Source organism: Sphaerodactylus townsendi, linkage group LG03 (assembly GCF_021028975.2).
Source record: "Sphaerodactylus townsendi isolate TG3544 linkage group LG03, MPM_Stown_v2.3, whole genome shotgun sequence".
NCBI classification, from domain to species: domain Eukaryota; kingdom Metazoa; phylum Chordata; class Lepidosauria; order Squamata; family Sphaerodactylidae; genus Sphaerodactylus; species Sphaerodactylus townsendi.
Genome location: NC_059427.1, coordinates 170,460,967 through 170,592,153, shown reverse-complemented (window position 1 = coordinate 170,592,153; position 131,187 = coordinate 170,460,967). Strand labels below are relative to the sequence as shown.

The 131,187-nt window shown below is 51.7% G+C and overlaps 1 protein-coding gene across 1 annotated transcript; it reads left to right on the top strand.

Moving 5' to 3' along the window:
• Positions 1–66,139: 66,139 nt before the first annotated feature.
• NDUFA4L2 (NDUFA4 mitochondrial complex associated like 2) lies at positions 66,140–115,662 on the top strand. The gene is made up of 4 exons (XM_048490671.1): positions 66,140–66,260; positions 88,412–88,500; positions 111,944–112,004; positions 114,782–115,662. The coding sequence occupies exons 1-4, from the start codon at positions 66,159–66,161 to the stop codon at positions 114,836–114,838; spliced, it is 309 nt and encodes a 102-aa protein (XP_048346628.1). The 5' UTR covers positions 66,140–66,158; the 3' UTR covers positions 114,839–115,662.
• Positions 115,663–131,187: the final 15,525 nt, after the last annotated feature.

Sequence of the window (131,187 nt, the reverse complement as noted above, 5' to 3'; positions counted from 1 at the left end):
AGTAGCAGCAAACAAGCCTGGATTTAGCTGCAGCTGTACGGCACAATACAAGTGGTGAATGACTGCTGTATCACAGAAGAAGAATGTGTTGGGAGTCACAACCAATTCATGGTGGCTCCATCCCTGGCGCGTTCCAGGTAAGAGATGTTCCTTGGTGGTTTGCCATTGCCTTCCTCTGCATAGCAACCCCAGTCAGGGGCGTAACGAGGCAGCCCTGGGCAAACTGTAGCCCTGGGCAAAACCTGAGTTGGATGCCCCCCCCCCCCCGCCCCGGGCAGCCACTCCACCACGACCAAAAATTTTTTTGCACCAGGACATTGGTGCCTGCAGGGGGTAGCATAAGGACAGTCTCCTGGTGATACGCTGAAATTTTGGTGCCACTAGCCTAAAAACTGCGCCCCCTGCAGGCCAAAATTGGAAAACCACTAAAATACCCAAAAACGAACCCAGCATTTTGATGCCCCCCACAAGGTGATGCCCTGGGCAGCTGCCCGCCTTTCCCAATGGGCATTACGCCAGTGACCCCAGTCTTCCTTGGTGGTCTCCCATCCCAAGTACAGACTGCGTCCAACTCTGCTTTGCTCCCAAGCTCCAAACAGGCCAGGCTAAGCTGTGCTGTTGGGATCACAACAACCTCATAATGTCAACAATGCAAAGAGGCATAAGCACTCTAGGGTCTTGAGCTGAGGATGGTGTTTCCCCAGTGTCTGCTACCAGATATCCCTTAACCTGTTGCTGCCAGGACTTGAACCTGGGACCTTTGGCATGCCATGCAGTTGTTCCACCAGTGAACCACACTGCCCTTCTCACTGCCCTTCTCAAATGCATCCCACATTGCAACTCAATTAGTTTGACCTTGAGGACTCAACTAGTACCTTCAGTAACTGAGTCCTGGCTCTTCTCCCTTCTTTGCCAGCAGTACATTTTGCATTCCTGGTCATGCTAGTGCAGTGATGGCGAACCTTTTCGAGACCGAGTGCCCAAATTGCAACCCAGAACCCACTTATTTATCGCAAAGTGCCAACATGGCAATTTAACCTGAATACTGAGGTTTTAGTTTAGAAAAAAAGGCTGACTCCGAGAAGTGTGTTACTCGGGAGTAAGCTTGGTGGTAGTCAGTGGCTTTGTTTTGAAGCAACCCTGCAACTCTTCCAACGGGTGAATCACGACCCTAGGAGGGTTTACTCAGAAGCAAGCCCCACTGCCAGCAACTGAGCTTACTCCCAGGTAAAGATTGCACTTTAGTTCTTTGTATGAAAATCAGTGGGGTTTAACAGCACTTAACAGGGTTACCTACACTGCTTCCCCAAAACTAGGTCTTAGGTTTAATGCTAATAATTGAGCCCAGCGGCCCAGGCCAGCCTAGATGTGGGGGGGGGGGGCGATTTCCCCCTCACATGATGAACTCTGTGCGTGCCCACAGAGAAGGCTCTGAGTGCCACCTCTGGCACCCGTGCCATAGGTTCGCCACCACTGTGCTAGTGGGTGCCAGAACCCATCCAGAACTGGCTTTAATAGATAACTACCGTGTTTCCCCGAATATAAGACAGTGTCTTATATTAATTTTTGCTCCCAAAGATGCGCTATATCTTATTTTCAGGGGATGTCTTCTTTTTCCTGTGTTCTGTTCGTCGGGCAGGCTTCCAAACAAAAACTTTGCCATGTCTTACTCTCGGGGGATGCCTTATATTTCGCACTTCAGCAAAACCTCGACTATGTCTTATTTTTCGGGGATGTCTTATATTCGGGGAAACAGGGTATATGTATAAAAAGCTAACAGTGACTTTGTTAGTCATGCCCTAACGCCGAAACGGCTGGACGGATCGCCCCCAAATTTTCACATGATGTTCCTCCCTGTTGCGGGCAGGTAGTCGGACCTTCAAATCGTCGAAAGTCCATACCTGAGCCAGGTAAAACGTATTTTTCCTGGGGCACCAGGCCATGAAGCTGGCTGTGTTTAACTGTCACCCTTAGAATGTTCGTGCAGCCTGTCTGTCTGTGGCCTGAGGGCTTGGTCTGCCCTTAGAATGTTTGCGCAGATGGCCAGAGATGAGCAGTTAAAACAGTAAATAGGTAATACTGTTAGGTAATACAAGTGGAAGTGAAACACATACATACTTTGCCGTGTGAGACGTCAGGTGGGGTTCCCCCCCCCCCCACGTGCAGGTAACTTTCACTCTCTGTGCCTCACCCACTGCTACCACACAACACACATACTCTCATACACATCCAGCTCACCCTCACACACCTCACTCTGCCCTCCCTCACATTCAACCACCAGTTACCCACTTCCTCACCCATATTCGCCACAGCTCTCTTTTACTAAAAGCGAGCTGGAGTTTGCCTTTTTCTTCTAAGGAAATCCACGGGGTGCGGACGAACCAGCACTACTGGCTCCGCTTCTTTTGCACATGGCCCTTTAAGAACCCAGGGAGCTGGCCTCGATCTGAACGCCTAACCACCCTGCCTCTGCTGCCTGACTGGGATAGCCTGCTTGCCCCAGTTCTGCCTTCCCCAAGCCAGTACTGTGCGTGTCAGCCAGCCTCATGGACAGCGGGATTCGCACTCTGGACAGTTCCGTTGTGGAATGGAAAGGGTTACCTTTTACTAAAAAACAAGACAACACCATATAACAATGTGAATTGAAAAGGGAAAGAGGGATTCCATTCGCCCGCCCCCCCCCCTCCCCAAAGGCTATGCTGCGGATCATTGGACCTGCATGGACATCTGTGTGGGTTGCGGACTGTGATGAGAAGGACAATTGCCACGGCAACGCGTGGCCGTGCCCCACTAGTGTAGATATAAGAACACTGCTCTTTTTATGTATCTATACACCTTACAGGTGATTTAATGGAGTTTAATCATTGTCATTGCTTTTGCCAAAGACACGAGAGAGAGAGAGAGAGAGAGAGAGAGAGAGAGAGTTCTCCCAAAGCAATGAACAGTATTGATGCCAGGAATAAAATCAAATGACCCTAGCCAAATAGCATACATTTGAAATCCCATTGATCAGGGTTATTATTGAGGGGGAATTTTGTTTTTCGCCTCATCAGTTCAATATCAAAATGACACCCTCCCAAAATCTATTTTCCTCTGGCTGATGCTGACTTTTTTTTTTAATTTGTGTGTGTGTGTTGCTGAGATCAGGCACAGTAATTCTTTCATCTCTGGGGAAAGATTCTCAAGCCGTCCCTTGCCTTTTTCAAACTGCTGAGCCATCAGATCTCAAAGGTAACTCGAAGCAGGGAAGGGAATCCATAAAAGAATAGGAAATTCAAACAGATTCCATTTGGCCTGTTATTTATTGCATTCCATATTTGGGGGGGAGGGGGAGGAGAAGGATACTGTGCTTGCTCGCGTGTGTGTATGTGTTTGCGTGCAGGCATTTGCAAATTTTCTACTCAGTCATTTCAAAGTTGAACCCTGAAAGTTGCTCCTTGAAAGGCTTTTCCCTCCTAAGGAACATAACAAATGCTCCCCACCTGTAATTAATGAACACAAGGAAATGACTGAGCCAAATTAAAGCAGTTCTTAATTATAATAATTAACAGTGGAGGACACAGCTGCCCAGGGTTGTGTGTTCACACAAAGGAAATAAAGCTTCTTCTGTGGACACCAAGAGATTTTGGCGCCGCCAAGTTAACTACTTTGGTTCCTCCTGCGGTTCCCCATCACCCCCTTTGGTTCAGCGGTCCCATCGTCTGACCATACATTAAGCAGCATAAATAACATCTGTCTTGAGTGATCAGCTGCCCTGTTTCTAGTGGGCCAGCCATTTGGGCACTGGGCCACAAGTCAAGAAGATCTGGGCTCAGCTCCAAGTTCTGCTACCTGCGGTCCAAGGTTGACCTTGAGCTGGATTTCTCAAGGCCGCTGAGAAGTTTTTCAAAAGCACCTCTTCCCTGCTATCAGCCCTGCCTCTTCAGAAGCGGGCCAGCATCTGCTCATCTGCTGTTATACCCCTCACTTGCAAAAACAGGATTAGGGAGGGATTCTAGCCTTCCTTTTCGGCTGATGCACTCTTTGTGTCTAAACAGTGTCCATTTTCCCTATTCATCGCTCCCTGCCGGCTTCTCTCCATCCTCACATAAGCCTATTGTCTTCGGATACTGAGCTGCTGGGTTGGAAGGAATACTGTCCTGCTTTCAGTCCCAAGTGGCACGTTCTCACGGGAGTAAACACTCAGTCCCAATGTCTAGCAAGGGCTATTTTTATTGCCACCATTTCCCTCTATATCTATACCAAGTAACCCAGCAAACCTGGAACCAGACTCTTCATACTGGCCACTCTGTGAAAATGTTAGACTTACCTTTATTTGGACCCCCTCTTTGTCCTTACTGAAGTTCCGTGTCCCCTTGAACAGGTCCTTTTCAAGAAAGCATACCAAGGATGAGAGATATAAACAGGGGACTTAGTTTTGCCAAAATCTTTCATCCCCTGCTTTCGGCAAAAGTGTTCGAAAAAAGAGATTCTCTCCCACACTGACTTTATTTATTTATTTGTGTGTGAGTTAAGTGCCATCAAGTTGCATCGGACTTTTAGTGGCCCTATGAATTAAGGTCTTCTGAAATGTCCTATCATTAGTATTTCGCAGTATTTAGTATTTCGTATTTCGTATTTCGTGCCTGCACGCAAAGCAGTATTTAGTATTTCGCAGAAATATCAGTATTTTGCAGGGCCTGCAAGACGGAGCTGTTCCACCGGGCCTTTGGGGAGCCCGGCCACTGATGGCCCCCCTCTCTTTCTAAAATCTGTGGACCCTGCCGTTCCCCCTCCCTCTTCTTTCCTCCCCCCCTCTTTTCTTAGGGGACTACGAGTAGGATGCCATTGGTAATTTTGATAGATGCTGCATTTTAATGGGGGTCGATTTTAACATATAGAGCCATATTTAATAACTATTTAAAATTTGATTTTATTTGTGCTCTATCTATTTGTTTGTTCGCCGCCCTGAGCCCTTCGGGGGAGGGCGGTTTATAAATATAATTAATAAATAAATAAATAAATAAAAATAATAATAATAATAATAATAATAATAATAATAATAATAATAATAATAATAATAATAATAATAATAATAATAATAATAAACAACTTTATCAGGTCTTGCTGACTGAGGGATGTGGCTTCCTTTATTGTTGATCCGTCTCATGTTGGAACTTCCTCTTTTCCTGTTGCCTTCAACTTTTTCTAGCATTATTATCTTTTAAGAACATAAGAACAAGCCAGCTGGATCAGACCAGAGTCCATCTAGTCCAGCTCTCTGCTACTCGCACTGGCCCACCAGGTGCCATTGGGAGCTCACATGCAGGATGTGAAAGCAATGGACTTCTGCTGCTGTGACTCTTGTCTTCTCATCATGTGACCAAAGTACGATAGTCTTCTCATCATGTGACCAAACTTTTCCTGTGACTCTTGTCTTCTCATCATGTGACCAAAGTACGATAGCCTCAATTTAGTAAATAGAGTGTCTAGCCAGGGGGGGGGGGGAGTGTGACTAGCCATTAAAATAAGACTTTGCATAAGGGAACTGCAATATGCATGTGTATTCTTGTGGAATAACTGATTGCCAGCCTCTCAAAATGGAGTTTTGACTGTTTAAAATAGCAGCCAGTTGATTCAATCAGAATCAGAAGATTAATCCACGGAAGCATTGGTTAATTAAAATTGTACCCTACCGATTAATCGGAGGTTGAGAGAACATCTGTTTAGTTTCAAGGCTATTTTTGCCCCACTGTGTTACTGTAAAAAGGAAAGAAAGAAAACTAATAAAAGATGCCTTTTCTTGCTAACAGTGAATGGCAACTTTTGTTAATCAGTTAGTAAGCAATCTCAGGCTTCCTTCAGTATTTCGTAAAATTGCCTGCCTGGAAGGAAGAGATTTATTCAGATTCTGAGCACACAAAGGCTATACCCCTAAGGACACTTTCCTTAGCCCTCTGGAATAATGTAGGACTTGTTTTTGCAAAGCAGTAGGCCTGCTTAGGACTGTTCCTAAAGTAGATTTGCCAGTGACCAGGGGGGAAAGGTATCTTGTCCCTTTAATAGAGGCTAAATGGGATGTTAGCAGCCAGAATAGCCTTGATGGGCTTGAACTGAAGTTAAATAGGATTGGCCATGGTTGGATGAAAGACCACCAAGGAAGACAGCAGCTGCTACACAGAGGCAGGCAATAGCAAACCACCTCTGCTCACCTCTTCCCTTGAAAACTCCATAAGCAGTTGCCATGAGTCGCTTTTGGTTGAATCGTACTTAATTATTAATGGGATGTAATTTACCAGGTGAGAACCAGCATGGGGTGGTGATTAAGGTCACTCCAAAACCAAAACGCGCTGCATCAACCGCTTATTATTATTATAAGGAACAGCCAACACTAAAGTGCATGCAGTGAGATAAAGTGCAAAACAAACTGTTGCAAAACACTCTTATACAATTCTATACGATATAGCATAATGGCGGAGAGAAGCGGCGAGAGGCGCGTGCGGGAGATCCCAATTATGACTGACGAATTTAAAGCATGATCTGAAGAAGACTGAATCGAAAACGGCTAAAATAGCGCAATCCGTTCATATTGTTAATCGGATTTGGCTTAGACCGGTCCGCGTGTCAACCAGACACTCAACAAGTCAGTTTGACGGAATACAGGGAATGTAAGAACAAGATTGTCCCGTTGAAAATTATGAACATGGACTGAAACTATAAGAGGACTTTTTGAAGATGGCAACCCAAAGCTGCAATTGTAATTCATGTGCTATATCGTATAGAATTGTATAAGAATGTTTTGCACAGTTTGTTTTGCACTTTATCTCACTGTATGCACTTTAGTGTTGGTTGTTCCTTATAGTAATAATAAGCCGTTGATGCAGCGCGTTTTGGTTTTGGAGTGATTATCAACATTGCGTTCGTTGAGGGATTGATACTTTGTGGTGATTAAGGTGTCAGACTTGGATCTGGGAAACCTAGATTCGAATCCACACTCTGCCATGGAAACTTGCTGAGTGACCTTGGGACAGTCACACACTCTCAGCCTTGACCCTGGCAAGTATTTGGATGGAGGACCACCAAGGAATACCAGGGTCATGATGTGGAGGCAGGCAATGGCATCTTGTGCCTTGAAAACCCTGAAGAATCACTGTAAGTCAGCTGTGGGACTTTCCCCTCTCACCGTTTGTTGCGCGGTAACCCAGTCAAATGACCCGGGGTTTCAAGCACTCCCCACCACGCCAGCGGCGACAGCGCAGTTGCCCCGGATTTGCCGCTCTCCCCGCTCCTCAGCGCACGTCAATTTTGCTGCTGTTTTGAACAGCAACTTTTGGGAAACTGCACTCTGGGCGCGGGGTTGTGGGGAACTTCGACAGCTAGCACGATACTGAATTTTGCGCCGCTCACCGTGACGTGTGTGCTCCTGGCCAATCAGGCAACAGCAGGGCATGTCTACATGGCGATGAATCCACATCAATTTCAGGAAGGGGGGGGAAATCCTCAAAAGCGGCACAACATCCAATCACAACAGAGACACGCCCCCCCTCTGCGCCACCAAACACGCAGTCTTGGGGAATGCTTCATTTCCGAGCCGCGCAGTATTTAGGTAAGGGTTACGATGCAAACAGTGCTGTGGGGAGCGCGCTGGAAAGCAGTGGAGTGTAAAGGGTGCGGATTACATGAGCTACCATTTCCGAAGTGGGGAAAGGCCCTGTGATTCAGAGGCGTAGCTGGGCCTTTGAAACGACCTGGTGTAAAAAATCATTGCTTGGTCACGGTGGGGGAGGGTGGCTGCCCATGGGGGGGGGGGGGGGCCAAACTCCAGTTTGCCTAGATACACCACTGGGTTGGTACCAGTGCCAGGGCCCTAAGTTGAACGGCCTCTAACTGTGATGCTGTATTACTTGACTGAGTGGCTGAATCATGTTAAGTCCTCTGTCTGGTCATTTCAAATCAGTAAGGTCTTAGAACAGATACACTACTATAGTCTCTCAGAAAAAGATGTTAGTAGGGTTGTATATTCCTCTGTCACAGAACTCAATATGCCAGACCTCCTTTTTTGTAGAATTCTCCACCTGGGTCCTAGTGCCTACCTAGTTCTGCTCCCCCACATCTGTTTGAAAGTTTGAAAGTAAAACTACATTTTGGCATAAATGCTTTTGTATCAACGTACCCTGTTCAATAATACAAAAATACTGGTTTTGACAAAGTTACTGCATACAAATGAATGATAATTCTCATACTTGTTCAAGACTATGTGATAATCCAGAAGCATACAAATTTTCTTGATCACTGCACCTCAACTGACCATACTAACATCTTTTTCTGAGACACAGTACAGTGCATTTCCCTTCCCAGAATAGTTGAACTTCTTCTCTCTCTTTTTTGGTGGCTTCTCAGTCATATCTTGGGAGACTGGAACAGCCGAAGACAAGCAGCTGAGGAGCGCATGAACTTGCAAGGAATATATTATTCAGATCAATACAATATAAGCAATATTTGCATGAATGCCTTCTGTTTGTAAATGTGGGTTTCTGCAATCAGTATTTGAAAGAGTGTCCAGTTTTTAAAGAGTTTTTAAAAATGATTTGTTATTGCAGTCGACAGTGATGGTTATACACAGGCGGAGAGGTGCGGGTAGAAGACGGGCCATTGGGGTGGAAGTTTTCTTAAGGGACAGCAATGAGAGTTTGTTCAAGAGTGCCTCATCTTCATGCAGAACCCACATCCAGCAAACACCGGGGCTTTTTACCAACCCTGCTTGAATGATGCATATCTCTACGCCATTAGATCTGTTTTATTCCGAAACGAAATGCACAGAATATCACGCTGGTGGCTAGATTTTATGCCACAAACCACATGTTCTATATGTAAAACGGCAGGCAAGAGAAACGCAGAGAATTGTTCAGAGTTATACAAGTGGACCTGCTAAAAAATGCAGATTTGCATGAGTGTGGACTGGCACAGATTTTGCCTGAAGGTAATAATACAGACAACTGTAGAGTTTAGGGGACCGGAATGACAAGAAGCAATAGGTGCTTGCCTATTTTGGAGGACAGCCGTCGTCTGAAGCCTATGGGATGGGACTTTAAGAACATAAGAACACACTTTCCAGTGTGTTGTGAGCCCCTTTAGACACACCAGCTTTGGAAGATGTCTGCTGCTAGTGTATGCACAGCAGGGCTGACCTTATGGCAGGAAACCTCCTGCCAACTCCAGCTCTTGCTCAGCTGATCAGTGGGAGAAAACTGGGGCCAAATTTGTGTGTGTGTGAGAGAGAGAGAGAGAGAGACAGACAGACAGACAGAGAGAGAGAGAGAGAGAGAGAGAGCGTGTGCCATTGTCTGGAAGACCTCAGACATTTGCTGGTAGTTCTGATCATACCCAAAAAGGGTACCTCTAGGAATAATCAGGAAGTCTGTGGTCAGAACTTGCAATAAGTAGTAGGGTCTCTAAATTTTTATTTCTCCAGGGATGCGCACCCCATTCCCGCAACCACCCTGCCAGTTGCCAGGGCACTCCCTAGGCAAGTGTGTCCCAACTGTTGCCTCCTTTTGCATGCACTGAGAAGAGCAACAGGGTAGCCAGGCGAGGTTGTAATGAGAATGTGTCTGTTGCTCCAGTCCGTGGCTTGTCCTTCACTGCGGTGCACCTCATGTTGCTTGTGTTTCCTGCTCCTGGCTAGGGTTGCTACCCGTAGGTTGGGAAATACCTAGAGATTTTGGGAATGGAGCCTGGAGAGGGCAGGATTTGGGGAGGGGGAGGGACCTCAGCATGGTATAATAATGCCATAAAGTCTGCCTTCTAAAGCAGCCATTTTCTCCATGGGAACTGATCTCTGTCAGCCAACGTGGTGTAGTGGTTAAGAGCAGGCGGATTCTCATCTGGAGAACCAGGTTTCATGCCCCACTCCTCCACCTGAGTGGCGGAGGCTTATCTGGTGAACCAGATGTATTTCCGCACTCCTACATTCCTGCTGGGTGACCTTGGGCTAGCCCAGGGGTCTGCAACCTGCGGCTCTCCAGATGTTAATGGACTACAAATTGTGGTCCATGAACATCTGGAGAGCCGCAGGTTGCAGACCCCTGGGCTAGTCACAGTTCTTCGGAACTCTCTCAACCCCACCTACCTCACAAGATGTCTGTTTTGGGGAGAGGGAGGAAAGGAGCTTGTAAGCCAACTTGAGTCTCCTTACAGGAGAGAAAGGTGGGGTATAAATCCAAACTCTTCTTCTTCATCCTCTGGAGATCAGTTGTAAAAGTGGAAGATTGCAGGGCCCTACCTGGAGAGTGGCAACCCTACTCCCGGCTGTCATGGTCTACTATTCAGTCTTACCCTGATGCCAGTGAGGCCCTCACTCTGGCTGTCCCTCTTCCTGTGTCATGACTGTGATGATTACCAGCTTGCAGCTCAGCAAAAGGCTGAAGGCCACAGGTGACCTTGTCACCTGTAGGATGAATACTCCTATGTGCATAAAAGGGGATGCACACAGTTGCAGATGAGAAGGACATTATGTCAACGGCGCAAACCAACCATACAACAACAAAAGGAAAGTGAAAATCTTGCTGCAAAATCTTGAGAACACAGGCCTCCGTTCTCTCTGACAGAACAATATTTGAATTGGATTGGCGAAAAGCCTATCCAGTCGCCACTAAACATATTGCTAAAGTGTGTGCGGTTAGATCGATATCAGCCGGTACAAATAAAGCTGCGGTATCATTCTTGTGATAGGACCAATTATGCCTAGAAGCCAGTTCAGGTTTTACCCCAGTTTCACCGAGATCAGGATCTGGCCAGACGCACTAATCTTCCTGGGAGTCTGGACTGCCATTGGGTTATCTCTAGTCATCAGATGACCCCGGAGGTCTTTCTGTCTTGGCAGGAGCTGCTGTGCGGCTGAGATTTACTAGCTCTGCAGTTGGGAGACCAGATGCATTTTGTCCCAGGGGCTTTGTAGTTCTTAGATATAAAGCGGTGATAGTATTTTTTGAAGGCTGTTTCCTAGGTTATGGGCTGCTGGTAGGAACCCAAACCCCAGTAGTTAGCATGTTCAGCATACTTGTGTGTTAAATCTTAAATGCAATAAAATAACAGGGAAGTGGTGGACAAATGATTACAGGGCAGGCTCGGAGCAGAGCCATCTTTTTGTTTCTTGGCAGGACTCCTGTGCCTTTAAGTATTACGTTGGGAGAGACTGATGGGAATTGTAGTTCATGAACATCTGGAGGGCCGCGATTTTGACACCCATGATCTAGAGACCCCGCACATGCAGAATAATGCACTTTCTATTAGACGGGGCAGACATTCAACAGATAATGTGCCACCTTTTTCCATCTCTGAGTCTCAACTGCTGGGGAGCTGCACCTACCTGAATTGTCATCTATGAATGCTCACACCTGTATTTATTTCCCACATTGTAAAATCCACATGTATTGTGAAACACGTTTTTCTGCACAAAAGGATTCCTATGAGAATGTGCGTGTCAAAGTCAGGATAGGGAGGCGAGTCAGTGCCCATTTGGACCATATGAACCCTAATGTATAGCAATATAGGGGTGGGGGTAATACTTGCAGTGCTTAATTTCTAGTGAAAGCAAAAGCTAGACATTAGTTTATCGGAGGCAGGGGCTGTGGTCCAGCTGTAGTGCGTCTTCTTTGCACGTTCCAGGTTCAATCCTCAGTATCTAGAGCACAGGTGTCAAACTCGCGGCCCTCCAGATGTTCATGAACTACAATTCCCATCAGCCCTTGCCAGTATAGTCAATGCTCACGTTGGGAGAGACTGATGGGAATTGTAGTTCATGAACATCTGGAGGGCCGCGATTTTGACACCCATGATCTAGAGACCCCGCACATGCAGAATAATGCACTTTCAATCCACTTTTAATGCATCTTGAAGCTGGATTATACTGTGCGGAATAGCAAAATCCACTTGCAAACAATTGTAAAAGTGGATTGAAAGTGTATTATTGTGCATGTTTGGAAGGGGCCCTAGTTAAAAGAATCAGATAGTGGTGGTGGGAATGGGCATTGGCCGATATCCTTCAGAATAGACAGTAGACCAGGGGTCTGAATTGGTATTCAGGGGGCATACATTGGTATTGGTATTGATATTCAGGTATTGGAATTGGTATTCAGGGGGCATACATTGAAAATGCTGGGGGGAAGAATTAGAACTAATAAAAGGAAACACTTCTTCACACAACGTGTGACTGGTGTTTGGAATATGCTGCCACAGGAGGTGGTGATGGCCACTAATCTGGATAGCTTTAAAAGGGGCTTGGACAGATTTATGGAGGAGAAGTCGATTTATGGCTACCAATCTTGATCCTCCTTGATCTCAGATTGCAAATGCCTTAACAGACCAGGTGATCGGGAGCAACAGCCGCAGAAGGCCATTGCGTTCACATCCTGCAGGTGAGCTCCCAAAGGCACCTGGTGGGCCACTGCGAGTAGCAGAGAGCTGGACTAGATGGACTTTGGTCTGATCCAGCTGGCTTGTTCTTATGTTCTTATGTTCTTATGTTCTTATTAAGGCAATCTCATGTGTATTTGAAGACAACAGTCTGAAGTATGCAGACTCTCTGCAGTTACTCAGTAGAAGGAAAGGCCCTCTTCACATACTTAAGAGCATTTGTATTTCATATACCCAACATTGATGGATGAGGCAAATGGTCCTTTTAGTCCAGTATCATGTTTCCATCAGCCAGATGCCCTCTGGACAGTCAACAAGCCTTCCACTTTTCTTAGTCCCCAGTGTCATGTATTTTGAGGTATACTGCTTCCTGATAGGAATGCTCCATTTTGCTATCATGGGCAACAGGCACTCTGCAGGCATTGATTTAATCCTCTGAAGAAAAAGCTTGCTCAGCCAGTGACCAAAAGGATGAAAGGGTCTGTGAACTCACAACCCTGCGTTGCTGACCACTTGCCTGCCCTCTCCTGGGTCTCCTTCTCAGTTCCTTTGCATGCTAGACATCTGCACCAACAAATAGGGTGGCCAGCCCCACTTTGGAAACTAACTGGAGATTTGTGGGGTAGAGACTGTGGAGGGCAGGGTTGGGGGAGGAGAGGGGCTTCAATTGGGGTCTGATGCCTTACAGTCCACTTTCCAAATCAGCCATTTTCTCCAAGTGATCTCTGTTGCCTGGAAATCAGTTATAATCCCAGGAGATCTCTATCTACCACCTGGAGGTTGGCAACCCCAACAATAGGTGTTTGCTTATCCATTACCTGCTCACACACTTCTGCCAACTACATGAGGAGGTGGCAGATGATCTTACGCTGTTAGAGCTCCTGCCAGTGGTCCTCCAAGACAGCTGCCCACTGAGAACATTAAGTGAAATGCAAGTGTAACTGAAAGGGTTAGTCCACCTGTGGTTGTGACTTAATAGTCAGACAGTTTTGAGAAAGAGTAATGGGCACCTCTACAAAATGGCTGCCACGAGAGGTGGTTTCAATCATAAAATGGCTGCCATGGTTGCAATTACAAAACGTTAGAGGAGATTTGAAGCCAAGCGTTCTTCTGTGATGGAGACAACTATTTCCAAAGGGGTACTTCCGACTTGCCTCCCTTCTTCTGAAGCACCTTCTGTTCCAGTGAGATGGAGGAAAGCCAGAACTATCTGTTTGCTTTGAAGGAGAAGGAAGTGAGTGCTAGGTAGCACAACGATTGGTGCCCCAACATCCACGGGCACCGTGTTTGGGATCACTGTTTACAGAATAGATAGGTTAAAATGTTAGAATAAAATTATACTCTTCAGCAAGTTCGCACAGGAGGAGGCAGTGGTCATCTTTGAAGAATACCTGGTTTGAATGTGAGGAATTACCAGGGTCCCAACATTCCAAACCCTTCAATTCATGGGATAGTTCCTGTTCCAGTGAGATGGAGGAAAGCCAGAACTATCTGTTTGCTTTGGAGGAGAAGGAAGTGAGTGCTAGGTAGCACAACGATTGGTGCCCCAACATCCACGGGCACCGTGTTTGGGATCACTGTTTACAGAATAGATAGGTTAAAATGTTAGAATAAAATTATACTCTTCAGCAAGTTCGCACAGGAGGAGGCAGTGGTCATCTTTGAAGAATACCTGGTTTGAATGTGAGGAATTACCAGGGTCCCAACATTCCAAACCCTTCAATTCATGGGATAGTTCCTGATGATGTCATGGGGCAGAGCCTGCTGATGTCACAAAAAACTATAATGCTGCCAGTACTTCCACAAGCCACTTGCTTTCATAATCTTGATGCTTTGAAGAGATGCCCTCTATTTGCCAGACATAATTGTTCTTTTAAATAACACAAGGAATTAACTGTGTAATAAATGCAAAACGTAGCTGAGCTATTACTTCCAAATTATTGCCTCCTGTCTCCAATTTATATACACTGTAGTTATCGTAAGCTGGCATGCGGAGAAGTCTTAAAAGAAGTTGTCGAACGTGTGGGCTAGTGGACAGCACAGAGATTTCAATCTGCCACTGTTGAGGGCAAACATCTGAGTTTGGCCTAAGACCTGGCAACTTTTAATCATATTGTGAATGATTCCTCCACTACAGTTGGCTCTTCTGGGTTTGCTCATATCGGGCCTGCACTGGTGCTTGATATTTCTTGTGGCACAGTACTGACATGTTCAGCAGCAGTGGTGTAGTGGTTAAGAGCAGGTGTACTCTAATCTGGAGGAACTGGGTTTGATTCCCAGCTCTGCCACCTGAGCTGTGGAGGCTTATCTGGGGAATTCAGATTAGCCTGTCCACTACCAACACACGCCAGCTGGGTGACCTTGGTTAGTCACAGTTCTTCGGAGCTCTCTCAGCCCCACCTACCTCACAGGGTGTTTGTTGTGAGGGGGGAAGGGAAAGGTAGTTTGTAAGCCCCTTTGGGTCTCCTCCTCCTCCTCCTCCTCCTCCTCTTCTTCTTCTTCTTCTTCTTCTTCTTCTTCTTCTTCTTCTTCTTCTTCTTCTTCTTCTTCTTCTTCTTCTTCTTCTTCTTCTTCTTCCTCAGACCAGATTGGCTAGTAGTCCTTTGTGCCTTCCCTTACAGTGCCAGACTAGAATCACTGTCATGAGGCTCCATGACTAAATGTTGAGGGAGAAGGCCGTCACTCAGTGGTACAGCATCTGCTCAATATGCAGAAGGTCCCCGGTTCAATCCTGAGCATCTCCAGATGAAAGGGTCAGACAGAGGGTGATGTGAAAGAGATCAACCTGAGGTCCTGCAGAGCCGCTGTCAATCTGAGAACAAAATACTGACCCTGATGGACCAAGGGTCTGATTCAGTGTAAGGTAACTTCATGTGTTTATGTGCGGTAGAAATTCCACTTCCTGCAATGCACTGTGGTCAGAAAGATCTGTGGGAGGATGGTGAATGGCTGCTTCTAAGTGGGCAGGACCACCTACATATTAAAAGGAAAATGAGATTGCTGCCACTGAAGATGGCAACTCCACGTTAAGATCATTTTCTCTCCAGCGTGGTGTAGTGGTTAAGAGAAGGCGAATTCTAATCTGGAGAACCGGGTTTGATCCCCACTCCTCCACCTGAGTGGCAAAGGCTTATCTGGTGAACCAGGTGTGTTTCCACACTCCTAGATTCCTGCTGGGTGACCTTGGGCCAGTCATAGTTTGTTTGGAACTCTCTCAGCCCCACCTAAACTCACAAGGTGTCTGTTGTGTGGAGAGGAAGGGAAAGGAGCTTGTAAGCCACCTTGAGTCTCTTTACAGGAGAGAAAGGTGGGCTATAAATCCAAACTACCGTATATACTGGCGTATAAGACTACTTTTGAACCCTGGGAAATCATCTGTAAAGTCTGGGGTCGTCTTATACGGCGGGTACATAGTCTTATATGGCGAGTATAACCCAAACTCTATATTTTAACTGGGAAAGTGGGGGGTCGTCTTATACACCCAGTCGTCTTATACACCGGTATATACGGTACTACTCCTCTTCTTCTTCTATAACAAATAATACAATTCATCCAGTATCTTGACATTGTTCTGCTTTGTTTTTCTTCTGCACGCACATACGCATTTCAAAGCACCATTTGCTGTTGGAAAGGATGAAGAAACACATAATATAACAATGGATCACTCACCACAGGGCTGCCATGTTAGTGGAACCGCATGTTTCTCAAAAATCTGTAATTCTTATAATCCTGAGAGATCTATCCAAGGCCATCCAGCGAACTTTGTGGCTGATCAGGGATTGCGCGCCAGTGTCTTCCACTCTGTCCATCGCAACTGACCACTGACTCTAGGTCCCTGCACAACAGCACCCACAATAACTATCTCACTATTTCTTCTTTTCGTGCACATTTTTCTTTCTCTGGGACACTTGGGTGCTGAGTTTGCACCCTGGCACCAAGTTTTTATTTTATGCACCCCAAGTATTGATTTCTTTATCATTTTTTTAAAAAAAATCACCAGTAAGTTTACCAAAATTAAAACTGAAAATATCAACGGAAAATATCAACAGATAATAACCTAATCAGCAGTGGCGTAGGAGGTTAAGAGCTCGTGTATCTAATCTGGAGGAACCGGGTTTGATTCCCAGCTCTGCCGCCTGAGCTGTGGAGGCTTCTCTGGGGAATTCAGATTAGCCTGTGCACTCCCACACACGCCAGCTGGGTGACCTTGGGCTAGTCACAGCTTCTCGGAGCTCTCTCAGCCCCACCCACCTCACAGGGTGTTTGTTGTGGCGGGGGGGGGGGGAGATTGCAAGCCCCTTTGAGTCTCCTCCAGGAGAGAAAGGGGGGATAGAAATCCAAAGTCTTCTTCTTCTTCTTGAATGTTAATTCTGTGCTAGACTTTTCTCAGTTCTGAATCTACTGCTAACCAATTTCCACGGTGACCCTCAACTCTAGTTGAAAGCATGCACCGAAATAACCAGAAGAAGCCCACCCTTAACTAGATTTCAGGGTCATCGAAAGAAACTGGCTGCCAGTAAGTACAGGATTGGCAAAATGGAAACAGTAAACCATCCACCTTTTGAGCAAACAACTGATTTAAGAAACAAAGGCCAGGATACTTCTATTCAGATGCCCCCACCAGTGACCTTGCTATCTCCATTGTTACTCCTGTAAGGTGAACCCCAATAAAAGAGACCTCTCTGCTAAGCCGGAACCTACAGAGTTAATGTCTCTGAAAAGCTTTTTACTTCTCTAAAAGCATTGTCCTTGGCAGATGTGCCAGAATGTGTGAAGCCTTGACCGCGAGACTGCTTGCATGAAGAAAAATAAGATAAGTTGTATCCTGTACCTTGGGGTAAAATGTCAAACTTCCAAGTTTCTTGAGAAACATGTCTCGGGAGCGCGGGTAACCTTGTAGATTCTCTTGTGAAAAGCCACCTGCACTCTTCTCCTCCTGACCCTCCTCCCAGGAGCTTTTGCTTCATGGTTATCTATGACATGTAGCTATCTCAAAACTATTGCTTGAGCCAACAAACTGGTCGCCAACCACGTATACCGGAAAGCACCCAAAATTTAGACAAGACGTAGACAGGAGGAAGGAGGAGGTGAAATACTAATTAGCCAATCATGTATTCAATGATGCTTGTTGACGTACCAGTATATAACCCAATGTATTGCTGCAAAACGGGGTCCTGGACCCAGTAAGCTTACTGTTAAGAGCTCTGGAAATAAACTTTCACTGATTTTTTTTTCAACCATTTGCATCTCTTTTGCAGGTAACTGATTCTAGTGTGGGTCTTGTGGACTGATAATTAAGGCAGAGTTGTCACTCCCATGCTATAGTCTTCATTGTTACTCATACTTCTATTCAGATGCCCTCAACTATTGACCTGGTTGCCTTCTTTGTTACTCACAGACAATGTTTCTCCACCCACCCTGGACACTCCAACAGATATATATTCTCCACTTGCTTTCCCAACATCAGATCCTCCGAAGATGCCAGCCACAGATGCAGGCGAAAAGTCAGGAGAGAATGTTGCTAGAACACGGCCATACAGCCCGGAAACCACACAGCACCCAACTGATTTAAATTTACACAAACGGGTTACAAAACTTGACCATTGTTTATGAGTAGAGCGCATGCTTTGCATACAAAAGATCCCAAGTTCAGTCCCAGAAATCTCCAGTTACATGAGCTCAGATAGCATGTATTGGGATGGGAAAGACCGTTTGTAGTTGTTTCCCATTAGGAAACCAGTACAGAGCTACTTGGACCAATAGTGGATTCTGGATAAGATTGCCAACAGTGTGGAAAAGGACAGGTGAAGAGGTTCTTAGCATGGTGATAATGAACATCACTTGGTAATTTTTTTTGTCTTCAAATCACAGGAGTCGTGAAGCTACCAGGGGACGGGGGGCGCCATGCACCAGGCGCACGGCTTTGGGTCACGTGGGGGACGGAAAATCCCCCTCCCTCCGCGGCACTTCCCACACACACTTACTTTAGCAACCCGAAAGCAGGCTGGGGACAGGCTCAGCCTGTTCTCAGGAACCCTAGTCCATTTCCCAGGGTCTCCCTGGGAAATGTAGTTTCTCACACAAGCAGGCCTTGTTCCCTCCAGCCTGCTCAGCTTGCTAAAGCAAGTGCGTGTGTGTGGGGTGTCATGCGGGGAGCGTGGGCATGATCTTCTCCCTCCCCCCTCACAGTGCCTCTCACTTATTTCTTTTAGCAAGTTCGAGAGGGCTAGAGAACAGGCCTCAGCCTGAAACTTGGTGTGAACTATACTTCAGGGTCTCCTGGGAAATGTAGTTCCCACACAAGTAGGCCTGTTCTCCAGCCTTCTCAGTTTGCTAACGTAAGTGTGTGTGTGTGTGTGTGTGTTTAAATCCACCCTAAAGGAGAGGTCTGGAGATTCCTTAGTTAGGCTGCCATTGAAAGCGATGCTATTTTGGGGTTGATTCTCCCCACCCTGAAACAGCATCACTTTCAATGTTGCAAACTGGGGACTCCCAGATTCTCCATGCCGAAGGGGGTGGATTTAAAAGGAGAATCTGGGGAAATTTGGGGGGTGCCTGCTGTCAGGGGTGCAATTGTTAAGCTAGCAGCACCAAATGTTCATGATATCTTTAAGAGACTCTCCTAATGATACCACCCAGGTTTGGTGAAGTTTGGTTCAGGGGGTCAAAAGTTATGGACCCTCAAAGGTGTAGTTCCCATCTCCTATTAGCTCCCACTGGAAACAATGGGGGATGGGGCACCCCCTTTGGGAATCCATAACTTTGGACTCACTGAGCCAAACCTCACCAAACCTGGGTGACAGTATCAGGAGAGTCTCCCGAAACATCCCTGAAATTTTGGTGCTGCTAGCCTAAAAACTGCGCCCCTACAGGCCAAAAACGGAAAACGAACTAAAATGCCAAAAAAACTCCACACACGAACCTCTGTATTTTTTTTTTGAACTCCGCCACAAAGGGCGCCAAGTCTGCACTGCCTTACTTTGCCCACGGGCATTACACCCTGTACTCAAAACCACTGGCAAAGGTATTAGGTGTGCAGAGAAGCAGCAGACTCATCGGTGAAAAAAATTAAGAGTAAATGTTTACATTTCAGATAGGAAAGCTGAGAGACAGTGATATTGTACAACAGTTTTGCTAGCTAGGGAAGGAGGGAGCACAATCTTCTGAAAAGGAGGAAATTTAGACCTAAGCGTTTCAGTCTAAGGCAGACAGGAGGCGACACAAAAGGATGAAAGGGTCTGTGACCTCACAACCCTGTGTTGCTGACCACTTGCCTGCCCTCTACTGGGTCTCCTTCTCAGTTCCTTCGCATGCTAGACATCTGCACCAACAAATAGGGTGGCCAGCCCCACTTTGGAAACTAACTGGAGATTTGTGGGGTAGAGACTGTGGAGGGCAGGGTTGGGGGAGGAGAGGGGTTCACTTGGGGTCTGATGCCTTACAGTCTACCTTTCCAAATCAGCCATTTTCCAAGTGATCTCTCGTTGCCTGGAAATCAAAGCTATAATCCCAGGAGATCTCTCTATATCTACCACCTGGAGGTTGGCAACCCTAACAATAGGGTGCTTGCTTATCCATTACCTTGCTCACACACTACAATGCCAACTACATGAGGAGGTGGCAGATGATCTCACGCTGTTAGAGCTCCTACCAGTGGTCTCCAAGACAGCTGCCCACTGAGAACATTAAGTTTAAAATGCAAGTTTAACTGAAAGGGTTAGTCCACCTGATGGGTTGTGGACTCTTCTAATAGTCAGACAAGTTTTGAGGAAGAGTAATGGGCACCTCTACAAAATGGCTCGCCATGAGAGGTGGTTTCCCCAATCATAAAATGGCTGCCATGGTTGCAATTACAAAACGTTAGAGGGAGATTTTAGCCAAGCTGCCTCTTTCTGATGATGGAGACAACTATTTCCAAAGGGGTACTTCCTGACTTGCCTCCCTTCTTCTGAAGCACCTTCTGTTCCAGTGAGATGGAGGAAAGCCAGAACTATCTGTTTGCTTTGGAGGAGAAGGAAGTGAGTGCTAGGGTGGAAGACAATCCATTGGTGCCCCCCAACATCCACGTGGCACCGTGGTTTGGGATCACTGTTTACAGAATAGATAGGTTAAAATGTTAGAATAAAAAAATTATACTCTTTCAGCAAGTTCGGCACAGGAGGAGGCAGTGGTCATCTTTGAAGAATACCTGGTTTGAATGTGAGGAATTACAGGGTCCCAACATTCCAAAACCCTTCAATCCATGGATAGTTCCTGATGATGTCATGGGCAGAGCCCGCTGATGTCACAAAAACTATAATGCTGCCAGTACTTTCCCACAAGCCACTTGTTTTCATAATCTTGATGCTTTGAAGCAGATGCCTCTATTTGCCAGGACATAATTGTTCTTTAAATAGCACAAGGAATTAACTGTGTAATAAATGCAAAACGTAGCTGAGCTTCTTATTACTTCCAAATTATTACCTCCTGTCTCCAATTCTTATATACACTTCGTAGTTATCAAAGCTGGCATGGAGAAGTCTTAAAGAAGTTGTCGAACGTGTGGGCTAGTGGACAGCACACAGAGATTTTCAATCTACCACTGTTGAGGGCAAGGCAAAACATCTGGAGTTTGGCCTTCCAAGACCTGGCAACCTTTTAATCATATACAAGTGAATGATTCCTCTCCACTACAGTTGGCTCCTTCTGGGTTTGCTCAGGCTGGCCCGTGCACTGGTGCTTGAGTCCCGGGATATTTCTTGTGGCACGGTAATCGACACATGTTCAGCAGCAGTGGTGCAGTGGTTACAGAGCAGGTGTACTTTAATCTGGAGGAACCAGGTTTGATTCCCCGCTTCAAGCTACCTGGAGCTGTGGGAGGCTTCTCTGGGGAATTCAGATTAGCCTGTCCACTCCCAACACACTTTCAGCTGGGTGACCTTGGTTAGTCAAGCAGTTCTTCGGAGCTTCCTCTCAGCTCCTGCACTCCCTACTCACAGGGTAAGCTTGTTGTGAGGGGAAGGGAAAAGGTAGTTTGTAAGCCCCTTTGGGTCTCCTCCTCCTCCTCCTCCTCCCTCCTCCTCCTTCTTCTTCTTCTTCCCTCAGACCAGATTGGCTAGTAGTCCTTTGTGCCTTCCCTTACAGTGCCAGACTAGGAATCACTGGGTCATGCAGGCCTCCATGACTAAATGTTGAGGGAGAAGGCCGCCACTCAGTGGTACAGCATCTGCTCAATATGCAGAAGGTCCCCGGTTCAATCCTGGAGACCCCAGATGAAAGGGTCAGGGACAGGAGGGTGATGTGAAAGAGATCAACCTGAGGTCCTGCAGAGAGCCGCTGTCAATCTGAGAACAAACTACTGGGACCCTTGATGGGACCAAGGCGTCTGATTCAGTGTAAGGTAACTTCATGTGTTTATATGTGTAGAAATTCCAACACTTCCTGCAATGCACTGTGGTCAGAAAAGATCTGTGGAGGATGCAGAATGGCTGCTTCTAAGTGGGCAGGACCACCACATATTAAAAAGGAAAATGAGATTAAGCTGCCACTGAAGATGGCACCTCCAATGCTAAGGTCATTTTCTCTCCAGCGCGGGTGTAGTGGTTAAGAGAATATTAATTTAATCTGGAGAACCGGGTTTGATCCCCACTCCTCCACCTGAGTGGCAGAGGCTTATCTGGTGAACCAGGTGTGTTTCCACACTCCTAGATTCTGCTGGCCAGTGACCTTGGGCTAGTCACAGCTTGCCTGGAACTCTCTCAGCCCCCCCCACCTAAACTCACAAGGTGTCTGTTGTGTGGAGAGGAAGGAAAGGAGTTTCAGGTTAGCCAATCTTTGAGTCTCCCACAGGAGAGAAAGGTGGGCTATAAATCCAAACTACTGCTCCTCTTCTTCTTCTATAACAAATAATACAATTCATCCAGTCTCTTGACATTGTTCTGCTTTGTTTTTCTTCTGCACGCACATACGCATTTCAAAGCACCATTTGCTGTTGGAAAGGATGAAGAAGAAGAAGAAGGAGAAGAAGGAGAAAGAAGGAGGGAGGAGGAGGAGGAGGAGGAGGAGGAGTTTGATTTATATCCCCCCTTTCTCTCCTCCTGCAGGAGACTCAAAGGCTTACAATCTCCTTTTGCCTTTCCCTCACAACAAACAACTGTGAGGTAGGTGGGGCTGAGAGAGCCCTAGAGAGCTGCTGTGACTAGCCTGTCACCCAGCTGGCGTAAGTTGTGGGAGCACATTGTGGCTAATCTGACTCCCAGATAAGCTTCCACAGCTCTCAAAGCCGCAGAGCTGGGAATCAAACCCGGTTCCTCGCGAGATTAGACAATACACGCAGCTCTTTAACCTCCTACGCCACTACGCCACATAACAATGGATCACTCACCACAGGGCTGCCATGTTAGTGGAACCCCATGTTTCTCAAAAATCTGTAATTCTTATAATCCTGAGAGATAGTGCTCTATCCAAGGCCATCCAGTGAACTTTGTGGCTGACCAGGGATTGTGCGCCAGTGTCTTCCACTCTGTCCATCGCAACTGACCACCGACTCTAGGTCCCTGCACAACAACGCCCACAATAACTATCTCACTATTTCTTCTTTTCATGCACATTTTTCTTCTAGGGACACTGGGCGCTGAGTTTGACTGGCACCAAGTTTTTTATTTTTATGCACCCTAAGTATTGATTTCTTTATCATTTTTTAAAAAAAATCACAAGCAAGTTTTACCATAAAATTAAAACTGAAAAATATCAACTGAAAATAAATATCAACAGATAATAACCTAACCAGCAGTGGCGTAGGAGGTTAAGAGCTCGTGTATCTAATCTGGAGGAACCGGGTTTGATTCCCAGCTCTGCCGCCTGAGCTGTGGCGGCTTATCTAGGGAATCTTGGACAGTCTGGTACACTCCCACACACGCCAGCTGCGACTCCTTAAGCAAGTCACAGCTTCGAGCCTTCAGCCTCTACCCCACCTCACAGGGTGTTTGTTGTGAGGGGGGGGAAGGGCAAGGAGATTGTAAGCCCCTTGATTCTCCCCCGCAGGAGAGAAAGGGGATATACATCCAAACTCCTCTTCCCTCTCTTCTTCTTCTAATCAAAAGCTAGCACCATGTGAAGCAAGATTTAAGGCAGTGATGGCGCAACCTATGGGCACGGGTGCCAAAGGTGGCACTTCGGAGCCTCCCTCTCTCAGCACGCATTGCACAGAAGCTCGCCGCGTGGGGGTGGAAAATCACACACACACCCCCACACACACACACCCATCTAGGCTGGCCTGGGCCACTGAGCATGACGTGTGCGCACTGCGGTGAGCAAGGAGAACTCGGCTGGCAGGCCTGGTGCCTGTGCTCTGGGTGGCTGCTGCCCGGTGGGGGGAGGGCGCAGAGGGGGCAGAGATGCTAGAGAGACACAGAGCGGTGTGCGTGGAACTTGCTGGATCCTACCACAGGCTGGCCCCTGCTCGAGCAGGTGGGGCGGAGGAAGAGAGAGCCAACCTTTTTTTCTAAACTAAAACCTCAGCATTCAGGTTAAATTGCCGGGTTGCCACTTTGCAAAGTGGGGCTTGGGTGGCAATTTGGGCACTCGGTCTCAAAAAGGTTCGCCACCACTGATTTAAGGGAAAACCTAATCACCAAAGCAGATTGGCAAAGGAAAATTTTTTTTAATACTGTTGAAAAGATAATAAGGAGAGCAGGGGCAGCAAACCTGTCACTAAAACTGTTGCCACAAAAAAATGTCCCAATGAAGACTGAGACAAGACCATTTGCCAAAGGAGGGTTTCTTATAGTTCTGGGGCTACAACAAAAAAGGTGCTGCTTTTCAGGGAAGTCAAACTCTTCACCACATAAGATGGAACACAAAACAGATTAATCAGTGTCAAGAGACAGCGTAAAGCAGAGATGAATTGTGGGTTGTGTACTAGGCAGAGACAACAGCTTGGAGGACAGATTCCCAGAGAGTGTGTCCGCAAGGGGTCTTTTTTTGGAGGTGGGGAACAAAAACTCAAATAGACGAACCCCTCCCTTCTCAAACCGAGAACAGGATTGTGCCACAACCCCTCTGCGTTATCACTGGACAGAGTTCCCATTCAGATTCCAGCCAGAAATAAACACAGCACAGAGCAAGTCAGATGCATGTTAAATGTTCTTCTGCCGAGCATCTGACCCTGCACTAAGTTAAGTTACTCAGGCAAGTCATGCCGTGTGCATTTAAGGCCTCTGCAAAAAAGCCTCGCGAGACTTCCACCTAATTTCATTAATCGCTGTTTTATTATTATTATTATGACTGTCATCTCATTCACAATGAGTTTGATTAATTTGGTCTGGAAGAACAAAAAGAAAGAATCAAACTGATCTAAGTCGAACTGTGACCTGGCATCAAATGGGAATCACAGAATCAACCCCAAAAATGGGGGAGGGGGACCCCCAGCCCTCACTGGAATGGATTCCCCAATGTCTTGTGTGCGGCTGAAACCTCAAGCCCATTCAAGTCAATAGGGGATTTGTATTCAAAGTCACTATGTTACCGCGCTGCTCAGGATAACACTTTCCGTTCCAGAGGTATCCCGCTCTCGGCAGTGCCCAGGAACCCAAGCAAGACCCGACAAGGCTTGATAAATAAAGTGATTTATTGAGATGCTGGACCTAAGCTGCCAGCACCTCCCTTCCAAGACAAAAAAACTGCTCGCCTAGCAGCCTTGGTAAACCCTTAAGTACACTTTCTCCGCCGGGGCCCGAGAACCAAAGACAGCCCACCACCATTCATTAACAAAATTCAAAACAACCAATCATACATTGCAACATGCAGGAACCAATCAATGTCCGATAGGGCATCCCTTCGAAGCTCTCAAGGCCAGAGCAGGGCGAAGCGCATGACGCAGTTCACTGGGACGGGGAAACACAAAGGTTTTCTCCAGGTGTCCAGGGTCAGGAGGCAGAGAGCGATGACGGTTCCCTTTATCTGCCTGCTGATGGGATTAGGCAGGGCAAGGTAGCGCCTCTGACGGAGGTTCTCCTTGTCCTGCATCAAGAAACTTTACATGGAATGGGATGGGTCCGGTGAGGCAGAGATGGCTCTCTGCCTTGGGCCAAGGAGGTTCCATACAAACACAAGTACAGGGAAACTTACAAATCCTATTCTTATCTAATACAAACTAGTTTCTACCTAATAAATGCAAAACAGAATAAATCTCTCAAACGTTTTTAGTTCAGACACAGTCCAGGAGCGGGATTCTCTCCTGGCTCCGGGCTATATCATTTCTGGGCTTTCACTTCATTTGCAATCATCATGGCGGAATGCCCGTGACACTTTCGCTTTGTGAGTACTCCGGAAGGGGCCTGGCTACACCTGGGTAGTCCAGGGATGCGGAGGAGCATGACAGGCTCTTTGGCAGACAGCAGGGAGCATTGGGACCTTTAAGCAACATATCATACATACAATAACAGAACATCAAAGTACACCCATAAATCAGGGAGATCCCCAAGTAAACCCAACCAAAGAAGGAACAACAGGGTAGTCCAGGGCACTTTCTGAAACGTTCAATTAGCAGCAGGCGGGGACGCATGGAGGTATTCCCGGCAACCGGAGAGACCCAAAGGGCTGAGTTGGGAGAGACAACACGGAAAGCAGAAACGCTTCGGGCCTGTGGATGGACGCCTTTGATGTGAGGACCAGTAAAACGAGGGTCCGCTGGAGCACAGCCGGGTCTCGCGAAGAGACAGTTGGTGATCACAGTTCGGCATTGGAAAACCCAAACGCGACATTACCAATAATAACACGCTTCAGTCCAGGGAATCTGGCTTGGCGCTTCTCTGTGGTAGAATCTTTTGGCATCCTCCGCAACGCTAAGTACGTGGATCACCGGCAATTCCACGAAACGCCACAACGGGAGGCTGCACCCCTTCGATACTTCTGACGCCGGGTGGTTGTCAACTGGCATGGCACCGCTCTTCACATCTTTGGCAACGGCAGGTCAATGGCATCTTTCGCTGTGGCTCCTCATCACCAGAGGCGAAGCGGCATCTATCCCCGAAGTCAGCGCGATCTTCTTCGAGATGACATCCCAGCGAGCGGGCACGAACGCTTAAAACGCCGGGCTTATCCAGATCTGTTGCTGTCAAAACTCTAGTCCGAGTCCCAGTAATGCACGCCAAAAGTCCATAATTCTATGAGGGGTGTAGTGCCTGGAGACCTCCCCATGTTACTTAAGCTACAACAACCTTTTACAGGAAAACACTCAAACATTCGTGAGAAACATAATGGGTATATGGGTAAGCCGCAAGTAAGCCGAGAAGGAGGGGGGTGCCGAACGGGGCTGAAACCCTTAGGGCAAGAGAGCACGCTCGAAGTGAGGGTGAGCAGCTGTCAAATGACGAAGGTAAACAAGCTCCATGGTGTTCTGGACTTTACCAACCAAGGGCTGGGCTATAGGAATCATGGGTATGCATAGCTAATTACAGACGGCGCGATGAATTCACAACAGGGTTTCCCCGATCCCAGATCGCTTCCGCCGGAGGGTGGCATGGGCCGAGGGTGTCCAGTGGCGAAGCATGTCGTGAACTGCTCTACCGGTTTTAATGGTGTCCACCGCGGTTCGTGAATATGCTCGCAGGAGGGGCAAGAAGACTGGAGTTCCTGGCTAGACATATGCAGTCTTCTTTAGAACCACCATTGTCCCATGCGGCTGCCCCCGACATTGCTACTGTACTGCACAGTAGGACTGGTTTCTTTAACTGTAAATATGTTGATATGTAACAGGCCAACTGTACATAGTTTTAGGAGTGACCCCCCGCTTAAGGTCCTCCCGCTTTGGTGGTGAAAAGAAAGCAAGACGAAACCCAGAGAGGAAAATCCCGTGAAGCGAAAGTGGTCTGAACCAGCTAACGGTCCAACCCAACCCGCACAGTGGTCCCCTTCCTTCTTGTGGATGGTGCCGCTATGGTGGAAAAGGGCCAAATCTGGAAAACAGAGCTTGTAGAACTGGGCCAAAATGAGTAGCCAGAAACAGAGTGGAGAAAACTGGGCTTCCATGTGGGCAAAATGCGCTCCAGTGCTGGTACACAGTTTCTCTAACCCTTAAGTAACAGGAAAATGCACCTAAGCAAAAGAAGAAACAGCATAAACGTGGAACTCCTCCCCCCTTTCACTCCTAGTGATACCCTGAAACCAGTCCCTCCTTCCCCTTAGACGATTTTTGGCAGTAGTTGGGGCCATATTCCTAATAAGCGCCGCGGACAAGCAGCAGAGCTTTGTTCGGATCTGGTGAGCCCAACTGTGCGCATGGCAAAAGAGGCTCCATTTTTCTGGCTAAAAAACTGAGGTGGGCCGGGTTTGACAAGCGTCCGGTTAGCACGCGTCAGCTCTGAAAATCGCTTCTTCCAGCGGTAGGGACTCACAGCCACTTCAATCCCTTGTCTACAGAATTGGCATGGAGCCTCATGGACTGAAATTCTGTGTGTGCTCTGAGACTGCAGCCGCTTCTAAAGGGCCGAAAAGAAGAAAAAAAGCTGGCTGGTTGAAAGTCGGGCTGGTTGGATCTGAGACATTGCATCCATTTTGGCGTGGTCTGGATTCTCTACCCCCCCTTTGGAGGCAAATGTCTCAGAAACAACACCAAAACCTGTGACCCAATCCAATCCAAGATCGCGTAAAAAATCCCAAGTAAAAAGCCAGGGACCCAACAAAATTAGGAGGCTATAGGGGCAACGGAAGGAGTGCAATGGGGAAACGAAAACCAGGCCACCTGCCCGCGACATCGCCAGACCGAGGGAGGGCTGCAAATCGCCCAAACCATGAGGGCGAAGAGGAAAACTGTCAGCCAGGCCGGCAGGGGGGGCAGGCTCGAGGCATGTCCAGAATGAGGGCGGCGGGGCCGGGCAACAGGGGCCACGGTCCCGGCCTAAAAATTCCCCTTAGCTGCCCGCAGCTCACATCGAAGACGGGCCCGGGAGCACCGCAGAGCAGGGAGGCACGGCGGCCCCAGGTGTGGAGTCAGAGAGGGGACTTCAGCAGTAACAGCTGGACCGGGCCAGCCTAAGGCAGCCGAGAGGGGACAGAGTTGTGGTCAAACGGGTCGGGAATCCCACATTAATAATAAAGCCGCCACCGCTCTACATGCTGTAAGCACAGCTGGCAGTAGCTATCTCTTTGGCAGTGGACGCTAAACGGGCTAAGAAGGGGAGGGATATAACATCATTCCCAACCCAAAGGGCGAAGCCGCAGGTCAGGCCGCAAACTCCCCGCTACACCGCTGAAGAGTCTTCCAGGAACGAAGTCCGTGTCTAAGCAGGCACTTGGACAAGCTGCCGGCAGGGGCACATCGGGCTGGGAGCCGGGTCTGGCAGCCCGGAAGGACTGATTCCAGTGACAGGGGCCATCAGAGCTGCCGACGAGGCCGAATTTCTCCAATTCAGGTCCCAAAGTCAACGAAGCAGCCAGAGGTAAAAAATGAAAGCGGGAGGCGCTCTAATTTCCTCGAGTAGGTCGCGTACCAAAAGGGAGACTGGCAATCCTCCATGTTGAGGAAGGAATGCTCGACCGCCACTGGGCCGACGGAGACGGGTCGGAGCTGCAGGGCGGGAACAAGCTGCAGCTCAGCCACTTAGCACTCCATGACACGCGACTCTCCCTCCGCATGCGGGGAACGGGACGTAGAATTCAGAACAGAGCAGGAGGCCCCAGCATCAACCAACATGGGAACAGAGAGGCCCCCCACCAAAACAGGGAAAATCGGGTCAGAGGGGGGGGGGATAGGGGAACGAGGCCATCAGGGCCACAAGGCACCGCCTCCGCCGGAAGGGCCGAAGGGCTCCAGGCATCAACTCCCGATACAGGTTAATCGAAGCTCCGGCGGCCAGGTTCACCGGGCGATGAATCCTCCGCGAGGGACAAGGGGAGAAACAGGCTCAGGAAGAACATCTGCACATGTTCAGAGGCATTGGGGAGGGCCAGGCAGCTTTGGCGGAGGGGTGCCAAACACGGGGCCAATCTCCATGGACGGGCGGGAACACCCGGTGGGAGAGAGGTGCTGCTGGAAACCGGGCGGCCTCCGGGAGGTTGGTGGTGTGAGGCTGAACAGATCCTTAACGACCACCCTTCAGTGGCTCCAGGAGCCGGAACAGGGACTTCAGGGACGGGCTGGCTTATCACCCCCAGCGCCAGGCCGGTAAAGATTTGTGGAGGCGTAAGCACTTCGCTTTGAGCCGCCTGGGCTGCTGATCTTTCGTAGGGGAACGCCAGTATGCGTGGCGGGAGCCGTTGTCAACCTCGAAAAGGGGAGAGCCGCAGTCTGCTCTCGGTGCCCAAAGATCCCAGAGCCTACTCTGTTGGTGCCCGGGTCTCCAGGTGGTCCGGCACCCACCTGGGGAACGGGGTTCCCGTGTCTGGAAAAGGGACTCCGGGCTGTCCTAGGCTGAGGTTTGGGGGGAGATTATGCGACGTGGGGTTCGGGCGGCGAGACTGGGGGCCTGAAAACCGGTTTGAGGGTTACGGTAACTGTTGCCATGTGGCTGGGGTTGACGCACCCTCCGATGCCAACTTGGCAGCACACTCTCGGCGCCAGTGCGGCCATGCTGGCGCAATAACTCGCACTCGATCTCTATCCAAAGGGCATTGCGCGGTTTCCACGGTGAAGCCACAGAGCCCTTCGGTAACCCGAAGCTCCCACCTAAAATCCCGGTTCCCACCACAAGCTGGCGTTCATAAGGCTCCTACTACCTCCTGCAATGAATTCTGAATCTGCTCTAAGGCCGGGTTGTTAGGCATGTGGGGGGAGTCCTGGGAACATTCCTATAGGATGGCTCAAAACCAGGGTCTCGCCAGTGCTCACAGCTGCTTGTAAGGTTCCTACTAGCTGGCGGTGGCGATTCTTCTCAGCCTCTTCGTGATTCTGTGCTATCTCCTCCCGCCAAAATATACATGCATTGGCCGCTTTTAGGAGATCAGCTGATCCTTAAGGGTGTTATCCGGGATCCGCCCAACTTCTTTCCTAATATCCGGGCACTTCCACCGATGAACACGCTTATTGATTAGGGGCGTAGACTGGGTCGGGTGGGATCCACCTGCGGTTCATTTGCTTTACACTCAGAACGTAATGCGTCGGCAAAGGCGGGCGCGACTCCATCCTTGTTCTGAGCCAGCTGGGTGAAGCTTGACAGATCATGGCGGTGGGGCACCATTTCGGAGACCCAAATCATAAAGCGCCTATACCCCCCCAATTTATCCCGGGTCTGCCTCCTTGTTCACATCCCACCCTGGGTCTAACTCTGGGAACACTCTCAGCCACGTGGCGGTGCGCCTCCCTTCCTGGGATGGTCGCCTACATATTGGGTGGCTTCGATTCTAGCCGCTTCGCATAATCCAAAACCCTCCTCCCCGTCAAAAGGAGTCAATAGCCGCTGGATATCCTCACAAAGTGGGCAAGTGGGTCGCGAAAAAATGGATTCTGTACTAGTTGGGTCAGGCCAAGGACTTCAGCTGTGTACGGGAGCCGCACCTCTCCTTCCACTTATACAGGTCCGAGGCAGTAAAGGGAACATGGACATAAAGAGAACGGGGTCACTGCCGGTCGGGGTCATTCCCATCTGAGCACCGGGATGGGAACATGCCCGCCGACGCTTCGCACCTTTGACTCCAACTCCCACCTGGAGGCGGTCGGGAGGGCGGCGTCCGAGTACTGCAGAAGCTGCTGCCATTCTCTGATTCCATAGGACGCTGTGGGATGGGAAAGACGGGTCTCAACCCATCTCGGTGGAGGTGGGAGGCACCCGACCGGGTGAAGAAGACCCAGGTTGGAGCCAAACCCGGGAACTCCTGAGGGCAGACTGCATACTATGGAACTTGGGAGGGCCAGCATCAGTCTACAGCATCTGGAGCCAAATGCGTGTGCTGGGGTCCCGGTGGGAGGAAGTCCCGGAGGAGCCTGGAATTCAATTGGGGATGAGGGCCAGACTCTCCTCCGGGGAAGGCTGAGTCATGTGAGCTGCGTGGGAGCCAGAAGAGGAGGGCCATCCCCCATCTGGAGGAGGGGCTGAGGGCACCACTCGGCTGCCTGCCTATCAGCCGCAGAGATGCGGAAAACAACAGCCTGCTGGCCCAAATGCTGGAGGGTGTCCGCTTCTAGCCACACTCGGTGGGGCTGGGAGGCCATGCTTGCACTACTGGGAAATCTAATAGATCATCTGGGGAGGGGGCAGGATCTCCATGGGGGGCTGCCCCCTAAAATCCATTTCTCGACTCCTCGTGGACGCCTGGCTCCACCATCTAGCATGATTTTGGTTCCTGGAACGCAGGCATAACTCTTGGGATTTCTATAGACCTCCATAAAGGTCCCTCTCCAGTGTCTTAGCCTGTTTCTTTAACCCAGTACTCTTGCAGAACTTCTGATACAAATTCCTGACACTGGCCAGCTAAACGAGCCGGTCACCTTACCAAGAGCCGGCAGACAAACTGTAATTGGTCCATTCGGGCCTTCGCAAAAAATTCATGATTCCAACTTTTCTAGACACCGGGGCTTCAAGCGCATCGAGCTATCCCAGTTGTACAGGACGCTAAGCCAGCCGGGTGGATTTCTGGGAGAGACTCCTCGGGCTTCCATCCTTAGACCCGCAGGCTCCCATTTCTAACCAACTCTGTTCTCACTAATTCTGACCTGGGCTTCTTGTCCCCTGGTCCTTTCCCGGACTAAAACCCGCTTTTCCAAATTCCTGGGCCTGGCGGGACACGCCAATTGGGTTAAACCTGGCTCTGGGTTCTTCGCCCCTTCCCGGACTAACCCCTTTAACGCAGGTGGCCCTCCGCTCCTTCTTTGTGGCTATCCCGAATTCTCTCCTCTCTCTCTCTCTGGGATCTCCCGTGGCTCCTTTTTCCCTCTGCAGGTCCGCCTTCATCCTGTCCAGAGGCGCCCACAACCTCCGACTAAACAGGTCTCGGTTCTCCCACTCCGGAATCAAGGTAACCGGGCGCCGCTTCTCCTGGAACTGCACTTCCCCAGTCGGGTCGTGGTTCCCACGAGCAATACCGGGTTCTCCCGTGAGGTTCAGGAAATCCTGACGAAGCTCCCCAACTGTTACCGCGCTGCTCAGGATAACATTTTCCGCTCCAGAGGTATCCTCCGCCTCGCAGCTTCCAGGAACGCTGGGCAAGACCCGACAAGCTGCTTGGATAAATAAAAGATTTATTGAGATGCTGAACCTGGTGCCGTCAGCACTCTCCTTCAAGACATTAAACACCGGCGCTGCCTAGCAGCCTTTACAACACCTTATACACTTTTCCGCCGGGGAGCCCGAGAATCACCAAAGACAGCTCCACCACCATTCATTAACAAAATCCAAAACAAACTTCAATCATACATTGCAACATGCAGGAACCAATCACGTCCGGGACAGGGCATCCCCTTCTTCGAAGCTACGCCAGAGCAGGGCGCCAGGCTGGCATGACGTGTTCACTGACGCGGGGAAACACAAAGGTTTTCTCCAGGTGTCCAGGGTCAGGAGGCAGAGAGCGATGATCGTGTTCCCCTTTATCTGCCTGCTGATGGGATTAGGCAGGGCATACTGACGGAGGTTTCCCTTTGTCCACAGGCATCAAGAAACTTTACACGTGGAATGGGATGGGTTCGGGTGGAGGCAGAGATGGTTTCTCTCTGCCTTTGGGCCAAGGATTCCCATACAAACACAAGTACAGTGGAAACTTACAAATCCTATTCTTATCTAATACAAAACTAGTTTCTACTCTAATAAAATGCAAAATGAATAAATCTCTCAAACGCTTTTAGTTCAGACACAGTCCAGGGAGCTGGGATTCTCTCCTGGCTCCGCTATCAACTACATTACAGGGAGAGACGTGGCTGCTTGTAACAGGGAACGGTTTTGTTCCACCGGCCTCAGGTGAGGCCGTCCATGACCCCTCCAGGATGCTCCCCATGCTAATGTACATCTTACCATCAGCACGCTCTAATATAATATCTGACTGACACTGCTACCCCCCTGCCCGCCTTCAGATCGGCCAATCACACACACACTTTTCTATAATCTTGCCGTTATGTATATTGCATTGATGCCGCTAGCCTTTTATGAGTTTCTTTGCATATTGTTTTAACTTGTTTTAATCTCTATTTTATTTGGTGTATGTTATTTCTGGCCATTGTATGTTTGGTCTAGTGCGTACACTGCCCAGAGTTCTTCGGGGTAAGGTTTATAAATTTGATGGATGGATGGGATGGATGGATGGGATGGACAATGGGCGGGCGGGCGGGCGAAGGGCTGGATCGGATCGGACAGGTAGGTAGGTAGGTGGTGGTGCAGGTGCAGGTAGGATAGATAGATAGATAGATAGATAGATAGATAGATAGATAGATAGATAGAGAGATAGATAGATAGATAGAGAGATAGATAGATAGATAGATAGATAGATAGATAGATAGATAGATAGATAGATAGATAGATAGATAGATAGATAGATAGATAGATAGATAGATAATCCATGCCTCTCCATCAGTGCTGGAAGCCTCCCTGCACCCTGGTTTCTTGAATAGCTCCTGTGCCAGATTTACAGTTAGTATGGGGCTGACCATGCTGATGATAACCCATTTGCACACTGGATACAAAAGATGTACTAAAGCAGTCCCAGATTCCTTGAACAAATGCACCCTAGGAGTATGTTTTAGGGCCCCTTAAGAGAGCCAGTGTGGTGAAGTGAACATAAGAACATAAGAACTAGCCTGCTGGATCAGACCAGAGTCCATCGAGTCCAGCATTCTGCTACTCGCAGTGGCCCACCAGGTGCCTTTGGGAGCTCACATGCAGGATGTGAAAGCAATGGCCTTCTGCTGCTGCTGCTCCTGAGCACCTGGTCTGCTAAGGCATTTGCAATCTGAGATCAAGGGGAGGATCAAGATTGGTGCCATAGATCGACTTCTCCTCCATAAATCTGTCCAAGCCCTTTTAAAGCTATCCAGGTGGAGTGGCCATCACCAATTCTGTGGTAGCATATTCCAAAACACCAATCACACTTAAGAAGAAGTGTTTCCTTTTATTAGTCCTAATTCTTCCCCCCCAGCATTTTCAATGAATGCCCCCCTGGTTCTAGTATTGTGAGAAAGAGAGAAAAACTTCTCTCTGTCAACATTTTCTACCCCATGCATACAATTTTATAGAATTTGAATTTCACATCCCCCCCCCCTCAGACGCTCTCTCCCTTCCAAACTAAAGAGTCCCAAACGCTGCAGCCTTCTAAGTGGTTAAGTATAGGTGGATTCTGAATCTGGAGAACTGGGCTTTGATTCCCCCCTCCCCCACCTGAGTGACAGAGGCTTATCTGGTGAGCCAGATGTGTTTCCGCACTCCTACATTCCTGCTGGCTACCTTGGGCTAGTTACAATTCTGTCAGAACTCTCTCAGCCCCACCTACCTCACAACGTGTCTGTTGCAGGGAGAGGAAGGGACAGGAGCTTGTAAGCCACCTTGAGTCTCCTTTCACCTTGAGTGAAAGGTGGGGTATAAATCCAAACTACTCCTCTTCTTCTCTTCTTCTTCAAACAATTTTCCAAAACAAGTGAGGTAAAAATTACATGCCGTGTCTTCATATGCCATATTTAGAATGCAGGACTCTGTTTCTACGACCACAGCTAAAGACGCCACTTGGAATCAGCTCCTCTTACGTAACAAGTAACATTTGAATAGAAATGTCACCAAGTGTACCTCTTGTATAGAATTGCTTTTCTGACCTAGAGGGGCTGTGGATCAGGGGTAGTGCTTTGCTTGACATGCCGAAGCTCCCAGGTTCAATCCCTGGTATCTCCAGTTAGAAAGATCCAGTAATGGGTCATGTGCGAGACCATCACCAAGGTCCTGGAGAGCTGCTGCCAGTCAGAGTAGGCAGCACTAAAGTTTCTAGACCCATGGTCTTATTCAATATAAGAGCAGCAGTGGCGAAGGAGGTTAAGAGCTCATGTATCTAATCTGGAGGAGCCGGGTTTGATTCCCAGCTCTGCCGCCTGAGCTGTGGAGGCTTATCTGGGGAATTCAGATTAGTTCAGGACACTCCCAACACACGCCAGCTGGGTGACTTTGGGCTAGTCACAGCTTCTCGGAGCTCTCTCAGCCCCACCTACCTCACAGGGTGTTTGTTGTGAGGGGGGAAGGGCAAGGAGATGTTTGTTGTGAGGGGGGAAGGGCAAGGAGATTGTCAGCCCCTTTGAGTCTCCTGCAGGAGAGAAAGGGGGAATATAAATCCAAACTCCTCCTCCTCCTCTTCTTCTTCTTCTTCTTCTTCTTCAATATATATATTCAGCATATGGCACTGTCATGTTTCTACATGACACATTTGTTTTTGTTATGTCCCTGCATATATAGCTGCCAATTGGTGAAAGCCATAGGTGCAGGTGAAACGTTGGAAGTTAAAACTACCAGACTACAGCCATGCAACCCAGAAGACCCACAACAGCCAGTTGGTTCCAGCCACGAAAGCCCTCGACAGTACATTAAACTTACGAAACAATTCTTGTCTGATGGTTTCACACCTTCAAATGGGTTGTGGAGCCCCACCGGTTGGGTTGTGAGTCCCCTATGTTTATGTGTATGTCGCAAACGATCTATGGCAGTGGTGGCGAACCTTTGGCACTCCAGATGTCCATAACATCTGGAGTGCCAAAGGTTCGCCACCACGGATCTATGGCAACCCCATAGGGTTTTGAAGGCAAGATAACATTAGATGTAGTTTGCCATTGCCATCCTCTGCATAGCAATCCTGATATTCCTAGGAGGTCTCCCATCCAAATCCTAACCAGGGCCAACTCTGCTTAGCTTATGAGTTCTGGCAAGACCAGCCAACCTGGGCCATCCAGGTCGGGCCCGGCAAGCCCCCCCCCCCCTTCAGAAGTGCAATTTCTTTCTTTCTCTCTCCCTCTCCCCAGTGGTGGGATTCGAATAATTGAACAACCAGTTCACACACACACACACACACACACACACCCCATCGCCGCACCCTCCCACCCACTTCCTGCGGTGGAGGAACTTCTTGTGGAGGGGGAAGGGGGCAACGGGGCCTTGCTGCTGCTTCTCCCCTGGGAGAGGGGGTGATGGGGCTTTCAGCACCTCAGAGTAGCCAGGCAGCAAGGCTGAAAGCTGCTTTTAGCAGCCAGTTCACCAAGCTCAACAAAAAAATTAGGTACCGGTTCTACTGAAACGGTGCGAACTGGCTGAATCCCACCACTGCCCCTCTCCCTCCCCCCTCTCTTCCTCCCCCCCTCTCTCTCCCCTCCCTCTGAATATGTGTGTTTGGAATATCCATGCTACTAGTGGGTATGTGTGGGAAGCACAGGTGCTATGCCAGTTTTTTGGCACACATGCTCAGAGGAGCAGTGGGAGGGTGAGGTGAGGTCACTCACCAGCACAGAGGACTTCTCTATGGCTGTAACCCATGACTAGCTCCACACTATGGTGAACTATTGGTGTCTGACCCATGTTTCCTGGCTCTCCTACAGTACAACCCTAAACAGACTTCCTTCCTCTTAAGTTCACTGAAGTCAGAAGGATGTAACTCTGTTTACAATTTGTGCCGTAAGTCTTCAGGTCCTGATTCATCTATTCCAGGCTCAGGGGTCAGAATTTGTGTTTTTCCAGATGTTCATGAACTAGCCTTCATCATGGTTTCGCTAGCATGGCCAATTGGCCATGCTGACAGGGGCTGATGGGAATTGTAGTTCATGAACATCTGGAGAGCCGCAGGTGGCAGGCCCCTGATCTAAGCAGTAAAACAGGGTGTGAGTATTGAGGGTTGGTTTCAACTGGGGAAACGGTGAAAGGAAGAAAGGGTTCCGCCAAGTCCCCCAAGTCCCAGACAAAATGCAATTCAGGGCTTCACACAGCAATTGCAAAATTCTGGGACTATCCAATGACAGATCTCCCCGGATCCCATCTTTCTGAGCTCTGCCACAGCTTCTTCTCTGGAAGCTGAAGCTGACACCCTTTCATTTAGTCAGTTCTGATGAGTTACCAACTTCTGGTTCAGGTTTGCAAACATTACATGGAACCATGCCTCGACTGTCCCCCTTTGTGTGTCTGTTTTGTGTTCATTAAGCTTCTTTCAGTGCTCAGAATCGCAAATGGAGATCCGAATCCCTCCCCTTTGCAAGATGCACCCTCTTGATGAAAGGGTGTGTGTGTGTGATAGCGGAGCCAGAAGTAAACCTGTTCCACTTCTGGACCCTTTTGTCTGACTAAGGATTAAACTATGTTTTATTTTTGTGTTAGTTAGGTAGAAGCCAAATGTATTAGATAGGAAATAGGATTTATAAGTTTCTCTGTATCTGTGACTGCGTGGAACCTCCTTGGCTCAAGGCAGGAGTCCACCTGGGCCCCACCCGAGCCCGTCCTTTCACGTGTAAAGGTCCTCTGATGGACGCACACAAAAGTAAAGATCTCGGGGAAAGCGCCTCGGCCTGCCAAATCCCGCCAACAGGCAGATATAGGGCCATCGTCCAGCAAGCTCCGCTTTCCTGACTCAACACCTGAAGGGACTCCTTTGTGATTTTCCCCGCCAGGGCATACGCCATCGCCTTCGCCTCTTACTCTGGCGCGAAACCCAAGAAGGAGATGCCTATCGAACTCTGATTGGTTCCTGCATGTCGCAAATGCATGATTGGTTGTTTTGAATTTTGTTAATGAATGGTGGTGGGCTGTCTTGAGTTCTCCCGGGCTCCCGATGGGAGGAAATGTATTTAAGTTGTTGTAAGGCTGCTAGGCAGCGCAGTGGCCTTGTGGAATGGAGGTGCTGACACTTAGGTCAGCATCTCAATAAACCTTCCTTTTGTTATACTCGTCGTGTCGGGTCTTGCTTGGGTTCCTGGGCGCTGCCGAGAGCTGGGTACCTAGGAGCCTGTAAAAGTTACCAAGAGCAGCGCGGTAACGTGTGTGTGTGTGTGTGTGTGTGTGTGGGACTATCCCTTTTGACCACTCATCTTTGACCTCAAGTAGGGCAGCCAAGGTTGTAATGGGGGACTAAAACGCATTACCCGCTATTGTGTATGTATCTTTCGATGGAAGATGATGAGTCATCTAGCAGAGCTCATTTATGTCAGGGCCAGAAAGATCAGCGAAGAAGGAAGGAAGGACTGTGATCTTTAAAATCCTCAAATGACCCCCTCAGCAACCTAGAAAAGAGGGGGAGGAAATCCCCTGGGGATACAACATCTTTCATTTAGGCTGCTCCTACATTGGGAATAATTCCCTGTAGTGGATTCAGTGTCGCTGCGACTGACAAGACAGAAAATCCACACCAGGCAACTTCCCCATTCCAGGTCCCCTGCCCTTTGTGCCGGTCCATATTACACCCCCCACCAGATGGCTTTTTGTCTGCTCATTTAACTTCAGTCCTATAGCAACATTGACATAGTGGGCCTTTCCCCCCTCTCGTCGTTCCCCTCTATGCCGCGCGCTGCTCTCAGCGCACAGCATCCCAGGCGCGTGCCCGGCCATCCCCACGACCCCGCGCTCTGCGCGGGACCATCAAAAGGCGCCGTTAAGAAGAGTGCCTGGGATGCTGCGCGCTGAGGGGCGCGACAGCAGCAGCTTCGGGGCGGCTGCACTGTCGTCGCCCCTCTCAGTGGGGAGTGCCGAGGGACCCCGCGCTACTCTAGGTAAGTGGGGAAAGGCCCATTGTTATATTAATATCCCTGCTACAACTTCTTTTTTAACAAGCTGCCGAAAAGCCCTCCTGTGGTGATGGAGGGAATGGCAGGAGCAAAGGGCTCCTCTAGAGGGGAAACAACCTCATTTATGCCAGGGAGGTTTGGAGAGCCGTTCTTTGCTGTCCACGTGCCGGAACCTCAAAGTGTGTCCAGAAAGACTGGAGCAAATCAGCACAGACCCAAGCAACCATGGAACAAGGAGGAAAGAGAATGACCTCTTCTGGATGCCTGGAGTAATCTTGCTCCAGTTTGAGAAATGGGGCATAGCAAATCATACATGAGGAAGCAGTCTGATACGGAGCAGAGGTTCCCAAGTCCTAGACAAGCACTTAAACCGTGATGCCGACTCAAAGCATGCAGAGGTGTGCCAACTGTTTCTCATGGTTTCCAAACTGAGTGAGGTGAAGCTGCCGACAATTGGGGTGATGTGCGGGTTTCAGTTCCGTCGTGACACAGTCCTCAAGGGCAGCGGAATCCATCCTCAAAGGAATGAACGACAGTCATTCACCTTCCAGACAGTAAACTAAGGACTCTTAGGAAATAGGGGGAAAGTCTGCTTCCTGACAACCCTTAGGGTCACTTAGTGAGTTTATGGCAGAGACGGGGTTTGAACCAGCAGCCTCCTGGATCATAGTTCATTCTTTTCACCCTGTGTTGTACGAAGAAGAAGAAGAAGAAGAAGAAGAAGAAGAAGAAGAAGAAGAAGAAGAAGAAGAAGAAGAAGAAGAAGAAGAAGAAGAAGAAGAAGAAGAAGAAGAAGAAGAAGAAGAAGAAGAAGAAGAAGAGGAGGAGGAGGAGGAGTTTGGATTTATATCCCCCCTTTCTCTCCTGTAGGAGACTCAAAGGGGCTTACCATCTCCTTGCCCTTCCCCCCTCACAACAAACACCCTGTGAGGTAGGTGGGGCTGAGAGAGCTCCGAGAAGCTGTGACTAGCCCAAGGTCACCCAGCTGGCATGTGTGGGAGTGCACAGGCGAATCTGAATTCCCCAGATAAGCCTCCACAGCTCAGGCGGCAGAGCTGGGAATCAAACCCGGTTCCTCCAGATTAGATACACGAGCTCTTAGCCTCCTACGCCGCTGCTGCTCAGATGTCAAACTCGTGGCCCTCCAGATGTTCACGAACTACAATTCCCATCAGCCCTTGCCAGTATAGCCAATGCTCATGGTGGGAGGGACCGATGGGAATTGTAGTTCGTGAACATCTGGAGGGCCGCGAGTTTGACACCCCTGTACTAATGCATCACTTTGCTTTTCATATTCAGACATCTGGTTTACCTGGGCTGGCAGGGAATCCTGTCTGTTATGGAGAAAGGTTAGATGGATCAGATGGTGCAAAAATTGTACCTCTGAGCCAGCACTGAGCTACCAGGCACAGATGGACGGACTTTTTCCCCCTCCCCCCACCCCACCCCTCCAGAAAATAATTCTCCAGCACAACAGCATGGGAAAATTATTGTAAAACATTTTAGGTGATAAGTCTGTACTTGGAGCATACAGATTGTGTAGCACGCAGCTGCCATTTTGGGGGATTGGTGCAAAATAAATCTACAGATGGTGGATAAGAGGCTGGCCAAACACAAATGGGTCTCATTAATGAGTTGATTAGATGGGTGGAAATTGGAATAAACATCTGGGCATTGCTGAGCATCCTTTCCTTGCATTAGTTTATGAATCACGTTTGTTATAATGGAAAAGCAATTCCCAGGTTGTGTGTGAGGTTACGCTAGCATGTCACAAGGAGAAAAAAAAATTAATGAAGGCATTAAAAGCCTACACTGGCCCAAATTATCGATCTGCAGAGGAGAGTGCCTGCTGCACCTCTGCAAGAGTCACTCACCACTTCCTCCAATATCCCTATAATGGAAAAAATGGAATGATCAGGTGAGATACGAACATAAGAACATAAGAACATAAGAACAAGCCAGCTGGATCAGACCAAAGTCCATCTAGTCCAGCTCTCTGCTGCTCGCAGTGGCCCACCAGGTGCCTTTGGGAGCTCACATGTAGGATGTGAACGCAATGGCCTTCTGCGGCTGTTGCTCCCGATCACCTGGTCTGTTAAGGCATTTGCAATCTGAGATCAAGGAGGATCAAGATTGGTAGCCATAAATCGACTTTTCCTCCATAAATGCATAGATGCAGCAGAGGCCAACTGAAAAGAGGCAAGTGATCCTTTCATAGATGCAGTAAGTAAGCAGTTCGCACTCACAAGAGTTTTCAATCATTTGATGAACTTATTTTCTTTGTGCAAGTTTTCTTGGTGCACATTAGTGCACACAGTTTGAGAGAAGACGAAGAAGAGTTTGGATTTATAGCCCACCTTTCTCTCCTGTAAGGAGACTCAAGGTGGCTTACAAGCTCCTTTCCCTTCCTCTCCCCACAACAGGCACCTGGTGAGTTAGGTGGGACTGAGACAGGTCTGAACAAACTGTGACTAGCCCAAGATCACCCAGCAGGAATGTAGGAGTGCGGAAACACACCTGGTTCACCAGATAAGCCTCTGCCACTCAGGGGAAGGAGCGGGGAATCAAACCCGGTTCTCCAGTTGAGAATCCACCTGCTCTTAACCACTACACCATGCTGACATTCCTTCATTTCCAGTGTAGAGATACAGCAAGAATGACCTGCCCTACAAGGAAACTGCCCAATGTCTCTCTGCGTGAGTCATTCTTCTAGCCTGGCCTCCAATGCCTCGTCTACTAGAAGGCGTGGCGTAGGAGGTTAAGAACTCATGTACCTAATCTGGAGGAACCGGGTTTGATTCCCAGCTCTGCCGCCTGAGCTGTGGAGGCTTATCTGGGGAATTCAGATTAGCCTGTACACTCCCACACATGCCAGCTGGGTGACCTTGGGCTAGTCACAGCTTCTCAGAGCTCTCTCAGCCCCACCCACCTCACAGGGTGTTTGTTGTGAGGGGGGAAGGCAAGGAGATTGTGAGCCCCTTTTGAGTCTCCTGCAGGAGAGAAAGGGGGGATATAAATCCAAACTCCTCCTCCTCCTCCTCCTCCTCTTCTTCTTCTTCTTCTTCTTCTTCTTAATTGGATTGTTCAGTCCACTTTTTCAATATAGAAACAATGGAACTACCATCCCTCAAAGCAAGTTGCTACCTGCTGCATCTCTGCATAGGTCACTGAGTTTGTCTGTTTTTAGTTTGGAGGTACGTTCAGCATAGTGACTTGCAGAAATCTTCGCTGAGAGTGGATTGTAATTACTCTTCTGCTAAATTCTGTTCCAGGCACCAGAGTGAATTGTGCCTTTGTAATGGACAGTTTCAAGTTCTGCCCTCCAGGAGCCTCGGCCATTTCAAATCGTAGATTGGGTTGCTGAAAATGAGGAGGAGGAGTTTGGCAGTTTAACTGAAGAAGAAAAATGTTGGTTTTTATACCCCACTTTTCTGTCCTGTAAGGAACTCAAGGAGGCTGACAGACTCCTTTCCCTTCCTCTCCCCACGACAGGCACCTAGTGAGGTAAGCGGAGCTGAAAGAGTTCTGAGAGAACTGTGACTGGTCCAAAGTCACCCAACAGGATTTCCATGTGTAGAAGTGGGGAAACAAACCTGGTTAACCAGATTAGAGTCCACCATTCATGTGGAGGAGTGGAGAATCAAACTCAGTCCTCCAGCATGGTGTAGTGGTTAAAAGCGGCGGAATCTGGAGAACTGGGTTTGATTCCCCATTCCTCTACATTAGCCGTGGACTCTTATCGGGATGTGTTCCATGCTCCTGCCGGGTGTCTTTGGGCCAGTCACAGTTTGTTCGGAACTCTCTCAGCCCCTCCTACCTCGCAAGGTGTCTGTTGTGGGGAGAGGAAGGGAAGGGAGTTTGCAAGCCACCTTGAGTCTTCTTATAGGCAGGAAGGTGGGGTATAAAGCCAAACTCTTCTTCTTCTTTACACTGGCTCTCTGACAAAACAGCTGGACAACTGACAAAGCGACAGACTCTAATCTGGAGAACCAGGTTCGATTCCCCACTTGCCGACATGAAGCCTGCTGGGTGACCTTGGGTCAGTCATAGTTCTCTTGGAACTCTCTCAGCCCACACGTTAGGAAGGCAATGGCAAAGCGCCTCAGAATGTCTCTTGCCTTGAAAGCTTTACAGAGTCGCCACGAGTAAGCTGTGACTCGACGGCGCACGCACACAGCGCTCGGGTGCTGTTCCTGTTATGTTATGAGTCCAAATCAATCAAACAAACCCCTGCTTTGTAACTGTAGTGCTTTCTCAAACCCCAGCTCTCCAATAACTTTGCTACTTTAAGAATGAGAGGGCTGTAGAAAAGGAAAGCAAAGAAACAACCAAAGCCAGCTTGCCACTGAAATAAACCTGTTTTTTTAGTTGTTTCCATCAAACCAACTGTGTGGTCCCTTCATCCCAGGCCAAGTGAATACCAGGTTGCACATGCTGACTCCAATCATTGCCAGTGGCGTATCTACCTAGGGACAAGGGGTACCCCTTGTCCCCGGGCGCCACTCTTCTGGCCACGTGGGGGGGGCGCAAAATTGGCCCCCCACATGACCAGGAAGTCCTGCTGCCTTGTCATTTTCGCGTGCCTCAACCTATCTGTGTCAGTTGAGGCACGCAAAAACAATGAGGCAGCAGGAAGTCCTGCTGCCTCCAAGCACCCTCAACCCCCCCCCCCGGACTCCCCCCACTCCCTTCCTCCCCTCCCCAGTCAGAAGAGACTGCAGGCTGCCAGCTGGGAGCCCAGCCGGCAGGGGGAGGGGAGGTGGGCACCCTAGACCTTACCCATGTCCATGGTGATGTGGGCGGGGTCAAGGTCAGTGGGGGGGTGGAGCCTGGGGGCATCAGGGGGCAGACTCTGGGGGGGCATCCTGGAGACAATTTGTCTCCAGGCGCCATTTACCCATGATTGCCCTCGTGGAGGACTTGAAGACTTACACCCCTGTCCAGAGGGACCTAGCGGGTGGGGAGAGCCCCGTCCCCTCCAAAGGGCTTTCCTACAGCACGGCAAGCCCCAAAAAGTAACCCCAAAAAACGTGGCATATTTCTGCCAGTGACTCTGCCAGCACACGGGGCCCAACTGGGCAGTGGAGACTGATTAAGGCTCACTTCACCACTGGCCCACTCCTAGAATACCTCTGGCCATGCCAGGGCAGCATTTCGTGCTGGTGGGCCTTGATAATGGCAGTGATTTCCAGGCAGGGTGCCACGGAGCTGTGTGGTGCCCGGGCACTGAGGTAAGTACAATCCCCCACTGGTGCATTTGCTCCTTTTGCCAGCAGAGGGGGCACCCATGTTGGTGCTGGATTGCACCAGATCCAGAGGGGGGCTTCCCCCCCCCCCGAATTGGGCTGTAAGCACTCCCAAACTCAATTATTTTTAAAATATGGAAAAATAAAACAAAAGAAGAGTGATATTTAAGTCCCTAGTTTCTATGTCTGGAGAGAAGGTCTCATCACAGACTCCCATTTTGATTCACGAGAAAAAGTATCTCGCAATCAGATATTTTTGGAAACGCTGTCAACACATAAGGGCAGAGCTGATGGGTTTTTTATTTGTTTGTTTTTTTCAAAAATAACCTTCCAAGAATGGACATGGGGTGTACAGTGGCGTAGGAGGTTAAGAGCTCGTGTATCTGATCTGGAGGAACCGGGTTTGATTCCCAGCTCTGCCGCCTGAGCTGTGGAGGCTTATCTGGGGAATTCAGATTAGTCTGTACCAGGGGTAGGGAACCTGCGGCTCGAGAGCCGCATGCAGCTCTTCTGCCCTTGCACTGCGGCTCCACGAGCTGAGCCACCGGCCCCATCCTTGCCCGCCCTGCAGGCAGCAGGGAGGGCGCACCAATTGCCCGTGGCCGACTGGGCCGCGCCGCAGGCTTCCCCTCTCGCCTGCCCCATTGGAGCAGGGTGGGTGCTTTCCCAGTGGCCGGCGAGGCCGAGCCGCTGGCCTCATCCTTGCCCGCTCTGCACGCAGCAGGGTGGATGGATCCATGCGCTTCTCAGAATGAGCGGAGTAAAAGGTTTAAAAAAACCCCAATATATACAGTGTTATCTTTATTTTAAATGTCAAAAATTATTTGCGGCTCCAAGTGTTTTCTTTTCCCATGGAAAACGGGTCCAAATGGCTCTTTGAGTGTTAAAGGTTCCCTACCCCTGGTCTGTACTCTCCCACACACGCCAGCTGGGTGACCTTGGGCTAGTCACAGCTTCTCGGAGCTCTCTCAGCCCCACCTACCTCACAGGGTGTTTGTTGTGAGCGGGGAAGGGCAAGGAGATTGTAAGCCCCTTTGAGTCTCCTACAGGAGAGAAAGGGGGGATATAAATCCAAAACTCTTCTTCTTCTTCTTCTACAGATTAGGGTATGGACTAACTACATCCACAGAGCAGATTTCTGTGCTCCTGGTACATGAGCATTATAATGCATACCCAGGAGCATGGACAGTGGAGCCAGCACTGTTTTGATTAAAGGTGAGGTGATTACCTCATTAGGAGATCTGGGATCACAAAGGATACTTGCAAATCTGGCTCATGAGATAAGTTGGACAAAGATTGTTGAAATGCATGCAGAGGTGTCCAACTATGGTGTTCCAGATGTTCATGGACTACAATTCCCATCAGCCCCTGCTGAACATCTGCTGAACATCTGCTGAATGTTCAACTATGGTGTCCAACTATGGTGTTCAACTATGTTCAACTATGGTGTCCAACTATGGTGTTCAACTATGTTCAACTATGGTGTCCAACTATGGTGTTCCAGATGTTCATGGACTACAATTGACTACAATTGTAGTAAATTGACTACTACATGGACTACAATTGACTACTACATGGACTACAATTGACATGGACTACAATGGACTACAATTCCCATCAGCCCCTGCTGAACATCTGCTGAACATCTGGACACCTCTGGTAGAGACTACATGCAAACATGGGAGAGGCACAAGAGTATGTACATTTGGTCCAAAAATATCTTGTGGCCAAAACACAGGAAAGCAGCCATGCTGGCTGAAGAACCTGTACTGATGATCCCACAATGGTTCCTGGGGGCACCTTTATGTGCAATTCTGGGCTGTTATCCCACAGCAAGAGGGAGGGAAGGTAGCATGGTATAGCCCCATCTTGGAAGCTGAGAAGGGTCGGTACTTAGATGAGGAACCAACCAAAGGAGACTGCGCAAAGGAAGGCAACAGCGAACACCTTCACCTCTCACTTGCCTTGAAAGCCTCTTGGTGGGGTTGCTATAAATCAGAAGTGATTGGGCGGCATTTCATACACACACACATCACACAGCAAATGGTTTCTCCTCGTCCTTGGATTCCTGCGCAGCTCTACGTTTTCAATTCAAACAGGCCCAAGTAGCAAAGCATCAGGACCAGTCACGGCTTCTCCTAAATTCAAGGAATGTTGTCCCTCTCCTGGGCGCAGAAATCAAACTCCTTCCAGGACTGAGTTTGCTGCCAGAGAACATAGTGACAGCCACAAGTACAGATAGCAGGACAAAGGGATAAGTCAGAGTCGTGCCATGAGGACTGAAGGGAATCTCCACATCCAAAGGCAATATAACAGAAATGTCAAACTGATTTGTTATGAGGGCCAAGTATGACACGAATGTGGCTTGGTTGGGCCGGGTCCTGGGGTGGGGGTACCTGCCTCAGGTGGCAGTGGGTAGCCAGCCCAGGTCGGCACTGGAGTGTGTGGCTACCACAGCTAGCAAGCCCACATGGCCTCACATGCCAAGAATGGCACTGGGGGAGGTGGTCAGCACAAGGGGGAGGCTGCCTCAGCCAGTGAGCCCACAGTAATCTCACCAGCCCAGATTTGCGCTGGGGAAGGTGGGTGGCATGGGGGGGGGGGGTGGCTGCCTCAGCTGGCGAGCCTTCAGTGAGCTCAATAGCCCAGATTAACACCAGGTTAGATTGGGAGCGAGGGGGTGGCTGCCTGCACTGGTGAGCCCACAGTGGGCTTACCAGCCCAGAACCGGCAGTGGGAGGGGTGGCACTGGGGAGGTGGCAGATTGGCACGGGAGTCGAGGTGACTCGCCAGATCAGGAGAGAGGTGTGTGAGTGCCTGAATCGGCCAGCCCGCTGTGGACTTTCCAGGCCAGATAAACCCTCTCAAGGGACTGGATCTGATCCCCCCACCCCCCCGGGCAGGCTGCATGTTTGACACCCCTTCAATATATCTTAGCACTGGTGTCCAAAAAGGCAACACAAAAAGAAGACCTCGACATCTTCACCCTGTTTGTTGGCCTTCCAAGGCAACTGTGTGAAACAGAGTGCTGAACTAGACAGACTGCTGGTCTGATCCAGCAGGGTTCTTCTTATTCTCTTATGAGTAAACTCATCACAGAGCTAACACGCTCTATTTCGCACAACCTGTAACGGTTGCTGTTCGGGTTGCACACAAACCAGGAAGGTATTAGCATTTCTCACCCTTCCTCCAAGATGTATATATTTTCACCCAATCAATTAGGAAGAACTCCGCAGCACCTGGGGAGTTATTCGAGGTTCCGCAGTTGCCAAGTGCACCTGCCAGAGCCAAGATATATGTGCCTCATCCCCCTCCCTTGATATTGCCCATCATGTTTTTTCAAGTAAAAGGAAAGATTGCGCTGCACTCCGATGATTGCTAAACCCCAGTCTCTGCAGCGCTGGAGCCGTGCCGGGGGAAGAAAGGATGCAATTTGTCTTGGGGAGTGGCACTTGATCAATTCTATTTCAAAACTCTAATTATATCAACAAAGGGCTCTACACGGCGCCGTTGGCTGGGATTCAAGTTTTTGTTTATTTATTTCCATGCACATCCAAGACTTTCTCCCCTTTGTCCTTTTTAGACTCGCTGGAAGAAATGAGGTCAGGTTGGAGGCGCCTCAACGCAGAGGCGCATGTGGGAGAAAAGCGGCAAGGAGAGGCAAAGGCTTGGGAGTTCGGGGGGCTGTAAACACAGAGGGGGTGAAACGTCGGCCAAGCTGGAACAAGAATGCAGGAGAGAGGTTGAGATTTAGGAATAGGAGGAATGGTGTTTTTGTGATTGAGGAGTCCAGGGGCGGAGCGCTCAAGGGGATATGTGGGGTCACGTGTCCCTGGGCGCACGCCAGCTAGTCACGTTGGGGGGCGAAGAATCACCCCAACACCCTCCCCTCAGCCCCGCCCCACCCGGCTGCTCCTTCAGCCAGTGGAGCAAGACCGGGCCTAGAGGTGACCAGCGGCAGGCTCCCGCCAGCTAAGGTAAGTGGGGCGCGGGGGTGTGGGGCACCCGGAGCAGGTGTTGCCCCAGGTACCATTTCCCCCCTCCTATGCCTCTGGAGAAGTCTGATTATGAATCAAGAAGGATAGTCTGCACATACTTATTCAGTACCTGATACCAAGAAGTTACTGGAAAGTATGCCCAGTATGCCCTGACTTGGATGGCCCAGGCTACCCTGATCTTGTCAGATTGTAAGCTACAAACCAAATCATTCAGCTGATAACTGCAACGACAGCAATCACTGCTCCCGTCTTATTGCACTAACAACCCCCATCCAGGAAGCACAATCCTATCCCCTACCTCTGGAAACCAAGCAAGTCTCCAGTCAGGTCTGAAAGTAACTTGTCAAGCTCAAATCCATAATAACAACGATGCTCACTCTGATCAAAAATGGAACTATTATCTCCTACGTTGCTCCCCAACAACTGACTGGGAGCTCCTGGACAACTGACACACATTAATGAGGCCCAAAAAGAACTTGACTTAGACCTTCACTCCTTTAAGGTGCTAAAAGATTATACCCACAACATTCTGCCTGGAAAATCATGGAATCAAGAACTCCTTGATCTTTTGGGAAATGACAACTGTCAGAGTTCAATGGCCCCAAACCTTTTAGATGTTTCACTACTAAAACCCCAGCAACAAGGGAATCTCCATAACCAATCCCTGTGCTTACTATGAGAATGAGAATGAACTGAATGCAGTAACCGAACATGATTGACACCCTGGTTAGTATTTGGATGGGAACCCACCAAGGAATACCAGGGTTGTTATGCAGAGGAAGGCAATGGCAAACCACCTCTGTTAGTCTCTTGCCTTGAATAGCCATAAGTTAGCTGTGGCTTGACTGTACTTTACACACACAAATGCTTTATGTCGTAGATCTGCCGCTACACCCTTGTGCGTGCTGTGCAGCTGGATCAGATCACACTCTCGGCTGTGCGTGTGTGGGCAATGCCTGTTACCCCTGCCGTAAATGACAATATTCAGAGTTGGAGGTCCAAGTGACGGGCAGTAAGTCTTCAGGTTTTCAAAGGCCCTGGGCAAAGAGAGTTGGTCTCCCCCCAGCCCTGCCGGCTTCTGAGCCATGCAAAAGCAAGCCCCGTCGCCTTAACAATCGTTTTCCAGCCTTTCAACTTGCAATGCAGAGATTGGAAGTTCTATTTAGGAAGTGGGCGTGTTTACCTTTCAGTGTTATAGACTCCTTGAGATTATTCTTCAGGAGCACCTGGTTGTAAAAATGTAATCACAACCAGTGCTATCATAGCATACTACTTGCAGTTTAACCTTGAAAATGGCAAAGAACAGGCTTTTGAGTCTTCCTGCAAATTCCTACCCGTCCACTGTATTACAGGAGTGGGGGGGAGTATGTCTGAAATAGCTCCCTGGACTTTTTCCAAATGGACTGTGTGAAACCAAGGCTGTTTCCATGCGGATTTTTAGCCTCCTTACTCTCTTGACTTCCTTGCTGAAGTGCTGTTTTTATGAACATCCACATGGCATCATCCACTATTTATCCTGCTTCTGTGTTTCCCCACACTTACAATGTATTTGTATGTACTTGTTCTCAGCTCTCTCACACTCTTAAAATAAAAGGCAGCCCTCTAGCCCTTTTTATTGTCGAGTTATATGGAGAAATGTAGCACGCGCACATTTCTCCATACAACTCCACAAAGAAAAGAGCCATACTTTTTTTTTTTTAAATGAAAGTTGGGAACTAGTAGGTCGTGGCAATAGGTCATTAAAACGTTGTGATGCCATAGCAATCGAACTATAACTTATTCTACAGAAAGACTGAAAAGCCTCTGAGTAGCCAGGAGAGAAATGACAGCTTTGGAAGGCTGAGGCAAGGAAAAGTGCAGAGAGCACTCCTTTGCCACTAAGAATGGTAGCAGCGGCGTAGTGGTTAAGAGCAGGTGCATTCTAATCTGGAGGAACTGGGTTTGATTCCCCGCTCTGCCGCTTGAGCTGTGGAGGCTTGTCTGGGGAATTCAAATTAGCCTGTGCACCCCCATGCACGCCAGCTGGGTGACGTTGGGCGGGTCACAGCTTTTCGGAGCTGTCTCAGCCCCACCCACCTCACAGGGTGTTTGTTGTGAGGGGGGAAGGGAAAGGAGATTGTAAGTTCCTTTGAGTCTCCTACAGGGGAGAAAGGGGGGGGATATAAATCCAAACTACTCCTCCTCCTCCTCCTCTTCTTCTTAAGAACATAAGAACAAGCCAGCTGGATCAGACCAAAGTCCATCTAGTCCAGCTCTCTGCTACTCGCAGTGGCCCACCAGGTGCCTTTGGGAGCTCACATGCAGGATGTGAACGCAATGGCCTTCTGCGGCTGTTGCTCCCGATCACCTGGTCTGTTAAGGCATTTGCAATCTGAGATCAAGGAGGATCAAGATTGGTAGCCATAAATCGACTTCTCCTCCATAAATCTGTCCAAGCCCCTTTTAAAGCTATCCAGGTTAGTGGCCATCACCACCTCCTGTGGCAGCATATTCCAAACACCAATCACACGTTGCGTGAAGAAGTGTTTCCTTTTATTAGTGCTAATTCTTCCCCCCCAGCATTTTCATGTTGCCATGTTCTTCTTCTTCTTCTTCTTCTTCTTCTTCTTCTTCTTCTTCTTCTTCTTCTTCTTCTTCTTCTTCTTCTTCTTCTTCTTCTTCTTCTTCTTCTTCTTCTTCTTCTTCTTCTTCTTCTTCTTCTTCTTCTTCTTCTTCTTCTTCCTCTTCTTCTTCTTCCTCTATATTTGTATCAGTGATGAGAGCTACCTGGTCAGTCATCTCTGGGCATCTCGGAGCTACCTGGACAGTCACCTCTGTGTGGCAGCCGCAGAGATGCTGTGAGGAAACACTTCTCTCACTCTCTCTGTTCTGAGACCTAGTTCACCCTGCCAAATGGTGTGTAAACAGACTCTGAACATAATTTTTGAAATAGAACAAATGGGCCTGGGAGGTTGCATACTTGACTAAGGGGACGATTCTGTTTCCCCAGCTGCTTTCCCCTCAGAATTCTCCTTGCCAGCTGCTCTGCTTCTAGTCAGCAGAAGAAATGCCCAGAGGCGTACCGGGGGTAAATGGCGCCCGGAGACAAATTGTCTCCAGGACGCCCCCAGCTCCGCCCCTGATGCCCCCAGGCTCCACCCCCTGCCCTTGACCCAGCCCATGTCACCATGGACATGGGCAAGGTCTAGGGTGCCCACCTCCCCCCCCCCAGACTCCCCCTGCCAGCTGGGAGCCCAGTTGGGGGGAGTCCAGGGTGCGGTTGAGGGCGCTTGGAGGTAGCAGGAAGTCCTGCTGCCTCGTTGTTTTTGCATGCCTCAACTGAGACGGACGGGTCCACGAAAACGACAAGGCAGCAGGACTTCCTGGTCACGTGATTTTGTGCCCCCCACATGACCAGAAGAGTGGCGCCCGGGGACAAGGGGTACCCCTTTTCCCTAGGTAGATACGCCACTGGAAATGCCCCACATATTGGACAATTTTGGCTAGAAAAACACTCTTCTTTCTCACACCTCCAACTAAATGCACAGTCTCTTGTGGATGCTTTTCATTTCAAAATGAAACTTGGGAAATAGTTACATGGAGTTGCCATGTTCATTAGATCGCACTGACACAGTACAACTGAGTCTGAACAATACAGAATTTGCATGAGGGTTCATGAGATAGAAACATATATTACACACACACACACACGCACAAAATCCCGCATACAGAAATCTATCATGTCAAAGAGAAGGGTTCTTCTCTTAGCCTTCCCCTTGACATCCGGTTTTTTACCTGCAGGGAATTTTATTTTTGCATGAAAGAACTTTCAAACGTACTTATAATCTGAGATGGTACAGCCATGTTCAGAGGCATATCTTCTAAAGATGGCAAGTGTTGAGTTTTGTGGGGGCCCCCCCACCTCTATGTAGAGTTGGGGGGCACGCAGTTCAAGGTTGGGCTCATTCGGGTGTAGCTTTAAACTGCAGGCTCCTCCTCTGAAGCCTGCAGAATAAAGCTGGGCCCTGCCAGGCCGAGCCCGGCCTCGAACTGTAGGCTCTGTCCTGACTGGGTCCAGCTTTATACTGATGACTCTGCTTCCAAAGCTCTGCCTTCCAAATCAGGTGGAGCGTGAGTTTCAGACATGGAACTCGTACTATAAAGCTGGGCAAAGCCTATCATTCACGGCTGGTCTCCCCCTGGCTGGGTCCAGCTTTAAAATGTGGGGAGAGTCCCCCCAACGCCAGGTGAAATTTGGGGGCAGGGCACACAGTTGAAAGGTGGACCCAAGCCCAGTCTTGAACTACGCCCAATCCTGAACTCCCCATGGAGTTTAAGGACAGGGGCACAGCTGGACCCAGGCCCAGCCTTGAACTGTGTACACTCCCCTGAACTCCACATAGAGTTCAGAGTGGGGTTCAATTTAATAGGGGGGCAGGGTTTGTGCGGGGGGGGGAGACTCTGGGCTGACTGGCACCCCCCCCCCATCAAGCAGTGCCCTGTGCATGAGCCCTGGCTTGCCCCACACTAGTTACGCCCTTGGCCATGGCTAGGAATGGGCAGGGTTTAAATATAATAATATGAAAAATGTTTCTATGATTCAACCATGACATTCTTGCCATCCAAGTGAGAACAAAGCCTACCTCTACTGTTCCAAGACCAGTCTCTCCTCTGACCCCCCAACGCTGGCACCCACTTTAACAAGTTACTCAGCAGTAAGTCCCACATTCTACAGTGATGCTTACACCCAGGAAAGTACCCTTAGGGTTGCCTCTATAGACACTGGCATTACAGAAAGGCCCTCTTGGCTGGAGAAGGAAGAGCAGAGGTGAAGTCGTCACGGGCGACGCAATGAAGAGACAAGACGCAGCGATATCATCCGGTGGAGAGAAGCCAGTAGCGGGCTGATCTGGCTAATCTGCCGTGCTCTGGTCCCTGGCACCTTTTATTAGGGTTTTCGGGAGGCGGGTTGGGGGGTGGGAGAGCAGGAGAATATTGGGCAACACATGAATCATAGGGGCTGCGTACGTGCGGGAGGAAACGCTCCTGTCTGGGCCTAATCCATACCTGGGGGTATGCACCTTTTGTCCCTTTGTCCAGGACACCTGGTGACCCTTGAGTCATGGGGGTCTTGTGATCGGTGAGTCTGCTTGCCCAGAGGGCAACAGATGGCGCAGGCATTCCCGTGCTCTTTCTTGAGACCCTACGAGGTTCGCTGGTTCACCCCAACATCGAGGCGTAGCTCCAAGGGGACGGGGTGTGTGGCGAGGGTGTTCCAGGGGCATGGCGTGGCATGGCAGGGGCGTTCTGGGGTGGGGGCGTTCCAGGGCGGGGGCGCAGGACGCACTGGTGCACCGGATGCTTTTCCCCCTTGCTATGCCTCTGAGGAAGACAAATATAGTTTTTGAGAAGTGTGGGCAGCCATGAAGAAAAGGCCAAGCCTGAGGATGGCAACAATATGCCTGTCAGATTTTAAGCAGGATGTGATAACCTCACCTGGCGCGATGCCCAGTACGATTCTCAGCTGCCCCTTTGTCCACCTGTGATGTGCACATAACAGACAATTCTCTGGACACCCCGGGGATAGGAACAGGCTCCGCACAGCTTTATAAGTTACCGCTGAGCTCTCCCCGTGCCTCCCACCCCACTTGCTTATCCCATTGTAAATACCCATTAGGAGATATTATCCGACCGCTACATAGAATATTAAAAAAAACTAATTAGAGCTAAGTTTAAAGCCAAACCGGGCCTCTGTTCCTGGCTCATATAATAGTTTAACAGCCCTCCTTTCAGGCACACATTCTGTCAATCTACAAATCTTTTGTTAAGAGTAAATGGATACAAATAGCTGTTTTCCATATGCACAGCAACATCTGTTACTGCCAGGAAAATTTGCATGGCTAAATGTAATTTGCGTATTATGTCATTTATCAAAAAAAAAACATGGCGGGGAGCGGGGAGACGGGTAGGACAGAAGCAAAAGAGACCGAGTACTGATGAGGCATTGCCGCAAGGAAAAAGGGTATCCCAAACAAGAAGTCGGAGTTAACTCATTTGCTCTCCTTCTCCCCTTCCAATAAACTACAGTAATAAAGGGGTTTTGTCTTGGGTTGTGGAGGTTTCAGGTAAATTAATACATGCAAATACACCGCATAAGGTTGCAGCAGCAAATGTTGGCTTGTATGTATGAATCAGCTATCCCAGATGGAATCTGGAGAGCCAGCGTTGTATAGTGGTTAAGAGCAGGTGCGCTCTAATCTGGAGAACTGGGTTTGATTCCCCGCTCTGCCACTTGAACAGTGGAGGCTTATCTGGTGAACCAGATTAGCCTGTGCACTCCAACACATGCCAGCTGGGTGACTTTGGGCTAGTCACAATTCTTTGGAGCTCTCTCAGCTCTTTGCAGCTGGCTGTATGGGGGGCACAGGGTGCCATGGGGGCGCTGTGGGGGCGGGGTGGGGGCATTGGCCTGCTGGGCACCATCCCCCCACCCCCCGGCCACTGAATCTGGCAACCCTAAGTACCACCCCAAAAATGGCTATGGCCAAACCCAATATTTCATTCCTCACTTTGGGAAAAAATCACAGAAGAGGAATTTAAAAGAATGAAGGAAAAGCTGGGAGAAAGAAAGATGACTGATGATGAGGAATAAAAAGAAGGAACATCTAAAGGGGAATGGATCTCACCCGCAGGGGTTTACTGGTCCCACTGATCCTCCAGTGGCTGTTGTAGAAGACCCTTTTCTTTTGAAGTAGGGCAGCTAAGAATAAGCCGAACCTAACAGTGCTCCTAGGGGGAAATGTTGGCAGAAGCTATGGTGCCCATGGACAGCACATTGGGGAAGCCAACCACTGTGGGGAAGCACAGCAACAGTTCTCTCTGGAAGCTCCATCATTTCTGGAGCTGCCAATATAGCACAGTGGCAACAGAGCAGGTGGTAGGTTTCCCCATATTTTCCCTTTCTCAGTCGGGTCGCCTTTTTTAAGGGTTATTTTTTGACTAGTAATTATACACTGCTGTATTGCTGTGTCAATTACCAAATTTTTTTTTACCTCAAAAAGCCCCCTGGTATGGGGGAGGTCACCACCAAGACTGGGGAAAGGAAATAGTTGTGTGGGGAAACAAGGAAAATCCGGACTTTCCCGCCCAATTGGCAGCCATCTTGGCTTTACTGTTATCTTTCTCATAACATCATAACAAACCAGGGGAAAAGCCAAACAAACTCAAATAAGCACTTTCATGTACTATGTTGTGAGGAAGCAGGGAAAAAAACTCAGGTCCCAACAACATCAAACTCAGGGCATATGTGAAAAAAACCCATGTGAAAAAAACGGTTCATCACTGTCTGACCCAGGCTGCTAGTCCATAGGATATTTCAAAAACAAAATAGACCCCCACCTGTAGGGATGAGCCCCGCAAACCCAGCAGAGCTGCAGAAAGAGCGCAGGAATGCCTGTGCCATCTGTGTCCTTCTGGGCTCACACGCTCACCTACCCCCCAGGCCCCCCGTGAGTCACAGGTCATGAACTACCTCACTCACAGTCACCAGGTGTCCCAGACAAAGGCACAAAGGGGCGCTTGCCCCCAGGCATGGATTAGACCCAGACGCGAACGTTTCCTCCCGCACGTAGGCAACCCCATGATGTCATGTATCATATGATATTCTCCCGCTCTCCCGCCTCTCGGTACGCCCCTATTGTAAACCCTAATAAAAGGTGCCAGGGACTAGCGCATGGCAGAGTTGCCAGATCCACGGATCACGCTTCCTGCTGCTGGCTCTCTCCACCGGATGATATCTCCGCGTCTCGCCTCTTCCTTGCGACCCTCGCGGGCCGACTTCACCCACCCCCTTCTCTCATGGTTCATGAAAGAGCCATGAAACTTGGTCCTGACACTACCCATTGCTTCCTGAGGGCCCTGCTTGCCATCCCCCTGCTTGTTTTGCTCCATTTCCTTTAATCTCCTGACTAAAGTAAAAGTAAAGTTTCCCCTTCAGTCGTGTTCGACCCTGGGGTACCACTGCGAGCAGTGACTTTATCGGCAAGCCTCTTTTGTGGGGTAGTTTGCCATTGCTTTCCCCAGCTATTTTTTTACCTCCTAGCTATGAGCTAGGTACTCATTTACCAACCAAGAAATGGATGGATGGCTGAGTTGACCATGAGCCAGCTGCCAGGGATATCTGACCCACAGGGGGCTCGAACTCCTGCCCGTGTGAGTGGCAGTGCAAGCACTTAACCACTATACCACACAGCTCCTAATCTCCTGACTTCCTACTTGTATATTCAACATTGGGCCCCATTCACCAACTACGCATCCTGTAGGCTCTGCTCTCTGAAACCATTCCTTACTCTTCATCTTTCTGTTCGATGACTCTGGGCTTCCTGTCTCTGTCTGTCAAGGCCCCTTCCACATTACAGCCTTCCCACGTGTGTTTTTTTTTTAAAAATCCCAGCCAGACAGACACCTTTCCCTTCCTTCACGGTTGTTGGATTTCGAAGCGCTCAGTTTCCTGTGTGAGGGCACATTCTGAACCAAACGTTTGCGCCAAACATTGCCAGCAGTTTCACTGTGATAAAAAAAGGCCAACATGCTTTTTAATGTACATACTACTTTGTCTTCCAATACTTCCAAAAGATAGGTTAGCCAGAAAAAGTATAGGTTGCCAACAGACTCCGGTGGGGGGAAGGGGGGATGATTTGAGGTATATCCAAGCTCTGAATCCAGCAGTCTGTGCACTTTTATACTTTGGCGATACGCTAAAGCTTGACAACAGAACTCAAGGAATTCAGAGACTGCCCAAGGCACTGTGGTCTGTGCTTGAGGCGCAACATTCAAATATTATTCTGCACCAGGAAGTGAAAATGTAATAATAAGCTAAATAATTGACACTTTGCTGTCTTTTTTTTTATGCCTCAAAATTTGCTACTTGGCTTGGTCCGAAAGAAAAGCTTGGATCTTTAAGAGCTTGTGCCCAGATTGGATTTTGCCCTGTCTTCCACCATCTATGAGAATGGTGATTTCCCAACATGGCATTTCTGGGCACCCACTTGCTTCTTTCCCAAAGCAAAGAGTTAATGTCTGACTTTCCTCCTCCCCATTGGAGCAGGGAGCCCTCCAGCAAATCTCAGCAAGATTGTTGTTTCTTGAAAAGAGCACCCGTCAAGAAACAGTTGCCTCTATGATGGGGGAGATGATTTGGAGTGGAACCTCCCAACCAGTGGCGTAGCGCCAAGGGGATGGGGGTTGCAATGCACTTGGCGCATTCTCCTGCGGGTGCATGACGAGGGCATGGCGGAGACGTTCCGGGGGCGTGGCAAGGTCGCAGGGCGCCTGTGTGCCCCAAGCGCATTTCCGACTCACTCCGCCCCTGCTCCCAACATTTTACAGTTGAGTCCGGTGGTCAGGACAGCCATTTTGTGATTGACCCCAATGCCCAAAGCAACCATCTTGCGATGGTGCCCATCCTTGCTTCTCAAAATGCCAGAACTGGCCCAGAGCTCCAAAAAGTCTGGGAGTCCCTAAACAGAGCTGGGATTAGACCCCTGCATCCAAGTACCATGGCCTTCCCTCAACTGGAAAAAAATATCTAGAATCCTATTGTGAGTTTTCTGGTCTGTGTGGCTGTGGTCTGGTGGTTTTAGCTTCTAACGTTTCACTGTGATTTGGCTGGCATCTTCAGAGGTATGTCACGGTAAGGTGTGTTTCTCTCCATGGAGCTAAAGCCACCAGTCTATGGCCCCACAGCCTGGAAAACCCACCATAGACGGTTGATTCCGGACATGACAGTCTTCAAGAATACATAGCCAGATTCCTCTTTGCATATTTCTCCTCTCCTCTCCTCTCCCTCCACCCAACCCCAACACAAGCATTGCTCTCAGTTGCATCTATGTGACAATGATTTCCCACCGCAAGGGAGAAGAAGAAGAAGAAGAGTTTGGATTTATATCCCCCCTTTCTCTCCTGCAGGTGACTCAAAGGGGCTGACAATCTCCTTGCCCTTCCCCCCTCACAACAAACACCCTGTGAGGTGGATGGGGCTGAGAGAGCTCCGAGAAGCTGTGACTAGCCCAAGGTCACCCAGCTGGCGTGTGTGGGAGTGTACAGGCTAATCTGAATCCCCCAGATAAGCCTCCACAGCTCAGGCGGCAGAGCTGGGAATCAAACCCGGTTCCTCCAGATTAGATACACGAGCTCTTAACCTCCTACGCCACTGCTGCTCCTGGGAGCATCCACATGGTAATTTTCCCTGGACCTTTCTTGCCCCAGCACCTCACAGGCACCACTCCCTCCACCCACACCCCCAGAGGATTTTTTGCAGGGTTTATTTTGTAAAAGAAGATTGTAATTGACATGTTGGTGGTGAAAAATATCATCAAGTTGTCGCTAAACAGGGTGACCCTCTGGGATTTTCAAGGCAAGAAAGGTTCAGAGGTGGTTTGCCATTGGCTGCCTCTGCATAGCTATCCTGGAGCTTCTCGGTTGGTCTTCCATCCAAATACTGACCAGGGCCCACCTTACTCGGCTTCCAAGACCTGATGATATCGGACTAGCCTGGGCCATCCAAGTACTTGACATAATGTAATTGATCTTTTAGAGCAGGGGTCTTCAAACTATGGCCCTCCAGATGTTCATGGACTACAATTCCCATCAGCCCCTGCCAGCATGGCCAAGTGGTAGGGCTCATGGGAATTGTAGTCTATGAACATCTGGAGGGCCATAGTTTGAAGACCCCTGTTTTAGAGCTTGAGACTGGTAATTGACATGACGTGGATACCTCTATTACAATTTCTGTTTAATTTTGAAAAAGCTATCCTGGACCTGGTGGAGAGGGTGGGAATGATGACTGTGGGGGACTCAGGTAAGGAAAATGATCCTGATGAGTAAGGGACCTGCAAAAATCCAAACCTTTCCCATCAGTGTGTAAAGGTGCTGCAACCGGTGTCTTTCCTAGGTTTCATAAACATCACAAGAAAGGGGGTCACCGGGATTATTTATTTATTTATTTATCATTAGATTTAGGAACCGCCCACCCCCAAAGGGCTCTGGGTGGTTTACAACAGAACAAAGAATACATATACATTAAAACTCGTAACTTAAACCCTATACATAGCAGCATTCCATTTCCCAATACAACATAATACAAATGATACAAGATAGTGGCCCCCAGTCCTAAGGCCGGGAGGGGACAGACAATGCTGAAGAGATGTCATATTGAGTGTGCCCAAAACATCATGGCACACAGCACGGGGCATCCGGGGGAGGGAATCCGCAGCCAACCTCCCCAAAGGCCCGGTTGAACAGTTAGGGAAGGGGAAGGAGGGAGGGAGGGGTGACATGCAAGGGAGGGGAGGGGGGGGAGGGAGAAGGGGCTGGCATCTCCCACCCACCCTAGTGGAGGGAGAGGGAGGGAGTGAGAGGTGGAATGTAAGGGAGGGAAGGGGAGGGGGTTAGGGGAGGGCATAGTATAGTTCTGGGAGGACATAGTATAGATCATGGGTGTCCAACTTTGGTGACCCAATTGGCCATAGTGGCAGGGGCTGATGGGAATCGTAGTCCATGAACATCTGGGGTGCCAGATTTGGACACCCCTGGTATAGATGCTTCAAGAAACCAGCTCCAGTTTAGTCATGAAATCAGAACAAAACATCTCTGTGGAAGCTTCTAATCTCTGTCTGCTGGAAATAAAGATCCCGATTTTTCAGCCCTCTCGTCTTTCACCCCCGTGTCCTTCCAGAACAGGGATCGTGAAGTTTGCTGGCCTTGGCTAATGCCCTGCAAGAACGCTTAGATTCCACGGTCTCTATTTGCAGCTGCAAGCCTGCCGTCCATAAAGGAAATGGTTTGTTTGCAACCTCTCAGGAATGGGAGAAAATTCTAAATAAGCAACACAGGTTGATGGCCCCATCAGTTATAAATGTCACCCCCGCCTGGCGTGAAATGTGGGGGCCCAGCAGCAAACATACCTGTGTTTCGTTTGTATGAAAAATAAATTGATTACAGTCTGGCATATGGCAGAGACATGCATTTTATCAGCCTTGGCAAATATCCCAGGCTCAGCACGGAAAGAGTGAAGGAAGGAGAAGGAAAAGCAGATGTAACGGAAAGCTGCTTTGAGAAAACAGCTACATCCCAGCGCTATGGAGGCAGCACGAAGGAACCAGCTGAGCTTCACACGTTACGGCATCCACGTGGCAAAGAGGCTGAGTCACAGAACATGGAGTTCATGGAGAGCAGCAGTGGCGTAGTGGTTAAGAGCAGGTGTACTCTAATCTGGAGGAACCGGGTTTGATTCCCCGCTCCGCCGCTTGAGCTGTGGAGGCTTATCTGGTGAACTAGATTAGCTTGTGGACTCCAACACACGCCAGCTGGGTAACCTTGGGCTAGTCACAGTTCTTCTGAGCTCTCTCAGCCCCACCTACTTCACAGGGTGTTTGCTGTGAGGGGAGGAGGGAAAAGAGATTGTAAGCCCCTTTGAGTCTCCTTACAGGAGAGAAAGGGAGGATATAAATCCAACTCAGTGGCATACCTAGGCAAACTGGAGCCCTGGGCAAAACCTGAGTTTGATGCCACCCTCTCCCACCATGACCAAACAATGATTTTTTCCACTAGGTCGTTTCAAAGTCACCATCACATTATAGAACATTCCCCAACTCACAAATCTGAACACAGCAATGGGCCATGCCACACAGCAGAAATATTTTTTGAAAATGTTTTCAAAATGCTTTCAAAATGTTTTATTACTGCTATGAAAACATTTTATGGCGTTGTATCCAGTCCCCCCAATTGGGGGAAACAGCATCACTTTCAATGTTATTTAAACTGGGGACCCCAGATTCTCCTTTTAAGGTGGATTTAAAAGGAGAATCTGGGCTCCCTAGTTTAAACAAGTGATGCTGGAATCCACCCCCAAACAGCATCATTTTCAATGGTGTTTAAACTAGGGAGCCCAGATTCTCCTTTTAAATCCACCTTAAAGGGAGAATCTAGGGTCCCCAGTTTAAACAACATTGAAAGTGATGCTGTTTTGGGGTGGATTATCCCCCACCCTGAAACAGCATCACTTTCAATGTTTAAACTGGGGACCTCACATTCTCCCTTTAAATCCATGCCGAGGGGGGTGGATTTAATAACAACAACAACAACCACAACCTTTATTAGGCATTGAGAGAATAAAAGAAAGAAAGAAAACAAGCATTGGCAGGAAGGGGGTGGATTTAAAAAGAGAATCTGTGGAAATTTAGGGGTTGCCTGCTGTCAGGAGTGCAATTATTAAGATAGCAGCACCAAAATTGCAGAGTATCTTCATGAGACCCTACTGATGATATCGCCCAGGTTTGGTGTAGTTTGGTTCAGGGGGTCCAAAGTTATGGTGTAGCCCCCATCTCCTATTAGCTCCCATTGGAAACAATGGGGGATGGGGCACTCCCTTTGGGAGTCCATAACTTTGGACTCCCTAAACCAAACCTCACCAAACCTGGGTGATATCATCAGGAGAGTCTCCCGAAAAATCCCTGAAATTTGGGTGCTGCTAGCCTAAAAACTGCACCCTCTGCAGGCGAAAAACAGAATGACACTGAAAATACAAAAAAATCCCACAAATGACCCTGCAGTTTTTGTGCCCCCTGGGCAAATCCCACTTTGTCCAATGGGAGGAACGCCTCTGATCCAACTCTTCTCCTTCTCCAGAAGAAGATGGAGGAGGAGGATCTTTTCCTCCTCCTCCTCCTCCTCCTCCTCCTCCTCCTCCTCCTTCTAATCTTTCAAGAAAGTGCTCCCTACCCTTCAGGAAAAACAAACAAGGATACCAATACATTTTGACAACTCTGTCATCAGCTTAGAAAGGATTGAACTTGCTGGGTGGATCTTGCAAAAGCTGCTCAGTTCCAAGTCCACACAATAACCTTTTGGGGACAAAGGATGAAACTGAGCAAGCGCCGAAATGTTAGCATTTCCCCGCCTCTTTCCAGGCCACAGTAGGAAGCTTCCTTGTGGTCAGACCCCACTTTCAATCCCTTCCAGAATAGGAGGCAGAGATCCAAATGCTCTGAACACTGAATGCGGCAGTCTCTATCTGCAGGAAGACAGACACTGTGCACGATGTCACAAAAATGGTGCAGACCCACCAGGGGCATAGCAACTGAAAACAGTGCCTGGGACTCACCCTGGGCACCATGCCCCTCCCTACAGCTGTATTCCCGCCCCATTCAGGTCAGGGGCACAGTTGAAGGTTGAGCCCCACTTGCTGGCCTTCAACTGTGCCCCTGCCCAGCTCCACAGGTCTGTGTGGTCTGTTTGGATCTCCTCCCTTTTCTTTTCGCAACAATCCTGCAAGGTAGGGGAGTTTGAATAGGAGTGACTGAGAAAAAGAGCTTACTATGAATTTCCTGGCTGAGTGTGGATTTCAACTGGAGTCTCCATAGTCCTAGTCCAGTGGTGGCGAAGCCCTCTCTGTGGGCACACGCAAACAGAGTCGCTCCCACCACCCACACACACACATCTAGGCTGGCCTGGGCCGCTGGACTCAATTATTAGCATTAAACCTAAGACCTAGTTTTGGGGAAGCAGTGTAGGTAACCCTGTTAAGTGCTGTTAAACCCCTCTGATTTTCATGCAAAGAACTACAGCGCAATCCTTTACCTGGGAGTAAGCTCGGTTGCTGGCAATGGGGCTTGCTTCTGAGTAAACACTCCTAGGGTCGTGATTCACCCGTTGGAAGAGTTGCACGGTTGCTTCAAAGCAAAGCCACCGACTACCACCAAGCTTACTCCTGAGTAGCGCACGCCTCGGAGCTGACCTTTTTTCCCTAAAGAAAAACCTCAGTATTCAGGTTAAATTGCCATGTTGGCACTTTGCAATAAATAAGTGGGTTTTGGGTTGCAATTTGGGCACTCAGTCTTGAAAAGGTTCGCCATCACTGTCCTAGTCCAACCCAGTACACCACCAATGTCTTGGGCAGGACATTGGCAAGATCAAACCACCTTGCACGTTTCAGCGTACTTCCTTTCTGCTGGGGGTGGCTTCAACCTGGTTTTGACCACAGCAAACTAGGATCACCAACTTTTTTGATTTGTCTCTGCTCCTGTGCTTCTAACAACACGTCAATTGGTAGCGGTGATAACCACATAGCCCCAACATAAAACACGGGGGCTTTGCTTATTTGTTTTATTTATATTTTATTATTCACTTTTCCCCTTCAATGGGGGCTCAAAGAGGCCTCTCACATAAAGAAACTGCCGCGAATTACACAGCTGGATTCAGCGTAGCACATTAGGAGACAGTAACACTCCATCCCCCAAATAAGCTTCATTGGCTGATTACTGCAAATCCCGCTGCTGTTAAACAGCAGAGGAGCAACTTAAGACTGGCTTTCCTGGTTGGTTGGCAACCATAACAGCTGGAACGAGGGGAGAGGCCCAGGTGAGTTCAGAGATGTCCAGCAGGCTGCAGAGGAGGAGATTTTGACCTCTCTTGAAGCAACTTAGACACTCACCCCCAACCTACGCCCACCTCAGTCTCTCCCTGGTTTTTTGCTGTGATCTTTTTTATAATCCAAAGGTGGCACTTGAACACCTCCCCCGTCTTATCGATCCAAGTTTTTCTAAACTCCTTCTCCGCTTCCCATATACCTTGCTGCTAGTTCTATACCAGTGATGGCGAACCTTTTCGAGACCGAGGGCCCAAATGGCAACCCAAAACCCACTTATTTATCGCCAAGTGCCAACACGGCCATTTAACCTGAATACTGAGGTTTTAGTTTAGGAAAAAATGGGTGGTTCCAAGGCGTGCGTTATTCAGGAGTAAGCGTGGTGGTAGTCGGTGGCTTTTGCTTTGAAGCAACCGTGGCAACTTTTTCCTTAATGTGGGTGAATCACGACACCTCCGGAGGGTTTATACTTCCAGAAGCAAGCCCCATTGAAGCCAGCATCCGAAGCTTATTCCCAGGTAAAAGGATCGCGTGGCTTTAGTTCTTACATGATGAAAATCAATTGGGGTTTAACAGCACTTAACAGGGTTACCTACACTGCTTCCACAAAACTAGGTCTTAGGTTTAATGCTAATAATCGAGCCCAGCAGCCCAGGTTAGCTTAGATCATGTGTGTGTGGGGCACTCTGTTTGTGCGTGCCCACAGAGAGGGCTCTGAGTGCCACCTCTGGCACCCGTGCCATAGGTTCGCCACCACTGTTCTATACAGAAAATTCACTTCTTTTCTCTTTTGCTGGATCCAGATCCCTTTTGATCCTGATGCCCATCGAGCACTGCCGCCTTTCCCCTCACAGAAACGTCTGTGCTTGTAACCGCTATAAGATAGGCAGACCAGTAGCAGGTTAAAACCTCAGTCATCACCACAAACCATCTCAGGACAGAGCATCACCCATTGAATGTCTGCCTGCCTCTTGTGACAACTCTGCTCCCTCAACACTGGTTGAATTTCTGCCTGCCTCCTGCAGGCACTGTACTCAGCAGTTCCCCCACGCTTGCTGTTTGGTCTTTTTTCAAGTCTGGGTCGGAAACAGACTATTCCCCAACGGTGTTTCAATAACGTCAGTTCACACATTACAAAGAACAAAGCTCGGGTGTGGTATCCTCACGCTGTGCGATCCTCAGATTTGAGGTGCCAGGTTTCCTCCAGTCCAATTCCTTCAATGCTCAATCCCAGTGAGGGGGGGGGGGACCCCTCCCGGTCTTGGTTCTGGTTCCCTGGTGGGAAGAGCAAAACCCTCAACTTGTGTCTGTTAAAGGGAATTGAGACCCCCTCCTTCTTCCCTCCCCTCCCCCACAACCCCCCCTGACTCATGTGCTCCAGAACATGAGAATCTGTGCCATTCAGTGTATTGTCGAAGGCTTTCACGTGGCCAGATTCAACTGGTTGTGGTGGGTTTTCCGGGCTGGGTGGCCGTGGTCTGGTAGCTCTTATTCCTAACGTTTCGCCTGCATCTGGGGCCGGCCTCTTCAGAGGTGTATCACGGGGAAGTGTGTGATTCACCTCTGAAGAGGCCGGCCCCAGATGCAGGCGAAACGTTAGGAACAAGATGTGCCGTTCAAGTTCTCCTTCTAAAAGATATTCTGTTGCTGTAACTGTTGTGGTCCCAAAACGCCCAGCAATTTATGAATGAAAACGTGCGTCTTAAGGAACGTCTAAGAAACCGGACCGAACAAATATACAAGACTCACGTATGCAAGGATAAGAACCTTGCAAATATAAGGAGAATACCAGTAATTTGGGATATGGACATATGAAGAGCAAGATTGTTCATTTTTCATGATACGTTGGACTGAGCCGGGTGCAAATTATTGATTTTAGCCCATAAGGAGTGATTACATAAACGCTCCTTCCGAGGGAATCTCATTGGAGAATACAAACTATTAACAAGCATTGCGTGCATATTGCATTTTTTTATGTATGTTGGAGAGAATAGGAGTGTATATAATACATTGAAGCCACTATAGCAGCATATGTGAGTCTTGTATATTTTTTCGGTCCGGTTTCTTAGACCCAAAACGCCCAGCCCCAAAGGGCAAATGCTCACCCATCCCATGGCACAGCTGTGCCTGCTGCTTTGGGCAGGGAGGTAGGGAATGATGCTCGTCCCCAGGCTGCCTCCAAACGTGCCCACCCTGATTGCTGCTTCAAGGTGGCAGGAGGCCATCTGGGCCGGTTCCGAGGGCTGCTTTTCCAGCCCAGTAAGAAGATCTTTGCCCTCCACCCTCCCCAATCAAACTTTCCCCCCAGATTTTTTCAAACACACACACACACACACATCCCGTCCAGCCTTCCTCCCAGGGGAGAGCATTGGGGCCACCCCCCCTTCCCTGGGGCTAGAGGCGGGGGCAGCGGCTGCTGGAACCAACTGGGCTGGCCGAGCGCGCCTGGTGGCCGCCTGTTGCTCTCAAGGAGCCGAGCGGAGCGCAGCATGCAGGGCGACGAAGCCAGCGCGACCCCCCAGCAGGGCCCCAAGACGAGGGGCGCATCTCCCCGGGTCGGGCTCTCCCGGCAGCTGAAGAGGCATCCAGGAGTGAGTCATCTTCTCCCTGACCCCCCTCCCCTCCAGCTTAGCACTTTTGGGCCCCACTTTCCTCTCCCCCCTCCCCTCCCCTCCCCTCCGCTCCGAACTCCCCCCTCCTCTTGGGAGAAGGAGACCCCCTGCCTGTTGCTTCTTTTTCCTGCAGGCAGCAAACCAACAGGGGCAGCCCCTCCCCACCAGGAAGATGCAACTTTCCCCTGTGACTTTATGCTGTCTGTATCTACAGCCTCGTTTGCCGCTATCCAAGGCACTGGTGGTTGGGGCAGGAGAAAACTGGCTAGCTTCCCCATCCCGGCTGGCCTCTGTCCCTCCATCCCCTTCCTCACCGAACTTTCCCCACCCATCCCAGTAGAAGAATGGGTACCACCCCACCCCCCACAAGTGGAGGAGAAGGGACTCAGCAAATTCTCGGGCCACCTGCTCCTCATCTCACAGTCCCCCCCCCATTCCAGAGTAACCCTAAAGCAGTGGTTCTCAACCTTCCTAATGCCGTGACCCTTTAATACAGTTCCTCATGTTGTGGTGACCGCCAACCCTAAGATTTATCCATTTTACAGATGGAGAACACTGATGCAGGAGAAAGCTCTTAGAGCGACCCTGGGTGAAAGGTTGTACGACCCCAAAGAGAGTCACAGCCCACAGGTTGAGGAACCTTGGCACTAAAGCCTCAAAGAGGATTTTAATTCCTTATGTCCCAGAGGAGTAAATCATTCCTAATTGCTTATTTCGGGTAGCTGCCTTGGCTTAGTGGTAGACTAGAGCATCAGCTGGGCTATCATAAGGTCCTGGGTTCAATCCCTGCCATCTCCACTTAAAGGATCGGGCAGTAGGTGATGTGAACGGCCTATGCATGACCCTAAAAAGTCCCTGTCTGAGTAGAGCAGCAGGCAATACTGATATTGACAGACCGTTGGTCTGGTTCAGGACAAGGCAGCTTCATAGATTCACATGTACTTCCAATCCCACCCAGTAGGAAAGCTTCAGTCTCTCACCCGCTTCTATCCCTGCTCCTAGTAGTCTATGTATAGGCAACCCATCTTTGATCTTTAAATCTTGCTAGAATCAGACATTTGGGAGGACATTAATTCATAGCGTCCCATGTGTTGAAAGCAATTTGACGCCATACCCAGAATCAGAGGTGACTCATTCCCTAACCCTCAGTTTTCCAGCATCTGTAACATAAACCTAATAGATGCATGGGGGTAGGGATACATTCATAAGATCCCTTGTGTTTGTGTGTGCTAACAAGTCACAGCCAACTTACGGTGACCCCTGTGTAGGGTTTTCAGGGCAAGAGCTGTTCAGATAACCATTGCCTGTCTCCGCCTGAGGATGGGGGTGTTTCTTGGAGGTTGCCCGTCCAAATGTTCACAGGGCAGACCCTGCTTAGCTTCTGAGATCTGAAGATGAGGTTATTCAGATCAGCTGTACAATTTAGATGTGAGAAGAAAGTGGGACGGAGGGAGACTTTAGTCCTTTGACTGAGGACTTTTGGGGCATGTCTATGTCTAGTAAGTTAGCCCTGGCCTGAATGGCCCAAGCTAACCTATTCTAATCGGATTTCCGAAGCTAAGCAGGGCCATTACTCCCGCCTCGCTTCCTGCCATAAAAGGCAATCAGAGTTTGGGCAAAGCGTACAGATGCCATATTCAAGACTTTGATAGTTCAGCGTGGCGTGGTGGTTAAGAGCAGGTGGATTCTCATCTGGAGAACCAGGTTTGATTCCCCACTCTTCCACCTGAGTGGTAGAGGCTTCTCTGGTGAACCAGATGTGTTTCTGCACTCCTACATTCCTGCTGGGTGACCTTGGGCTAGTCACAGTTCTTCGGAACTCTCTCAGCCCCACCCACCTCACAAGGTATGCTCTTCCGTTGTGGGGAGGGAAGGAGAAGAAAGCTCGTAAAGCCGCCTTGAGCCTCCTTACACAGGGAGTGAAAGGTGGGGTATAAATCCAAACTCTTCTCTCTTCTTCTTTTAATGTCGATATGTTGATCTATCGATAGACTGATACATCAATCTATGGATAAGATTAAAGATAATGATTAAGGCACACCTGCTTGATAGAGAACCCAGGAAACATCTCCCCCCCCCTCCCCCCACACCGGATGCAAGCAAAAAGGCAGCTGATGGGTACTGCCTGCCTGGTTGCAAACAGGGTGGTGGGTAATAATGCAGAACCTGCCCCAACACAAGGACTTCTCGGCCAGTTCTCTTTGAAGTTGCAGGAACCTCACCATGCCGAATCGCCCCAGGTTCAACTTCCGACTCTGCCAGGCCAGTCACATGTTCTCAGCCGAACCACTTCACAGGGTCGTTGTGAAGATAAAACGGAAATGGGGGATAAAACGGAATGTGGAAGTGACTTTGGATCCCTATGGGCAGGGGTGGGATTCAAATAATTTAACAACCGGTTCCGGTGGTGGGATTCAAATAATTTAACCACTGGTTGTTTACAAGCACCATTTTAACAAACCGGTGTTCTTAAGCGAGGAAGTGAGATTGCGAACCTGCTGAATCCCACCACTGCCTATGGGGTTGTCTAAGTAAATAAATGTTGAGCCTTTATCCATCACTTCTTTTTTTAAAATGGTAAGTTCTATGCTTTCCAAGAATGCGTCAACTCTCTTCACTAACTTAATCTAGATCCTAAACACACGGGCCGCATGTAGTTCTATAGCAGCTACTGATTTTTTTTTAATGTCAAAAAGCCCTCCAACAGAGTGAGGGATTTACAGCAGTCAAATGGAAACGGTGTGAAAGGGAAATTCAAAGGAGGCGTTTTATAGCATGTCGTCTTTTTAACTGAAGATGCCAAGAATGGAACCTGTGACCTTCCACGTGCAAAGTAGGTGCTTATGTAACCTCAGCTTGTGGGTTCTGTGGGGCAGTACTTGGAAGGAGTTGCAAAGAACCAAATTTAAACAAAACAGTTCACTTCTCTTTACAAATAACATTAAACATCAACATTTAACATCACAATTCAAGGTCCTGTTCAGGTTGCATTTCAAGTCCTTCTAGTTCAGTGATGGCGAACCTTTGGCACTCCAGATGTTATGGACTACAATTCCCATCAGCCCCTGCCAGCAATTGGTATGCTGGCGAGAGTGGCTGGTATGGGAATTGTAGTCCATAACATCTGGAGTGCCAAAGGTTCGCCACCACGGTTCTAGTTACAGTCTACTGATACTGCCAAGTCCAATTCTTCTTTGCAAGTGGGTTGGCTCCTGAAGACTCCAAGGGCTTGATGAACAGGATGCAACATGATGAAGGTTTCCAGGAGAACTCTCACCCATTACAACCACAAAAAGAAACCCTGAAACAATAAACTCCAACATTTACAACATAGCAAAAACAAACAACTACCTTCCCAGTAGTTCCCAATAATATTGCAGTTTACCTTAACAAGGTGTTAAGGGCTTATAGAAATCAAGGTCCGAGTCTGGTAGCCTTGTCTTCTCCAAAGAGCTCTGCAGCCTTTCTGCTGCTCTGAGTCTCCACCCCCTTACTGGTTCAACCCATTCTGGGCATGGGGGTTACACTTACCTCTGAACTGCAGCCTTTCCTACAATGCTACCCATCCCCACAAGGAATTGATCTTCCATCCAAGGGGCAACGATCATTCCACCCTTCAATTATATTTGAATGAGATACGACGCGTGCCGTTCTTTCATTTGTGATGTGTGTGTTTTTTAAAAGTCTGCTTTATTTCTATCTTTATTTGATGGTCAAAACTGTAGAGCTTCTCCTCCCCCACCCCCCACCCAGTATGAGCTGATGTATAATTAATGCTCAGCCGTTTGTTCCCTTACCCTAGATGTCCACAGCCAGCGCACACACAATTGACAAGTGAGGAGCTCTGATGAGTGTTATTTACCTTGTTATATCTGATGCCTCTAAGGGGTTTTTCAACAATCTAGGAATAAATCAACACACAGCAGGTTTTTCAACCCTCGCTTCCCTCCTCTTCCAAACCTGAAAGCTAGCTTAAGTTTTTTCCGTCCTTTGTGCTCTGACTGCCCCCTCCCCATTTGAAAATCTCAGCGACAGAGCGGAAAACTTACACTCTCCCCCCCCCCCCCATACTGTCTCCCAAAGCCATTGTCTCTCTTTCCATCCAAAATTCATGACAGGGATTTTGTTTACAAATATGAATAAACCCTGCTAAATTATATATACCTGTGAAGCCTTGATATAAATACAATTTCCCCTCTTGCAGACTCAGGACGGAGACAGCCTCATTGGAGTGGGTTTCTCACACACTCACACTGACATAACACGGATTTCCTTCCCCACAGGGAGGCTGTTGAAACACTTGAAACCGGATTCTCTTCAAAGGAGGGTGCTGATTTTTACCAGTACTGGATCTGCATTTCATCTCAGATGACATAATCAATTAACTTACAAAAAAAAAAAGCCACCGACCAATCATTCGGCCCTCTCCACAAATCTAGGCTATGTATTTCGATATTTTCACCTGACTTCTCTCCCCAAAAGGGAAGAAGAAGAAGAAGAGTTTGGATTTGTATCCCCCCTTTCTCTCCTGTAGGAGACTCAAAGGGGCTTACAATCTCCTTGCCCTTCCCCCCTCACAACAAACACCCTGTGAGGTGAGTGGGGCTGAGAGAGCTCCGTAGAGCTGTGACTAGCCCAAGGTCACTCAGCTGGCATGTGTGGGAGTGTACAGGCTAATCTGAATTCCCCAGATAAGCCTCCACAACTCAAATGGCAGAGCTGGGAATCAAACCCGGTTCCTCCAGAGATCAGAGTACACCAAAGTAGCTGACAATATCAATCTCCTTTCCTCCATTTTATCATCACAATACCACCTCTCCAAGACAGTTTAGGCTGAGAAGGACAATGGCTGGCGCAAGTCACCCGGTAAGCTTTCATGGCATTGCCACACTGCCCAGCCTACCAACAACCCACTTGCTCCCGTCTTAGAATCATAGAGTTGGAAGACACCCGAAGGGCCATCAAGCCCAACACCCTGCAATGCAAGAACACCTTAGGATCATAAGTTAATGTGTTCCAGTTTTGCAGAGACTTGTCATTGTGCAAATGTATTAGGTGCAGCAGTGGCGTAGGAGGTTAAGAGCTCGTGTATCTAATCTGGAGGAACACGAGGGTTTTGATTCTTCAGCTCTGCCGCCACTTGAGCTGTGGGAGGCTTATCTGGGGAATTCAGATTAGCCTGTACACTCCCACTGCGCCAGGCCGGGGTGACCTGGAGCTGGCTCAATACCGACTCGAGCCTCAACCCCACTCACTCCTGCCAGGGTAAGTTTGTTGCTTGAAGCGCAAGATTGTAAGCTCGCTGAAGACCTCTCCAGGAAAGAAAGGGGACTCAATCAAACTCTTCTTCTTCTTCTAATATCCTGAGCGGCAGTTTATTCATTTAGCTGGATCAAGCAATAGACTGTAAACCCCTCACCCCAAACCCCTTCCATCGCATTAAAAAGCATGTTGGGAACATAATGTATAATTTATTATTTTTAAAAAAATGGCAAAAAGTCAAGCATGCAGTCAAAATAGGTAGATGTGCGTACATGTACACATACGTACACTGCAAGGACATTCCAGAGGCCAGGTCAGACTGGGCTATTTTTCAATTTCTATGTCACCATGACTTTCTATGTCACCATGACTTCTATGTCAGCATGACTTCCGTCAAATGCATATAGTAAACAATTCATAAATGCTACTGTGCTGCCCAAATTAGTGGAAGCAAAATAAATCCCCCCCCCCCCAAGAATACGTGCATATGTAGGATCACATACCTCCAAGTGGGACTTGGAGGTCTCCTGGAATTACAGAAGGTCTTCAGATTACAGAAATCAAGTTCCGCTGCAGAAACGGCTGCTTGCTGTAGGGGGGGTGTACGCCATGTAGCACCATGGAGCATACCCCTCTCCAGCTCCGCCCCCAAAATCTTCAGGAATTTCCCAACTTTCTGTCGGTAACTGTAATTTATTCTGCCTAATTTGTACCATTTCCTGAATTAATGATCTCTTAGACTGATCTTTGTTTAATAAAAGAGAGAGTGCATGGTAAACATAGTTCCAGGTGAGTAGCCATATTAGTATATATAGTGCAGGGGTAGGGAACCTTTAACACTCAAAGAGCCATTTGGACCCGTTTTCCACGGGAAAAGAAAACACTTGGAGCCACAAATAATTTTTGACATTTAAAATAAAGATAACACTGTATATATTGGGGTTTTTTTACCTTTACTCCACTCATTCTGAGAAGCGCCATGGATGCACCGCCCTGCTGCCTGCATGGCGGAGCAGGATGAGACCGGTAATGCAGCCTTGCCAGCTACTGAAGGCGCCGCCCGCTCAGCGAAGGCGGGCAAGGCCAGACATGGGGCGGCTGAACCACAATTGGTCGCCCACCCTGCTGCAAGGGGCAAGGATGAAAACGTGACTCCATTTCGTGAACCTTGCGCCCAGTGCAAAGAGCGAAGAGCATCGCGGCTCTCGAGCCGCAGGTTCCCTACCCCTGATATAGTGTAAGCTCAAGTGTTTCACGGAAGTTTATACCCTGGAAAATGTCGTTGTTTCAAGCTGCTATGTAGAATCATAGAGTTGGAAGGGGCCCGGCAAGCCATCCGGTCCAACCCCTTGCTTACGGCAGGATCCAATCTAAAGCATCTTGTAGGGCTTGATCTATGTTACCTCATAGGGTTTGATCTCCAGGCCCCTGATCATCCGCATCATTCTCCTCTGCATCCGCTCCATTTTGTCCACATGCTTTTTGAAGTGAGGTCTCCAGAACAGCATACAGTACTCCAGGTACAGACTTACCACAGCCTCTTAGCATGGATACTCTATCCATCACCATCTTATGAGAAGCATCCCATCCCACCATCCCTCTTGCATCTTTAGTTTCTACTTCTCTTCCACAGACAGCTGTGGCCTGCCTTATGCTCCTGAGGTTCCAGATGCGTTCCCCGTCTCCCCCGCACATACACATTTTGCAACTGAAAATGGGGGTATTTCTTGTACCACTGCATTGTCTAAGGCTTTCATGGCCAGAATCAACTGAGTGTTGTGGGTTTTCCACATGTGATACGGCTCCAGTGACAGTCACAGATGCAGGTCAGAAATGTTGGGAGCAAAACTGCCAGACCCGCGTCCACACAGTGCCTAAAACCCCTTTTAACATCCAGTCGGTGGTGCAGCCCATGGGAGGCAGGGGGGGCTTCTTACTTAGGTGTCGCGCCAGTGTGGGCCGAGGTAAGCAAAGTAGCGCCGGGGACACGCATATGCCCCAGTAGGCGAGTCCCTCTACTTCCAGGCTGCCTCTATGCGACCCGGTCTTCTTGGCCCTTATCCAAGAGCTCTCTTCTCACTAACCAAGGATCTCTGCTTGAGAACACACCCACAGACATCTCCTCTGATTAGGTATTTGCCCCGAGGCTCTTCCTCCGCCACAATGTCCGAAGCTTTCTCACAAGTCATTTTATTCTGTAATGAAAACACATCACATACGGTTCTGCCTCTGAAATAACAACAGTGTTAGTAAACTGACCATACCAGTTTCCATTTAAAAAAAAAACCCTGCAAACTGCTTAGGTCTATAATTGCCCAGTGGAATGGCTTGTACATTATAGAATCGCTAGTGCCAAATCAACCACATTTCGCAACACTTCCTGTTTGGACTGGTGGCTCTGGAAGAGGATGTGAGGGAAGAGAATGTGCATCAATGCACATGCTTTACCGCTTCTTTCAAGGTGTGTCAAAAGGCATCTCCCACACAAGGCAGAAAAGGACTGTGGTTTACTATAGACGAGTGCCAAAAAATACAGACACACACCTCCTGAAAAACAGGGATTGCATGGAAATAGTTAACTATAAAAGTCTAACAAGGACTGCTGTAGGGTTACATTGAAACTGGGGCGGCTGCCGGAGACCTTCCTGACACACCATCCATTATCCACAATCAGCTGTTGTTCGCACCGGCCACGTAGCTCAGCATTTTCACCTTGCAACAGCTTCTCCTGCTGCTGCGTGGTTGCGCTTCCCGGAGTGCCCAACTGCCTCGGCCTGTGATAAGCGCCAATTCCACATCTCATGCCAGCTGAGCAAAACCGGCTTGCAACTCCGGGACTCTGCTGGTGGGACAGAAATGGAGCAGAAACAGGGCGTTTCTGGCACAGCAAAGTTTGCAAGGAGAAGCAGCAGGGCTGGATGGCTGAGAAACATCCTCTTTCTCTGAATTGTGAAGAAGGAGGAATTTGGATTTTTACCCCGCCTTTCTCCCCTGTAAGGAGACTCAAGGTGGCTTACAAGCTCCTTTCCCTTCCTCTCCCCACAACAGACACTTTGCGAGGTAGGTGGGGCTGAGAGAGTTCTGACAAACTGTGACTAGCCCAAGGTCACCCAGCAGGAATGTAGAAGTGCGGAAGCACATCTGGTTGACCAGATAAGCCTCTGCCACTCAGGTGGAGGATTGGGGAATCAAACCCAGTTCTACAGATTAGAATCCACCTGCTCTTAACCACTACACCACGCTGGCTTAATGCATTTCCACCAACAAATGTGACCCTGGAGTTATAGCATATATAGAAAAATGCCTCTCTGGCCATAGAAGAGACTCGCTCCTAAAGTGGCTATATCTGCAGTTGCCAACTTCCAGGTGGGGTCTGGAGATCTCCCCAAATTACAACTGCTGTTCAGATGACAGAGATCAGTTCCACTGGAGAAAATGGCTGCTTTAGAAAGACAAGTCTATGCTGTTATACATAAATGGGGTTCCTCCCCACCCAAACCCTGCCCTCCCCTGGCTCCACCCTTCAAATCTCCAGGAATTTCCCAAGCTGCAGTTGGCAACCCTTCTCTCCACTCACTTGTCATTACCAGCATCTGTTATTCACAAGCAGACTTTGCAAGGACAAGAGAGACCCCCTCACTTCTACAGGAGTCTATCGCATACTCTGCAGCTGTGGAAAGGTCTGCCAGGGAAACCACAAAGCGCCAGCATTCAGACTTCGTATTAAGGAGCCTGAAAGAAACTGTCGGCTTACCCATATCCTGAAAAAATCTAGCAGTTGCAGAACATGGGTTTTAAACAAAACTGGACATAACATTCTTTATTTGAAAACACTGGAAATTCTGGACAATTCAGGGAAGGTTGCTGTGCCTGAAGGACTGCACAGGGAGCCATTGAAATTCACAAACACCCAAGACAGCTCTCAACCCCAGGAAAGAAGAGACTCTGAGAATTCAACAAAGCTTGGCTACCAGTGCCAAAACACTCAAAATAAACCCCAAGGGTTTCATTCCATGAGCAATCGACTCCCGCCCAAGCGTAGAATTGCCAGGAGCCCTTCACCCAATACTGCTGCTGGCGGTAGACGTATGAAAAGGTGAATCACAATTCGACTAAGTCGCCCACAGCATGAAAATACAATACTATTAACCACATCCTTTGCATAACAAGTTCTACCCCAAAGCCCTTACTGTCGTTTGGTTTACATCCTGGGACATGGACAAAACATTCCTAAAATATTTTTTCTCTGGATTTTAGTGTGTAACAGACTTCCCTCTGTGATACACCTCTGAAGATGCCAGCCACAGATGCAGGTAAAACGTTAGGAACAAGATCCACCAGACTACAGCCACACAGCTCGGAAAACCCACCACAACCAGTTTGTTACTGAACTTTTTAGATGGATGTATTGTCGAAGGCTTTCACGGCCGGATTCAACTGGCTGTTGTGGGTTTTCTGGGCTGTGTGGCCGTGGTCTGGTAAATATTGTTACTAATGTTTTGCCTGCATCTGTAGCTGGCATCTTCAGAGGTGTATCACAGAGGGAAGTCTGTTACACATTGTGTCCAGTGAGAAGGGAAAAACCCCACCCGCAATACAATACTATCAACCACACCTTTATTATTATTGTTGTTGTTGTTGTTGTTGTTATTTATTGGGTTTATAGACCGCCCTCCCCTGGAGGGCTCAGGGTGGTGCACAACATATAGGTAGAGCACAATATCAGGTTAAAATACAATAAATAAAGGTTAAGATGGCTCTAATAAAAATAAACCCTACCCCATTAAAATGCAGCATTATTAATTAAATTAAATTAACTCAAGATGACGCCTGCTATCAGTTCCCTCAAAAAAGAAACCCCAGAGAACCCCAGAGAGAAGGGGCGGCAGGATCCACATGATATTATAGGCACGGGGAAGGAGGGAGGGGGCCCCTATCAATGGCTAGTCCCCTCAAAGGCCCAGTGGAACAGCTCAGTCTTACAGGCCCTGCGGAACTCAGCAAGATCCCGCAGGGCCTGGACAGCTGGTGGGAGAGCGTTCCACCAGGCCGGGGCCAGAGCTGTAAAGGCTCTGGCCCGGGTGGAGGCCAGCCGTATCATTTGCATAGCAAGTTCCACCCAAACACTTACTGATTGGTTCCTCCCCCTGGGACACGGAAAATATATATCCCACTAAAATCTTTCCCATCTCACGACAAGCAGTTTTTAGATGGAAATAACAAGCAGATGAGCTGCTCGCAGAGGCAACCTCTGTGGGAAAACTTCAGCAAATGGAAGCAAGGACCGGGAATCCCCTGCAGCACGACCTCGCAGGCACAACAACATGAAACTGACAAGCTTCAGTCAGAGAGTGGGGTGGAATGGGGGAGGCGGAAAAAGAACCGTTTTGGCAGGCGACGCTTTATTTCTCCTGTGCTGTGCGGAAGAAAACGTTTTAATTCCCTTGTGGTGAATAAACTCTTTCTCTGTGGCCTAGTCAGATACAATACTGTTAGCACCTGACAGCGCTTCTCACTTCTTTATTCTGCATCCCTTAATAACAATGGATAATAATAACTAATCTTTTCCCAGGTCAATCTACCACGAGTACATGGGGCACTCTGTAGAAAACCCTCATTATGAGCCACCTGTGCAGCCCTTTCTGGTGACAAAACCACCAGCACACTCAGAGAGAAGTAAAACACAACACCCCCCTTAGTTTTGCTTATACAACATTTTGGAGATACTTTCTGCAACTTTAAATGATTAATGGTGGTGAGGTGAGAGGGAGAGAGAGAACGTTCACTACAGCACTGGAGAAGAAGAAAGCAGTTTGGGAGAGGTGCCAGCTCACTCTTTCTCCACACTTTGTCTGGTTCACATCCCCATTATAAAGCCATCGCAACTTCCTTCCAGGTAGCAGCCAAATTTGTATGTTTATCCCCAGCGACTAGACGTTTCTCCAATATTAATAGCCCGAAAGGTGCCAACAGCAGATGGTGAAAGCCGTTGGTAAACCCTGACTCTCCACAGAGGTGCCAGCGGTCCTTGGGACGGTGGCGTCATTCTTTATTACCCAGCGCATTTTCGGCTAGCAGCCACTGCCAGGTCTGCCTGGCATGGGGCCAGTGCACAGTGCAAAAAAGAAAACCATTATTTCCCAACAATTCTAATCTTCCGAATCACACCCAACATCTGCTGAATGGCAGAGAAGCCAAATGAGAAGGGGGGGGGGGGCAGTGTCTGAAAGTGAGCATGCTGAGAAGTCAAAAGAGGAGCAGAGAAGAAGGGATGTTGTAGGATAAGCTGATAAGGGTAGGGAGAGAGCAGACAGTGAGGGTTAAGTGATGCCAGATCAGAGGCGTAGCAAGGGGGGGAAGCGCCCAGTGCACTGGTGCGTCCTCCGCCCCTGCCCTGGAACGCCCCTGTCCCACCCCGGAATGCCCCACCACACCCCGGGAACACCCCCGGAACTGCCTTGCCACACCCCCACAGGGGTGCACGCCCGGTGCATTGCGCACCCCCTGTCCCCTTGAAGCTACGCCTCTGTGTCGGATTCCTGGGTTTTCTCTCCTGCTGATTGGATGGAAATCACATTTGTCTCCTTGTCCTCTGCCCCTCCCCTTTCTATTAAGTTGGTGACGTTACTTATTTCCGCACTTGGGCTTCTGCCACTCTTCTACATTCAAGTGACTAGTCCTTATGCTTGAATCTATATGCTTGGTCAGTTCATGCGCATGTATCTCCACTTTCTCCCTCTGCTTATTTCTGCCGTCCTTGGGTGACTTCTTTCTCTTCTGCTTCCTTGTTTTCCACCAGGCTGTCCTTTATGGGTTGGATCCACACTAAATTTTCTCTTAATGACAGGAGTGGGTGATTTTCAGCCACTTCCCCTTTTCGGCCACAGACCTGCAATTTTCCTCTCATGCTCTTCCTGAGGGTCCTCCTGTCTCTCAGGAGCAGCATTTCGGGCAAATCACTTTGCTGTAGTGGCAGAGGGGAAGCAGGAACGTTCTATTGTTCTAACAGAGGACCATGTGTTGGTGGGAAATGTAATCTGGATCCAATCCTATGCTTGAAAATATCCTCTCCTTCAGGGCATACGCTCTGAGATTGCTTCGGACTCGTTTGCTCGTGTCCTCAACAAGAAACTCTGAGAATCCCAGTTCCATACAAAAGTTGGAGGAGGGGGAATTATCAGCATTCTCACAAAACTACAAAACCTGCATAATTTGGGGGGGGGGGGACCGAGAAAAAGAGAGTGTGGGTTGATATTTTATCATTCTTCAGTTCCCTTCTCAAGAGTGGCTTCTCTCTTTGACAAAGTATTCCATCCTATCTTCACTGGTGATGGAAACAGCCCAGAGAGTGTTGTAGCCCCACTGGGAAAAACCTATATGGAAACTCATGGGTATCCAGAAGGTCAATTGGTGGCTTGTCCCATGTAGGGATGCCAATGCTGGACTGGGAAATTTGTGGAAATTTGTGGATGGAGCCTGGAAGTGTTTGGATTTACACCCCACCTTCCTCTCTTGTAAGGAGACTCAAGATGGCTTACTAGCTCCTTTCCCTTCCTCTCCCCACAACTTGAGAGGCAGGTAGGGCTGAGAGAGTACTGAGAGAACTGTGACTAGCCCAAAGTCACCCAACAGGAATGGAGGAGTGTGGAAACACATCTGGTTCACCATATAAGCCTCTGCCACTCAGGCGGAGGAGTGGGGAATCAAACCCGGTTCTCCAGATTAGAATCCACCTGCGCTTAACCACTACACCATGCTGTCTCAAGGAGAGGCAGAAGTTGATGGGGAGGGTCTTCACTTGCTAAATCAGCCATTTTCACCACGGGATCTGATCTCTGTAGTCTGGCAACTCCACTTTCAGGGATAGGGTTGTCACCATTGCCTTGGGAAATACTGGGAGATTTTGAGAACGGTGCCTGGGGTGGGTAGAGTGTGAGGAGGATGCAACATAATAATTGGATTGCCAGGGTTTAAGGAGGAGAGTTTGGGGGCAGCGATTGGAGTCACCTATGCAATGATGTCACATCTGGTTTATGCAGAAATGCCAGCATCGCACCAGTGGGACACTCTAGCACTCATGGAAAAACTTTATGGTTTCCATAAAGTTTTTGGGAAGCCTGCTAGGGCATCCCATAGTGCAATGCCAGCACGTCTGCATAAACTGAAAGTGACATTATCCCTTCCCCCAGTCTGCTTCTGCCCACCGACCTGCTGAGTGTCAGCAGGCAGCTGAACCAATCAGTGAGCAACAGCCTACCATTACTGGACAGTTGGGAACATAGAGGAAGACGAAGAGGAGGAGGAAGAGAAGAGGAGGAGGAGGAGTTTGGATTTATATCCCCCCTTTCTCAAAGGGGCCGGGCTGACAATCTCCTTTCCCTTTCCCCTCCCCCACAACAAATGCCCGGTGAGGTGGATGTGGCTGAGAGAGCTCCAAAGAACTGTGACTAGCCCAAGGTCACCCAGCTGGCATGTGTTGGAATGCACAGGCTAATCTGGTTCACCAGATAAGCCTCCATAGCTCAAGTGGCAGAGTGGGGAATCAAACCCAGTTCTCCAAATTAGAGTGCACCTGCTCTTAACCACCACACCACACTGTAATAATATGGTGGAATTCTTAGAACATCACTGTTAGTTTTACCCCCTGAGTGCGGGCAACCACAACCGGAGAGTCTAGGGGCAGAGACAGTGTAATTGGTATCAAACTGATGCCCCAATCAAATTTCCAGCTTAAACCTGTTCCCCCCTCCCATTTTGTTCCCTCTCCTCCACGGAGCAGCAGTAGGGCTGAGCAGAAGAGAGATAACAAGAGGCCCAGATTTAGATTAAACCCCACCACCAATGGTGGGATTCGGCAGGTTCGCACCCCCTCGGCAGAACCGGTTGTTAAAATGGTGCTGGTAAACAACCAGTTGTTAAATGATTTGAATCCCACCACTGCCTACCACCAACACCACTAGCATGCCTTTACGGCTTTGAAACCAGCTTGACCTGCTGTTCCAAACCTAGGGAAGTCAACACGGTGTTGGCACATCCCATCTTTGCTATACAAAGATCTCCTGCAGTTTTTTTTTTAAAAACCAAGTAGTTTTTGGTTTGGAATCAGGCCCTTGAGGAGAAGGTTAAATCCTGCTTTCTCTCAGACCACTTTTTGGCCTTCATAGGGTTGCTGACCTTCTGGTGGTAGCCAAAGATTTCCTGGGAGTACAACTGATTTCCAGGCACAGAACTTAGTTCCCCTGGAGAATATGGCTGCTTGGGAGGGAAGACTGGATGCGATTATACCCCATTTATTTATTTATTTATTTATTTTTCAGTTTTCTAGACCGCCCCATCCCCTAAGGGCTCTGGGCGGTGTACAACATAATAACCATCGTATACAAATAAAAACAGATGAAACCTTTAAAAGCAGCGGTAAAATGAGAGACTAAATATAATAATTAAAGTTAATTTGTAAAATGGCGTCCGACAATTTCGTTTCCAAACCCTCTTTCAAGGAGGGAAGGACAGCAAATCCCAGAATAACAAAGGCACAGATGTAAAGGCCACGGGAGGGGGGCACGATCAACGGCTGGTACCTCCAAAGGCCCGGCGGAACAGCTCCGTCTGACAGGCCCTGCGGAATTCCGTAAGGCCCCGCAGGGCCCGGACAGCTGGTGGAAGAGCGTTCCACCAGGCTGGGGCCAGGGCTGTAAAGGCCCTGGCCCGCGTGGAGGCCAGCCGTATCATCGAGGGGCCAGGGACCACCAGTAAATTGGCCTCCGCTGAGCGAAGAGGCCGTATTGGGACATGTGGGGTGATGCGGTCCCGGAGATACCATTGAAGTCCTTTCTCTCCCCAAACCCCACCCTCCTCAGTGTCCACTCATGAATTTTGAGGATTTTCCCAATCCAGAGCTGGCAACTCTACTTTCAAGGTTCTAATTTGCCCCGCAGGAGAAACCAACAGGCATCATATTTGCCCCGCAGGAGAAACCAACAGGAGCCCCCCTCCCTGTTTGGCCCTCGTCTGACCCTGACATCTGGGTCATTTGTCATCTTACGGGGCCACCATGCCTCCCTTTGGGGGGTAGGGAGGGAATCTTCAAATTAAGATGCTGGACCCCGTTCATATTTTTATTCTCTTGATGATTATTGCTTAATTGTTGCTGCCTTTTAATGTTTTTACTTGCCCTGTATTGTTGCTTTTATTTGTTGTACACCGCCCAGAGCCTTTTGGGGATGGGGCGGTATGAAAGCCTCAAAAATAAATAAATAAATAAATAAAATAGGGGTTGCTGGCGTCCCCCTATGACACACAAGAACCCTCTATGACACACAATCTTCAAACTATGGCCCTCCAGATGTTCAGAGACTACAATTCCCATGAGACCTACCACTTGGCCATGCTGGCAGGGGCTGATCGGAATTGTAGTCCATGAACATCTGGAGGGGCCATAGTTTGAAGACCCCTGCACAAGAGCTTCAATAGGGGTGTCTGAGGTAAGAAAAATGGCACGCCCCAGAACCATGATGTTACATATGCGTACCTCTAACAGCTGCTATTTACTCTCAAGAAAGCACATGGGAGACTGGGTCAGAAACATCCTATCGTCATTTCTAATTCCATCCTCATTTGAGTAACAGTTTTCAGCGAGTCATGACATCAGTTAATAACAGCACAGGCACCAGCCAATCTGTGCTGTGCCATTTGTTTTGTCCAAGCTCAATCCCTAGTGAAGAAAAATGTACCCTCGGTGTGAACGTAGCAAGGGAATTACTATTCTGGCCCTGCTGCTCCAAAAACGTGTTGTCGGTCTTCACCCCTTGTTCCCAGAGGAGCTTAGCTAATTGCCTCCCATAGCAAACCAGTCTTTTGGTTTTATCCCCACAGAGCCTGCAACAGCCTTCAACATGTGGGCTCCCAGTTCTGCCAAGGACCAGAGAGCAACCTACACAGCTCAGTCACTAAACCCACGTTTGCATGAGCTCCCCGACCATTGCATTCTTTGTTTGCTTGGCCTTTATGGCAATAGTTGGGATTATACAACACCTGGCTGTTTTTGTTTCCTGGAGGGCAGGGGGTGGACAGGGGGGGTTCATTATGCTCCAAATATCTAGGTGGGTACAAGAGGCCAGTGCAATTTGGGAAAGGTCAAACGGCTGCTGTATCCTTTCGGATTGAGGCTTCGCGCCTCCAGCCTCCTGGGGATTCACAGAGCAGGCTGGGAAGGAAATTACCTTGGAATTGGATACAAAAGCTGTTGGCGTTCAGGGCAGCTTCATTAAATAGGGATGGTAGCCGGGGCCTGGGAGCCACGCGAACAGAAGCAGCCTGGCATATGTGCGTGTTTGCAGAAAGCTCCAGACGGGACCGAAGAGAACAACCTCAGCAGGCGATACAGTCGAGCGCTGTACACGGTGTTTTTCATTGCAAAGCTGAAGATGAGAGAGAGTTTTTAAGACATCATTAGCCTTGGTGTACTCACTCATTTCTTTAGTCTCCTTGTTGCTTCTGTTCGAACTGGTTTTGAAGGTTCTGGAAACAGCACAAATTACCTGCAGCTTCTGTTTCTGCAAAGGAACAGCAGGGTAAAAGAGAGCCAGTGCGGTTCAGAATAGTAGCGGAAGGCCTGAGGAGTTATCACAGTGGTTAAGAGTGATAGATTCTAATCTAGAGAACCGGGTTTGATTCCCCACTCCTCCACGTGAGTAGTCGCCTCTTATCTGGGGAGCTGGATGGTTTCCTTGCTCCTACACATAAAGCCTGCTAGGTGAGCTTAGGCTAGTCACGGTTCTGTCAGAACTCTCTCAGCCCCACCTGCCTCACAAGATGTCTGTTGTAAGGAGGGAAAGGAAGGGAAAGCCACCTTGAGTCTGCTTACGGCAGTGATGGCAAACCTTTTCGAGACCGAGTGCCCAAACTGCAACCCAAAACCCACTTATTTATCGCAAAGTGCCAACATGGCAATTTAACTTTTTAAAGTTGTTTTATCATTGTTGTTCACCGCCCTGAGCCCCTAGGGGGAGGGCGGTTTAGAAATCAAATAAATAAATAAATAAACCTGAATACTGAGGTTTTAGTATAGAAAAAACAGTTGGCTCCAAGGCGTGCGTTACTCGGGAGTAAGCTTGGTGGTAGTTGGTGGCTTTGCTTTGAAGCAACTGTGCAACGCTTCGAACAGGTGAATCACGACCCTCGGAGGGTTTACTCAGAAGCAAGGCCCATTGCCAGCAACCGAGCTTACTCCCAGGTAAAGGATCATGCTTTAGTTCTTCCCATGAAAATCAGTAGGGTTTTAACAGTGCTTAACAGGGTTACCTACACTGCTTCCCCAAAACTAGGTCTTAGGTTTAATGCTAATAATCTCCCTGAAATAATTACACTATTATCACATGACGAACTCTGTGCACGCGTGCCCACAGAGAGGACTCTGAGTGCCACCTCTGGCACCTGTGCCATAGGTTCGCCACCACTGGCTTACGGGATAGAAACGCGGGGTATAAATCCAAACTTTTCTCTTATTGTTATTAGTGAATGGTGCTCAGTAGAGCCACAGGCAGCATGTCAAAGAGCCACATGTGGCTCCTAAGCCACCGAGTGATCATCCCTGCATTAAACTCTTCCACTGATCCAGCATAGATCTTCCATTCCTAGTAAGGTGGACAGCAGTGGTCCTGGGTACGAAGGTGTACAGTGGCTGCATCATCTGGTACAGGATCAGGGCAGGTCTGCATGAATTCTGCACATTTAAAAAAGTCAACATTCTGCAACTTGTACAAATTATGAAAAGTAGATTTTGCATGTTTGATGCTGCTTTTGCCATGGAAAGGAAGGGCAAGGAAATCCATTGCTGGGGAGGCACATTTCTGAAGGCACAGTCTCAAAACTTTCCTGGTCTCATCAGGAGACTTCCCTAATGATACCCCCCACGTTTGGTGCAGTTTGGTTCAGGGGGGCCAAAGTTATGGACCCTCCAAACTGTAGCCCCCATCTCCTATTAACTCCCATTGGAAACAATGGGGGATAGGGGCACCCCCTTTGGGAGTCCATAACTTTGGACTCCTTGAACCAAACCTCACCAAACCTGGGGGGTAGCATAAAAACAGTCTCCTGATGATACGCTGAAAATTTGGTGCCACTAGCCTAAAAACTGCGCCCCCTGCAGGCCAAAAATGGAAAGCCACTAAAAATACCCAAAAACGAACCCTGCATTTTGATGCCCCCCACAAGGTGATGCCCTGGGCAGCTGCCCACCTTGCCCAATGGGCATTATGCCCCTGTCCATAGGGCACTGAAGCCCTCACCTCCCTAGTCAGCCACATCCTTCATATCACCTTTGAGGGTCTCTAGTTCTGCCCTGTTGGTGTTCCAGTAAATCCCTGCCCAAAGGTATGTGTGTGTGTGTGGAGAGTAGGTAGATACTCAACAATTTAACATTGTGGAACCTCTGGGAAGGGGGAAACAGAGTTGAGGGAAAGTCTATTATCGCCTCATATAGGGCTTGGGGTAGCAGCACAAAAACAGGAAAACTATCAGGAGAATAGAGGCAGTTGGGCCTTGCCAGGGGAAGGACAAGAACTCAGATAGGTCTAAAACTCAGGATCCAATGAAGGCAGGAATAAAGCAGGTATCTTGTGTTACCTTAGGGAAATAGTAGGTTAGGGACTTGCGAGGGAACTGAAGGAAATATTCCAAGGGACACGCTAACCCCGTTTCAATAATCTGAGATTCCCGTGTTTAAGGAGGAGTTCCATCCTTTCTGTCTGTCTGATAGAAACATCCTGTCAGCTCACTAAAACTGTGGGTGTGAGAAAGTTTAACAACTGGTTTAAAGCAGAGTTCTGCTCTCCCTTGCTGTAATAAGCAATGCCCTCTTATATTCCTTATCTTCTCCACCAAACCATTAAGCACCAAGCCCTTCTAAAGAAGAGACAATACATTTATTCTTTAGCCTTTTGGAAGAAGAAGAAGAAGAAGAAGAAGAAGAAGAAGAAGAAGAAGAAGAAGAAGAAGAAGAAGAAGAAGAAGAAGAAGAAGAAGAAGAAGAAGAAGAAGAAGAGGAGGAGGAGGAGGAGGAGGAGGAGGAGGAGGAGGAGGAGTTTGGATTTATATCCCCCCCTTTCTCTCCTGCAGGAGACTCAAAGGGGCTGACAATCTCCTTGCCCTTCCCCCCTCACAACAAACACCCTGTGAGGTGGGTGGGGCTGAGAGAGCTCCGAGAAGCTGTGACTAGCCCAAGGTCACCCAGCTGGATGTGTGGGAATGCACAGGCTAATCTGAATTCACCAGATAAGCCTCCACAGCTCAGGCGGCAGAGCTGGGAATCAAACCCGGTTCCTCCAGATTAGATGCATGAGCTCTTAACCTCCTACGCCACTGCTGCTCCCCCTTTCTCTCCTGTATGGAGACTCATATGGAGAAGAAGAAGAAGGTGCACATTTAAGGTCTCACCCATATCAATGCTATCTTCCAAGTCTTATCCCCTTCAGCCACCATTTTTTCTCCACACACCCCCCCTCCCCACAATACTGGATGATTTTTTTTAAAAAAGTGATTATTAGTTCGTTGCATGAAAATGGAATAGAGGCTTATTTGTTTAGAGGAAGAAGAAGAGTTTGGATTTATATCCTCCCTTTCTCTCCTGTAAGGAGACTCAAAGGGGCTTATAATCTCCTTGCCCTTCCCCCCTCACAACAAACACCCTGTGAGGTGGGTGGGGATGAGAGAGCTCTGAAGAACTGTGACTGGCCCAAGGTCACCCAGCTGGCAGGTGTTGGAGTGCACAAGCTAATCTGGTTCCCCAGATAAACCTCCCCAGCTCAAGTGGCAGAGCGGGGAATCAAACCCAGTTCCTCCAGATTAGATACATGAGCTCTTAACCTCCTACGCCACTGCTGCTCCACTGCTGTAAAAAGAAGAAGTTGGTGTGGATCACTCCAGGAAAAGGGGAGGGGGGGAATTATCTCAGATTCCTGTCGTGCTTCCCCAGGGTTCCTCTATAATAGCAGCATGTCGTCCAGCACAGTTATTTATTAAAATCACCTTACTGACCACTTCCTGCTGGAAGGTGTGACAAGGTGGGTGTAGAGCTCAGATAGCACCTGGCCACCACGCCTTCTGGCTGGGATATATGAGCGAATGGATCTTCTGACGAAATGAGCTTTGACTCATAAAAATGTATACCCTGGAAGATTTTGTTGGTCTTTTAAGGTGCTACTGCAGTCAAATTTTGTTTTTAGCCTTCAGATCAGTTTCTATGATTTCCGTATGAATTGCCCACATCCTTCCAAGTCCTGTTATTATCCTAAAGAGCAGCAACTTCTTTCTTCAAAAATGAAAAGCCAACATTCTGAGAAAGTGGATTTTTGTTCCCTTCCAGCTCTCATGTCTGTCCTTGTGCAAAACTGCAGGACATATACAGCTCAGAGTAAGACTCCTCAAACGCAAGGCCACATCATGACCTGGATGAATTAACTTTCCATTTGAGCCAGGCAGTGGCGTAGCTGGGGAAAATGGAGCCCAGGACGAAATCTGAGTTTTGCGCCCCCAGAACCAACCTTCACCAAACCTGGGTGGTATCAGCAGGGACAGAGACTCATCCTTATGGGATACGCACCTAGGGTTTTCCCTAGTGAAGTTTGATTCAGAAGGGGTCCAAAGTTATGGACCCTCAAAGTGATAGCCCCATCTACTATTAGCTCCCCATTGGGAACAGTGGAGGGTGGGGCCACCCCCTTATGTGTGGTCCCATATCTTTGGACCCACCTGGAACCAAACTTCACCAAACTCCTGGCTGGTATCATCAGGAGAGTTCCACCTGACTTGATAAGCCTGAGAGGGAATTTTGGTTGCCAGCTAGCCTAAAAAACTGCGTGCCCTCCTGCAGTCCAAAAATCGAGAAAATCGAAACAGTAAAAAATAAGCTAGGAAAGTTTTCACAAACAAACCTGCAATTTTTGCGCCCACCACAAGGTGGCGCCCGGGGCACTTGTCCCCGGATGTCCCCATGGTAGCTACGCCTGTGGAGCCAGGTCCCCATTCACAGTCACTAACACAGTTTAGAATGCCCTGTCCCCTGTGTTAGCATTCATCAGAACCACCTGTGTGCCACAATGCTCGACAGTGTTGAGCATAGCAGACTGGCTAAAGGACGTTAAGGAATCACCACTCTGAATTAAGTGATATTCACTTTGCACCTTAGGAAGGAGGCAAAGGGGGGAAATGTGGAGCTTGGCTTGATAGGGGCGGATGAAGGAGGATGCAATCTGAATAGAGGGGTCGAGGGTGGGTAAGTGGATGGATACAAAAAAATCCATCAAGGGTGGGATGAAACAGAGCATGGAAGAGTAGTGAGTGAGTTGCTATAAATAATGGCTTTGGTTTTAGTCAACAAAGATGCTCAAATCGTCAAGTCCCAAGTCTGGAGTGAACAGAAGCCACCATTCCATCAGTTACTTCCCTGTTGACAAAAAGCCCCAGACAACCATTAAGAGTCCAGCAGGTGGAAGAAAAAAATGATCCCCTTCAATTGTCCCTGGATCCCTCCCCCCCCCCCAACCCCAGTTCCAGCATGGATCATTAAATGACCCCCACAAAAAATCCTGCAAGCTGGGGAGCAGCAATCAATTCCTCATCCCCCAGATCCAATTCCTACCCACAACACAGTCATTTTTCTCCCCCTGTTTTAATTCAGTCACTCATGCTGACAGTTACACTGTGTACGGGAGCTGGGCTACACGATTGCTGTGCCATATTTTCTCTGTAAATCTCCCAATGTGTCAGGGCTCCCTTTCACTCTCTTAAGACCTCGTGATAAATATTCATTTTATTTGAGGGGTTTTTTTAAAAAAAAATCTCCCTCCCTCTCTCTCTCTCTCTCTTTGCAGCTTATCCCCCTCATTGGTTTCATCGGACTCGGGCTGGGTAGTGCTGCCCTGTACCTGTTGAGGCTGGCCCTCTTCAGTCCAGATGTGAGGTGAGTGCCTTCAGGGGAGTTAGAGCGAGATAAGCGTGAGGCTGCACTTCCGGGAATGTGGGTTCCATTCTTTGGGCTACTTATTACAACTAGATTACTGTGGCAGCGGTACTGTGAAATATAACAAGATTAATGTTGGAATAAGCGACTTCTGCATGCCTGGACACTGGGGAGTGCTGTGTATCTCACTCTAACTGTGATGTTGCCTCTCTTGTTTGCCCTCCTTGTCTGGGCCAGGAGACCGCCCAGTGGTGGGATCCAAACATTTTAGTAACAGGTTCCCATGGTGGTGGGATTCAAACTGTGGCGTAGCGCCAATGGGGCTGGGCAGAGCACGACAGGGGCGTGAATGGGCATTCCAGGGGCAGGGCATTCCTGGGCAGGGCTGTGGCAAGGACGCAGCCGCTGCGCCGGTCCTTGGGCAGGAAACAAATGCACGCAGGCGCAGGCTGCCACGCACACCGGTGCACCTCCTGCTAGACTGCTTCAAGTTCTGCGCGCTACTGCTGAGAGGAGGGGCGTAACTAAGGCAAAAATTATGTGGCAAAATCACTAATTAGTAACCCCCTCCCAGCACACACAAATAATTAGTAACCTACTCTTGGGAACCTGTGAGAACCTGCTGGATCCCACCTCTGAGACCGCCCACTAACTTCCTTTCTTCCCCATGCTGGCTTCACTTTTGTCCTAGCCTTTCATCTGAGCACATGGTCAATGGCTGCCAGCTCAGTGGGGCTTTCCCACTGAAGCACTCTCTCACTTGCACACACGTGATAGCGCGGTAGAGTGCCCACTTGTCGTAGGGATAGTAATCCTTAGACTAGGGTTTCTTTCTATCTACCTTTTTTCCTGGAACAAAGCTGTGAACTGGAGATGCTTGAATAAATGTAAGTTTTACCTTTTACATTTATCTCTTGAGAAGTTTCTATAAACTGCACTCACACACACTACTGGGCAGATCCATTCTAAACAAAATCTAACAATTAATGTGGCAGCAGCATTGTTTCAAATCGCTATTGGTGTGGAAGATTTGCCCAACTGAGGTGCACAGAAAGGAGCACAGGTTGTGTCAAAAATTATGCAAGCTGACGATGAAGGGAGCAAAATGAGGAAAGGATTGCTAAAAATATGAAGGCAAACAATAAGCATTTCTTCAAATTGACCAGGAGCAAGAAGTCAGCTAGGGAGGCAGTTGGGATGTTGGATAACAAAGGAATTAAAAATTGTCGAAGGCTTTCCATGGCCGTAATCAATGGAGTGTTGTGGAGTTTCCGGGCTGTATGGCCATGTTCCAGTAGCATTTTCTCCTGATGTTTCACCTGCATCTGGGGCTGGCATCTTCAGAGGTTCTGATGGTAGTAAAGTAAGTGGAGTTTATATACCTGTGGAACGCCCAGGGTGGGAGAAAGAACCATTTGCATTGGTTAACAAGTGTAAAGGGTGCAATTAGCAAGTGTGATTTGCACCCTTTACACTTGGTAACCAGTGCAAATGGTTCTTTCTCCCACCCTGGACATTCCACGGGTATATATACCCCACTTGCTTTACTACCTGAAGATGCCAGCCCCAGATGCAGGCGAAACGTCAGGAGAAAATGCTACTGGAACACGGCCATACAGCCCGGAAACCCTACAACACTCCAGAATTAAACATTACTCAAGGAAGATGGGAAGATGGCAGAGAAATTGAATGAGTTCTTTGGGTCCGTTTTCACTGTGGGAACTGGGAGCCACATACACACACTAGAGCCCCAGTTTTGAAAAACTGGATCAAATTGAACTAATAAGAGATGAAGTTCTAGGACTAGGAGGCAAGCTGAAAACTAATAAATCTCCAGGTCCAGATGGTATACTCCCGAGGGTTTTTAAGGAACTCAGACATGAAACTGTTGATCTACTATCCGGTATGTGTAACTTGTCACTAAAATCAGCATCTGCGTCAGAGGACTAGAAAGTGGCAAATGTCACAACAATTTTTAAAAAGATGTCCACAGGTGACCCAGGAAATGGTTTGTCTAGCATCTGTTCCAGGTATATTAGTAGAAACTTATTAAAGATGGAACTATTAAGCGCATTGAGGAACTAAGTCTGCTAAGGGAAGTCCTGTTTTACCAACTGTTTGGAGTTCTTTATGCAGGATAGGAAGCCTGTGGACAAGAGTGATTGAGTCTTGAACTTTGAGAAAGCGTTTGACCACGTACCTCACCAAAAGTTCCTAAGTAGACTTGACAGTTGTGGAATAAGAGGACAGGTACTCTTAGGGTTTAAAAGATGGTAACATGGCAACAAACAGAGTTGTAATAAATGGATAGTTCTGGCAGTGGAGGAAGTGACCAGTGGAGTCCCACAATGATCAGGGTTATTTAGTTTTTTTCACAAATTATCTGGAATTGGATGCGAGCAGTCAGGTTTGCAGATGGTATCAAACTGTGGTAAAACCCAAAATGGGTTGTGAAGAGCTATAGGAGGATCCGATCTAAATTGGATAAGTGGGCATCAAAATGGCAAAGAAAGTTCAGTGTTTTGTTGAAGGCTTTCACGGCCGGATTCAACTGGTTGTGGTGAGTTTTCCGGGCTGTGTGGCCGTGGTCTGGTGGATCTTGTTCCTGACGTTTCGCCTGCATCTGTGGCTGGCATCTTCAGAGGTGTATCACAGAGGGAAGTCTGTCTTCCCTCTGTGATACACCTCTGAAGATGCCAGTCACAGATGCAGGCAAAACGTTAGGAACAAGATCCACCAGACCACGGCCACACAGCCGAAAAGTTCAGTGTTGTTAAGTCTAAGATGATGCACACTTGAACAAAAAAATCCTAGCTTTAAATGTATGCTGAGCTGGCTGAGTCCAAGATTGAAAGAGAGGTTGGGGTTATAGTGGATGGTTCAGTAAAAATGTTATAGTGGATGGTTCGATTAAAATGTCGACGTGTGTGGCATTGACGAAAAAGGCAAATTCCATGCTGGGGATTATTAAGAAAGAAGCTGGGACTAAAACCGCCCATGGATAGATCTATAGTGCAGCCTCATTTAGAATACAGTGTACAGTTCTGATCGCTGTTATCTCAAAAAGGATATTACAAAGCTGGAAAAAGTACAGTATTTGCAATTTCCTTTTTGAAAGGAAAATCCAGAGACTTTTCAGTGTAGAAAAGGGGAGATGTGATAGAAGTTTATATTTTATTTATTTATTTATTTATTTATTTATTTATTTATTTATTTATTATTTATTTATTATTTATTTATTTATTTATTTATTTATTTATTTATTTATTTATTTATTTATTTTATTAGGCTTTTATACCGCCCCATCCCCGAAGGGCTCTGGGCGGTGTACAGCATATAGCAGTGGTGGCGAACCTTTGGCACTCCAGATGTTATGGACTACAATTCCCATCAGCCCCTGCCAGCATAGCCAATTGGCCATGCTGGCAGGGGCTGATGGAAATCGTAGTCCATAACATCTGGAGTGCCAAAGGTTCGCCACCACGGGCATATAGAAATAGCAGTATAAAACAATCAAACATTTAAAAGTAGCGATAAAAATGAAAGGTTTAAATTATGCAACAGATCACGGTAAATGGAGGCATAGTTGGCGTCCAGTGTTCCAGATTAAAATTCCCCCTCCCCCGAAAAAAGGGAGGCATGGTGAGTCTCGGTAGATGGTAAGTGACCTAGATGACAGGCCACAAAAGGGGGGGGCACCATTAGCGGTCGTGTTGAGCCCCTCCAAAGGCCGGGCATGGAACAGTCTCCGTGGCATTTTACAGGCTCCCTGCAAGAACTCGCCATGGTTGTCCCAGAGGGCCTCGGATGGCCCCCCCTGGAGGGAAGAAGCTGCTCCACCAGGCCGGGGCCAGGGTTGTATAGAATTGTGCATGGGGTGGAGAAAGCGGGTAGAGGAAGCTTTCTCCCTCTCCTGTAAAACTAGTACTAAGAGGCACCCAGTTAAGTTGATGGTACTCGATACAAGACAGATAGGCAGCCCCATTTGGGCAGGGGGTGAATTTCCTCTGGTGCCAGCGCAGCCCTGCGCCAGTGCAGGTGTCCACCCTACCGGTGCAAGGGGCAAATGTGCTAGCTGCGGGGTTACTTACCCCACTGGCCGGGCACCGCACAGCTACACAGTGCCCGGTCTGGAAGCTGCCACCCTCTCCCAGGCCTGCTGGCACAAAAAACTGCACCAGCATGGCTGGGGGCATTCTGGGAGGGGGGTGGGTGGGGTGGAGCTGACCTTCGCCTCCACTGCCTACTTGGCCTCCATGTGCCACTGGATTCAGCATCAGAGATAAACCACCTTTTTTGTGGTATATCTCTATTATCCCCTATGGGGGATTCTGGCTGGGGTTTTCTTTTTTGTCTTTTCGGGCTTCCCCAATGCAGGAAAGCCTTTTGGAGAGGGGGGGGGCAGTGCTGGAGCAGCGCCATCTCCGCCTGCCAGCCCTCTCTGGATGGCACTTGCTACTAGTACAAGCGAGAAAAGACTAAAAGATTGTGCCTGTGTAATGCTGGCTCAGTTGAATCTCTGGCCCACCAATTATTACACTGTTTCAGATTGAAGGAAATCAGATCCAAGTATATGGATCTTACTCCTTTACCCGATCTCCCCAATGTATTTAGATCACACTACTTGCTGGATAAACTTGGTCCTTCTCTCTGTATGATACCCTGTTTCCCCTAATATAAGACATCCCCGAAAAATAAGACATAGTAGATGTTTTGCTGAAGTGCGAAATATAAGGTATCCCCCGAAAGTAAGACATAGCAAACAGAGAGAAATTTTTCTCTCTTTCTCACAATACTAGAACCAGGGGGCATACATTGAAAATGCTGGGGGGAAGAATTAGAACTAATAGAAGGAAACACTTCTTCACGCAACGTGGGATTGGTGTTTGGAATATGCTGCCACAGGAGGTGGTGATGGCCACTAACCTGGATAGCTTTAAAAGGGGCTTGGACAGATTTATGGAGGAGAAGTCGATGTATGGCTACCAATCTTGATCCTCCTCGATCTGAGATTGCAAATGCCTTAACAGACCAGGTGATCGGGAGCAACAGCCGCAGAAGGCCATTGCGTTCACATCCTACATGTGAGCTCCCAAAGGCACCTGGTGAGCCACTGCGAGTAGCAGAGAGCTGGACTAGATGGACTTTGGTCTGATCCAGCTGGCTTGTTCTTATGTTCTTATGTTCTTATGTTCAAAGTTTTTGTTTGGAAGCATGCCTGACGAACAGAACACAGGAAAAATAAGACATCCCCTGAAAATAAGACATAGCACATCTTTGGGAGCAAAAATTAATATAAGACACTGTCTTATATTCGGGGAAACACGGTAGTGGCAGACTTCCTCCTGGAAATTACTAGATGCCAATAGATTTCCTTTCACTTAACATTTATTTCCTGTATTGTATATCTATGTTTTTTTAAATCAGCTTTTTTACTATTGTTGTACTGTTGTCTATGCCAATTAAGGTTTGCTGATAATTACTAGTACAGGTAGTGATGGCCGAGAAAATAGATGGCGTCAAAAGAGGGCTGGACAGAATCCCAGAGAGGTCTATCAGTGGTAACTAGCCATGGTTAGTAAAGGAAACCTCCATATTGAGAGGTGGTCAACTTCTGAACACCAGGGCTAGGATGCAACATCAGGGGAAGGCCATGGACTCTGTGCCCTGTTTGCAGGCCCTGCAGGACCACTGACTGGCCACTGGACTCAAGGAACTGCTGGTCTTGTCCAGCTGGGCTCTTATGATGCTCTTCAGAGGCATGGGGGGGGGAGAATGGTGCCCGGGGCAAAACCTACTCCAGCCCCAACCCCCCCCCCCCGCACCTCACTTACCTGGCTGGGCCGCCACTGGGCAGCCCTCAGCCCCACCCTACCAGGCTGCTTCTTTGGCAGGCAGAGCCTCCACTGGCTGAAGGAGTAGCCTGGTGGGGCGGGGCCGAGGGGAGGGGTGTGGGGTGATTCTCCGCCCCCACGTGACCAGCTGGCATGCGCCCGGGGACATGTGATCCCACATGTCCCCATGAGCACTCCGCCTCTGGTGTTCTTATGTCTCTCTGGTACCATCTAGTAAAAGAAATACACCTGTTACATTTTTATACTACTTTTCCTCACAGGAGATGAGATACATGGTTCTTCCATTCTGCATTGGCTCCTCACAACAACCCTGTGAAGTAGGTTAGTTAAGTGGGCATTCTTCCTGGTCCTGAGGCAGCTCTCTAACCACTATGCTGCACTGTTTGTCATATTGATATCGCTGTGGTTGCTATTTGCTGGCCAAACTGCAGCCAACGAACTTGTGTCAAGTACGGAAATGCAATGATCAGTGGTGGGATCCAAAAATTTTAGTAACAGGTTCCCATGGTGGTGGGATTCAAACTGTGGCATAGCGCCAATGGGGCTGGGCTGGGCACTTGACAGTGATGGCCGGGCATTCCGGGCGGGGAGGCATTCCTGGGCTGGAGCTGTGGCAAGGACGCAGCCGCTGGCGCTACCGAGTCCTTAGGCGGGGAAAGCGAACTGCACGCAGGCACAGGCTGCCACATGCGACGCTGGTGCACCTCCTGCTAGGATCTGGCGTTTCTAAGTTCTGCGTGCATACTGCTGAGGAGTGGAAGAGGGGTGTAACTAAGGCAAAAATCACGTGGCAAAATCACCAATTAGTAACCCCCTCTCGGCACACACAAATAATTAGTAACCTACTCTCCGGAACCTGTGAGAACCTGCTGGATCCCACCTCGGGCAATGATTATCAAAGAGACAATAGGTCAGCAATAGCCACATGTTTTAACAATGCCTCAATAGACTTAGATTGTGTGTAAAACATGGCAAAAGAAAGCCACCTCAAATTTCTCAGGGTAAAGGAGATAAAGATACATGGTGCCAATTCACACATGTGTGTTTCACTCCCATACAACATAACGAAGTGGTCACCGGCAGATCGGTCACCACAGACAAAACTTTTAAATCATCTCACATCACTTCAATTGCAGTGTTTTTCAGCGGTGTCTTTTCACGCGTTCAGAAGCTGGCCACCAAGGGTACATAAATCCAAGCTTAAATGACATACATGCATGTGGGAACTAAGTCTGAGTCTCTGAGTCCCACAATTCCAGCCCAACAACAGAGGAGGTACTAGATAGAAGAGATACCCACAGAGACAGAACTGCACAGCTTCACAAACCCTATCAACACCTGGCTCTAATCTGGTGTTTGGCTTCTGTGATTCAGCCGTACGCTGGTGCATAGCCAATATGCAACCAGCCTATGGATTTTCAGCTTGCACACACAGAAATGCCCAGAGAGAGGATGGCGGTAGAAATATAGTAAAATAGACAAGCTATTCCTTCCTTTCTCACCCACTGCCTCTCTTTGCCTTCCAAGCACCCGGCCAATGTGCCTCTGGCAAGGACTGCGTGAGTCACCCTTTGAAGATGTGTAATGCTTTTATGATATCTGTTTGCTCCTGCTAAAGTGATCATTGATTCAATTTGACACCAGCTGCCCCGGGCACTTAGCGTAGCAATTATCGGCTCGAGAGGCCCTTTGCCTTGGAGTGAGCTGCACGCAGGGCAGGAACAGATCGCGTCCAGTGGTGCTCTCCAGCACCAGCAAAGCCAACTGAGGGTTTTCAGAGACCTCCAAGGGAAGGACGTCCCCTCCCCGCAGTCCTGTTTTGCCACTTAGCACGTAAAGACTTGAGAGTCAACAAAATATGTGCTTTCACTTATCACTGCATCACCACGGCCAACCTCAAAACACTATTGCAGAGGTCTCCATCCTGTTCGAGGCTGACGTGGTGAATGCCCCCACATAATGGCTGCCACAAGAGGCAAAGCCAGCCACACCATCAGAGGCGTAACTAGGAAACATGTAACCCTAACCCTAACCCTAACCCTCCCCCATCCAGTATGGGTGACGCCCTCCCCCATCACGATGAAACTTTTTTTTTGCACCAGGTCAGTGTATGGACCCGGGGGGAAGGAGGAGGGGTGTGGGTGTGGGGGACTTTTTCTGCCCCCCACGTGAACAAATGGCCACAGCCCGGGGACATTGGACCCCATATGAACCCCTGGGTGGTACGCCCCTGCACAGCATGGCTCCCTCAGCTTACATTCAGCCACACAGTTGAAGATCCTTGTGCTGTGGTGGCCGCTGCTGTCAAAGCAATGTTTTTTAAAAATCTGCACAGCCACACAAATTTCCAGTGGCCAATCAGAAGCCTTGCTGGGCAAACGCTTCCTCTGGGCCTGCCCACTTTCTAAAAACACTTGGTGAGCACCAGAGAAGGTGTCGGAGGGTACCCTGCACTATAGGTTAAAGGGAGGGGGCTTCCGAGGCAAATGCTGTTTCTTCGGCCCCTTCCACGCATGCAGAATAATGCACTTTCAATCCACTTTCACTGCACCTTGCAGCTGGATTTCACCGTGCGGAACAGCAAAATCTACTTGCAAACAATTGTGAAAGTGGATTGAAAGTGCACTATTCTGCATGGGCGGAAGGGGCCTTCCAGGCAGCACCCCCCATGAAACAGACGTATGCCGACCACACAAAATAGTCCCGCTGGTGGTCCACATGAAGGATGACACCGTAGGTGTGTGCATTAGCAGAGGAGATGGTGGCAGAGATCCTTGATTGACAGGCATGTGAACTATCCACTGATGACACCGGCTATGGAAGAGGGGGCAGACCCAAGGGGTGATGTGGGGATAGGGACAGCAAGATGTTGTCTCCACCAGCGTTCGCATCTCCAATTACTAGAGCCCAATTCCCATATGGAATATTTGGCCTCCAGCTTCCTGTTGAGGGCCAAAGTGTTAGAGGAGCAGGAAGGAGCTAAAGAATGAGTGTGGGACTGTTTCTCGTGGGAACTTTTCCAGCCTCGATCTCCGGGACTGTTTTTCTGTCCTAACTTTCCCTTTCAGCCTGTCTGCTTTCAGACACCCCCCCCCCCCCACAATAGAGATGCTCAATATTTTCAGAATTTCCAGTGTCCCCTGTCCTTTGAAAACTCACTTGCTTAGCATCACAGTCCAGTGAATACGTTAGCAATGTGCCACAAGTCCACGCACATGTCCTTTCCAGTCTTCTCTCCGCTATATTTGTGGCAGGAGACCCAGCTGGTTCACCTTTATTTAAAGTGACAGGACATTTTTCTCCAGGCCTGTGGGCAATCCCATTTATTTACTGTGTACAAATAGAAAGTTACAGACATTTGTTTTTGGTTGATTTTTACCCGTCCCTTTCCCAACGATTCAGGCTCAAGGTTTGGGGCATTTTTAGCTATCCAGGGAAGCAACATACAGTATCAGATTGTGTGCGCGTGCATGTCATCAAGTCATAGCTGACCCCATAATGACCCCATGGGGTTTTTCCAGGCAAGAGATGTTCAGAGGTGGTTGGCCATTGCCTCCCTCTGGGTGGGCTGAGAGAGTTCTGAGAGAACTGTGACTGAGCCAAGATCATATAGCAGGCTTCATGTGGAGGACTGAGGAATCGAATCCAGTTCTCCCAGTTCTCCTATGTCCTAGGTTGCATTGGATTGATCTGTTTTACCACCTGCCACCAGCAGGTAATAGAGTACATCTTGGGGGGAAAAAGAGATTGTTGCAATCCAGTTTGGGCATTTCAGCTGCTACTTGGCATCTGATTCTAAGGCAAAACCATGGCTCAATCATAGAGCATTTGAATGTGTGAAGTTCCCAGATTCAGTCCCTGGTATCTTCAGTTAAAGGATCTTACTATCAGGAATTGAGAGAGACCTTACTCTTCCTGAGACTGTGGGAAATCACTGCCAAAGAAGACATGAGTGGATTAGGTATGGTCTGACTCAATATAAAGCAAGATCATACAGAAAGAACTTCAGGATTCTTAGAAAATAGTTAATTCCCAAGTACGCTATGATAGAGAGTTCCAGGATTCAAACTGCCATAAATAATTTACTTGTGCTGTTCCACATGGGCTGATAAACACAGGTGTAGGACGCTAAAAAAAAAAACCGTTGGTGGGGGGACTTCACACAGATCCTGCCCCTAAAACGAGTCTGCCCTGTATTATTTACCCCCAAACCGTTTTTTTTAATTGCCCAACTACTGAGTTATTTTCAAAAATCCCAGGTTGCAGCTGCTTGTGAGTGAATAGCTGGGCATGAAGCATTTTATTTGCCTCCATTTTCCTTTTTTTTTTTTTTAAAAAGGGTAACTATCATGCTTGGAGCTTTATCAGCTAATGATGCAGCATGGTCATTGGCTCGTGTAGACACTCCAGCTTGGCTGTGGGGGTTCGTTTGTGCGTGCCTGCGTAGCTGTGCATGCGGTGGGAAGTAAATTAAAAAAATAGACAAGTCTCTAAAGCGAAGGTGCGACAGCAACCCGGATTGTTTCTGTGGGCCCCGATCGCTGCCTGCACGGATGCATGTGAACGCAAAAACAGGAAATGGGTTCCTTTATCCCAACTGCAACCCACTATATATTTGCTGTGCGGAAGGGGTCTTGATCGTGTATGAAACTGATAACTTTCCATTTACACCAACAATTCATCAAGTTGGTTCGGGAGGTTTATCACAACAGTGGTTTGGCAGCTGCACCTTCAAAAACAGCAGCTTGACCTCAACAGTGAAATTATTCATCTTAATCCCATGAGGAATTTCATTTCCTTGTTTCTGCAGATCAAGCAGCTGTTCAGAGCCGCGCTGAGACATGTGGAGGCCCTAAACGATGTCAAAAACTGGCCTCCTAGCAATAAAATAAAATAAAAATGTATTAGTCAAAATTTTGTAATGTTTATTATATTTATAGGCCCCTCACCCTCTGAGGCCAGATTTTCAGTTTACCGAGTTGGCGTATAAATCTGGCTCGGAAGTTGCCCATGGCACAAAAGCAGGCTAGGCTGGCTTGGACTTTTGCTTTGGGGGAGGCAACCTTAAGTATTATCTATCAATAGTAGCATTCTCAGGGGCGGGGCGGGAATTTGTGCATGAGGGACAAGTATGGAGGAACAGACCTCCCCAGGATGAATGGGAAAATGAGGTCTAAAAACACCGAGGACATGAAAAGAAGTCTGTGACTAGCTGGGCAGGTTCCATTAAGGTGATGTGATTTCTCTACCAATTAAAGTACATCAAGCATTTGACCTAATTCCGTGGCCTTGCCCAGGAGAAAGAGCTGGGGTCACAGCTCCAGGGAAATGCAGAAGGATGCACTGCCTGGGGCCAGCCCCCATCCCTGACACTGTAGCTGGCATAATGCCTTTTGGAATGGCATAAGTTGTCGAATCCTTAAAGCAGGCTGAGCCACAGGCATGACAGATAAGCAGTCAAGAAACAATGGTTGCGCACAGTGTGCTTCTCCCCGACCCCCAGCCCCGCAATGAGAGAGGAAGGTTACTTGGCCCATCCATGCAAACACCTGCAGCGTAAGTCAGGGGTGTTGTTTTGAGGGCCAGATATGACATAAATGTGACTTGGTTGGGTCAGGCCAACTGGTAAGGAGTTGGATTAGGAAAGGAGTTAATAATAAAACTGCAAGGATTGTCATGCCCTTCTATAAAGCAGTGGTGCGACCGCACTTGGAGTACTGTGTTCAGTTCTGGTCGCCACATCTCAAAAAGGATATCGAAGAGATAGAAAAAGTGCAGAGAAGGGCAACGAGGATGATTGAAGGATTGGATCACTCCCTTCCTTATGAGGGAGAGGCTGCAGCGTTTGGGACTCTTTAGTTTGGAGAGGAGGGAGGCTGAGGTGGGGATATGGATTGAAGTCTATAAAAATTATGCATGGGGTAGAAAATGTTGACAGAGGTAGAAATTTTTCTCTCTTTCTCTGGCAATACTAGAAACCAGGGGCATTCACTTGAAAAATGCTGGGGGGAAGAATGAGGGACTAATAAAAAGGGAAATTACACTTCTTCACGCAACGTGTGATTGGTGTTTGGAATATGCTGCCACAGGAGGTGGTGATGGCCACTAACCTGGATAGCTTTAAAAAGGGCTTGGACAGATTTATGGAGGAGAAGTAGATCTATGGCTACCAATCTTGATCCTCCTTGATCTCAGATTGCAAATGCCTTAGCAGACCAGGTGCTCAGGAGCAGCAGCAGCAGCAGCAGCAGAAGGCCATTGCTTTCACCTCCTGCATGTGAGCTCCCAAAGGCACCTGGTGGGCCACTGCGAGTAGCAGAATGCTGGACTAGATGGACTCTGGTCTGATCCAGCAGGCTAGTTCTTATGTTCTTATGTAAGCCCTCAGCCAGCCCAGATCAACACTGGTGTGGGAGTGACTGCCTCAGCTAGTGACCTCACGGAAGCTTCACCAGCCCAGATCAGAATTGACAGGGCTTATCAGGGCCATGAGCCAGCTGAGGCAACCCCCCTCCACTCTGAATGGGGCTGCATTTGGCCCATGGGCCACATGTTTGATACAGTGGTGGGATTCAAATAATTTAACAACCGGTTCCGGTGGTGGGATTCAAATAATTTAACAACTGGTTGTTCGCAAGTACCGTTTTAACAACTGGTTCTGCCGAAGTGGTACAAACCTGCTGAATCCCACCACTGCCCTGGTGTAAGTCACAAAATAAGACCCCGTAGCTGAGAATTTTGCTTTGATGCTTGGGTACAGGATTGGACTGTTAGGCACTGGTTTCTCCTTCGGCTTCTCAGCTTCCTGCACACCTTTTGCTAGCCTCGGGGTCACATATTCATCCCAGTTGTGAAAGATTAGCGTTTGGCAGTTCATTTCTTTTCTCAGCCCTCTGTGAAAATGGGAAGGTGATGAAAACCCTCGGGTTTGTCCCGAGGATGGTGAAGTTTCAGGAAAGCCTCGATTCAAACCCCCACTGTGCCATGGAGGGTTGCTAGATGATCTTGGAGCCAGCCACCTGCACTCAGCCTAACCTGCCACACCGGATCGTGGCAAGGATAAAAATGGAGAAGAGAAGAACGAAGTAAGTCCCTTTGGGTTTCCACTGGGGAGAAAGGTGGGCATAAATGAAGTATGTAAGTCAGCAAACCCTCTGTCCATTATTGTATTTAATTTAAAAATGCAGCAATGGACAATGGGGACTCAAGGTGGCTTACAATAGTCCAGGGGTAGGGAACCTGCGGCTCTCCAGATGTTCAGGAACTACAATTCCCATCAGCCCCTGCCAGCATGGCCAATTGGCCATGCTGGCAGGGGCTGATGGGAATTGTAGTTCCTGAACATCTGGAGAGCCGCAGGTTCCCTACCCCTGCAACAGTCAGTCGAAGCCATGCTGGGCAAAAGCCCTACCTGGTCCCTGCCCACTTCCTAAAAATACTTGATGGGCACCAGAAAAGGTACCAGTGGGTTTCCACGGCACTCTCAGGCACCACATTGGAGACCCTTGCTTTAGTATACAGTTGGGTTTTTTGATAGTCTAGAACAGTGATGGCGAACCTATGGCACGGGTGCCAGAGGTGGCACTCAGAGCCCTCTCTGTGGGCACGCACAAACAGAGTTCATCATGTGGGAGGTGAAAAATCACTCCCCCCCCCCACACACACACATCTAGGCTGGCCTCGGCTGCTGGGCTCGATTATTAGCATTAAACCTAAGACCTAGTTTTGGGGAAGCAGTGTAGGAAACCCTGTTAAGCGCTGTTAAACCCCACTGATTTTCATGCGGAGAACTAAAGTGCAATCCTTTACCTGGGAGTAATCTCGGTTGCTGGCAATGGGGCTTGCTTCTGAGCAAACCCTCCTAGGGTCGTGATTCACCCGTTTGAAGAGTTGCAACAGCTGGGCTTCCAGCAAAGCCAAAGTTTCAACAACTACCACCACCAAGCTTACTCCTGAGTAACGCAGGCCTCAGAGCCAACCATTTTTTCTTAACTAAAACCTCAGTATTCAGGTTAAATTGCCGTGTTGGCACTTTGCAATAAATAAGCGGGTTTTGGGTTGCAATTTGGGCACTCGGTCTCGAAAAGGTTCACCATCACTGGTCTAGAAATTACTAGGCGTTCTCCTACAAATGGACCTTGAGCTTGTTGGGAGGTTCTAGCAGGGAAGCACAGCTATCGTATACCCTTGACCAGTGGTGGGATTCAAATAATTTAACAACCGGTTCCGGTGGTGAGATTCAAATAATTTAACAACTGGTTGTTTACAAGCACCATTTTAACAATCAGTTCTGCCGAAGTGGTGTGAACCTGCTGAATCCCACCACTGCCCCTTGACCGAAGGATGGTACATTCCTTCTATCCTCTTCCACTGAACATGCAACTTCAGGAGGGACACACATGGATCAGTGAGGGTGGTAGGGGACACCCGCCTAATCAGCCGAATCAACCCTGGGGTGACAGATGTCGCAGCCAGATCGCCCTCACATCCAAATTATTAGACTAATACATTTTTCACTAGGTATATGACCATGGGAAACATTTCACAGAGGGCATTCGATCAAGGTAGGATGGTCTGATTTTGCTTAGGAAGATTAGATAGGGACATGTGAGAACAGGCACTTAGATCACTGGGAGAGAAGCATGTGAGCCGGGGATGGGGGGCAAATGTGACTTCTCCAAGGAACTCATTGCTGAGTTCCTTTTTTCCTCTTGGATCCTTCGCAACAAGCAGCTGAGTTCTAATATGGCTTCATGCCCGGCGGTCTCCCCAGTAGCCAGTTGTCATAGCTACAACAGTTCACAGAAGTCTCGCAGGTTGGACTTTTTTTTTGTTGTTGTTTTAATTTTGAGGACTTAATTCCATCTCTTTGGTTTCACACACACAGATCCTGTTCATACTATGCGTGTTGTAGCTGTAGCTGGATTTTTGGTTGGGAAAACTACTGGGAGAGCTGAAACCAATTTGCTCCAAACATCAAAAGCCTTCTCGTTTGACAATTTTCATGCAAAATAGCCACTGGATATTCTGTGATTCTTTCAGTTCTCACTGGATGTTCAGTGGGCATTTCATATGTACTACATGTCAGTTTTTATTTACATTCAGTGATGCTTCATGGGCAATATTTTGAGTAACTGGGTAATATTTATTAGCCAACAAGCAATATGATGATGCCCCATAATATTTTATTACAGCTGCATTTAGTGCTTGTTCCTATTAGGTGACATCACTGTTTAGTTTGATATATGACCTGATGACGATATGCAACCGTTTTTCACAGTTCACCGCTGATACAAATTTGACACTGGTCAGAATCATCCCTCGGGCCAAAATTTTAAAATACAGGTCAAATTCAAAGACCTTTATTAGGCATCAAGAGAAAATACAGATAAAACTGTGCAGTAATATGATCCTGAGTTTGACAGGGTAAAACAACCTGCCTGTAGTTACTGTATTACAGTACAAAACTTCCAAGAAAAATACGTAAATAAAAAAGAGAGCCAGAAACTTATTTTACAATATCGAGCAGGAACTTGGCCACCATTTTCAACTGCCTGGGATCCTCATTGTTCAAGAGGCGGTTCAATTTGGAATATGGAGGGCACAAGTAAGTCGGTGTTGAAAAGAACAAGCTAGGTCTGAGATCTATGAATTTCGGGCAGACTAATAGAACATGCTCCAAAGATTCCTCAGAGGTTGAGCAATATGGACATGTACGCAGTTTTACATTCAAATCATGGAGTTTGCACTAGCAGTGTCAATTGAAAATTTCAGTCACTCTAATTTATCAAGCAAACTTAGAATCATTGAATCATAGAGTTGGAAGAGACCCCAACGACCATTGTGTTCAACCCCCTGAAATGCAGGAAGATACAATCAAAGCACTCCTGACAGATGGCCATCCAGCCTCTCTTTAAAAAGGAGTCTCCAAAGAAGGACGCTACACCACACTCCGAGGTAGTGTATTCCACTACAAACAGCCCTTATTGTCAGGAAGTTTTTCCTGATGTTTAGGTGGAATCTCTTTTCCTTCATCTTGAACCCACTACTCCTGGTCCTAATCTGTGGAGCAGCAGAAAACAAGCTTGCTCCCTCACCAAGATGACATCCCTTCAAATATCTAAACATGGCTATCATGTCACCACTTAACCTTCTCTTCATCAAACTAAACATACCCAGCTCCCCAAGTCTCTCCTCATAGGTCATGGATTCCAGACCTTTGACCATTTTGGTTGCCCTCCTCTGGACCCGTTCCAGCGTGTCAATATTCTTTTGTGTGTTCCTGCATGGCAGGGTGTTGGACTTGATGGCCATTGTGGTCTCTTCCAACGCTATGATTCTATGATTCTACACAGCACTATTTGTACATAGCATTGGCATGAATGAAGTTACTTGGAGGCAACTGTTATTCACTAAAGGTGACCAGGAGCAGGGTCATCAACAAGACTGACCTCACCACATACCAAATAGCTAACCATAGATTAGAAATGTAAATCCAAGCAAGATACTCAAGGAATATACTCAGCTGATATGGTACTACGGTTAGAAGGCAGGATCCAGCTTAGGGAGACTAATTGCTGAAATGGAGGACACTGTGTCTAGAACATAAGAACATAAGAACAAGACAGCTGGATCAGACCAGAGTCCATCTAGTCCAGCTCTCTGCTACTCGCAGTGGCCCACCAGGTGCCTTTGGGAGCTCAGATGCAGGATGTGAAAGCAATGGCCTTCTGCGGTTGTTGCTCCCGAGCACCTGGTCTGTTAAGGCATTTGCAATCTCAGATCAAAGAGGATCAAGATTGGTAGCCATAAATCGACTTCTCCTCCATAAATCTGTCCAAGCCCCTTTTAAAGCTATCCAGGTTAGTGGCCATCACCACCTCCTGTGGCAGCATATTCCAAACACCAATCACACGTTGCGTGAAGAAGTGTTTCCTTTTATTAGTCCTAATTCTTCCCCCCAGCATTTTCAATGTATGCCCCCTGGTTCTAGTATTGTGAGAAATTGTGTTGTGTCAACATTTTCTACCCCAGGAGCTAGGCATTCTCTCTAGGAGCTAGGCATTCTCTCTCTCTCTCTCTCTCTCTCTCTCTCTCTCTCTCTCTCTCTCTCAACCTCAACCTCAACCTTAACTACCTCATAGGGCTGGTGTGAAGACAAAATGAACCAATCCCCCAATATGTTCCCCTGAGCTCCCCCATGGAAGGGGAGATACAAATATGATTTCATAACATCACTGTCTCAAAGTCTAGAGATGCTACAGACATGTTTCTCTTCTCCAAAATGTTGTTATTCTGATTCATTCAGAAGCGGAGCGACTCGTGGGCTCGGCAACTGCAGACAGAATAATTTCCCCCTCGTCTGGTTTTTACAACTATAATACATTTTAAATGGTATTTTAGACTCCGCGTCGACCTGAAAAAGACTTAACGCAGCCCCATTATGAGAGACCAGGGCAGCAGCTGACAGTCAGCTTTCCATCCCTTGTCAGGCCTCAATATCATGTCAGCCGTTGTTCTGGATATTCATTTAAATGGAAAGATGCAGGTTATTTCCCCCGGGCACCTCACCACGATCCGTGGCCATTGCCTGACAGGTAAATATGCATTAAAATGCCACTCCTGAAGTGTATACATTAGCTTGTTTATAACAGCCCCTGTTACCATAATATGTGAGCACCTGGAAAATTCTTTACCATATTTACCCTCACGTTCGTATCACACGCAAAAAAAATTGATCCTCTTTCTCACTCCTGTAGAAATGGGAAACTCAGGTCTGAAAACGTGGCGCATTTGGGCGATATAGTTGCCAACCTCCAGGAGGGGCCTAAACAATCTCTCAGATCCTCTGAAGATGCCAGCCACAGATGCAGGCGAAACGTCAGGAGAGAATGCTGCTAGAACACGGCCATACAGCCCGGAAACCACACAGCACCCAAATCTCTCAGAATGACAATAGATCTGCACACAACAGAGATCCGTTGCTGGCAAAATGGCTGCTTTGAAGGGTGGACTGCAGACGCATGGCTGGGGGAAATGGAGCCTGGAGCAGACTTTAAGTTTTCCGCCCCTGTCCCATGGGCTCCCATGCCACCCCCTGCACCCCCTCACACCCCACTTATCTGGTGGGGCCGGGCCGGGTACGGTAGCCTGGCAGGGGTCTCTGCAGGGCCTGGCCAGGTGAGGCTGGCCCGGCAGCTGCCTCTGCTGGGCCTGGCAGGGCAAGGGGGTAAGGGTCTGGTGGGCGATTTTTCACCCTTCATGTGACTCCACACTGACCTCATCCCTGTGCACTCCTGTCCCCATAATTCCCAGCGCTCTTGTTAGCTAAGCATCTGGTTCAGACTGTGTGTGGCACCATTAGAGTATCCCACTCCATGTTCCTCACCTCCCAAAACCACATTCTCCCCGAGCTCTGTTCCCAAATCTCCAGGAATTTTCCACACCAGACTTGGTAACCCTACTGTGCATGAAGCTTTCCTTTTGTTGTGCATACTGTCACTTTTTGTCAGAAAACTAGTACTGTCCTCTAAAAAGCTATTAAAATACATGTTCAAGCAGGCTCCATTCCTGGCCTGCCGGATTCATGCCTAGCCAGATTCATGCCCTGACACTCTTCTCCCTGACTCCATTTGCAGCCTGCCAGAATCTATACCAGCTCTTCCTCTAACTCAGGGGTCCTCAACTGATGCCACTGGGGCCAAATGTGGCCCCTCTGAAGGACATTTTGTGAGTCCTGCCCACTTAGAACATGGCATATATGGCTCCATTCATGTGCAGTGGGGTCTCAAGGGAGAGAAGGAACCGGCCCCAACGGGCGTTGATTGTGAAGCCATACGATGGCACCCCTAAATCTCCATGTATCTTCTGACCTAGAGTTGGAAACCTTGAACGTGGCAAATGCCTGCTCTGCCCTTCCCTCTCGTGCTACTCCATGTGTTGCTCCCTAGGCTTTCTTGTTCCGCTTCACTCCTATTGGCACTCAGCTTTTCAGGCTGGATAATCACTCGCTGGCTGCTAGGAGTGAAAGAACCCAGGAAGATACCTGATCCTGGGTTAGATGGAATGCTTCATTGGGAAAGTTCTGCTTTTTTTTTTTATTTACAAGGGAAGGTATTCCACAGCCTCCCCAACAATATTTGGAGCCCACCCTGTACTTGACATACTTTGGTCACTGTTCTAAAAATAGACTATGACAGAAAGGCTGAAAGGTGAAATCAAACATTTTACAATCATTTGTGCATAGGAATTTGTTCATAGTTTTTTTTAGTCCGGCCCTCCAACAGTCTGGAGTGGGATAAGTAGAACTGGGCCCCCCTGTTTGGGTGTTTGGGGACCCCCCGTCGAACTCATCTGCTTCCTACCTACACGAATCAGTGTCTTCTCTGGGGGTTGCTGTTGGAGGTAGCAATGTCCAATGTGCAAAACAACTGAGAAGAAGGCCCAGCGGGGGGCGGGCAAGTGGTCAGCTAGGGAGGGCTGTAAAGTTAGTGACCCCTCCGTCCTTCTGTGTCACCTCTTTTCCGTCCTTAGACTGATTCTGTCAGGTCGAATATCCTGCTTTTTCTTGGAAATTAGAAAATCGGCTCTTCCTAGCTAGCAAGATCGCAGCATTCTCCCTCTCCCTCTTTACTATCCTAAATGTACTTCCTAATAAACATTTAACTTTTGCCCTTTTAATCAGTGTGTTCGCCACTTCTCTGTGCAGTAAATTCCAACAGTTGTCAACTCTGGTTTGAAAAATTCCTGAAGATTTGGAAGGTGCGTTTGAGGAGGGTGTAGTTTGAGCAGTACTCAGTAGGTTATGGTGCTGCTACTTGAACTAATTCCTCCCAACGCCATACTTTCCTATAGAGGGTGTGGGCTCTGTAATCCGTATTAATCAATCTGTAATCTACAGAGAATTTGAGGTCCCCACCTTGAGGATAGTAACTCTAGTCTTCTAGCCTCACCACAAAGGCCAATTACATTGAAATCAACATCCTGGCAAAGCAATCAAAGCTCATATATCTCTTCAGTTTAGGGATGCTTGAACACCCATCAGTTTAGGTCCCATTATGTTCACCAGTCACAATCAGGCTGCCAGTTTTTTGATAGACTATTCATCTCTTCATTGACCGGTTCTTGGTTGTTTGGCAGCTGGTTGCTTCAACTGTTCGTTCCCAAAAGCAAAGTGTAGCATAATCAGCTTTTGTATTTAAATAGACAGTTAAATTAATCATGAATAGTATCAGTAAGTTATGAATAGATGCTGTGTCTTTTTTAAAAAATCCTACTGTTTGGTCTTCCTCCAAGTAGTCCTTAGAGATAGTAAAGACGATCAGCAGCATCATTGGTTACGTGCAGTTCTGCAAAGACCTGAAACAACCAGTTGATCAGGCATTCAAGTTATTTGGTGCTAAACAGAACAAACACACTGAGCGATTCCCCACGATCAATTTATCACGTGATACTCACATGAAAAATCACGGTTTAAGAAAGGACTCTCCATGGCTTAAGTGCTGAACACGGCTTCATCCCGGTTCTGGCATGCCCCCCCCCCCCCATCACGTGTTTTTTCAGAACCTGCATTAAAGTGCACCTTTTTTTGAATCGCTCGCTAAAGCCGGTTCAGTGGGGAGAAACACAGGACAGACGCGGGTTATTGTTCCTGCCCTTCGAACCTTCCAGCCAATCAGAGCACAGTGGACTGTGCGCAGAGCGCGTGCAACCTTTTTTTGTGGCGCTGGGCGTGGCTACGAAGAAACATAAATACGAAGCTACGGTACAATGATTTTGATAAAATTGTTTATGCATGGTTGCGTTCGAACAGTAAAATGAGAATAAGAATAACATGAATTTTCAATCGGGGCAGAGTATTGTTCTCGCTCCAACACAATAGTCAATCAGAAGAAACCTGCTCAGACGCAGAGACGGGGAAAATCTGCCTATTCATCTACGTAGCAACGTAGCTGCGTGCAAAAAAAAGTTTTAAAAAAGTTCCTGCCACGACACAACAGCCAACCAGGGCGAGGAAGAACAGACCTGTCGAGCAGATCACGTGTTCATGGAGAGTGTTACATTGTTTGAAACCGTGATAGACATAGAGGTCTTCGCTCGACACACGCTGCGATGGAGAGGGAGAAACTGCGATTAAAAGGTGCCGTTTCTTTTTAAATTTGGGTGTATCTGGCTTAATTTCTCAGTGGGGAATGCACCACTGATTGGCTCATGTCTGATCAACACAGCCAAATCTATTAAATTCGACTGTCAAATGTGTTAATTGCAAAAACCAGCAGCACCCCTAATTCAAATTATCACAGTTCACTTTCTTTCTGGGCAGGCTTCCTTGAAGGTACAGAGGAAATATATGCACTTTAAAAGGTTCCCACAATGGTCCTCCCATGATGCAAAGAGAGATGGCTGCTTCATTAAGTGGGTTTAGGTGCCATTAAAGTGATGGAGAACGATAGGCCTGACTCCTTGGATTTTTCCCAGCAAGACATCCTCCGTAAATGAGCAAAAGGACTTGCAAGTGAGACTGAGAGCCCCTTCCAAAGTGGAGGCCTGAATCCTCTGTGGGAGTGGCACACCAACTGTGCCCGCAGATTCACCCTCCCCAGGCTGCTTACCCTAGTGGAAGAGTGATTGCACCAGATTGCAGACACCACCTTCTCCGGTGCTGGGACGTAATGTCAACCACAGTGCCAGTGTTTCTGTCCCCATGCACCTCCGTCTACGCAGGCATGGCTGGGGGAGGGGCCAGCTTTAATCGGCTCGCTCTCAGCCATTCGGCACCACATTCAGGTCACACTTAAGCCACCAAATTAGCCCCTTCCCATAGCCAAATATCTTAAACTATTAACTAAACCCCAACAGAGATGGACTATTACAAGGGCCAGATGTAATACTTTTCCATCGGCCATTACAAAGAGTCACTACCTATCTATCCCTCTCCAGGATCGGGTCTGTCCACACTGTAAAAACCAAGTGGAGACTCTTGCTCCCATTATACTTGACTGTCCGAGATATGTGGGTATTAAGAATTTCTCTCCTGGGCGGGTCTTAGACAAATCTGAAAGAGACTCTGACAACTCTGTTGTGGAGCTTTTGTTAAATAACACAGAGGCTTGGGGAAAGTAGCAAAATTTCTTCTACAAGTGACAGAATTTTCTAAGTAACGTCTAATGCTAGATACAGTTTATCTGTCTATGTTTTGAATGTACTTTTGATTTGTACTTCAGAAATGTCTGTAATGTTCTGGAGCCTATTTTAATATGCCTAATAAAGGTTGTTATTGTTATTGTTGAAATTAGCCCCTCCCTCATGCTAGAAAAGATTTTCAACTTGGTTCTTGTCCATGTTTTAATCGTTGTATACGTCAAAAGGTAATTTGGGGTCAAAAAATTCCTTCACATTGATTAGTAGTAAACTGAGGAAGAGTGTAACAAGACTTGGCAGTTTGTGGTTTACACTTATCATCTTATTAGCACACTGCACAACTTGCTAAGGAACCAGAGTCAACAGCTAAATAGCAAACACCCTGATGTGTCTGTGAGTGCAGTTGGGGGCGGGAGGAGGGAATTCGAGCTGGCGCGCATGTTACAGGAGGCAAACCTGAATTGGTGCACATGTGCCAGAGATCCTGCACATCTTTTGGGTCTAAGCAAATACTTGTCTCCCTCATCATTTGTGACTTTAACATCTGCATATACATGGTTAAAACTGAGATCTGTGAACCAGCCTGTACAAGAAACCTAGAACTATAAGGATGGTCTCTCTCTAAATCCATGTGCGGCTAATCACTCCAGAAAACATGGGAAGTTAATATGGGAATTATGAGGTTGGATTCAAACCCTATTTGTTGCTATGGACTCATAGTGTTGTCTTGGAAAATCTGCATGTCCACAAAGATGATTCAAACATGTTTTTAATTTGGCAACCAGAAGATACTGAGGTTCATCTCCAAAACATATGTCCATTGCCAAACGAAATGACCAGAGGCATTTTGACCTTGTAATTAGTCTCCTTACATCTGGGATTAGAGAGCAAATCATCCAGACCAGAAGATATGGTTTGCAGGTGGGTCTTCAGTCATTTTTGCACAGCACAATCCCGGTCTATTCTGTCCCGGTTTCTCCCTTCACATGGCTGCTCATTTCTGTGAAGGAATCGAGTGAAGACCGGGAGGAAATACTCCCGTTTGTTTTGCACGAGCCCAGGTCTTTTGTATCCATGCATGCGCAAACATCCCTGGTGCCCGGTGTTCTGATTGGCTGTTGTTTTGGGGTGGCAGTTTGAATAAACGTCTCCACTCTGCCTTTTGAATTTGAATTGCTAGCGCCCGCCTTTACACCTGCTCTGCGGTTTTCAGATAGGAGCACGTTTTGTGAGTCGGGAGATGTGAACTTGAGCATGGATCCAAATCCAGAGGTGGTTCAGCTGGTGGGTGTGTTTGTGATGCTGTGGCACACCTCCTCGACCTCATGCACAGTGGCCTCGCTGTGCGTGCCCACTATCAGGAAGATGAAGGTGGAGTATCCCTCAATATGCTATCTCAATTAAACACTTTTTATACTTAAGTTGCTACTCCTTTTTTTTTCTTTCAGCTGGGACAGAAAAAATAATCCAGAACCATGGAACAAACTCAGCCCCAATGACCAGTACAAGGTATGTGAGAGAGTTTGTCTATATGTCAGGGGCACATCAGCTCAAAGCTAAGACCAAATAAAATGATTACTTATTTTAACAGTTAATACCACAACTGTGACAATGCTTGCTGGAAGGCAGGAGGTAATTTATTTATTTAAACATTTCTATCCTGCCTATCCACTGTGACACAACCTAGCTTACAATTCTAAATTAAAACCAGAATAGACTAAAAACCTATTAAGGCCCTCTCAAAGAATCTAAGGCTGTTTCCGCACAGGCTGAATACAGCGCCCCAGGGACAGCAAAAACGCCATCCCTGGGGAGGCGTTTGTGCAGCTGCTGCGTGGAAACGCCACTTTTGAACCTTATTCCATGAGTGAGGTTTTTCAAAAGGGGTGCCTTCCAGCCGCTGCCATGCAAACGGCAGCAGCTGGAAGGCAGCGTTTCCCTCCTGCCTTCCCCAACTGGCTTACCTGCTCCTGCTGGCTTCCATCGCGTTGTGGAGGCCAGGGGACATGCCCCCCTGGCCTCCATCTCCAGAACCGTCGCTCTGGCCAGGGGGGGCGTGTCCCCTGGTCTCCACAACACGACGGAAGCCAGCAGGAGCAGGTAAGCCAGTTGGGGAAGATGCAGCCTGTGCGAAGGCTGCACCTTCCCCTGCGCCCCTACCGGGACCGTCTGCGCCTCTACCGGGACCATCAGCATAATTTATGCCAATGCACCCTTGCTCAGCGCCCGTGCAGAAAGGGCCATAGAGTTGGAAGAGACCCTAAGGGCCATCAAGTTCAACGCCCTGCAATGCAGGAACACATAACCAAATTCCCCCAAAGAAAATGCCTACATAAAAAGGCATCATAAAAAGCAAAGGCATCGCCTACAGCAGGGCTTCGCAACATGCCTGTGGGTACCATGGGACATGTGAGTGCTTTTTCTTGCACCTGCCAAGCGTGTGTAGGAAGTGGACAGGGGCCAAATAGGGCATTTGCCCAGCAAGGCTTCTGATTGACTATTGGAGATTTGATTGGCTTATGCAATTGTTAAAAAAAATGTTGCTTCAGAAGCCATTGCCACCACAAAAACAAACATCTGCACCGTGTTACTGAAGTTAAGCTGTTGCAACCAGTTTGTGGCTGGCTCCGCCTCCTGAGGCTGCCATTTTGTTGCTGCACCCACCATGCTGTGTTCGAATTTCAAATTTGCTCACAGGCTCAAAAAGGTTGGGGGACCCCTGACCACAGCATCTCCTCTGTACAGACTTGTAAGGACAGTGCCCTCCACTCAGGGAGATTTGAACAGATGGAGATGATAGATAACAGGCAGGCAGCTGTGAACAGATGCGGAGGGACAACTAGAAAGCCTATATTTGATTCTAGAAGCCTATATTTGATTCTAGAAGCCTATATTTGACACTGGAAGCAGTGGTGGGATTCAGCAGGTTCGCACCACTTTGGCAGAACCGGTTGTTAAAATGGTGCTTGTAAACAACCAGTGGTTAAATTATTTGAATCCCACCACTGACTGGAAGCCTATATTTGACACACAGAACTGCATGGGGAGAGATGGTCCTTCAGAATAGCTCTGGAGGGCATTTCAAAGGAGGATGCCTGTTTCTTCACACCACTGTGGTTTTGTGAAGGAAAACAGTCATTCATAAGAACATAAGAACTAGCCTTGGGGTATAGATAATACTAAGAACATAAGAACAAGCCAGCTGGATCAGACCAGAGTCCATCTAGTCCAGCATTCTGCTACTCGCAGTGGCCCACCAGGTGCCTTTGGGAGCTCACATGCAGGATGTGAAAGCAATGGCCTTCTGCTGCTGCTGCTCCTGAGCACCTGGTCTGCTAAGGCATTTGCAATCTGAGATCAAGGAGGATCAAGATTGGTAGCCATAGATTGACTTCTCCTCCATAAATCTGTCCAAGCCCTTTTTAAAGCTATCCAGGTTAGTGGCCATCACCACCTCCTGTGGCAGCATATTCCAAACACCAATCACACATTGCGTGAAGAAGTGTTTCCTTTTATTAGTCCTAATTCTTCCCCCCAGCATTTTCAATGAATGCCCCCTGGTTCTAGTATTGTGAGAAAGAGAAAAATTTCTCTCTGTCAACATTTTCTACCCCATGCATAATTTTATAGACCTCAGTCATATCCCCCCTCAGACGTCTCCTCTCCAAACTAAAGAGTCCCAAACGCTGCAGCCTCTCCTCACAAGGAAGGTGCTCCAATCCTTCAATCATCCTCGTTGCCCTTCTCTGCACTTTTTCTATCTCCTCAATATCCTTTTTGAGATGCGGCGACCAGAACTGGACACAGTACTCCAAGTGCGGTCGCACCACTGCTTTATATAAGGGCATGACAATCTTTGCAGTTTTATTCTCAATTCCTTTCCTAATTATCCCCAGCATAGAGTTTGCCTTTTTTACAGCTGCCATGCATTGAGTTGACATTCCCATGGAACTATCCACTAAGATGCCCAAATCTTTTTCCTGGTCTGTGATTGATAGCACTGACCCCTGTAGCGTGTATGTGAAGTTTGGATTTTTTGCCCCTATGTGCATCACTTTGCATTTTGCTACATTGAACTGCATTTGCCATTTCTGAGCCCACTCACCTAATTTATCAAGGTCCGCTTGGAGCTCTTCACAATCCTTTGTGGTTCTCACCACCCTACATAATTTGGTATCATCTGCAAACTTGGCCACCACGCCACCCACCCCTGCTTCCAGGTCATTTATGAAATGGGAACATTTATGAAATGGGAACATATTCATCAGGAACATTTTCTTCCCCAGTTCATGGCCGTCTCCACAGACTACAAATCTCTGAAGAAGGATCGCCCAGACTTCTGAGTGCGCCTCTACAGAATCAAATTCCCTGCTCCAGCCACATTCGGGAAAGCCTGCCACTCCGCTTGGCCGGGTCTTCTCCTCCCTTGCTGGGCCTTTAAATGCTTTCCATTAGCACTGCTTGAGTGCCAAGTTGCTTCCGCTGCTCCTGCTACCCTGCCTGTGTGTGATGCATTGGTACTGCACCAAGGATTGTCAATAAGATAACTACAGTTTCTCCAACAGAAGCAAAGAAAAATACTGTCTGCAAAATGCCTCTGGGTATTGCAATAGTAAACACTTTGTTCGTTAAACACGATGGGGGGTGAGAACAAGAAGAGGGACAAGATCATGTTCCCTTTGGGCCTAACAGAGGAGTCTCAGTTCAATATTTTCCAGGTCCCTTTCTGTAACTATCCCTGACCTCCATTTGCTACATTTCCTGTCTCCCACGCTCAAATTGACCATTCCCACAGAGCAAGATCAGCTCCAGAAACCAGATTCCAGAACTGGTGATGCTGACTGAGGTCTCAAAGTAAGTGACACCAGCGTGACAAAAATCAACATTTGTGGCCTGAGTGAAGAAGGGCATTAGGAATTATACAACATGGTCTACCGGGGGGAAATTGCAGGAATAATCGGAGTCCTTTCTGTAGTATGTGCGAGTTGGAATCTGTACGTCTGTGCAATGCTTCTATTTACTTATGAGTCTTTGAGTGTTGTTATATTGGCACCTGAATAGCACATGTGGCTGTGTACTTTCCATTTATTCTGAAGCACTGCTGTGCGATTGCACACATAGATTGTGGGTACTAAATCTTGTGTAAATATAGAAATGTATACCTCTGTTTCCAGTGTGCCCCAGTGAGGAGCATCCGTGCCTGCAGCTGGGATAGATGCTCAAAGGGATCACACGTGCAGGATTTTTGTTTGAGCCCTGGTGAGGGAGGGCTTAGCCCAAGGACATGTTTGTCATGCCAGGACTCAACCCTGAAATACGTGGAACAGTAACAAGGAAAAAGATTCCTTCAGGCATCTGTAGAATATTTTCCTGTCACTTCTGAGTGACAGCAAGGATTTGGAAGGAGGGATTCCAGGGCAAAGAAAAATCTGGACTTCCACATTCTATTCCATTGTTATAAGTTAACAGCCTGGCAGCTGCACGTGTCTCCTGCATATTTTGAAGGTGCACGTTATCTGTATAATTGTGTGTATGTGCATTGTACACACTTGCAGGTAATTTGTAAAAAAAAGAAACTTAACTGAAAGGGTATCATTCCAAACCACAGATAGCACAACCCGAGAATCTCAAAAGATGCTTTCTGAGGGTCTTTCCACACAAATCTCCTAAAACGTTTGCAAAGCGATTCTCATATCATGTGTTCATGTCTTCAAAGACACCCTAATCAATTTTTTTTAAAAAACCAGAAACTGTATATTGCCAGAATCGGCAGGAAACACTGAGGCCGTTTCCGCACGGCCCCCCAGGCGCCCCCACGCCGGCAAGAATTCTGCCGGCGTGGGGGCGGAGGCCGTTCGCACGCAAGCGTGCGTGCGGCCTCAGGAGAGGCCGGCGGACGACAGGCGGCTCCGCATGGAGCCGCCTCTGCCCCCTTCCCTTTCCCACTCACCTTGTCCCCGTCGTCGGCCTGCTGGCCTCCGAAGCCCCGCCCACGCTGCCCTCCTGGGGGGGGGTGGGGGGGGGGGGGGGTGGGGGGGGGGGGGGGTGGGGGGGGGGGGGGGTGGGGGGGGGGGGGGGTGGGGGGGGGGGGGGGTGGGGGGGGGGGGGGGTGGGGGGGGGGGGGGGTGGGGGGGGGGGGGGGTGGGGGGGGGGGGGGGTGGGGGGGGGGGGGGGTGGGGGGGGGGGGGGGTGGGGGGGGGGGGGGGTGGGGGGGGGGGGGGGTGGGGGGGGGGGGGGGTGGGGGGGGGGGGGGGTGGGGGGGGGGGGGGGTGGGGGGGGGGGGGGGTGGGGGGGGGGGGGGGTGGGGGGGGGGGGGGGTGGGGGGGGGGGGGGGTGGGGGGGGGGGGGGGTGGGGGGGGGGGGGGGTGGGGGGGGGGGGGGGTGGGGGGGGGGGGGGGTGGGGGGGGGGGGGGGTGGGGGGGGGGGGGGGTGGGGGGGGGGGGGGGTGGGGGGGGGGGGGGGTGGGGGGGGGGGGGGGTGGGGGGGGGGGGGGGTGGGGGGGGGGGGGGGTGGGGGGGGGGGGGGGTGGGGGGGGGGGGGGGTGGGGGGGGGGGGGGGTGGGGGGGGGGGGGGGTGGGGGGGGGGGGGGGTGGGGGGGGGGGGGGGTGGGGGGGGGGGGGGGTGGGGGGGGGGGGGGGTGGGGGGGGGGGGGGGTGGGGGGGGGGGGGGGTGGGGGGGGGGGGGGGTGGGGGGGGGGGGGGGTGGGGGGGGGGGGGGGTGGGGGGGGGGGGGGGTGGGGGGGGGGGGGGGTGGGGGGGGGGGGGGGTGGGGGGGGGGGGGGGTGGGGGGGGGGGGGGGTGGGGGGGGGGGGGGGTGGGGGGGGGGGGGGGTGGGGGGGGGGGGGGGTGGGGGGGGGGGGGGGTGGGGGGGGGGGGGGGTGGGGGGGGGGGGGGGTGGGGGGGGGGGGGGGTGGGGGGGGGGGGGGGTGGGGGGGGGGGGGGGTGGGGGGGGGGGGGGGTGGGGGGGGGGGGGGGTGGGGGGGGGGGGGGGTGGGGGGGGGGGGGGGTGGGGGGGGGGGGGGGTGGGGGGGGGGGGGGGTGGGGGGGGGGGGGGGTGGGGGGGGGGGGGGGTGGGGGGGGGGGGGGGTGGGGGGGGGGGGGGGTGGGGGGGGGGGGGGGTGGGGGGGGGGGGGGGTGGGGGGGGGGGGGGGTGGGGGGGGGGGGGGGTGGGGGGGGGGGGGGGTGGGGGGGGGGGGGGGTGGGGGGGGGGGGGGGTGGGGGGGGGGGGGGGTGGGGGGGGGGGGGGGTGGGGGGGGGGGGGGGTGGGGGGGGGGGGGGGTGGGGGGGGGGGGGGGTGGGGGGGGGGGGGGGTGGGGGGGGGGGGGGGTGGGGGGGGGGGGGGGTGGGGGGGGGGGGGGGTGGGGGGGGGGGGGGGTGGGGGGGGGGGGGGGTGGGGGGGGGGGGGGGTGGGGGGGGGGGGGGGTGGGGGGGGGGGGGGGTGGGGGGGGGGGGGGGTGGGGGGGGGGGGGGGTGGGGGGGGGGGGGGGTGGGGGGGGGGGGGGGTGGGGGGGGGGGGGGGTGGGGGGGGGGGGGGGTGGGGGGGGGGGGGGGTGGGGGGGGGGGGGGGTGGGGGGGGGGGGGGGTGGGGGGGGGGGGGGGTGGGGGGGGGGGGGGGTGGGGGGGGGGGGGGGTGGGGGGGGGGGGGGGTGGGGGGGGGGGGGGGTGGGGGGGGGGGGGGGTGGGGGGGGGGGGGGGTGGGGGGGGGGGGGGGTGGGGGGGGGGGGGGGTGGGGGGGGGGGGGGGTGGGGGGGGGGGGGGGTGGGGGGGGGGGGGGGTGGGGGGGGGGGGGGGTGGGGGGGGGGGGGGGTGGGGGGGGGGGGGGGTGGGGGGGGGGGGGGGTGGGGGGGGGGGGGGGTGGGGGGGGGGGGGGGTGGGGGGGGGGGGGGGTGGGGGGGGGGGGGGGTGGGGGGGGGGGGGGGTGGGGGGGGGGGGGGGTGGGGGGGGGGGGGGGTGGGGGGGGGGGGGGGTGGGGGGGGGGGGGGGTGGGGGGGGGGGGGGGTGGGGGGGGGGGGGGGTGGGGGGGGGGGGGGGTGGGGGGGGGGGGGGGTGGGGGGGGGGGGGGGTGGGGGGGGGGGGGGGTGGGGGGGGGGGGGGGTGGGGGGGGGGGGGGGTGGGGGGGGGGGGGGGTGGGGGGGGGGGGGGGTGGGGGGGGGGGGGGGTGGGGGGGGGGGGGGGTGGGGGGGGGGGGGGGTGGGGGGGGGGGGGGGTGGGGGGGGGGGGGGGTGGGGGGGGGGGGGGGTGGGGGGGGGGGGGGGTGGGGGGGGGGGGGGGTGGGGGGGGGGGGGGGTGGGGGGGGGGGGGGGTGGGGGGGGGGGGGGGTGGGGGGGGGGGGGGGTGGGGGGGGGGGGGGGTGGGGGGGGGGGGGGGTGGGGGGGGGGGGGGGTGGGGGGGGGGGGGGGTGGGGGGGGGGGGGGGTGGGGGGGGGGGGGGGTGGGGGGGGGGGGGGGTGGGGGGGGGGGGGGGTGGGGGGGGGGGGGGGTGGGGGGGGGGGGGGGTGGGGGGGGGGGGGGGTGGGGGGGGGGGGGGGTGGGGGGGGGGGGGGGTGGGGGGGGGGGGGGGTGGGGGGGGGGGGGGGTGGGGGGGGGGGGGGGTGGGGGGGGGGGGGGGTGGGGGGGGGGGGGGGTGGGGGGGGGGGGGGGTGGGGGGGGGGGGGGGTGGGGGGGGGGGGGGGTGGGGGGGGGGGGGGGTGGGGGGGGGGGGGGGTGGGGGGGGGGGGGGGTGGGGGGGGGGGGGGGTGGGGGGGGGGGGGGGTGGGGGGGGGGGGGGGTGGGGGGGGGGGGGGGTGGGGGGGGGGGGGGGTGGGGGGGGGGGGGGGTGGGGGGGGGGGGGGGTGGGGGGGGGGGGGGGTGGGGGGGGGGGGGGGTGGGGGGGGGGGGGGGTGGGGGGGGGGGGGGGTGGGGGGGGGGGGGGGTGGGGGGGGGGGGGGGTGGGGGGGGGGGGGGGTGGGGGGGGGGGGGGGTGGGGGGGGGGGGGGGTGGGGGGGGGGGGGGGTGGGGGGGGGGGGGGGTGGGGGGGGGGGGGGGTGGGGGGGGGGGGGGGTGGGGGGGGGGGGGGGTGGGGGGGGGGGGGGGTGGGGGGGGGGGGGGGTGGGGGGGGGGGGGGGTGGGGGGGGGGGGGGGTGGGGGGGGGGGGGGGTGGGGGGGGGGGGGGGTGGGGGGGGGGGGGGGTGGGGGGGGGGGGGGGTGGGGGGGGGGGGGGGTGGGGGGGGGGGGGGGTGGGGGGGGGGGGGGGTGGGGGGGGGGGGGGGTGGGGGGGGGGGGGGGTGGGGGGGGGGGGGGGTGGGGGGGGGGGGGGGTGGGGGGGGGGGGGGGTGGGGGGGGGGGGGGGTGGGGGGGGGGGGGGGTGGGGGGGGGGGGGGGTGGGGGGGGGGGGGGGTGGGGGGGGGGGGGGGTGGGGGGGGGGGGGGGTGGGGGGGGGGGGGGGTGGGGGGGGGGGGGGGTGGGGGGGGGGGGGGGTGGGGGGGGGGGGGGGTGGGGGGGGGGGGGGGTGGGGGGGGGGGGGGGTGGGGGGGGGGGGGGGTGGGGGGGGGGGGGGGTGGGGGGGGGGGGGGGTGGGGGGGGGGGGGGGTGGGGGGGGGGGGGGGTGGGGGGGGGGGGGGGTGGGGGGGGGGGGGGGTGGGGGGGGGGGGGGGTGGGGGGGGGGGGGGGTGGGGGGGGGGGGGGGTGGGGGGGGGGGGGGGTGGGGGGGGGGGGGGGTGGGGGGGGGGGGGGGTGGGGGGGGGGGGGGGTGGGGGGGGGGGGGGGTGGGGGGGGGGGGGGGTGGGGGGGGGGGGGGGTGGGGGGGGGGGGGGGTGGGGGGGGGGGGGGGTGGGGGGGGGGGGGGGTGGGGGGGGGGGGGGGTGGGGGGGGGGGGGGGTGGGGGGGGGGGGGGGTGGGGGGGGGGGGGGGTGGGGGGGGGGGGGGGTGGGGGGGGGGGGGGGTGGGGGGGGGGGGGGGTGGGGGGGGGGGGGGGTGGGGGGGGGGGGGGGTGGGGGGGGGGGGGGGTGGGGGGGGGGGGGGGTGGGGGGGGGGGGGGGTGGGGGGGGGGGGGGGTGGGGGGGGGGGGGGGTGGGGGGGGGGGGGGGTGGGGGGGGGGGGGGGTGGGGGGGGGGGGGGGTGGGGGGGGGGGGGGGTGGGGGGGGGGGGGGGTGGGGGGGGGGGGGGGTGGGGGGGGGGGGGGGTGGGGGGGGGGGGGGGTGGGGGGGGGGGGGGGTGGGGGGGGGGGGGGGTGGGGGGGGGGGGGGGTGGGGGGGGGGGGGGGTGGGGGGGGGGGGGGGTGGGGGGGGGGGGGGGTGGGGGGGGGGGGGGGTGGGGGGGGGGGGGGGTGGGGGGGGGGGGGGGTGGGGGGGGGGGGGGGTGGGGGGGGGGGGGGGTGGGGGGGGGGGGGGGTGGGGGGGGGGGGGGGTGGGGGGGGGGGGGGGTGGGGGGGGGGGGGGGTGGGGGGGGGGGGGGGTGGGGGGGGGGGGGGGTGGGGGGGGGGGGGGGTGGGGGGGGGGGGGGGTGGGGGGGGGGGGGGGTGGGGGGGGGGGGGGGTGGGGGGGGGGGGGGGTGGGGGGGGGGGGGGGTGGGGGGGGGGGGGGGTGGGGGGGGGGGGGGGTGGGGGGGGGGGGGGGTGGGGGGGGGGGGGGGTGGGGGGGGGGGGGGGTGGGGGGGGGGGGGGGTGGGGGGGGGGGGGGGTGGGGGGGGGGGGGGGTGGGGGGGGGGGGGGGTGGGGGGGGGGGGGGGTGGGGGGGGGGGGGGGTGGGGGGGGGGGGGGGTGGGGGGGGGGGGGGGTGGGGGGGGGGGGGGGTGGGGGGGGGGGGGGGTGGGGGGGGGGGGGGGTGGGGGGGGGGGGGGGTGGGGGGGGGGGGGGGTGGGGGGGGGGGGGGGTGGGGGGGGGGGGGGGTGGGGGGGGGGGGGGGTGGGGGGGGGGGGGGGTGGGGGGGGGGGGGGGTGGGGGGGGGGGGGGGTGGGGGGGGGGGGGGGTGGGGGGGGGGGGGGGTGGGGGGGGGGGGGGGTGGGGGGGGGGGGGGGTGGGGGGGGGGGGGGGTGGGGGGGGGGGGGGGTGGGGGGGGGGGGGGGTGGGGGGGGGGGGGGGTGGGGGGGGGGGGGGGTGGGGGGGGGGGGGGGTGGGGGGGGGGGGGGGTGGGGGGGGGGGGGGGTGGGGGGGGGGGGGGGTGGGGGGGGGGGGGGGTGGGGGGGGGGGGGGGTGGGGGGGGGGGGGGGTGGGGGGGGGGGGGGGTGGGGGGGGGGGGGGGTGGGGGGGGGGGGGGGTGGGGGGGGGGGGGGGTGGGGGGGGGGGGGGGTGGGGGGGGGGGGGGGTGGGGGGGGGGGGGGGTGGGGGGGGGGGGGGGTGGGGGGGGGGGGGGGTGGGGGGGGGGGGGGGTGGGGGGGGGGGGGGGTGGGGGGGGGGGGGGGTGGGGGGGGGGGGGGGTGGGGGGGGGGGGGGGTGGGGGGGGGGGGGGGTGGGGGGGGGGGGGGGTGGGGGGGGGGGGGGGTGGGGGGGGGGGGGGGTGGGGGGGGGGGGGGGTGGGGGGGGGGGGGGGTGGGGGGGGGGGGGGGTGGGGGGGGGGGGGGGTGGGGGGGGGGGGGGGTGGGGGGGGGGGGGGGTGGGGGGGGGGGGGGGTGGGGGGGGGGGGGGGTGGGGGGGGGGGGGGGTGGGGGGGGGGGGGGGTGGGGGGGGGGGGGGGTGGGGGGGGGGGGGGGTGGGGGGGGGGGGGGGTGGGGGGGGGGGGGGGTGGGGGGGGGGGGGGGTGGGGGGGGGGGGGGGTGGGGGGGGGGGGGGGTGGGGGGGGGGGGGGGTGGGGGGGGGGGGGGGTGGGGGGGGGGGGGGGTGGGGGGGGGGGGGGGTGGGGGGGGGGGGGGGTGGGGGGGGGGGGGGGTGGGGGGGGGGGGGGGTGGGGGGGGGGGGGGGTGGGGGGGGGGGGGGGTGGGGGGGGGGGGGGGTGGGGGGGGGGGGGGGTGGGGGGGGGGGGGGGTGGGGGGGGGGGGGGGTGGGGGGGGGGGGGGGTGGGGGGGGGGGGGGGTGGGGGGGGGGGGGGGTGGGGGGGGGGGGGGGTGGGGGGGGGGGGGGGTGGGGGGGGGGGGGGGTGGGGGGGGGGGGGGGTGGGGGGGGGGGGGGGTGGGGGGGGGGGGGGGTGGGGGGGGGGGGGGGTGGGGGGGGGGGGGGGTGGGGGGGGGGGGGGGTGGGGGGGGGGGGGGGTGGGGGGGGGGGGGGGTGGGGGGGGGGGGGGGTGGGGGGGGGGGGGGGTGGGGGGGGGGGGGGGTGGGGGGGGGGGGGGGTGGGGGGGGGGGGGGGTGGGGGGGGGGGGGGGTGGGGGGGGGGGGGGGTGGGGGGGGGGGGGGGTGGGGGGGGGGGGGGGTGGGGGGGGGGGGGGGTGGGGGGGGGGGGGGGTGGGGGGGGGGGGGGGTGGGGGGGGGGGGGGGTGGGGGGGGGGGGGGGTGGGGGGGGGGGGGGGTGGGGGGGGGGGGGGGTGGGGGGGGGGGGGGGTGGGGGGGGGGGGGGGTGGGGGGGGGGGGGGGTGGGGGGGGGGGGGGGTGGGGGGGGGGGGGGGTGGGGGGGGGGGGGGGTGGGGGGGGGGGGGGGTGGGGGGGGGGGGGGGTGGGGGGGGGGGGGGGTGGGGGGGGGGGGGGGTGGGGGGGGGGGGGGGTGGGGGGGGGGGGGGGTGGGGGGGGGGGGGGGTGGGGGGGGGGGGGGGTGGGGGGGGGGGGGGGTGGGGGGGGGGGGGGGTGGGGGGGGGGGGGGGTGGGGGGGGGGGGGGGTGGGGGGGGGGGGGGGTGGGGGGGGGGGGGGGTGGGGGGGGGGGGGGGTGGGGGGGGGGGGGGGTGGGGGGGGGGGGGGGTGGGGGGGGGGGGGGGTGGGGGGGGGGGGGGGTGGGGGGGGGGGGGGGTGGGGGGGGGGGGGGGTGGGGGGGGGGGGGGGTGGGGGGGGGGGGGGGTGGGGGGGGGGGGGGGTGGGGGGGGGGGGGGGTGGGGGGGGGGGGGGGTGGGGGGGGGGGGGGGTGGGGGGGGGGGGGGGTGGGGGGGGGGGGGGGTGGGGGGGGGGGGGGGTGGGGGGGGGGGGGGGTGGGGGGGGGGGGGGGTGGGGGGGGGGGGGGGTGGGGGGGGGGGGGGGTGGGGGGGGGGGGGGGTGGGGGGGGGGGGGGGTGGGGGGGGGGGGGGGTGGGGGGGGGGGGGGGTGGGGGGGGGGGGGGGTGGGGGGGGGGGGGGGTGGGGGGGGGGGGGGGTGGGGGGGGGGGGGGGTGGGGGGGGGGGGGGGTGGGGGGGGGGGGGGGTGGGGGGGGGGGGGGGTGGGGGGGGGGGGGGGTGGGGGGGGGGGGGGGTGGGGGGGGGGGGGGGTGGGGGGGGGGGGGGGTGGGGGGGGGGGGGGGTGGGGGGGGGGGGGGGTGGGGGGGGGGGGGGGTGGGGGGGGGGGGGGGTGGGGGGGGGGGGGGGTGGGGGGGGGGGGGGGTGGGGGGGGGGGGGGGTGGGGGGGGGGGGGGGTGGGGGGGGGGGGGGGTGGGGGGGGGGGGGGGTGGGGGGGGGGGGGGGTGGGGGGGGGGGGGGGTGGGGGGGGGGGGGGGTGGGGGGGGGGGGGGGTGGGGGGGGGGGGGGGTGGGGGGGGGGGGGGGTGGGGGGGGGGGGGGGTGGGGGGGGGGGGGGGTGGGGGGGGGGGGGGGTGGGGGGGGGGGGGGGTGGGGGGGGGGGGGGGTGGGGGGGGGGGGGGGTGGGGGGGGGGGGGGGTGGGGGGGGGGGGGGGTGGGGGGGGGGGGGGGTGGGGGGGGGGGGGGGTGGGGGGGGGGGGGGGTGGGGGGGGGGGGGGGTGGGGGGGGGGGGGGGTGGGGGGGGGGGGGGGTGGGGGGGGGGGGGGGTGGGGGGGGGGGGGGGTGGGGGGGGGGGGGGGTGGGGGGGGGGGGGGGTGGGGGGGGGGGGGGGTGGGGGGGGGGGGGGGTGGGGGGGGGGGGGGGTGGGGGGGGGGGGGGGTGGGGGGGGGGGGGGGTGGGGGGGGGGGGGGGTGGGGGGGGGGGGGGGTGGGGGGGGGGGGGGGTGGGGGGGGGGGGGGGTGGGGGGGGGGGGGGGTGGGGGGGGGGGGGGGTGGGGGGGGGGGGGGGTGGGGGGGGGGGGGGGTGGGGGGGGGGGGGGGTGGGGGGGGGGGGGGGTGGGGGGGGGGGGGGGTGGGGGGGGGGGGGGGTGGGGGGGGGGGGGGGTGGGGGGGGGGGGGGGTGGGGGGGGGGGGGGGTGGGGGGGGGGGGGGGTGGGGGGGGGGGGGGGTGGGGGGGGGGGGGGGTGGGGGGGGGGGGGGGTGGGGGGGGGGGGGGGTGGGGGGGGGGGGGGGTGGGGGGGGGGGGGGGTGGGGGGGGGGGGGGGTGGGGGGGGGGGGGGGTGGGGGGGGGGGGGGGTGGGGGGGGGGGGGGGTGGGGGGGGGGGGGGGTGGGGGGGGGGGGGGGTGGGGGGGGGGGGGGGTGGGGGGGGGGGGGGGTGGGGGGGGGGGGGGGTGGGGGGGGGGGGGGGTGGGGGGGGGGGGGGGTGGGGGGGGGGGGGGGTGGGGGGGGGGGGGGGTGGGGGGGGGGGGGGGTGGGGGGGGGGGGGGGTGGGGGGGGGGGGGGGTGGGGGGGGGGGGGGGTGGGGGGGGGGGGGGGTGGGGGGGGGGGGGGGTGGGGGGGGGGGGGGGTGGGGGGGGGGGGGGGTGGGGGGGGGGGGGGGTGGGGGGGGGGGGGGGTGGGGGGGGGGGGGGGTGGGGGGGGGGGGGGGTGGGGGGGGGGGGGGGTGGGGGGGGGGGGGGGTGGGGGGGGGGGGGGGTGGGGGGGGGGGGGGGTGGGGGGGGGGGGGGGTGGGGGGGGGGGGGGGTGGGGGGGGGGGGGGGTGGGGGGGGGGGGGGGTGGGGGGGGGGGGGGGTGGGGGGGGGGGGGGGTGGGGGGGGGGGGGGGTGGGGGGGGGGGGGGGTGGGGGGGGGGGGGGGTGGGGGGGGGGGGGGGTGGGGGGGGGGGGGGGTGGGGGGGGGGGGGGGTGGGGGGGGGGGGGGGTGGGGGGGGGGGGGGGTGGGGGGGGGGGGGGGTGGGGGGGGGGGGGGGTGGGGGGGGGGGGGGGTGGGGGGGGGGGGGGGTGGGGGGGGGGGGGGGTGGGGGGGGGGGGGGGTGGGGGGGGGGGGGGGTGGGGGGGGGGGGGGGTGGGGGGGGGGGGGGGTGGGGGGGGGGGGGGGTGGGGGGGGGGGGGGGTGGGGGGGGGGGGGGGTGGGGGGGGGGGGGGGTGGGGGGGGGGGGGGGTGGGGGGGGGGGGGGGTGGGGGGGGGGGGGGGTGGGGGGGGGGGGGGGTGGGGGGGGGGGGGGGTGGGGGGGGGGGGGGGTGGGGGGGGGGGGGGGTGGGGGGGGGGGGGGGTGGGGGGGGGGGGGGGTGGGGGGGGGGGGGGGTGGGGGGGGGGGGGGGTGGGGGGGGGGGGGGGTGGGGGGGGGGGGGGGTGGGGGGGGGGGGGGGTGGGGGGGGGGGGGGGTGGGGGGGGGGGGGGGTGGGGGGGGGGGGGGGTGGGGGGGGGGGGGGGTGGGGGGGGGGGGGGGTGGGGGGGGGGGGGGGTGGGGGGGGGGGGGGGTGGGGGGGGGGGGGGGTGGGGGGGGGGGGGGGTGGGGGGGGGGGGGGGTGGGGGGGGGGGGGGGTGGGGGGGGGGGGGGGTGGGGGGGGGGGGGGGTGGGGGGGGGGGGGGGTGGGGGGGGGGGGGGGTGGGGGGGGGGGGGGGTGGGGGGGGGGGGGGGTGGGGGGGGGGGGGGGTGGGGGGGGGGGGGGGTGGGGGGGGGGGGGGGTGGGGGGGGGGGGGGGTGGGGGGGGGGGGGGGTGGGGGGGGGGGGGGGTGGGGGGGGGGGGGGGTGGGGGGGGGGGGGGGTGGGGGGGGGGGGGGGTGGGGGGGGGGGGGGGTGGGGGGGGGGGGGGGGGGGGGGGGGGGGGGGTGGGGGGGGGGGGGGGGGGGGGGGGGGGCCGGGGGGGGGGGGGGGGGGGGGGGGGGGGGGGGGGTGGGGGGGGGGGGGGGGGCCGGGGGGGGGGGGGGGGGGGGGGGGGGGGGGGAGTGGTGGGGGGGGGGGGGGGGGGGGGGCGGGGCTGGCTCCACCTCCTGCAGCAGCTGTTTTGTGACAGCTATTGTGTGGCTGTGCCCACCGCCTATCATGTTGTGTTGGAAGCCCAGAGGTGGCCCCGTGCTGAAAAAGGTGGGTGACATTGGTTCACTCTGACCGGCAGCAGCTCTCCAGGGTCTCAGGTGGAAAACTGAACCTCGGACCTATGCCTCAGATGCTCTACTATTAAGTCAAGCCTCCTCATCTGTTAGAGTCACCTGACAGTCACAGGACTATGATGCTGATTAGCATGCAGGCGCTCTATCCTTACAACTCTATGCAGCAAGGCTTAGGTCTGGTCTATCTAGGCAGGCAGCTGAATGGGGGTGTAAATGAGGCATCAAAAGGCTGAGATAGTTGAATGGACTGCACCACATCAGACAACAGGGGTATTTTTTTTGTAAAGTTGCTCTAGATCCTGGGGCATTCATACCCCCGAGGGGTACACATGCCAAGAGTGTTTCGGAGCATGCAAAAAAGTATGTAATGGGCTTGCTAATATGGGGGCACAATTTGTAGGGAAATGTGTTAATGCCAAGGGATGCACAAGTGATGAAAGGTTGGGAACCGCTGCTCGAGACCAATAATTCTCTGTAAACCAAAAACTGGCACAGCATGAAGTGAGCTATGCTAGAGCCTTTCTTCCTGTTGTGCTCAACTTTTTAAAAATTGTGTGGATTTTTAAGCAGGAGAAGCATGGAAAATGTGATTCTCTTTACATGGAGTGTTCAGTCATCTCAAGATGATACATCTCATTGTGCTTCTTAGGTCTAAACTCCAAGGACCACTACCTAGGGGAAGCGACTGTTGTGCCTCTGTGTGAGCCCTCTGGGCAGATTTCTATCCAGGAAGTCTCCTCTAGGGCTGGATTCTTGTTCTGTATGCTGCATTAAAAGTGATCCAATGAGCCAACCACTTTCACTGCAGAAGCTCAGCATAATGATCTGTCCTTGCTTTCATACATTCTGGAAGTAAACGCTTTCCCTTAATTCCAAAGAACAGTGGGTCATAGCTATCAAAAGTGCAAGAAGCCCTGCTATAAAACAGCAGTAAGAGGAAATACAGCTATGACTTCTCTACCTTTGTACCCAGCTGACAAGCGTCTTCCTCCCCTACCCTATCTACAGAAACAAGCAGGAGTCTAAAGCCGGTTGTACAGTGGCGCCCTGCCCCACAGAGAGGTTATGTTTCCTTTGGGGCGGAGTTTTCATTGCAGATGTGCTCACGCTCACGGCTCTGCAGATCCCAAAAGTCCCGTGGTTCCTGAAAGCAGGCAAACCCTGATTTTCCCCTGGCTTTTGGGGTATCTGCTCCTTCTGCCTCCCCCTGCCCCCACCCCTCACAGGCATTTCCAGGGGATTGATGGATGGCTTTTTCCAACACCCCCCCCCCCCGCAATTATAATAACAAGCTATTGCAATAGTGATGTGATTTGGCTCCTTGTTTGGTCCTCGTTTGACCCTGACATCTGGGTCACTGGTCACCTATCGAGGCCCCCATGCCTCCCTCTGGGGGGGGGGAGGGAATTTTGAAATTAGGATGTTGGACCCACTCTTATTTCATTTTCCTGATAATTATTAATTACTGCTGCTTTTAATGTTTTAACTATTCTGTACTGCTGCTTTTGTTTGTTGTGCACCGCCCAGAGCCCTTTGGGGATGGGGCGGTATAAAAGCCTCAGAAATGAATAAATAAATAAAATAAACTGAAGAATATTGATAGAAAATTTAAAGGGCTTTTTTTTAAAAGCTGGCAATCTTGTGATCGACAAGTGATGACCCGGAAGTAAGGACAGGCAAGCCATGTAGCAGGGTGTGAGGCACCTCCTTGTGCGTAAACAAGGAAACGTGAGGAGACACACACACACCCTGCGACCCACCTGTGGACCAAAGAGCATTGTGCAAAGTGCTCCATGCGTAATAGACCTCACTTTGCCCCACAGCAGGTAGGAAAAATGGAGACACCAAGAGACCTGAGGAAGGGAAAGCTGCAGTGACGGTGTCCTCTTAGGCTCCCGTGACACTGTTAGAGAGATAAAAGAGTGATTTTCCAGGATGTAACCTGGCAACCTCACCAGAACCACAATTCTACACAGTTGGGATGACGGCTATGCACGGCCCCTGGGGTAGAAAATGTTGACAGAGAGAAATTTTTCTCTCTTTCTCACCATACTAGAACCAGGGGGCATTCATTGAAAATGCTGGGGGGAAGAATTAGGACTAATAAAAGGAAACACTTCTTCACGCAACGTGTGATTGGTGTTTGGAATATGCTGCCACAGGAGGTGGTGATGGCCACTAACCTGGATAGCTTTAAGAGGGGCTTGGACAGATTGATGGAGGAGAAGTCGATCTATGGCTACCAATCTTGATCCTCTTTGATCTGAGATTGCAAATGCCTCCACAGTCCAGGTGCTCGGGAGCAGCAGCCGCAGAAGGCCATTGCTTTCACCTCCTGCATGTGAGCTCCCAAAGGCACCTGGTGGGCCACTGCAAGTAGCAGAGAGCTGGACTAGATGGACTCTGGTCTGATCCAGCTGGCTTGTTCTTATGTTCTTATGTTCTTATGATCCACATCTTCTCCTGACTCTGAAACCCTGCCTCCCTCATAGTGCGCTTCCAGCCCGTTTCACTCGACGGGATAAACAATGCTATATTGCACATTAAGATAAACACTGTTAAGAGCCGCTTTTCCTGGATCAATATTGCAAAAACTTCGCCAACTCCGCACATTGATTTTTTAAAAAAGAGACTCAGCTTTGCAAAGCCAGGAGCTGCTTGACCAAACTTGAGCTGACTGCAACACTTCAACCTCCACGCAAGTTTGGCTAAGCGTTTGACAAGCCCCGCCACAGCTTAGCCACAAATCGGTTAAGATCAGAATGTACAAAGCAGGTACTGATAGCTCTCAGCCCCCAGAGTTCAGCAGTATGAGGCATCTTTACACATTTGCTTTTAATCTCTTTACTGCAAAGCATTTAGAGACTTTTCCGGGGGGGGGGGCGGGGGGGTTTGGTTTGATATCAGTAGCAATGACCAGCCAAGTTACCCCAATGTGCCTGTCTATTATAGAAACAGACTGGCATCACACAGAACGGGCAACCACCAGCAGGGAAAGCTCTCGCAGGCGACTGTGCCACTCAGTGATAAGGAACTTCTGGGCAGTACCCTGCCATGGCTAGAGGAACTATTGATGACTTATGTGGCATTGTACCCCACTGAGGTCCCTGCCCTCCCTAGATCCCGATGTTACAGCAGGGTAACGGGTTCAAAATATTTAAGCCAAAAAGCTTAAACCAACAAAGGAATAAAATTTAATATTTTATTCACGCCAACCACCGGGCAAACAGCATCAGGGGAACCGCACAAGATGACAGTGTGTTCTTACTTTTATAGGTTACATCAGAATAGCAGTAAAAAGAATACACCCCAAAGTTCATCATCATCACTTAGTCATACAGAAAGGTGGAGATTTCCCTTCTTCCCAAAACAATTGAACTTTCTAAGACCCTTATTGGAAGGTGGGAACACCCGATCTTTTGACGCAAGATGAACTAGGACCTCTTTCTTTCCTATCTATTTTGCCTTTTGTTGTTCTTTTCTTTTCTCAAAAGAGAGCTCTAAGCATCTTTTATGCTTCTTTCTTTCTGTCTCCAGAAGAAGGGCAAATTCAAGGCATCTAAGACCTTAAAACAGCTGAATCTGCACATTCTGTATAACTCTGGACAAAGGGCATTCTGCTGAACTATTAAGCTTGCCTAGTGACAGAAAGAGAATAGACTTTCAGGCCTGCATCTTTTCTTTGCTCAGCTGCATTATGGTTGCCAACTCCCCATTACAGAAAGAAAGTAATGGGGGGCAAGAAGAAAACTTTTGCATATAACAAAGTATATCCTTTATATGCCTTCTGCGCCTACACCATCCCCAGATCTCCAGGAGTTAGCTGACATGGAGCTGGCACCCCTGCCTCCCCACGTCCTTCCAGAAACCAGGAGGATCTGGCCCCCCTGCCACCAAGTGTTTTTATAATGTGAATGGGGTCATTTCAACTTTTGCTCAGCGAGACTTCTGAGTGCTTATTGGAGATCTGATTGACTGTGCAGATGTTTTAAAAAACATTGTTTTGGCAGTAGCTGCCACTACAGTACAAGGCTCTTTGTTGTGTAACAGGTGGTCAGATGCAGCAGCCATTTTGGTGGCTGGTTCTACCTCCTGTGGCAGCCATTTTGTGTGGGAGCCATTTGGCGTCTGTGTCAGAATTCAAGAGGTGCCCACCACCTCAAAAAGGTTGGGGACCCCCAGCCTAAGCAACAGTTACTGGCTCAGTAGCAGTGTGTAGTTATTGAACTAGTTAAGATAGAAAAGAAACCAAACGTCTCTGTCCACACCTTATGAGTCTTATTTGAACAAAAACGCAAATGTCAATACAAGAAGGTTTTCTGGAGGCCGATCGGTGATCGGGAAGGGAGGTAAGATATCTGGATCGATTTTGCTATTCAGAAGATGGAATAGAAGTAGTGAATCAGAATTAAGGAGATTATTGGATTGGAGGAGGAATCACATAAACAGTACCAATCTGCCGGTACAAATCAACTGCAAGAAATCACTTGGGATGGGTAAAGATAAACAACCTTTTAAGATTTCCTGTGCTGCAAACCTAC

Excerpts from the sequence above, each read along its gene's own strand:
- NDUFA4L2 (XM_048490671.1), top strand. The coding sequence starts at position 66,159 with ATGCAGGGCGACGAAGCCAGCGCGACCCCCCAGCAGGGCCCCAAGACG. Across the intron at positions 66,261-88,411 it reads AGCTGAAGAGGCATCCAGGA|CTTATCCCCCTCATTGGTTT; the intron begins GTGAGTCATCTT and ends CTCTCTTTGCAG. Across the intron at positions 88,501-111,943 it reads CTCTTCAGTCCAGATGTGAG|CTGGGACAGAAAAAATAATC; the intron begins GTGAGTGCCTTC and ends TTTTTCTTTCAG.